Source organism: Tasmannia lanceolata, unplaced genomic scaffold, assembly GCF_043159265.1.
Source record: "Tasmannia lanceolata isolate RefF3 unplaced genomic scaffold, GAP_Taslan_0.1 ptg000020l, whole genome shotgun sequence".
NCBI classification, from domain to species: Eukaryota; Viridiplantae; Streptophyta; class Magnoliopsida; order Canellales; family Winteraceae; genus Tasmannia; species Tasmannia lanceolata.
The window spans coordinates 17,979,258-18,123,436 of record NW_027518697.1 but is presented as its reverse complement, the minus strand read 5'-3'; the positions used below and the strand labels follow the sequence as shown (position 1 = coordinate 18,123,436).

At 38.8% G+C, this 144,179-nt stretch overlaps 4 protein-coding genes, 1 non-coding gene and 2 pseudogenes across 5 annotated transcripts; 3 read left to right on the top strand and 4 right to left on the bottom strand.

Moving 5' to 3' along the window:
• Window positions 1-7,609: 7,609 nt before the first annotated feature.
• On the top strand, window positions 7,610-10,366 carry LOC143855036 (thaumatin-like protein 1). The gene is made up of 3 exons (XM_077365199.1): window positions 7,610-7,862; window positions 8,210-8,903; window positions 9,909-10,366. The coding sequence occupies exons 1-3, from the start codon at window positions 7,805-7,807 to the stop codon at window positions 10,090-10,092; spliced, it is 936 nt and encodes a 311-aa protein (XP_077221314.1). The 5' UTR covers window positions 7,610-7,804; the 3' UTR covers window positions 10,093-10,366.
• Window positions 10,367-15,748: 5,382 nt separating this feature from the next.
• TRNAN-GUU (transfer RNA asparagine (anticodon GUU)) lies at window positions 15,749-15,822 on the bottom strand. The gene has a single exon. It is a non-coding gene; the product is annotated as a tRNA-Asn (tRNA).
• Window positions 15,823-25,969: 10,147 nt separating this feature from the next.
• On the bottom strand, window positions 25,970-36,700 carry LOC143853840 (amino acid transporter AVT1I-like; annotated as a pseudogene).
• A 16,852-nt stretch (window positions 36,701-53,552) lies between these two features.
• LOC143855023 (thaumatin-like protein 1) lies at window positions 53,553-56,658 on the top strand. The gene is made up of 4 exons (XM_077365179.1): window positions 53,553-53,930; window positions 54,418-54,720; window positions 55,133-55,499; window positions 56,216-56,658. Exons 1-4 carry the CDS (start codon window positions 53,876-53,878, stop codon window positions 56,391-56,393), a joined length of 903 nt encoding a protein of 300 aa, XP_077221294.1. The 5' UTR covers window positions 53,553-53,875; the 3' UTR covers window positions 56,394-56,658.
• Window positions 56,659-58,169: 1,511 nt separating this feature from the next.
• On the bottom strand, window positions 58,170-101,692 carry LOC143855022 (S-adenosyl-L-methionine-dependent methyltransferases superfamily protein). The gene is made up of 7 exons (XM_077365178.1): window positions 101,471-101,692; window positions 92,370-92,568; window positions 76,759-76,838; window positions 75,964-76,024; window positions 75,688-75,803; window positions 75,039-75,171; window positions 58,170-58,843 (listed from the first exon to the last, which is right to left on the bottom strand). The coding sequence occupies exons 1-7, from the start codon at window positions 101,559-101,561 to the stop codon at window positions 58,561-58,563; spliced, it is 963 nt and encodes a 320-aa protein (XP_077221293.1). The 5' UTR covers window positions 101,562-101,692; the 3' UTR covers window positions 58,170-58,560.
• Window positions 101,693-103,135: 1,443 nt separating this feature from the next.
• LOC143854026 (protein NUCLEAR FUSION DEFECTIVE 4-like) lies at window positions 103,136-112,845 on the bottom strand. Its single transcript, XM_077363732.1, has 4 exons — window positions 112,456-112,845; window positions 111,006-111,401; window positions 109,699-110,138; window positions 103,136-103,840 (listed from the first exon to the last, which is right to left on the bottom strand). Exons 1-4 carry the CDS (start codon window positions 112,783-112,785, stop codon window positions 103,354-103,356), a joined length of 1,653 nt encoding a protein of 550 aa, XP_077219847.1. The 5' UTR covers window positions 112,786-112,845; the 3' UTR covers window positions 103,136-103,353.
• Window positions 112,846-120,584: 7,739 nt separating this feature from the next.
• On the top strand, window positions 120,585-121,685 carry LOC143853839 (pentatricopeptide repeat-containing protein At3g63370, chloroplastic pseudogene; annotated as a pseudogene).
• Window positions 121,686-144,179: the final 22,494 nt, after the last annotated feature.

The following is a 144,179-nucleotide window of genomic DNA, read 5'->3' as shown; positions in this document are numbered from 1 at the left end:
ACAGGTTCGCCATCATTCCCAACTATGCGTATCAGAGGGGTTTGTAAAAAAAATACTAATTATGATCCTTGTAGATTCCGGGAGCACCCATAACTTCCTGGACCCACGAATGGCGAAACGATCTGGTTATGTCATGCAGAAAACAAATCCCTTGCCTATGACTGATGTGGATGGTACTCGACTTTTTAGTACAGGGATTTGTCATGAATTTCAGTGGACGATGCGTGGAAATAATTTTTGTGTTGAGGCGCGTTTATTGCCATTAGGCGGTTACGACATGGTTCTAGGGTTACAGTGGTTGACAACGTTAGGCCCAATAACGTGGGATTTTGCAAATTTGCGTATGGAGTTTTCTCGTGATGGCAAAAAAATTGTTTTACGGGGTTCCACATTGAGTAATGTTCAAACAATTGCCTCTCAACAGATGAGGTTGGTTAGGAAAGAGTTGGATAGGATTCTATTATGTTTAGGAAAGTGTCATTCCTTGGAGAATACAAAAACGTATATAACTTTCAATTGAAGATTATCAATGAAAAAGTGTCTTTTTCTTCTCCAATTTTTTTCTAGTTCTTGAGGATATCTCCCTGGACGTGAGATTAATCAAGTCTCTCTTCCAAGCACCGTATTATACATCCTAACAAATATAGGGCAAAATGAATGAACCCACTCTTTTCTAATCCAATTGAATTTTATTTAAATGAAAATTTCTCTATTGAACATCAATATTAGGCTTTTATCCTAAGATCAGCCCTATTAATCCCGTGTGCAGCGTTTTTCATGAATAGTCCTTGATAGAGACTGGAGAGAATGGGAATCAGGAAAATGAAATGTTGTGGAAAGTTGCCTTGTTTCCCACGCCAGTTTCTTTGTGGTGGGAAACATAACAAGGAAACTTGTTGTTTTGGATTTCCTCTGAAAGGAAATACACATGCACATGATAGAGCATCTCGTGTGGTGCAAAACAACAAGAGTGAGTTTCTCTTTGCGGAACGGCAAGAAGTAGGAGGCTCTTGGGTGTGTCGGCTGCCCAAGAGAGGCTAGAGAAAGAGAGAAAAAGAGAGAAGGTAAGAGAGAGAGAGAGAGAAAGGGAGAAGAAGAAGAGAAGTGGGTTTCTTCCTCGGGGTTTCTTCTTTGGGTCTTTTATTGGGTTCTCTTGGGGTTTTCTCTTGGGTTTTCTCTTGTGTACGGTCTTTGGTGTGAGAGGCAAGGAAAGGGTTGCAGGTTTTGGGGTTTGGTTTTAATCTATTGTAATCCTTGTATATTGTTTTTCTCATAGTGGAAGATCGTGTTTCTTGCCCGTGGAGTAGGCTTAGCCGAACTATGTAAAATCTTGGTGTTCATCTTGTGGCTGACTTGTGTTGATTTTTCTTTTTCGTTTAATTTGTATACGATTGGATCGGATTGCCCGGTGGATTTTCTCAACAAGTGGTATCAAAGATATGGTTGGAGCGATCGTCGAGGACAGGTGGAGTGATCGTGGGTGTTGTGGTTGGATCGCGGCTAAAGCAACTTTTTGGAGTAGAAAGATTGTCCAAGAAAGATTCTCGTTCAATGTAGAGCGCTACACCATGAAGTGCAAAGTAATATGAGATGGCAGTAAAATCAAGTTCTACTCAGTTTAACATCGACAGATTTGATGGAAAGAGCAGTTTCACCCTATGGCAGATGAGGGAGAAGGACATCATTGTTTAACAGGGCTAGGCTAAGGCATTGAAGGGACATGATGGGAAGGCGGAGAAGATGACGGATGCCGAGAGAGAAGGCATTGAGTCGAAGCGGTCAGCACGATTCGACTATGTCTGGCAGATAGTGTTATGTTTAACGTTATGGAAGAGGAAGATGAGCCTAAATTAGGGGAGAAGTTGGAAAAGCTTTATATGTCAAAAAGCTTGGCCAACCGGTTGTATTTAAAGCGGCAATTGTAAAGTCTGAAGATGCATCGATCTTCTGGAACAAATTATGGTGTTCAACGGGTTTATGGATCAGCTCCACAAGGTTGATGAAAAGTTGAAGAAAGAAAACAAGGCCCTTTTACTTCTTACTTCGCTTCCTGATTCGTATGACAACTTGGTGACGACTTTATTGTACAGTAAGGATACGATAAAATTAGAGGAAGTCACGATATCGCTTTTATCGAATGAGATGCGAAAGAAACATGTTCTTGGTGTAAGTGAAGAACATGGGTTGGTTGTTCATGGTTGGAATCAAACACGAAGGTCGTCTGACAGGGGATCTGGTAAAGGTAGGTCAAGATCCAAGGTCAGCGGAAAGGGCGTGCAATGTTACCGTTGCAAAGAATATGGTCATATCAAGCGGGATTGTCCAAAACGAGCTGACCAGACGGACAAGGGTGCTATGAATATGGCGGTGACGGTAATGGATGAACAGAGAGAAGCGTTTGGAGATGTTCTCACAGTCTCCACAGGTAATCACACTTCTGATGAGTGGATTTTAGATTCAGGGTGCTCTGTTCATGTATGCTCCAGGAGGAAATATTTTGATACGTTCCGGGAGACAAGGGCGGGTGTAGTGTCCTTGGGTGACGGGTCTACTTGTGATGTCAAGGGAGTTGGGACGGTGAAGATCAAGATGTTTGATGGAGTGGTTTGTACTTTGCGTGGTGTGGCGTATGCCCCAAAGCTTCGGAAGAATATAGTATCTCTTTGCCGGTTGGACTCCAGGGGTTGCAGGTTTTCAGCAGCAGGTGGAGCCATGAAAAATCACACGCAGCTGTATTGTTCTGATGAAAGGAGAGGAGTGTGGCGGACTACGTCGTCTGGTCTGGGACACGGTGACTAGTGTTCCTAAGATTTTGATGACTAGTTGGAAACATGGTAATTGTGTGAGCACACGTAGGGTCTCTTTCTTAGTTGGTGCAGAGACAGATTTCCATGTTGTAGACGATGGTGAGAGGATGATAGTACCTGCATTGGGGAGGATGAGTCGAGATCCCTCTCCAAGGTTGACCGAGTGAGTCAACGGGTTGACAGCTACACATATGCATTGGCCGTGTTGATTTTAATCAAAAAGAGTCTGAACCATAATGATTCAAGAGTGTGTAGCTGGTGCTTCAGAAGGCCAATGGTGGTTTGCGGTGATAGCGGACCGGTGGTGACATCAACGGAAAATCTTCAGGTGGCTGGGAAACAAGCCAAGGTGGAGATTGTTGTGGAAAGTTGCCTTGTTTCCCACGCCACTTTCTTTGTGGTGGGAAACGTAACAAGGAAACTTGTTGTTTTGGATTTCCTCCAAAAGGAAATACACACGCACAAGACAGAGCATCTCGTGTGGTGCAAAACGGCAAGAGTGAGTTTCTCTTTGTGGAACGGCAAGAGGTGGGAGGCTCTGGGGTGTGTCGGCTGCCCAAGAGAGGCCAGAGAAAGAGAGAGAAAGAGAGAAGGTAAGAGAGAGAGAGAGAGAGAGAGAGAGAGAGAGAGGGAGAAGAAGAAGAAGAGAAGTGGGTTTTTTCCTCGGGGTTTCTTCTTTGGGTCTTTTCTTGGGTTCTCTTGGGGTTTTCTCTTGGGTTTTCTCTTGTGTACGGTGTTGGGTGTGAGAGGCAAGGAAAGGGTTGCGGGTTTTGGGTTTTGGTTTTAATCTATTGTAATCCTTGTATATTGTTTTTCTCATAGTGGAAGATCGTGTTTTTTGCCCGTGGAGTAGGGTTGGTTGAACCACGTAAAATCTTGGTGTTCATCTTATGGCTTGCTTGTGTTGGTTTTTCTTTTCCGTTTAATTTGTATATGATCAGATCGGATTACCCGACGGATTTTCTCAACATGAAATGTGATGGATCAATCAGATTGGCAAAAAAGTCCTATCAATAGTTGTTACTTCAAACTTGATGAAACGATCATAGCCCTTGATCATTTAGGTTTTGCGAAGAGAAGCAAAACCATCGATTTTTTTTACGATTAAGCTTACATATGAGATGTTCGTTTGGTGCGAGACTGTTACGTACCTAGATGGCCCCACTTGGATTGAAAAAATTAGTTTAGATTTTTGTGGAGTTTGTTAGGGTAGGAGTCTTTTAGATAAGGATTATCTAGATTATAGGTTTTTTTATAAATAACATGTAAGCAACCCTTTTTTAAGGAATGAAGAATTTTGTTACAGAAATTGTATCTTGTGCACAAAGGAGGATTGATCCTTCCCTCTAAGTGGATCAAAGGCCGATCTTCCCTTTAAGAAGATCAAAACCGTTGTGAACCGATCTATGAGATGTTCGTTTGAACTTAGATCATCCAACCTTACATATGAGATGTTCGTTTGGTACGGGACCATGGACATGGCCAATGTTTATAATGGTTTCGAACACACACATGTGCCATGAGGGACCCAAGGTTGATCTTTAGGTCATGTTTGGCAACCATGAAATTTTTTCATTGAATATTAACTTACCCAGTGTTGAAAGGAGAAGGGGCTTTGGAAGAGGGAGACAATTGAGGAGATGATGCAAAGTGCCAGAAAAATAAGGAAAAGTAAAAGTCTACTGTGAATAGAGTTATTCTTTTTCTCTTCTCCTACTCTTCTGGCCCCTCTACTCCACTTGATAAACTAATATTCGGTGGAAAAAACATTCATGGATGGTCAAATCCTAATTATAACTATTAGGGTAGCTCGTATCTTACTAGAACTATTATAATTCTATGACTTGAGCAGTCTTGTTTAAAAGCTATAAACCTTAGTTTCTTGTTGCTTAAAACATTGAACTTATTAAATCATTTCTAAATCACAACATAGGTTTTGGATTTTGACGAAAATAGAGAGGTGTTGAGCAGTTGAATCTAAAACCAAACGACTCCCTACCTAATGCTTTGAAATGCAATGTAGGGAAAACGAATAGCCAGATTCGATATGATATGATTTGATTGCAATGGTAACGAACCAAAACAGTGCCAGGGGGTGTCAAAATAAAGAATGGGGCATAAAGAAACACACGTCTCCTTGTCTCTGAATTTAAAAGAAGCCCAACGTGATTTCCATTTCCTAGCAAGGCCGGCCAATGCAGTCGACATTCCACAAATGAGAAAACCAACAAGTTTTGAAGACAAAATTTTACCCCAATTTTCCCCAAACTACCCGATAGCCCAGCTCTTTTCTTGTTCACCATACGTTTTTATATATGAAAGTAATAAAAAACTATAGAGGGGCCCACATTATTGGGTGAACTAAACTAGCGTGCAAGTGGCAACTTGGGCCTAACTCAACCCAATTTGACCTTAGGTTGGGTTGGCCTTGGGTTATTTGGCTTATGGTTGGGAAAAAGCAAACCCAATTTTAGTTTGGGTCGAGTTAGGATTAAGGCTTTTCGCAACATGACCCAACCCAAACATGGGATGTTGCATGATTGTCTTGTCAATACACAAGAATAGTGGACATGAGGACTGACCCAAGACTCTACATTTGTATTGGTTGTATAGGGAAACAAGAGAGATGGTTTATATAGAGGTATGATTTTCTATTAGCAGGTAAAAATATGAAATTAGTTGTTTTATTAGTTCACAGAGATAGTGTACAAGACCAACTTGGCCTGTATCTATCTTTGGCTGTGTAGTGAATGAACATGAGATTTTAAATGGTGGAAGGCAGTGCATGTACGTGTAGCCCAAAAAAACAATGGGCCCCACAATGTTTGGTGATCAAACCGTTCATTTGTTGGGCCCTGGAGTAGATAGTGTGTGCCCTAGAAAACTTCTTCATAGGATGATCCTAACCCTTCGTTTTCTTGAGGTTTTAAATTCACGGCATAGTAAAAAAATCTCCACAGATCAGAGGGTTAGGATCATCCTATGGAGAAAATTTCTGGGGCACACTCTATCTACGCTAGGGCCCAACAAATGAACGGTTTGGATAACTCACACAATGTGGGACCCACTGTATTTTAGAGCTGCACTTGCGGCCTTCCACCATATAAAATCTCAAGGAATATAATATAGCTATTTTATCATTATACGGGGTAATATGTTGAAAAGAAAATGATATATTCGCCCCTTATTTTGCTTGAGACAGCTCGCTTAAGCGTAAGAGTGTAGTCATAACTCATAAGTCATTACAACACTATAGAGGCCGTCCAAAGTTAAAAAAGGGCCCAATATCACTTCCCATTTCGAAATAGGAGGTAAATTATGAAATATTAGGAAAACTTTATTGTGCGAATGCCCCGGGCCAACCCGAACCCAACTGGACCAAACCCATTCCGATTTGAAAAATCGAGTTACTTGGGTTAGGTTAGGGTTGAATGTTTGGGTTAAGTTAGGGTTGACCCACGTTGGGTTGAGGCTTGAATGGACCACGTTATGGTCGAAGTAATGTTTCCTCAGGTTGGGCTAGGGTTAGCCTCAACCCGACCCAACCTGACCTGTGTTGTAACCCCATACTAAACAATTATTTGTTGGGTTCCTATGTGGACAGGTCGTGCCCCGAACAATCTCCCCATATGATCTTACCCTAGGATTTATGGAGAACTAAAATAGACGGCATTGTGTTGAAACCTTCACAAATTGAATACTCAACTCAACTAAGCCTTTGTCCCACACTAGTTGGGGTCAGCTAATGAAACCTTCACAAATTGAAGGCACTGTGAAGAAACCTTCATAAATTGAATGATTAGGATAATCATATGGACTATGGAGAGTATTTTTGGGGCATGGCTTATGGGGCCATACAAATAAATGATTTAGATCACCCAATAATGTCGGCCGTTGTGTTTTTTTTTTTATGCCATACCACCGTCCAACTTATAAAAACTCATTTAAACACATCCTATGGCTTTTCCTATATGTAGAATTTATGTTCTAAATGTGAAGAGAAAGTCCAAGCAGGGTGGGCCCCTTGTTTTCTTGATCCACACCATTCATCTGTTGGGCCCTACAAAAGTAATGATCCATATACCGATTATATTGGATCGGATGATCTTTGCCCTCCAAAATTGTGCAGATTCAGTAACCATTTTGTATTTGTTTCTTGTTTCAAGTAATGGATGGTTCAGATTATTGAGCAAGTAGTCCCCACCTACACGCGCTAAGGCCCTGTTCCTTTGAGATTATGACGACAGATTAGTTTGGGGGCTCACCATCGATTATTATAATCTCAAACATACAGAGCTTAGAAATTACTAAATTCGGGATGTTATCCTTCTTGCTAAGGAACTGTTTGTTTAAGATATGACAACCGATTGTGAGTGCCATACCGATTATGGGACATAAAATTACATTTCACAATCGGTTTTCATAATCTTAAACAAACAGAGCCCAAGTTACATTCCTCTTGCCTCTATTTTTGGAGTTTTGTTTTATAGGTAAAAAACAATGAAATGGCTATTCTTACAAACAGAGCTCAACCCATCTCACCATAGTCATATCTGCTGTAAGTTAGACTCTCCTTCACCCTCCAGGCAAATAACTCCTTTCCCAGTATGATCTTTTTTGTATGGCTGAAATATTTCTGTAATAAAACCAAACCATATAAATCATCAGAGAGATAGTTTCTTTTTTCTTGTAAAAGGAAGTTTTTTACTTTTGGAAAACTTGCCTCGACGAAATCCAGTCATCAACCTCTTTAAAATGCACCCTTTCCCCCTTTCCAAAAGCTCTCAATCTCTTTACTAGTAGAACGTGTAAAGAGAGACAAGGGCGAACAAGATACCCAACATTACGTGGAGACAGCACGGACACAAAATATCCTTATAAATCCCCCCCATCCACCCCCTCTATTCAGAATCTCATCACCTTTGTTGTACAAGGGAAGAAAAGGGATCTCTTGAGGAATCATTAAAAAAAAAAAAAAAACAGATTCCTCCTTTGAGATGAAGAGATTATCCCTTTCTCTTCCCTTTCTTTCTCTCCCTCTCCTATTTTTTTCAGGTAAAACTGATATGATCATGGTACAGCTGAGTAGATATTATTAGATTGTTTCTCTTAGTTAGTATACGCTAATTATCTTATATTTATCGATTTAGTAGGAATCTTTGCTCTTATTCACTATCAGCTTATTTAGCTTTATTAGGATTCTTCTTTAGTAGGAAAGTACTGTAGAAGAGATCTCTTATTAAGCATGCAATTTTCATTTTTGGAGACATGAATGAAAAACATCTTCTTCTTCTTTATTCTTCTTCTATGGTTTTTTTAGAACTAAGATTAATTAAGTCTCTCTTCTAATCGCTGTATTAATTAATTCTCTCCTTTTTCTTTCTCTTTCTCTCATTTTGTAGGGGTATTATCTGCTTCCTTTACATTTACCAACAACTGCCAATACCCGGTATGGCCCGGGATTTTACCCAACTCCGGCACGGCCCCACTCTCTTCATCGGGCTTCGCCCTCCAAAATGGCGAATCAAATACTCTCTCTGCACCCTCGTCCTGGTCCGGTCGATTTTGGGGTCGGACCCTCTGTTCCCAAGACTCCACCGGCAAATTCTCATGCATGACCGCTGATTGTGGGTCAGGCAATATAGAATGCTCCGGCGGTGGGGCCGCCCCTCCGGTGACTCTCGCCGAGTTCACACTGTCCGGCACCGGCGGTCTCGATTTCTACGACGTTAGTCTAGTCGACGGGTACAATATTCCGATGCTCGTCGTGCCGGAAAATGTTTCCGGTGCCGGAAATTGTACGGCCACGGGGTGTTTGGTGGATTTGAATGGGAATTGCCCATCGGAGCTCCGAGTATCGGGAAGTGATGGGAATGAGAATGTGGCGTGTAAGAGCGCGTGTGAGGCTTTTGGTGAGCCTCAGTATTGTTGTAGTGGCACGTATGGGAATCCTAACATGTGTAAACCCACGTCTTATTCGGAGTTCTTCAAGCATGCTTGCCCACGTGCCTATAGCTACGCCTATGATGATGGCACGAGCACGTTTACTTGCTACTCCGCGGATTATGTGATCACGTTCTGCCCCTCTATCCCCAGGTACGAACTGCTCATTTAAAAGGTGTCGTTATCAAAAATTCACAACTAGGGGGTTTGAAAATCGTCCATGTTTTTTGAAGATAGGTTTATGAAATGTCGGGATTAATTTTGGTCTCTTCCACCGTCATTCTCTCTTTTTTACGGTGTTGGACTTTGAATCCTAGACGTGGAAAGAGGAATTTTTAACGATTTAGGCGACAAAATTACCCTTCCCCACATGAATTTGGCACTAGAAATTGGGATTTTTAACGAGGTACAAAGAAAAAGGCAGTGATAACATGAACCGATGGGGTGCGGTGTGCCCAACAATTAATCTGTTGAAATCTTTGAACTAGGTAGGCCCACCCATATTTTTCAAAATGAATTGTAAGGCCCACACCATAGGATGATCCAAACCATCCATTTGATAGGCCACAACGTAAATAGGTTGCGCCCCAAAAATCATTTCCATGGGATGATCGCAACCCTCCGATCTAAAGAGAAACTGCATATTATGAAAATCTCTATAGATTAGAGGTTATGATCATCCCATGGAACCATCCATTTGATGGGCCACAACGTAAATAGGTTGCGCCCCAAAAATCATTTCCATGGGATGATCGCAACCCTCCGATCGAAAGAGAAACTGCATATTATGAAAATCTCTATAGATTGGAGGTTATGATCATCCCATGGAAATGTTTTTTTGGGGCATAACCTATTTACGATGTAGCCCATCATATGAACGGCTTGGATCATCCTATTGTGTTAATTTTGAAAAATATGGGTGGGGCCTACAATTGGGGCCACCCAAACGGGAGTTATTTCAGATGTAGGTCCCACACCCACACTGTCGAATATTTGCTCATTAGATAGAAAAATAATGGTCCAGTTTTCCGGCAATCGACGGCCAATATTACTCTTAAACGATGGTCTTTTCGTCATTATCGGTAGTGTTTTATTTAAACAAAACAGAGTTCCGTTTTAGAATTGTTTCCTTGATCGTTTTGGTTTGGGTTTTTCCAGCCAGAAATCATCGGGGGGAAATAATCCAGAGGCAGCCGAGTTGCCACTTGTCAACAGCAGCATGATCTTCATGGGCGGTGAGATGACTAGCCACGTGTCGCCACGGATGCATCCCGGGCCCACACTCTCTCTTGCAATCTCCGTCGCTATTTTAGCAAGAATATGGCCGTTGCCACTTTTCTAACTCTTCTACTAATTTTAGCAGAAGATTCCAAATTTAGTTGAGAAGTGAGTCACTCGTGGGCCCCACTCTCACAATCCTTACAAAATATTGGTTTCTGTACGGGCCCCACAAGAGAGAAAAAATTCCAAAACCAATTTTTGTCGGTTTTTGGATTATTATTACTAAGAGAGAATTTTAAATAACGAATTCAATTGTTTATAACACGCATATGGTTACACGACTCCCACGCGAGGGAGGTGGATTAATTAAATTTGGGGGTGGCCTTTTGGGTTAATTATTTTATAGAATATTAATTAAATTACGGGGGCATTACCCTTACAAGTGTTGGTGAGATAATCTATTTATATTGTTTGTTGTTAAAGGCCTGTTCCATTTTAGATTGTGACAACCAATTGTGGGCCACACACCGATTATTGGACTTTTGGGCCCACAATCGGTTGCAACAATAAAAACCAATAGGGACTAAGTTTTTACCCAATTATAAGATTGGCAAAATAATATTTTCACCCCCTTTTGATTAGGAGAAATGGGTGGATTTTGTGAATTCCTAAACAGGGGAATGGTGAATATGGTGCAACTGCATTGTAATACAATGAGGTGTGGGTACTACTGACAGCCCATTACAAAGCTTTACCTGGATCAACTAATGGTAAAAAATTAATTTGAATCATGTAATTGTAATCTCTATTGATTTGTATTTTTTGAAATGAACCATGTAGATAGACTTAGTCAGTTTGAACCGGGTAAATCCGTTTACTTTCTTTATAAAAATTTTCTAAAGGATTCATTAGCCGATATCAACTAGTTTGGGATAAAGGCTTAGTTGAGCTGAGTTAATGCGAACTGTTCCATATATGTAGTTTCTCGGCATCTAATGACAGAAAATATGTGCATCTATGGATGTTAAGATTTCAGATCGGCTTGATGTTTTGGCGATAAGAGATCTAAACCTAGGCCTTTCAAATGGACGGTTGAGATTAGTCAAAGATGGGTACAGTCTTCAAATGTGTAGACATGTTCGATCGTTGCGATTGGTCAATAGTTGGGGCCTGTTATAATTGGTCAATAATTGGGACTCACTATCAGGTGGGCCCATGGGAGATACTTAGATGAAAATGTTGGATGAGGTTATTGATCGGAAGGTTATGCAGTCATCTTAAAGGCTTGTTTTCTAGGCACATGGTCCGTTCGTGGTAGGACCTATATCTTAACTGCTCCTACTCAATGTATATCTTAGCTGTTGACAGCTTATAATGACGAAATAAAAACGTGTAAAATATAGAATCGAGTTCAATATCAAAATAAAGGAATGCGATATGATAGAAGAAGTATGGAAGCAGAAGATGATTTATATAGTTTATATTTTGGTAGGTAAGCTGGGATTGAACCTGCGACTAGACCGGGCAAACACGCAAGTTCGGTCGGTTTACCTGCGGGTCACACGGATGTGGGTCAAACGGGTTGGGTAAAAAATGACCTGCATTCCTACGGGTCAGCAACTAGGTGACCCGCACCCAGTGCGGGTGGGTTGGGTTGACCCATGGGTTACCCGTATATTTTTGCCAAACTGTTTTTTTTTTTCAGGAGATAAATTCACCCCCGAATTTTGAAAATGGACGGTACAGCCCACACCATAGGAAGATCCAAATCGTCCATTTGATGGGCCATAACGTAAATAGGTTGTGCCCCAAAAATCATTTCCATAGGATGATCCCACCATCCGATCTATAGAAGTTTCCATAATGCGAGTCCCCTCTTTAGATCGGAGGTAATGAAAAAAAATATGAGTCCCTCTCAAGTCTCATGCTTCTCACACCTGCAGTAAACCACTCTCACTACATTGAAATACTAATTTATCATGAAAAAAAATCATAGTTGCCAGAAATGTCCAAAATGAAGGTAGAGGTGGACTCGTCGGCAAGCTCCTCCCTTCTTCTCTACTTGACTCTTGAGCCCTTGAAAGTTGAAACCCTAATGGGTTTTTACCTTTGCAGCGTTGCTGTCTTTTTTAGTTTTACTACTTTATACTAATATATTTAGGGTTTTTCGAATGATCCAATATCAACCATTGGTTCTTTTCTAATTTTAATTCCACTATTCCAGCCACCTGATAACTTGAACCAAAAAGAAAAAACGAATAACGGGTACCTGCACGCTAGGGCTGGCAATTTCACCCGGAAAAGCGGGGATCCGCCCCGCCCCGCTTGGGGAGGGGATTCCCCGATTTGAGTGGGGAAAGGGAAGGGGAGGAGAAGGGGATGGAGTTCGCCCCGTCCCGCATTAATGCCATTTTTTTCTTGTATTTTTTTATGTGTTTTTTTTTTTTCTTTTGGGAAAACTACTAGAAACCCCTTGGATCAAAATATTTCTACAAGATTCCCCCAAAATTTTCATAGTTTCCATTAGTACAGTTTTGTCCCTGAAATAGCTTTTTATGTTTTCTTTTACCCATAATCCATAATCCATTGGGCATTGTCGCTCATTATATTAGTATATTACCTTTAGAAATCCCTAAAATCTCTCCATCGAACCATCACTGTAAGGCAACATTAAATTCTTTGAAAATCTCCCTCCCTCAAATAAAGGCAACATCTCTCTGATGAGTGATGAGATTTTATATGGTGTGCGCTCGTATAGTCCATTATTTTTCAAAAAGTAATGTATGGGCTATACCATAGGATGATCCAAACCGTTCATTTGATAGGCTACAATTTAAAAGTACTTTACAGGCCACACCATAGATCATCCAAACCGTCCATTTGATGGGCCACAACATAAATAGATTGCTGCCCAAAAATCATTTCCATAGGATGATTGCAACCCTTCGATCTATAGAAGCTACCATAATATGCAATTCCTCTATAGATCAGAGGGTTGGGATTATCCTATGGAAATGATTTTTGGGCCACAACCTATTTACGTTGTGGCCCATCAAATGGACAATTTGGATTATCCTACAATGTGCCCATCAAGTGGAAGGTTTGGATCATCCTATGCCTATGGTAGTATGGTGTGCCCATCAAATGGACGGTTTGGATCTTCCTATGGTGTGGCACGTACAGTACTTTTTGGCAAGTGGGATTGGGAATTAGGGATCTGCTAGGGACTATTGATCAATTAAATGAACCTGAGAGCAACCACCTTTGTCCCCATGTTAATAAAATGAATAAGATAAAATCTTAGCCTATGTGGGTTGTGTGGCTACTCTCACATGCAACAGCCAAGCCGCAACATGCCTGAAGTGATTGTCCCTAGCAAATCTTTAGTTTTAAACCTAACATTTAACAAAGTAAAGTGAGAAAGTAAAGTGATTGTCCCTGAAGGATGCGGGGCGGGGAAGGGGAGGGGATGTGGATTAGATATTCCCCGTGGGGAGGGGAGGGGGATTCCCCACCATCCCCGCAGTGGGGAGGGGGAAAATTCCCCGCAGAGGGGAAGGAGTAGGGGACCCCCCCCAACATCCGGCCCCAACCCGCCCCGTTGCCAGCCCTACCGCATGCACCCACGGGTTCACTCGACCCAACCCCTGTTTTTGTGGGTTAGGTGACCCGCGGATCAATTTTGAAGGGTCACTCTAATGTCGACCCATACCTACATATTTGCGGGTGGGTTGGATTGACCCGCGGGCATGGGTCGATTTTGCCAAGTCCACCTGCGACCTCAAGGTTGAGATCCTGTGTGGGGACCAAACTAGATGGGACCTAGTCTAGTATGAGACAAGTATAAAGACATAGCCTAATGCATTTCATCGGCTCTGGAGCTTATGGCGTGTTAGTTAAGTACTTAAAGTTAGGTATCAGAGCAGCCACCTTGTCACGTGCTCCATCAGCTCCAGAGTTTTTGGGAACTATGATATCTCCCCCCTCCACTTGGGGGAACTATGAGATCTTCCCCAAGAGAAATTCTCCATCCTCGAGGGCACACTGGTGTTATTGAGATCTTCTCTTAGTCGGGAGGGATTTGCACGGCCTTTGAGGGACTGATTGAATCCTGCGTTTCTTTGGACGAACTTTAAAAGCCCGTATTAGTCGGAAGTTCCCGAAATGGGCGAACTCTCACCCGACGCGACCTTCAAGTTCCCGCCTATGACTAAATCGACCCAACAAATTGTCACGCCCAAAGAGGTGGTATTTTGGGTTTTCATCCTTTCTCTTCTCCTTCACGTTCCTTGCGTTCTTCATCAAAGGTTCCGGTTGCTCTCCCAACTGCAAGAGGTCTCTCTCCCTTACCGTTTCTCCAAGGATCTCGGCTTCTATTAATTGGGTTGAGCTCAACGAGAAACCAGGAATCATCCAGGAGGAAAATCCCCTTGGTTAGAGCTTGAAAAAAACCCAATCACAGACATTCTCTCTATCAATTGAAAAAACCACAAATACCTCTTTGGTAATTTTAGGGCATCTTCCTTTTCTTCTCATGATACCCTGCTCTTGAATGGGGATTGCATTGGAGTGACCTTCAAGTTTAGGGCATCTTTATTCTACATTGAAGTCTGATTATTTGATCAAAAAATTAATTTTGTATTTTACCTCTAACTTGGTGCCTTTTTTCTCCTTTTTTTTTTTTTTTTGCTGTGAGTAAAGCTTTTTCTCTCTCTTTTAGTTGGTTATTTTAATTAGTTTTGATATAGCCATTGGCAGCAAGGTGCTGAATCGTGCACTTGCTGCCAAAAAATGTGTTTCTCAAATCTGGGTTTTGAGAAAGCTCCTTATAACAGAAAGTGTGAAATGGTTCTTTGCGCTTGAAACTATTCCTTATAACAATTCCTTTGGGCTGGAAGTTTTTCATTGTAAATCAGAGTAAAGTATTCTTTCCTCCAAGCTATTTGATCTATGGATGGGAAAATTACAACCAGTGTTGTTGTTGTACCAAAGCAAGCAGAATTGCAATGATAATCGCATGATTAGTATTTTATAGAAATTACCGAAATTTTAGACCGAAATTTGGATCATAGTAAAAATTGATTATTAAACTCTAGGACTTCAAATTCATGTATTTGTTGATGACTAACTGGTGATTTCAATGTTGGGATGACTCTAAAAAGCCCTCGCTGGAGTCCCCAAAATCCCAAGTGTCCGCACAATAAAGTCCAAGTCCCCAAAGAGTCATGGACAATATGGAGAAGTCCGCACATTTAGATCCCGTGCGACTAAATCCCCATTAGGGATTTTTCCGTCCTCGGAAGCACACCGGGTTATCATGCCCGTTCTCTGATACCACTTGTCGGAGAACAACCTATTTAAGTTGTGGCATGACAGATAAAATGCCTTGGATCTTTGAACAGGTGGGCCTTTCCATTGGAAAAGCAGAGGGCCCAATACCACTAGTTTCCTCCTACTTGCTACTCCCCAACAGAAGTGAATTTAGAGGTAAGTTTCCTCCTACTTGCTACTCCTCAGCGGATGTGAATTTAGAGGTGCCAAGCCCGAATTAGTCATAGGTTTGAATCCATTAGGCCCAAGCCTAAAATGTGGAGGCCCGAATCCATCATAGTGATACCCCACATAACAAAAAATATGACGCTAGAAGGAGGGCTTGAACCCTCACTTTAGAGGTGCCATGCCCGAATTACTCATAGGTTAAATCCCATTAGGCCCAAGCCTAAAATGTGGAGGCCCGAATCCATCATAGAGATACCTCACATAACAAAAAATTATGACGCTAGAAGGAGGGCTTGAACCTCCGACCTTGTGGTTAACAGCCACACGCTCTAGCCAACTGAGCTATTCCAGCTTATGTTGTTTATAGTTTCGAAATACAATAAACTAGTGGCTTCCCCATGTGATGCACTCGGCACGAAATTTTTTTGAATATTGGACCCAAAATTAAACACAATATTGAGTCTAATAAACAGTTTTGTAATGAAAATTGATAGTCAAAATCCAAACACCCTGTTTGTTTCCAAAATTGATTATTGGACCCGGAAAAATAAACACAATATTCAGGGGGGGAGTGATAAATCGACTCCATATATCTTAAATCGACCCCTATGTGTCTATCTCTCTCCTCGACACATAGGGAGTCGATTTAAGATATTTGGGAGTCGATTTATCACTGCCCTATTCAGGCCAATAATCAGTTCGTAATGAAAATTGATTGTCAAAACAGGTTATTGGACATGGCATTTGTAGTTGAAAATGAGAAAGTAAAACAACATTAAAAACTTTTTATCTTTCATAGGGTTGCAAAATATTACTCATATTAAGACCAACCAAAAAATTATCTATAGTTATACATGACACTCAACAAACAGAGACTGCATAGTGGAGACTTTTGAAAAACAGACGAAAGAACATTCCATACCTCGGATACAAAGATGTGGATAAAGGATGATTGTCTCTGAGTAATCCACGTGGAAAGAGGCAATTCAAGGTTGATTTGTGAGAAGTATTCTGCATAGAATTTTTTTTATTAATTAGTGGAAATGACGAACTGAAATACAGTGGGCCCCACATTGTTTGGGTGGTGCAAACCATTCATTTGAGGGGCCCTCACATAGATAGGTTGTGCCCAAAAAATCAGCTCCATAGGATCATCCCAACCCTTCGATTTGTGGAGGCAAAAATGGACGTGTAAAAACCTTCACAAATCTGTCCATTTTTGCCTCCACAGTTTGAAGGGTTGGGATGATCCTATGGAGCGGATTTTTTTGGCACACCCTATCAAAGTGAGGGCCTATCAAATGAATGGTTTGGATCACCCAAACACTGTGGGCCCATTGTATTTTAAGCTGTCGGTGTAGCTAAGTTAGCTACACGAGTGTGTAGCTTCACTTTCCTCTCTCTCTCTCTCTCTCTCTCTATATATATATATATATATATATATATATATATATATATATATATTCACACACACTAGTAAAAAATGCCGTGCGATGCATGGCCCGACAAAGAACTATACGGACCACATCATAGATTGATCCAAACCGTCCATGTGATGGAACACAACATCAATAGGTTGTGCCAGTAAAATCATTTCCATAGGCTGATCCTAGCCCTCCAATCTGTAGAGGTTTCCATAATTAAAAAAGCATAAAGGAGGTGGGTAGGATTGAAATTATGTGGCTTTAATGGGTGCCTTTGTTAAAAAGCATATGGACGGGGTAGGATGGAAAATATATGGGTTGAATGGGTGCCTTTGTTAAAAAAAGTGATGTGTAATTCTCATAGAATTTTGGGAGAAATTCAAATAATTCTCTCTCTTTCTCTTCTGTTATACAGTATACTAGTAAAAACACCCCGTGCGATGCACGGGCCGACAAAGAACTGTGCGGACCACATCATCGGTTGATCCAAACCATCCATGTGATGATGGAACACAATATAAATATTTTGTGCCCTTAAAATCATTTCCATAGGCTGATATCCAGTTAAAAAGCATAAAGGAGAGGGTAGGATTGAAAATATGTGGGTTGAATGGGTGCTATTGTTAAAAAGCATAAAGGAGGGGGTAGGATTGAAAATATGTGGGTTGAATGGGTGCCTTTGTTAAAAAGCATAAAGGAGGGGTAGGATTGAAAATATGTTGAATGGGTGCCTTTGTTAGAAAAAGTAAAAAAAAGTGAGGTGTAAATTCCATAGATTTTTCAAAAAATTCAAAAAAACTTGGGCTTAAAATCCATATATATGATAAAACGGTTTCTACTCACAAGTGTAGATAAGTTATCTACACACTAGCTTAAAATACAGTGGAGGCCCACATTGTTTGGGTGATCCAAAGCATTCATTTGATGGGTCCTCACATAGATAAGGTGTGCCCAAAAAATCAGCTTCATAGGAACATCTTAACCCTTCGAACTGTGGAGGCAAAAAATGAACAGATTTGTGAAGGTACACGTCCATTTTGCCTCCACAAATCGTAGGGTTGGGATGATCCTATGGAGCTGATTTTTTGTGGACACCCTATCTATGAGAGGTCCAATCAAATGAATGGTTTGGATCACCCAAACAATATACCCTCCACTGTATTTTAAGCTAGTGTGTAGATAACTTATCTACACTTGTGTGTAGAAACTGTTCTCTCTCTCTCTCTCTCTCTCTCTCTCTCTATATATATATATATATATATATATGAGAGAACATTTCCTACACACTTGTGTAGGTAAGTTACCTACACGCTAGCTTAAAATACAGTGGAGGCCCACATTGTTTGGGTGATCCAAACAATTCATTTGAATGGTCCTCACAGAGATAGGGTGTCAACAAAATCAGATCCATAGGATCATCCTAACCAATACAAACTATGGAGGCAAAAAATGGACTAATTTGTGAAGGTTTATACACGTCCATTTTACCTCCACAAATCGTAGGGTTGGGATGATCCTATGGATTTGATTTTTTGTGGACACCCTATCTATGTGAGGACCATTCAAATGAATTGTTTGGATCACCCAAACAATGTGGGCCCCCACTGTATTTTAAGCTAGTGTAGGTAACTTACCTACACAAGTGTGTAGGAAATGCTCTCTCTCTCTCTCTCTCTCTCTCTCTCTCTCTCTCTCTATATATATATATATATATATATATATATAGTTAACAACCCGAGCGATGCACGGGGCGACCAAAAGAGTAAATGATTATAAAAGGATAGATTAAAACTGTGTTTTTTTTAAAAGGAAACGAAAAAAAAAACTTTGACAATTTCAATTTAAATTGCAATGAATAGAATAAAAGAAAGTTTACCAAAATAGTAAAGAAATGAATTGGCAATTTTAATGAATAGAATAAAAGAAAGTTTACCAAAATAGTAAAGAAATGAATTGGCAATTTTAATTTCAATCACGATGAATAGAACACAGTGAAGATTCCATCCAAGGATGATAAAAGGGGGCAACACACCTTTTACATAAGATACAGCTGATACGAAAGTCATGAGGTTTGATCAGCTTACCTATTTTTATTTTTTTTAAAGGAATGGTAGATTTTTCTACCCGTGCAGACCCATTCAAAAAACACTTATGATGGAGCTTAATTTCAAAAAAAATCATGGCACATGCTACAAACCTTATTTTAACAAAGCATCTAGTAAAAAGAAACTAGGATTCCTCAAGCAAACGGTAATTTCTACAACGAATCATTTCCCTAGGGTGTGTTGAAGAAGGGAGGCCGTCGGCTCCTCTTTTCTTCTATTTTTCTTCACAATGTTTCTTATGCATGTGAAATTTCACATGCATAAGAAGCATGTGAAATTTAAAGAAGGTATGTGAATTTGGTTGAACAAGTTGACGAACGTGTCAAGATGAATGTTCCAGATGAGCAACCATGTTTTGATGACTACAATGATGACGATGGTGACAAGATCACTTGGAGTGATCATGGCGAGGCGTTAATTATTCGACGTGCTATGAATACGGCCAACGTGAAAGAAAATCCAGATTGGTTGCGGCATAATATTTTTCATTCGAGATGTACTTCGAATGACAAGATATGTAATCTCATCATTGATAGCGGAAGTTGCGAGAACGTGCACAGGAGATGGTTGCCATGATCACTCCAAGTGATCTCGTCACCATCGTCATCATTGTAGTCATCAAAACATGGTTGCTCATCTGGAACATTCATCTTGACAAGTTCATCAACTTCTTCAACCAAATTCACATACCTTTGGTTTGGACACTCGATCACTATATGGCCAAGACCCGAGCACTTGAAGCACTTAGGTGCTCCACCGGTCTTTGGCTTGTTGGAAGGGTTAGAGCCTTGACCAACATTTCTTTGATCGTTTTTGTTGTACACACAGCCAAGATTCGCAGTGGCCTGATCGGAATTGGTTGATTTCTTAGTTGATATCGTAGGACGCCATGAGCGCTCCTTCTGTTGCTTCTCGACATTAATGGCCAACTTGTACAAGTCGTTGTAACTCCAATATGGTTGTAGCATCACCGCATCTCGAACCTCTTTTTGTATGCCTCCCACATAGCGTGCAACAGTTTGCTCTTCAGGCTCCGTCAAGATCTTGTTTGGATCAACATGCGGAAAGAAAGGTTTTCAAGAGGTAAACGCGGCAAATTGCAAGACCGAGCCGATGGTCCATTTCGAGTACTCAAGCGTCTTAGTGACTATAGTTATATGATTGATCTACCTGGTGATATGGGAGTTTCCGCGACTTTTCACGTTGCTGATGGTAATAATATTTCGGCCTCCAGGACGAGTCCTTTCAACCCGGGGAGATTGATGCAAACGCATCTACGTCCACATCGGCATTTGAGACTCCTTTGCCGATATTTCAGCTAGGAGACATATCCACAAACCAATATTTGAAGGGTGTCATGAGTTAATTCTATCTTCTTATCTTAGTATCTATTAGCTAGTAGTTTAGGGATTTTAGGAGTTCTAAGTTTGCTTTTGATCGGTAGTTACAATAGTTTCTATTTGATGGACTCTTTTATTAAAGATCATTTAGTCTTGTAAATAAAAAGGAGAAAAGGAATTGTGTGAGGGGACTTTTTTAAAATAAACTTTACGTTTTATAAACAGAAGCTTGGCTTCTTCTTAGTGCCGTTTCTTAATTTGTTACCGTGGTGCTTGGATTGCCCATCTTGCATCTCAGTAGTTTGGTATCAAAGCCAGGTTCAGATTTTGCGTCTGTTGTGAGGAGATAACAACCATGGCAAATAATAATAGTGGGCGCGGTCAAGGTGCTCGGATAGAGGCTCCCCAACCGGATCGTCAAGCCAATGAAGTTGAAGACTTAAAGAGGCAAGTCCAACAACTCACGGAACGTTTAACACGTTTCGAAACTCTGAGTCGAGATGACGAGAGTCTCGTCTTGGAGTTCGTTAACCCTTTTCATATTTGCACTCCGCGGGGTGTGCCGTGTGATAGGGGATTTCAAGATCGGATGGGTTCTAATCAGCCCTACCATGATGTGAATATGAAAGTGGATGTGCCAAATTTTGAAGGGAAGACTCAACCCGATGAGTTCATTGATTGGCTGAACATGGTTGAATGAGTGTTTGATTATAAGGAGGTACCAGATCATCTCAAGGTGAAGATTGTGGCTATCAAGTTGAAGAAACATGCTTAGGCTTGGTGGGAACAACTAAAGGTCCGTAGAGAAAGATTGGGAAAAGAAAAGATCAGCTCTTGGGAAAAGATGAAGAAGGAATTGAAGGAGTTTTTGCTCGAAAACCACCTTCAAGACAATTATATGAAGTTGTATAATTTCGGCAAGGAAATCGTACTGTAGATGATTACACAGAAGAGTTCGATTTACTAACAATGTGTTGCGCTGTGACGGAGCCTGAAGAGCAAACTGCTGCATGCTATGTGAGAGGCTTATGAAAAGAGGTTCAAGATGCGGTGATGCTACAACCATATTGGAGTTACAACGACGTGTACTTAGATGCTTAGTGGTGTGATGTGGTGCCGATGGATTCTTGCCACTTGTTGTTGGGTCGACCGTGGCAATACGATCGAAAGACGATCCATGACAGCTACAAAAACACTTACACATTTGTTAAGGATGGCGTGAAAGTGGTTTTGGGTCCATCTAAGATGGAAAGTATTCCTAAACCTTAAAAAGGGGAGGGAAGAAACTTTCTAACCATGTCTAAGTTTTTGGAGGAATCGAAAGAAAATAAGGAAGTGATTCGTGATAACAACCCACAGTATAAAGAATTGGCCAATAAGCATAAGAAGCATGTGGAATTTAAAGAACGAAATCTTGTTTGGATCAACATGCGGAAAGAAAGGTTTTCAAGAGGCAAACGCGGCAAGTTGCATGACCGAGCCGATGGTCTATTTCGAGTACTCAAGCGTCTTGGTGACTATAGTTATATGATTGATCTACCTGGCAATATGGGAGTTTCCGCGACTTTTAACGTTGCTGATTTGGAGGCTTATTATGGAGATGATGGTGATGATATATCGGCCTCGAGGACGAGTCCTTTTCAACCCGGGGAGATTGATGCAAACACATCTACCTCCACATCGGCATTTGAGACTTCTTTGCTGATATTTCAGCTAGGAGACATATCCACAAACCAATATTTGAAGGGTGTCGTTAGTTAATTCTATCTTCTTATCTTAGTATCTATTAGCTAGTAGGTTTAGGGATTTTTGGAGTTCTAAGTTTGCTTTTGATTGGTAGTTACAGTAGTTTCTATTTGATGGACTCTTTTATTAAAGATCATTTAGTCTTGTAAATAAAAAGGAGAAAAGGAATCGTGTAAGGGGACTTTTTTATCATTGAAAATAAACTTTATGTTTTATAAACAGAAGCTTGGCTTCTTCTTTGTGTCGTTTCTTAATTTGTTATCGTGGTGCTTGGATTGTCCATCGTGCATTTCATTATTAACTGTTTGTTCAAATTTGATTATGTCGTTCTCATGTTTGATATAATGTCTACAAGAGATTGCCTATGTTTTGAGTTCTTTCATCCATTTGTTTTTACATATTCATCAAATTAGAAAGGATTTTTGTGAAATTTGTGGCATTAAAAGGAAAATGATAGGTTTGGTGTTACAACTATTAATAGGAAAAGTGAATTTTCAAAAAAAAAAAAAAAAACTATTAATAGAAAAAGTGAAATCATAATTATAATCTTTTGCTAACTTTTATTTATTTTTCTGAATTCTGTATACCATTTCAATCATGCAGGTTGCCGTTATTACTCCAACAAAATATATATGTAAAATAGAATCCTGGATGACGTGGGTGCACCATGTGGCACCCCTTCTATTCCCCGTTTCCTTTCCTCTTAATAGAAATCTTTTATTTATTTGGCTTTGTTTAACGCTTCTGCATACCTATTTCCTAGGTCTTTATCCCCATTTTTTCTCACGATAATACTCCAACAAAAGGAAAGTAAATCTAATTCTATATATCAAAATCCGCACGGCTAAAATTTTGGGATAAAAACTAAAACTAAATTCAGTTTCAATTTTAATATAGAAAGGCTCCTTGCCATTTCAAAAAAAAAAAAAAAAAATGACTCCTATCGGCTACAATTTTAATATAGAAATTCCAAAAACCACTTTGGGAACAAGCTAATTTTTAGGGACTTGCTTATACTCTCTCACGTTTGTAAATCACTTTCGTATCTGCACATCTTATCTTGCTAAATACCCAAAAAATAGGACTTTCTATATATTCTATCCTAATATCTGTCTCCCTCAATAGTATTTCTACTTTCTACCAGTAAATCTCTCTCTCTCTCTCTCTCCAACAAGAACACAACAAGTATTATTTCTCATGCTAGGTAATTGATAATTTACTTTCTCTTTTCTGTTAGTGATACCACGTTATTTTGGTCAGAAGAGTCCTCTTTTACTCTTTTCAAATATGTTAACTTTTCTATCTGCTCTTATTTACATTAAATTTTGATGGGCGTTTTGCTTTTTGGTTCTTTCATATATTGATTATTTTATTGAAATTTTTGGAATATTTTTGCCAATCTCTATTTCCATGTAATTTTTATAGGTTTTTGTATACTGCATTTGAAATTGAAAAGGCATTTTGAAAGAGCCTAAGATCTTGAGAATGTTGGTGATTAATAAGGTGCGAGTGAAAGAAAGTTGGGGAAATGTTCTGATGAATTGTTCTGGGCAACTTAAGGTATGTTTCTTATATGGTACTTCTCCGAGTTTTTGGTGCTGAAGATGTAACCGTCCCTATTGCTTTGCCAATAGATACCACCAGTCATCAATTTGTCCTCCTTTGAGGACATCGGTTCAATCTTCTTCCACGCTGATTCCTCAGGCAGCCGATAATTTCTACAATGAATCTTTTCTTAACTGTTTGTTCAAATTTGATTTTTTCGTTCTCATGTTTGATATAATGTCTGCAAGAGATTTCCTATGCTTTGAGTTCTTTCATCCATTTGTTGTTACATAGTCATCAAATTAGAAAGGATTTTTTGTGAAATTTGTGGCATTAAAAGGAAAATGATAGGTTTGGTGTTGCAACTATTAATAGGAAAAGCGAATTTAAAAAAAAAACTATTAATAGGAAAAGTGAAATCAAAATTATAATCTTTTGCTAACTCTTATTTATTTTTCTGAATTGTGTATACCATTTCAATCATGCAGATTGCCATTATTAATCCAATATTAGAAGATTTTGCAGATTTATTTTGGAAGTATAAATCCTCGCCAATGTGCATATCTTGAATAGGTGTAAGGCTTAATTTATGAAATAATAAAAGAAATTTCACAAGTTGTTAGTCTTCCATAATCTCTTGCCTAAAATCCAAGCGGAAGTTTTTACTGATTTTTTCAACTTTTTTTCGCTTGATTCATACATGTTGTCTTTTTGTTAGGTATCACAATGGTGTCATAGGAGGAGGCTGTTGCAGCTTTGCATAATTTCAATTGTTACATGTTTTTGGCCTCTTCACCATATTAACTGGAAATTTCCTTTTAACAAATTATTACTCCCTGTTACATGTATTCATATATTTTTATTCCAGTATAATGAGATAAAATGCGGAAAAAATGTTGAATGGGGTTGGAAAATTTTATCTACAAATTCCAAAATATTTTTTAATCAGTTTAATTTGGTTAGGTTGAAATTATATCATTTTAATTATTCTTCCATGTTCTTATTTTTTAATGTGTCTAACTATATAGGTCTTTAACTTAAGGTGTATGAGTCTTTGTGTGAAGGATTGTTACCACTACCTTTTCTTGGATATCCTTCTTTCAAGCTCTATCCATTAATCAGTATGGGCATTTCATCAAGTGAACATTTCTAAATCTTTTAAACAGGGATTCATTTTGGCATGTTGATTGGTATTGATAAATGTTTTCATTGAATAAAAGCGTATCTAAGGAATTGATAATTCTATCTTGTCTTTCTTTTACTTTTAATTACTAATTTGTCTATACATTTAACTCTTCTTTTATTTTTATAGGATTGTCAACATTTTTCTAATTTGTGAATTATGCATAGTCGATGTCAATATTTTTTTAGGGATGTCAATATTTTTTTAAAGAATGCATCTTTAATTTTAAAACAATTATAAAACATATTTTGTTCCTCGCCCTGTGCATTGCACGGGCCTGCAACTAGCATATATGCAAAAACAGAATCTTGGACGACGTGGGTGCACCACTTGGCACCCCTCCTCAAGAAAAGTAAAACTCTCTCTATGAGGTGATATATTTGGATTGTAGAAAAAATCTCACCATATCCCACGTTTTTAGCAAAATTGTTTCTATTACTCAATATCCCATGTATATTAGCAAAATTGTTTCTATTTATTGGAGAAAAAATCTCCACTATGTCCCATGATTTTAGCAAAATTGTTTCCATCTCTCAATAGCCTAAGTATATTAGCAAAATTTTGCAAATTATTTATTTTTTGCCCCGTGCATCGCACAGGTTGTCCACTAGTTATAGATAAATGTTACATGCACTTTTATTTCTATGATAATTTCTTATAGTTTTTCCAGTAGAAATATCAAATTTTGAAAGTCTAATCAACAACCTTGCTGAAATATTCCTGAGAACTATAGGATCATTCAACCATCTTTCCTCGGTCTGGTAGTGGTGACGAATGAGCTGATAAGCTTCATTGTAAGATAAATTCACACTCAGTACAAGCACATACTACATTCACGATTTTATTAAGTAATTTTATTTTAGTATAAAGTTTTTAATCGATCCATTTGTGGGAAGAGTGGTGTCGATGTTCGCCACGTCATTGATAACTTGGTGCGGAGACATCGTTAAGTGGACCCCACCTAGGGAAATGGGTAGGCGAGACAATGGTGGTGTGACATACATGTATGTATTCTTACCATAAATGAGTGGATTATAAGAATTTTTTGTATTGAAACCCTAGACTTAATAAGTTCAAAAATAAATTTGCAACCTCTAAAATGGTATAATATAGATCAAGAGAGGAGTAATCAATATTTTAGCCAATGAGAATCTGCTTACAAATGGTTTACAATTTCTCGCATAGAGGTGTAAGTACCTATAATTGTAACTAAAAAACCCAACACTAAAATCCCCAAAATAGTCCCCAACTCAAAACCACACCTTCTAGAAGCTGTAGAAATCTTCAGATAGCACATGCATGGCAATAACATTGAAACTGTGCGACTTAGAAATGACCCAATAAGTGCCATTATGTATCCAAATAGTGGAACCGTCAAGGCTACAACTACGATGTTGATCGCTAGTAGAGTTCTAATAAGAAATCTAATAGCTCTATTGTTGTAGATCAAAATCCATTCTTCAATGGCAGTGGAGATTGGTGAAATCATCAATGCATATTTAGTAAATGGATTGATCAAGGTGGTGTAAATTGCTATCTTTGAGCTCAACTTCCCAATAGAGAGATTCAATGTCACTTGAGATTTTACATCATCCCCGTGCATGAGATAGCATTGAATTGCCATTGTTCCATAATTGAAAGTGCAAAGGACAAAGCAAAGGAGCAACACCTGTAATGAAAGAAAATACAAGGGAAAGATCAGTAGTATTGATAAAATTTTTGGTAACAACTATGACAAGTGACCGACAAATATAATGGACAAACAAAGTTAGAGAAATATTATGCATCCTTATTTTTTCTTTACCTTATGCCTTGTTTGGATTGCGAGAATTTTTGAGAAAAGTTTGGAAAGAGAAAATAATTCTAAAAGTTCTTATTTTTTTACACATGAAAAAAGATAATTTGAACCAACCCTATTCCAATTTTACTCAGTGGGACCTTCTATTTGTGATAATATCCCTATAAATTAACCATAATTACATCATTTCCCTCCAAATTGTGGAAAGAAAAAAAATTCTAAGAGAAAATTTTTGGTCCAAAATATTTTTCTTTCTATCTAAAAGGGTCTTAGAGAACTTATGTTTCTATACCTTAGAAAACTGACTTCTATCTTTCATAGAAGTATATATGGTGGGGAATACTGCATGACCACAATAACAAAAGGCATATAAACTTACAGTAGTTGGCATTCTGCTCATATTACGAGTCCTCCTCTTTCATAAAACCCAACACCATCAACTGCACCACTGTAGACACCCCATTTTGACCATGCCCTGATCCCTCCAAGTTTGAGCAAAACCCCACCAAATCAATCAATTAGGATCCCAATCTTCATCCTAAGCTAGGTTAGAGTCCCATCTAGCTCCCCGCAAAATTTTGTCAAAATCCGAGCACATTTACCTAGCGAATGGATTGAGCAAAGTCGTAGTACAAGTTCGCAGAAGGGGGGTGAATTATCCTCGAACGGTACCAAGCGGCTTCTGAATAGGACACGATTCAATCGTGCGCCTATCAATTTCCGCGCAACCGCACGCTCATCAAAACTGGGGGTGCCAATATCCGCATTCATTTTCTCTTATAAATATCGGGTTTTTCTTATTTAAAAAAAAAGAAAAAAATGGGCAGAGGAAGAGAGAGAAAACAGCTCTCGTTTTCTTAAATTCAATTTTTTTCCTCCGATCAATCTCATCTTCTCCGGCAAGCTACGGTGAGCTCCGGCCGATTTATTTTTTCTTTTCTATTTCTTCTTTTTCTTCTTCTTCTTCTTCTTCTTCTTCTTCTTCTTCTTCTTCTTTAGCTATATCTCCGTTCAAACCCTCTACTTCTAGAAATCTTAGATCTACTTTTGAAACCTTTTCTTCTCCGACGATCTTTGATTTCTCCGGTCATTCTTCCGGCAAGCCTTCGATCAACTTCTTCTGTGTAATAATCTTGTTGTCTTGATCTTCCATTCAGCCTTAGAATCCTTAATCTTTTGCTAAAAAAAAAAAACTCATCTCCTCATCTCGTGCCTTAAATCTATCTAGATCCGGTCATTTTGTTGCAGATCTTTCTTCTTCATTTATTCTGATCAAGTCACATCGAATTGGTTGTGTTTTGCCTTAGATCTAACCTAATATGTGAAAAGAAAGGAGAATAAATTGGATCTCTGTTAGTTTTGATTGAAGAATCATAGCTAAAATTAAAAAAGAAGAAGGAAGAAGCAGAATAAAGGTGTGAAAGGTTCAGATCTATACTTATCTGCCGCAGATCTAGTCTTTTCTTTCGCTTTTGATGAGACGAGACAAGTTAAGGAGGAGGCGATTCATTTTCCTTTTATAAATTTCATTGAAAGAGGTATTTCTCTAGTTCTTATGGTTAATTTGATCCTCAGGATACTTTTTTTTTTTTATTTGTTGATTCTTATTATCTATCTGAAAATTGTCAATTAGATTTAAAATAGAATGAGTTTGGTTCCTTTTCTTCTTAAACTCATAGATCTGGCAATGACTAAGATCTATAGATCCTGTTAAAAATTATTTTATTTCTTTTGATTTGTGTCTCTGTTTTATTTTTTATGTCGAGATTTTCTCTGGAAAATTATAGGAATATTAAGTTTGATTGTTAAATACAATTTCTTTGATGATGTAATTACATTGATCTTTAATTCAGTATTTTTATTTTATTTTATTTTATTTTATTTTGATTCTATGAAATTGTTACGTTTTTTTAGGCACCTTGATATTTACACTTCATTGTTCTAATAAATCACTTCGCCCTTCGTAAGAATGCCCAGTTTAACCTGTTTTTCTTCTAAAGATAGTCCAAGGTCATTCTTATCATGTAACAGCCCACTCTATTCTTGAGTCCTTTAGCAAGAATACCTCATTTCCTGATCATGATTCATTCAATTCTATTTACAAATGGATAGATACATTATTTCATGTCTTTCTTATTCTCTGCTTTTCATTTTTCTTTAGAAAAGGAAGCTCATATTATAAAAATGTTGTGATGGCATATATTTAGTATTATTTCATTCAATTTATCTTGAATGTTTTAGAATAGTACATATAGAGTGTTAAATTATTTTATGAGAGTGGTTTGCTGGATCAGATTTTAAACTATTTTTTTTTTAATATTTTGATGTTTGAAAATCAAATTTCTTCACCTAAATGATTTTAAAATTAATTGTTAGGAAATAAATTTCTGTTGTGGACTTGTAAGAGGCTCAGTCAATTTATTATTATTATTATTGAATTTAGTGTAATAATGTTATCATTTTTTACTGTAACGTGGGTCATAGTTTGAAGTTAGATTAGGATTCTTAAATGATATTGGTTCTGTCATGCTGATAGCTTCGTATAAAGTTTTGTAGGGATCTTTTATTAGACATCATGTTATTAATATAACAGAGGTACCTTGTATTTCTCTCATTGGAGTCATTTTGGTTTATATGGCTTTATGCCGACAAGAAAAATATGACCACCTTCCAAACCATCTTTCTTGGCGCATTGTGGGGTATTTTTTTTATTCAGATTGTTTGACAACATCTTGGCAAACACATGGCTTCATTGTACAGTAGCTAATCTTCCTTGAATTATGCACTGAGGTTGTAGTATATATTTTAACAAAGTCAGTCTTGTAGTAGTTAAAACTATCTTTTCATAATGGTGTTAATCATAGTTATAGAGTCTAATTATGAGCACAGACATGCAATATGGACATGATACTTAGTTTACTTGGCATAATATAATGACAGTTGCAACATGAATATATTCGTTACTTTGGTTAGTGTAATCTTGTTTCATTGGTTAAATTGAACCTTATTCATAGTTTCTTTCATTCTAAGTGTGATTAATGCTCATTAAATTGGCTTTATTTAGATATCTGCCCTATGTTGGAACATTGGTTTAGTTCATTTCAATGCACATATATCTGCCCTGTTTGAACAATGGTTAGGGCTCATTTCAATGCATATTTCTGCTCTGTTGCTGTCACTGGTTCAATTCATTTTTATACACATTTCTGCACCGTGTTAGCATTAGCTCAGCTCCTTTTCTGCATGTCTGTGTTGGCACTAGCTCAGCTCCTTTTCTGCATGTCTGTGTTGGCACTAGCTCAGCTCATTTTCTGCATGTTTCTTCACATTGCTGCCCTGTGTTAGCATTAGTTTGGTTCATTTTCTGCACGTTTACCCCTTGTACTGACACTGATTTAACACATTGTTATTGTCCATTGTGGATCATTGCTTAATGTCTAATCTTGCACATAACTGCTGCTTATTGGTCCTTTTCACAAACATATAACTGCTGTCCACTGATGATTTACTGTTTGTTGCCCACTATTTTATATAAGCTGCTGCCTACTGGTTTATTTCACAAGCACATAATTGATGTCCACTATTATTCACCTGCTTGCTGTCTATTAGAATAAGAGAGAATGGGGCAATGAAGGCGATAGCCCAAGCCCATCCTTAGGGGACTTGCACAGTCTGAATAGCACTCCCCTCTTTTGTTTTAAAAACTCGCTCCATCTTTTAGATACCTTGAAACCTTTAATTCTTCATTGCAGGGGCAATGAAGGCGCCAGCCCAAGCCCATCATTAGGGGACTTGCTCAGTCCCAATAGCACTCCCCTCTTTAGTTTCAAGACTAGCCCAGTCTTTTAGAAATCTTATAGATGTATATCCTTTAAGGAGACAAGCTATGTCTCAGCAGATAGTCAATACCCTTTAAGGAGCCAAGCTATGTCTCAACAGATAGTCAATACCCTTTAGGGAGACAGGCTATGTCTCATGCAGAGAATGTTGTATCCTTTAGAGACAAGCTTTGTCTCATTAGTGAGTCCATCCCTAGGAGACATACCATGTCTCATTAGCACCTCTCTTAGAGTCATTTTGTTTGAGAGCCAGTCCTTTAGCATAGGAGTCAGTCCTTCAGTCTTTCAGGAGTCAGTCCTATCATCATAGGGGTTAGGATTTTGTCCAACCTCTCATCAAATCATGTGATCTTTATCCACTCTTGCAAGGCATAGGATGCTGTCCAACCCTTGCAGAGTCGTGATTTTGTCTTTTTCCCCCGCAAAGCATAGGATGCTGTCCAACCTTTGCGGGATATCAGGAGTCTGTCCTCCCCTTATGATGATAGGATTCTGTCCTCTTGTGTCAAAATAACAAAAACATTACAAAAACACTTGAAAATTCAAAAACATCTAAAAACCAAAAATCTCAAAATCCTAAGTCATTAGGAGCGTACTAGGAATTCTGTGTCCGAACTACGTTGGCTTGATCCTCTTTCACGAGGTACGTAGTGCAGCTTGGGATCCACATCCCAAGTCCAGCCAAACCTTTAAAAATAAACATTTCAAACTTTCCAAAAATACAAAAATTCTTCAAAACCTTTTTCAAAAAGATCTTCCCCTAGAGTTAGGAGTCTGTCCTAGCTGTTTAGGGTGTTTAGAGTTAGGAGGCTGTCCTGATTTGTTTTGATATGGTGTGTCCTGTCGTGTGAGTGTCCCTAGAGTTAGGAGGCCTCAAGTTGATCGGTTAGACATCTAGTCGAACCGATGGCTAGACTAGGAAGCATATAGTCAGACCATAGTTTTCCTTAGGTTGCACAGCCTACTTACACATAGGATGTAGGGCCCACCTGCATTAGCTTAAGGCTAATCAACTTGCATTAGTTAGGGCATATAAAGAGTCCTAAAAATTACAATTCACTTGAATTTAAGCAATTTTACAAAAAAGCTTTAAAAATCAGTCGAGTCTAGTGGATCGAGTCTAGGATAGCGGTTTTAGATGGTTAGGCATTGTAGTTTAGAATAGGTCATTGAACTACGTTGACTCCGATTCTTCCCGAGGCCGGGATACGTAGAGCAGCTGGGATGGACGGCCATCTTGGTCTGAGTCAATGCATTAGAGTTTTAGGATTCATTTTATCCAGTTATGTTTAAAATTGAATTGTGTTGTGGGTTTTGCTGTGTTTTCTTACTTTCATGTACAGATCCTATACCTTTAGCTGTAGCATGCATGTGTTTGTACACCAGAACTCAGACACCAATTAGGTATGACACTCATAACCTAGCTATTATTAGGCGACACTTCTTTCATTTCTTTTATGTGTGCTTATTATTCATCTCCGAGACATGCATGATTAGATAGACGTCTTCTCGGAGATATTCGTTCCCATTTCATTTGACGTTCGCCCAAAACTCTTCAAAATTATTAAGTAAATGGCATAAGAGACCAGGTGCTTGCACTTGGGCGGATGAGGTGCTCTTTAGACCTTCCAAATTCGTAACCAGGCACGAACCTTATTTTATATCTCTGGTTATCCGTTGCAACAGAGCATAGTATGTGATCCTTGGCCCACTTCCTTGGATGGCGACTCTTCTTTGTTTAAGGTACGCCTCGAATCTGGGCTAGTCCCCGAATCGAGAGGTATCTCACCTTTTTATCGCCACTCATGCTGTGAGAGGCATTCTTCTTTCGAGAGTTCCTTGGTAGAGCTCTCCATTCACGTGGATGATCCTGAGACTGTTAGCGCGTGGGGCACGTCTCCCGCCGCCTCTCACTCGGATCAGGGTCCACAACCACGCTAAAAAATAGAACCCACCACAATAATAGAAGCCAAAGCTCCTCCAACAGAGACATAGGCAAGCAAATTCAAACTTTAAGTCTTATCCCCATAATTTTGAAACCTGCATTTGGAAATAAGATATTTAAGTTATCACCTTCCAATATCTAGAACTCAATTGCAACTAGATAAAGCTCAAGATACATAAAAAGAGCAATTGTTACTCTTCCCTTACATCCGAAAGCAAGTTCGCCGATGTCGGGGTAGGTTTTAATCAATGGATGTGTGTCCATACATTGCCTTAAGAGTATCCCTGTGACACGAAACAAAGAATTTCCACAAGGAAAAGAAGTATCAAGCCCAACCATCCTCCTTCTAAGAATGCAAAAGGAATTGATAGTATTCCAACTCGTGAGAAACAAAACAATGAGATTAAGGATCAATATATGGCTATGTTCAAAGTTTAGACTACACTCAATTTAATCAAAGGCATAGAGAATTCTACTAGACCATGTTTCTTGAATGATCAATATAAGATACAATTGATACGAAAGTCGCGAGGTTTGATCAGCTTACCAAAAAAAAAAATGGCAGGTTTTTCTACCCGTGCAGACCCATTCAAAAAACACTTATGATGGAGCTTAATTTCAAAAAAAATCATGGCACATGCTACAAACCTTATTTTAACGAAGCATTTAGTAAAAAGAAAGTAGGAACAATAATAGTGTAAAAAAACCCACCATCAACAGCCACAATCTTTTTCTTTTTAGTCTTTGGAATGCACTTGAAGACCCTTCCATCAACAGCCACGATCTTCTTCCTCTTATCTATCTATCTCATCTCCACCATTCCTTTCTTAAAAAAAGGACAAAGAGAAAAGGATGAGCTTGAGCTTGCAATCTTTTTACCTTGTGAAAAAAGCAGTTGCTCAGAAGAAAACAATACTAATAGACTCATAAAAGTACAACATGAATACTATAACTTTAGACAAGGTTCAAAAATAGAGAAATCCATAAAAAAAGAAAACAATACCAATAGGCTCATAAAAGTACAACATGAATACTATAACTTTAGCCAAGGATCATAAATAGAGAAATCCATAAAAAATAATGTGTAAAACTCACAAAATTACGTCAACAAATAGTTAAACCAAACAATCATTTTCTTCTTTCAATCTTATCGTTATGGGACACCAGTAACATCCTCTAACATCCCATCTCATTGTGGTGGGCCTAATATTTGATATAATTAACTCACAAATAGATAGGATGATGATCTCTTGGGTGCCTAAAATCCCTCCAATGGCAGACCATGAAATCATGCATGAAATCCCTTCATTGGAAATAGTACCGTATAGCAGAAGGTTGATCCACCATTAAAACAGAGAATCAAGAGGCTTGGGTCTCCATGCGATGCAAAAAACCAATACTGGTTGAGCAAAATATCATGGTAAATAGATATAAATAGAAATCTGATTGGATGACTATCCTAAACTATCTCTAGTTCTATTAGAAAACATAACTATAGTTTTCATTTTGATTGCTTTGAATAGAGAATTTTTAGGGAGTTTCCTATAGTGTGTAACTAGCATAGAGGGATTTTAGGAGATTCTATTCGATTAGATATATTAGATATTAGATATGATTATTAGATTAGATTTCTATTTGAGAATCCTAAGAAGAAAGGAAACGGGGAATAGAGGAGGTGCCACGTGGCGCACCCTCGTAGTCCAAGATTCCTTTTAACATATATACTAGTAGGAACACCGTGAAGTGATTGACTTTAGAACGTATGGGAATTGGATTTTAATATAACCTCTAAGAAATGAGATTGGTAAAAGTTTAGAGAGATGAATAGGTGATCCAATCAGTAAAATATCACATACATTCTACTACCCAATCGTCCAAGCATATAGACAGCTTGTTTCTTTATTTTATCACCGACCATATTCTCTTGATATAAAGTGAAGTGTAAGAGTCATCCAAGGGTACGTGAATTTTGATCGATAGAAGAGTTAAGAGATGAATGGCTTGCCATTCCAAAAAAAAAGAAAAAAACAGATGAATGGCTTGGATAATAGGAAAAGTGTGCCCATGATGTAGATTTTGATATATAGTAAAGCCAACAGATAAATGGTTTGGTTTATAGAATAAGTAGGTCTCACCTGTATTAATGAGCAAACAAATCCATTTGGCAAAGAGATTGCTTCACCGAAAAGGAATTAAAAAACGAAAAAAAGGTACTCTTGCGTTGAACGTTTGATACTGTTTTATACCGAAATATGGAAGAATAAATAGAAACGTTTTGAGAGAGGAACTTTCGTCTAGGAAAGACAGATTTTAGGATATCTATATTCAATTCGGAGACTTTTGCCATGATAATGAGAGATTTTAGGGGACAAACTGCTATTTTTTGTCCACCTCCCGACCCTTCGATCAAGAGAGTAATAAGAAATCTAAGCTGATTTTTTGCCTAAGTGTTCTACTTACCACCTATTTAGAAGGAGAATAATATAACCTATTTAGAATTAGATTATTAGATTATATAAAAGATTTCTATTCGAAAAGGAAACAAGGAAAAGAAGGGGTGCCACGTGGCGCATCCAGGTCGTCTAGGATTTTATTTTACATATATACTAGTGGGGCAACCCGTGCAATGAACGGGGGCCAAAAAACTAAATAAATAATAAAAATGACTTAAAAATATTTAAAAAGTGGGAAATACATTCATAAAAATATTTAAATGATACCTAAAATGCCAAAAAAATTGTGAATAAAGCATGATTTAGAAAATTTTGGGAAAATAAAAATACATAGCAAGAGGAGAATAAAAGAGGTTTTTTCTATTCTCTTTAGTTACAATACTTTTTCACATCTACATGCATTCATCTAATTAATGAAATTTCCACACATCCAACAATTACCAAAAACCACACGTTATGTACTTTTTTCCAACCAAGCTTCTCATGACTCTAAGAGATAAACCAACTTTCCATGTAAAATAGCTTTCCTACTCTATCTCTAAACCGTAGATAAAGATGACAAATAAGACTTATAGAAGATTTACAAAAACACAATCGTCTAACCACTTTCACTTGTATTCCAAACAATAGCTCCCAACGGAATATGAAGAAAACACAATTCAAAATGCATTAGTGTATTTTGCATATAAGATATTATAATCACAATCGGAAACAAAAATTATACAAAGAATGTACCTGGAAATTTTGTCCTATAACAACTTCCAACTCTTGTGGACTGGCTGTATATTGTCCAGAGACTCAGTGGCAATAGGAAGGAAACCTTGTTGTGCCTGCAATATAAGTCGCAAAACGGAAATATGAGAGATGCTATTTGCAGGAATTTGAGAAAAATTGAAAAATGAGACGTGAGATTAGGACAGAGGGAATAAATCTAGCAATTTAATTGAGCCTTTGGTTATCTTTGCACATCATCAAACCTCCATGATCATAAATAAAGATTAAATAATTTATTCTCGTAATATGATGAATATATCTAAAAAATCAATCAAGGTAGCCACATAGACTCGAGGAAGGAAGGGGAGGGCTGCCACGTCAGCGGTGAACAGTAAACCTCCCTTCCTCTTTATTACATATAGATTATATTATTATATGATATTATATTCAATCCAATCTTAATATATATAGAGAAATACCACTGGGATGGGAGATACAGGCAGTTTATATAGTAGACGGCCGTGCATGTAAGTGCAACCCAAAAACACAGTGCAGTCCACATTTTATGTGTGATCCAAACTATTCATTTTTTGGGCCCACGTAGATAAGGCGAGCTCAGAAAATCTTCTAAATCGGATGATCCTAGCTCTCCGATTTGTGAAGGTTTAAAATTGACGGCACATTATCACGTCACTTTCTTATAGCTTTAACTAATTTAATTGGGGATAGTTATTAGACTAGACAAGAATATTAGAATAACTTCCCTTTTTCTTGACTCTAATATATTTTCATAAAATATCTTAAATAAGAAATACACAAATTAAAATTAAAATAAAAAATAGTAATACTTTTGGTAGCTAGTTCTTTAGGATCATTTCACCCCCTCTTCGTATTCATGTTCTCCTAAAACTAGTTTAGAGTGAAAACTAGCCTTAGACAGAGACTGAAATTCCTAACCCTTTTGGGGAACATAAAGATCATTATAGTACGACGATCCTCCAATTTCTACTTACCCTGTCTCGCCCTCTTCCTTTATCTTCTTCAAACCCCACTGGAACGAAAACCTCTTATACTGAATATAGAGGGCAAGGCTTCCATTCATACGAGTCTGGGAAGATGTCCCATTATACACAGCCATTTGAAAGTATTCATTAGTGGAAAATTGTAGGTAGATTAAGCATGTTGGCTATTTATTCGTGCATATTAAAGTACATACATGTGTTTATGGCGTGCATAGATAGTGATTAATGAGGGTCAATTAATATAGTCGGAAATCTTTGTAGAGATTGATTCTTCGAATCGACCCTTACACCTTCTAACTCCGTACGTAACTAGATGCCTTTCACCTACCAACTCCGGAACTAGATCACATACCCATCACAAGGTTACAAAGTTGGTCAAATCAAAGTCATTCATCAGTTCCCGCCGGGGCAGAGGCACATGTAGCATGAGGAGGGCCATGCGGCCCATGCCCCCCCCCCCCAAATGACTTTCAAAATCCTTTTTATGTTGCATGGCTGTACATGGATGCATAGCTAGTTTAGTGGCCATGGCCCCCCAATGACCAATGCGGGCAAGTGTAAATTAGTCCGGCCACCCCCAAGTGTAAATTCCTGGCTTCGCACCTGGTCCCCGAATTCTAATTTCTAGGTAGTAAACTACTATTACTGTCATTGTTCATTCAAAATAACAACACATGTAATTTCATTCTTCTTATTCATTCACAGGAGATCTTGGAGATAAGGATCAATCCGGGGGACAGATCACCAGTTGGCCATAGGTATTGGCCATCCCAAGTTTGCTTCCTATTTTTGTGTTGCCTTACCCTATCTCCTTACTTTTGAGTAGCAAAAAAATAAAATGCTATAAAGAAAATTTATAAATTTACCTTCAAATATTTGAAATAATATTATCTATACATATAAGTCAAAAGTCATAAATGACCAACAGAGGCAACCATCTATCAAAGTCATATGAACAAACAAAAGCACTGAGAAAAACCCCATGCCAGTCTCAGTGGTAGTTTAGTCACATAGCTTTCGTAGGGTATTACAAAGTACAAATTTAATCATTGATTTTAAGAGTGAACGTCCATTTCTACATGGGTCTAGCGAACATTGTACTGCCACCAATTCAACGACCTAATCCCCGTATCAGATCTCTATTGTGAAAGACCATACGGTTAGAGCTTCTCCATTGCTTTGCAATTTCGAAAATTGCTATCAACCCTATTCTTTAAAATGACGGAGTGTCTATAACAAAAAAAAAAGTGCATATATAGACCATGTTTGGCTGCCATGAACATGAAATTCCTTGGAATTTTAGTTTATTATGTAGTGAGAAAGGGCTAGGGAGAGTGGGAGAAGAGACTAAAGAAGGCATGAGTGACGAGAGTGTGAGAAAAGGCCGAAAAACAAGGGAAAGAAAAGCTCTAATCAAAATACAATTTATTTTTTTGCCTGCTTTTAGCTACTTCTTACCCTCTCTATCTCAAGTCTCTTCATCCCATGGAAAATAATTCACGGTTGCCGAACATAGCCATAATCTCATATTGACATAATAGCCAAATCTCATCCTTTTGTTATGTGAAATCCTTTTTTAGGATCCGAGCATAGTAGTTTCAAAACCACTTATTAAAATATGGGATTTGCTAGGAACTTCTGCAGAAAGCCATTTTGCAGCTCACTTTTGCAGAACAGCCACACAGGCTCACTTTTTAGCAGATTTTGTCTTATTCACTCCATTCATTTGAGGTGGCTGCTCTCTCCTGCAAAAGTGAGCCGTTGAATGGCTTTCCGCGAAATTGCCTAGTAAATCCCTTAAAACATTGAATATTGTCAAATATTGCATGGAGCAAGCTGAGATATTTTACTCCAAAAGCTTAAGCTGTTGGAGATGACATTATGTAAACTCTTATATTTTAACGCTCCCCCTCACGTGTGGCCCATCTGGTTGGCCTACACTTGGCACATTTAGCCCTCTTTTGGGTTGGCCATTAGATGTGGATTTTTAATATCAAGGAGTTTTGATCTCAATGGACTCCGCAGAGGCTGAGGTTCGAGTTATTCACCTTGGCATGAGCATATTTAGGGCCAGATGCAAGATAAATTAGAGGTGGAAAGTGATTCGTCTGATGTTATATTTGTTAGTATTTTAATACAAAAGTGGCTCTTGTTGATATTTTACAAAGTTTGTTTTGTTTACAAAAAAAAGCAGCCACTTTGGTTTAGAAAATTGGTTTACCCACTTCCTTCACAAAAGCAAATAGTCTCGTATTGGAAAGGTTTAAGGGCTTATATAGCTTTCCACTTCTATTGCTTTGTGAATGAGAAGAGAAGAGAAGAAAGGGGGCCTACGCGCATGAGCCACCAACTGGACCCCGTGGGCTTTTGGCTATACCACACATGCGTGCCGCCCTGCTCGGCTGCGCATGTGACCTGAAGTTTTTTCCCTTCCCCTAAATTTTATTTTTTGTCTTTTAATATTGTCCGTCAAACCTACACATACCTTTGCCATTTTGGAAGAATAACGCCGACATTATTAGGTAAGCCGCCTTACGGGATAAGCTGGTTTATTAGTACGCCAACGTCATTAGGTAAGCTAGGAACGTTTTTAGGATCCGAGCATAGTCGTTTCAAAACCACTTATTAAAATATGGGATTTGCTAGGAACTTTTGCAGAAAACCATTTTGCAACTCACTTTTGCAGAACAACCACACAGGCTCACTTTTTAGCAGATTTTGTCTTATTCACTCCATTCATCTGAGGTGGCTGCTCTCTCCTGCAAAAGGGAGCCGTGGAATGGATTTCCGCAAAATTGCCTAGCAAATCCCTTAAAACATTGAATATTATCAACTATTGCATGGAGCAAGCTGAGATATTTTATGTGCTTCTGTGAACAACCGATTACTCCAAAAGCTTAAGCTGTTGGAGATGACATTATGTGCGTGTTTGGCGTACCGTTTAAAACGCCGTTTGGCGTTTGAAACACCGTTTTGGGGCCAAACGGCCGTTTGGGAGTGTTTGGGTGCGCAGCCACCGTTTGAAACTCCGTTTGCAAAACGCCGTTTTGAACGGAGTTTTTGGGGCTTGGGTTTTTACATGTTTACCCTCAACAAACCCATTTTTACACCTTCGTTTTTTTGGCACAAGTTAAAAACAAAATTTTCCCCGACTCTTGCTGTGCTCCAAAGAAAGAAGACACGAGACTTGTCTTCCACCTCCAGACGTCTCCTTGCAACCTCAGACTCTCCAAGCTTCATAGCAGGTACGGAGATCTCTCTCTTCTTTCCGTTTATTTTTCCTTTTTTTTATCTTGTTAAATCTCATAAAATAGGGTTTCTAAAAACCCAAAATAGGGTTTTGTGGTTCTCTGTTTGTTGGGGTTTCATGTTTTTTTATTGTTCCTGTATCTGTTATCTTGGTGAAAAACCCAAAATAGGGTTTTGTGGTTCTCTCTGTTTGTTGTGGTTCTCTGTTTGATGATACCTTATAAAACAGAGGAGAAAAACGTGAGTTTTTTCTCATCTTGGTATGTTTACCCTGCCATTGGAAGGTTGGGGAGGAAGCTTTGATATGTTTATATGGGATTTTGTTCAATTTCTATGTGAACTGAGATTCATTGATTTCCTTCCGTGCTGCTCTATTGCTAAATCTGCAAATATGCTCGCCATCTAAAGTCATATGTACTGAACTGAGTAATAATTTTTTTTAATGGTTACTGAGCCGAGTAAGTTTGACTCTATTTAAGATGAATGGTGCTTTAAACAATTGTAAAATTGGGCTCATATATTGATTTGATCATTGGTAAGTAGTGACTACTTGTCACCAAAAGCATCAACTCTTCTGAGCTTGGCCAATTAACCTATTATAATGATGACAGAGAGTGAGTTTCATGTTCAGGGATGGTAAAACACCCTCTGGTCTCTTATGGATCAACTTTGTGGCATGAATTTTCATAATCTTCTTTTAGAAAGCATGGTAAAACACCCTCTGGTCTCTTATGGATCAACTTTGTGGCATGAATTTTCATAATCTTCTTTTAGAAAGCATGACTTCTGGTAAAAATTCTGGTTTTGACACCATGCAATGGTCTGAACACCATATTTTAGGGGAAGCAGGTTGTCAACCCACAAATCGATTTTCTAAGTATTGCAGGCTAAAGTGGAGCCTACACTAGGTGCCTCTTTTGTTTTTTGTTTTGTACTGAGAAGAAATTTTGAGTCCAAAACTGATTACTCGACTCAGAATTAAGGCCAGTTTGTTTTGGAGTTTGAGAATTGATTTCGAGTCAAAAACTGATTATTGGCCTCAAAATTAAGGGCTGCTGGTTTTGGATTTTCAGAATTGATTTTGATTCCTAAACTGATTATTGACTCAAAATTAGCTGGACATTGAATGGCATTGACCGGCTCTTGTCAATAGGTTGTTTGAGAATTGAATGATTCCAAAACAGATTATTGAACTCAAAATTGCATATAATTTTTGAGTCCCCAACAATAATCAGTTTTGGACTCGTAACCAGTTTTTTCATAATCCAAGATGAATAGGGAATAAACGTAATTTTGAGCCCAATGATCAGTTTTGGACTCAAAATCCAAAACGAACATGGCCTTGTAGAAATCTATTCTGAAGAAAATTTTGAAGGATATGATATTTCAACCTCCTTTTGCAGCAATTCAAAACCCTGCGATGGGATTTTTAGCCACATCTCATTGCAGTGGGATTTTTTTAGCCACATCTCATTGCAGTGGCATTGGGACTCCTTTTTCTTTCTTCTTTTTATCTTTCTCTTGTTAATTCTCATGGTGGGTAGAGAAAGCTAATCAAAAGGCATTGGGACTCTTTTTTCTATCTTCTTTTTGTCTTTCTCTTGTTAATTCTCATGATGGGTTCTGTTTAAATGCCTATTTTCTGGGTTAGATTCAATGGTTTTTTCTCCATTCATTTATTAGAATCTTGATAGCAAAAGCCCAGTTTGATTTTAAAAACCCACGTCCAAAATCCGATTTTTTTATTGATTTAAGTGGTGTTTCTCATTTTCTCTAGTTTGTAACGCTTTTGGTTTTGCATTGTCTGTTATTCTACTTAGAATTGTTGGGAAACTCAGATCTCCTTGATAAGCACAAACCTTAAAAACTTCTAATCTTTTGGTAGTGGTTTTCCTTCTGTTGGGATTTAGACCCGGTTCACACTTGAGTAAGGAAGGGTGGGCGCTAGCAACTGATGGTTTTAATGAGAAGACGGGCAAGGGATTCACTAAGGAACAAATGAAAAATCATTGGGACTCGACTAAAAAGGAGTGGCAGTTGTGGCATTCTTTGTTGACCAGTGCAACTGGTTTGGGTTTTGATCATGCGAAGCATTGCATAGATGCATCAGACGATTGGTGGGATACTCAAATTAAGGTAATCAATAAACTTAAACTTAATTTATTTTTATTATAAGTTTTTTTTCCATTTCAGTAAAAGGATAATGTTTCTTTTTTTGTTTTGTGTAGAGAAATAAAAAGTATGCGTGCTTTAGGAGTCGAGCCTTGGAAAGGTGTTGGGATCTTGAGGAGTTGTTCTTAGATGTTTCTGCAACTGGAAGACTTGCATTTTCTCCTTCTGCAAGCCAAGTTGAGACACAAAATAGCAAACCATCTACCCCATTTGATATAGAGGAAGAGGGAGATGAAGATGAAGATGTAGGCACACCAGTATCTTCGAATGAGCCTTTTTATGGTGAAGATGAGACGGAACCAGATGTAGTAGCAAGGAAGAAAGAGCCTAATGTAAAACAAAGGGTTGCAAAAAGAAGATCGGTTGCAAATCATATTTCCAAAAACTTAGAGCGTCTCGCGACTGCAGTGGAAAGCAGGAGCACGACTACATCTGTCCGTATGGAGAAGTTTGATGCTGACATGACTAAAATCGTGAGGCAATTAGCCTTGTTGCCAGGTTATGAGAGGGGGTCACTAAATTTTTATGCCGCTTGCAAATTGTTTAAGGTGAAAGAGAATCGTGCATTGTGGGTGGCTATGGGAGATGACAAAACAAAGATTGGTTGGCTACATTATGAGTTGGGAGTCCCATTGCAACCGTCATTCGATGATGACGATGTTTACTATCCCCAGCCCATTGATTAGTTTTCTATCTGTTGGTTGTGAACTTGTGTTACTTGGATGTTGACAAGTCACGTTATTTTTTATCTTGTGATCGATGGTTGTGAACTTCTGATAGTTTTTTGGGTATTGCAACTTGTTGGTTGTTACTTTTATTTCGAACTGGTTGGTTTTTATATGTTAGTTGAACAAGCTCAAGACAATGTATAACTTTTTCATTCGTATACAATTTATTTTGAACTGTTTTTACACTACAGAGGCCTCGAGCATACCAGTAACATCTTCCCTTGGTGTGCCATACGGGATTTGAATATGCTAGTTGTTGGTTTTTTATTTGCAGGGAATATGGATTCAGGAGATGGGTCAGATGCATCAATTGAATCAATTGACAGTGACGAAGATTATGATGATGAAGATTTGATGGCCATGGTTGTTGAAGGTGTGCAAGATGCAATTAGGTATTATTCTATGTATTTTTGCAAGACACCTTGCCGAACAAGTAAATACACTGGGCATAAATTTATCATGGACCTATTAGATGGTGCACCAAACCGATGCTATGAGCAACTTCGTATGGAGAAACATGTATTTAGGAACTTGTGTAATTTATTCAAAACAAGATATGGGTTAACACCAACGAAAGCAATGTCTATTGAGGAGATAATGGCAATGTTTCTGATGACATTAGGACATGGCGTTTCTAATAGGTATATGCAGGAGCGGTTCCAACATTCTGGAGAGACAATTAGCCGGCAATTTCATAAAATCTTAACTTGTGCAATGCGATTTTCGTCTGATATGATTAAGCCAGAGCCTAATTACAATGATATTATTCCTGCATACATCCAAAATAGGGCAAAAATTTTTCCATACTTCAAAGATTGTATTGGAGCTATTGATGGCACCCACATTCAAGTGATTGTGCCTCAAGCAGAGCAAATTCCATATCGAGGAAGGAAAGGTTACACCTCAACAAATGTCATGGCATGCTGTGACTTTGACATGTGCTTCACCTTTACATGGGCAGGATGGGAAGGTGCTGCTCATGACACAAGGATTTTTTCAGAGGCACTGCGTACGCCAGATCTTAATTTTCCTCACCCAAGGGGAGGTAAGTACACAAATAATACTATAAATTTAATATAATATAATATATAATATCTTACATAACTTTCTTTTCAAATTTTGATGTAGATAAATATTATGTGGTTGATGCCGGCTACCCCAATATGAAGGGATACTTGGCCCCGTACAAGGGAGAAAGGTCACATGTTCCAGCTTTTCGACATGGTACTCAACCAATAAGTGGTTCAAATGAGCAATTTAATCAAGCACACGCCTCTCTTAGGAACATTATAGAGCGCACATTTGGTGTATGGAAAAATAGATAGGCCTTGCTATCCAGAATGCCTAAATTCGATTTAAAAACCCAGATACAACTAATTGTAGCATCAATGTCACTACACAACTACATCAGAAAGCATGCAAGTCGTGATGAGGAGTTCGATAGAGCTGACCATGATGATACATATATGCCTACTGTTAATGTTGGTTTGGGTTATGATCATGCTATGGATCATAACGATACATTTGACTATGCACATGATGATGCTTTCATGGGTTCAGTTCGGGATCGCATTCGTGATGAATTATGTTCTATATAAATTACTCATTGTGCCACTTTTTAAATTTTGTTTTTTGGAACAATAGTATAACTATTTATGGCAATGATGTTTAATTTTAATTGTGTTGAATGAGATCCTAATGACCTTCTAATATTGAGCCTAATGAGAGAATAATTGAGTTACATTGAGGCCAACCAAACAATGCCCTTTTTGGTCATTTAACCACTAAAACTCCGATTTGGGGCATTTGCAACCAAACACACAATACCTCTGTTTGCCGTTTAAAACGCCGTTTTGATCTGGCCAACCAAACACCAAAACGCTGTTTTGAACCAAAACGCCGTTTTGCAAAACGGCGTTTCAAACGCTATTTCAAACGGTACGCCAAACACACCCTATGTAATCTCTTATATTTTAACGCTCCCCCTCACGTGTGGCCCATCTAGTTGGCCTACACGTGGCACATGTAGCCCTCTTTTGGGTTGGCCATTAGATGTGGATTTTTAATATCAAGAAGTTTTGATCTCAATGGACTTCGCAGAGGCTGAGGTTTGAGTTATTCACCTTAGCATGAGCATATTTAGGGCCAGATGCAAGATAAATTAGAGGTGGAAAGTGATTCGTCTGATGTTATATCTGTTGGTATTTTAATACAAAAGTGGCTCTTGTTGATATTTTACAAAGTTTGATTTGTTTACAAAAAAAAAAAGCAGCCACTTTGGTTTAGAAAATGGGTTTACCCACTTCCTTCACAAAAGCAAATAGTCTCGTATTGGAAAGGTTTAAGGGCTTATATAGCTTTCCACTTCTATTGCTTTGTGAATGAGAAGAGAAGAAAGGGGGCCTACGCGCATGAGCCACCAAGTGGACCCCGTGGGCTTTTGGCTATACTACACATGTGCGCCGCCCGGCTCGGCTGCGCATGTGACCTGAAGTTTTTTCCCTTCCCCTAAATTTTATTATTTTTCTTTTAATATTGTCTGTCAAACCTACACTTACCTTTGCCATTTTGGAAGAATAACGCCGACATTATTAGGTAAGCCGCCTTACTGGATAAGCAGGCTTATTAGTACGCCAACGTCATTAGGTAAGTCGCCTTACTAAAACGTTGTTAGGTAAGCCGGCTTACTGGTACGCCGTCGTTACTTTACGAATAACTGCGTCGTTCCCGAGTTTTGTGACTTTTGGGATGTGACCTTTCGCATCTATAACATCATTTAAACGATTCTTTTCTTAAATGGTGGCTTTACTACATTAAAGGGCATGTTGAACGGAAATGTTTGGGTTATAAAAAGAAAAAGATCTCTGTATTTTTTATGTATGAAAAACAATCACAAAAGCTTTTTTGTTCTTTCTTGTTCTTCAGTATCTTACTGTAAACAGTGTTTTTTTTCTTCTTCATTCTATTTTACGTATTTTGTCGGGCAATCGGAGTGTTCGTCTCTTGGATCGTGCAGTTCCTAGAGATCGACGGTGCGTCGGGCTGTTGCATCCTATGGGTGATTGTGGCCAGAAATCTGTTGCATCAGAATAAGTTTCTGCAGAGGTGCAAATTTACCTTAAAGAGAGTGACAAAGTCTGTGCCTTATCTTGCCGCATCGAAAGAGGTTTATCTAATTCATGTATCTTCTGTTTTTAACAGAAATCAAGCATGCTATATTTTGATTTTGGAGGAAAAATCATCAACAACATCTTGTGCTAAAGGTAAGAGTGTAGGTCCTTGAAGATTAGCTAGGTTTTTGGATGAGATTTTTGCAATCTATGATGGCAAATTTATTTCTTTTGCCCACATTCCTAGGAGTGCCGATGATCATGTAGATCAACTGGGCAAATCAGGGGCCTTGCAGGATTCCTTGTATGTTGGGCAATTTTTGCCCGCTGGCTTGCACCTGTAATCTTTTCTCTCTTTTAATAAAGTTATCCTTTGCTCGAAAAATTGCCTGTTTGTTGGCCACATATTGCATGATTGATCATTAGATATGAAAGAATATGGAATGATGGCATGTTCTACACATGGTCATGGGACTCTGAGGACCAAAACTAACCCAACATGAGTTGGGCCTTCAACGTGCCGTTTATTGTGTTAACTTATTGGCCAAAAATATCACATCCATTTGGGATCTACAGTTACAAGGAGACTATTAGAAGATCAATGTAGAAGTTTAAACGTCCTTGTTATAATCATATGGTAATCATGCTACTAAAATACAAAACAGTCAACATATATAATAACAAAACAGTTGTTGTTGCATGCAATTAACTTTTGCAAAACATAATTAACAAATGGACACATGAAGAGTGTAAGTCACTCATCTCATTCGACCAACCACTTTCACCATTGTTAAGTTCATTGCACCCCACGTAACACTAAAACATTCCCCATTAGCAATATATTTTCATTAACTAAGTGATGTAACTTCTCTCCAAAGTTCCATGAGAAAAAAAGGGTGAAGATAGTCCAAACCCTAAAGCAAGAAACACCAATTATTCAAGCTATAACACTCTGCTTACAGCAGCAAAAGAACCCTCCTTTATATCCAACTTGGTACTATCCCCTTTCTCCACGCAAATCTAATCTTCAAAACCATGTCTTTTTTTGTGCAAATGAACTAGAGGTTGCTCCCTCTTTGTGGCTTCTCTTTTGACCATCTCATATCTTTTCTACGTCAGTTTGCATGCAAAGCAAATCAGGAAACAAAAGCAGAAGGAGAGGAAGAAGCCCTCTTTTTTGCTGTGGATTTTGGATGTTCATTTATTTCTACAAGGAGTTCCATCAAATCAATGTAGTGGGTCGTGATGCAGAGAGAAACAAAAGGGAAAAACAGATGCTTGATAAAAAGCTAAAAGAATACCTTATCTACACAACTTTACACATTATGGACGTCCAAACGTAAAGTTGAAATATTATGATAATTTATGATACCCTACCTTTTGATAACAGCACTCAGAAAAAGGTTTGTTATTCCCCTTGGTTCAACTAGTGATATGCACGTGCCATGCACATCACCAAAAATGGTAATCACATGTTAAGATAGTGGGTCGGTGACTTCATTTTCTACGATATCACTACAATGTAATTTAATGAACTAAACCAATATTTATATAGGGGAATGATATCAAGACTTCACCGTTTTAATAAGATGTGCTAAAGCATTTTATCATTTGGTATTTAAAGGGCTGTCAATGGGTTACAGTTCTCAAAAAGCTTTTTCAAGCCCTTTAAATACTAAACGACAACATACTTCACGCATGCTATTATAACACTGCAGTGCTGATATCATTTCCCTTTACATATTGTAAGAGAATATTAATAAGAGCTGTTACCCAAACCCCCTACTTTTAATATTGGCAACCCTTTATTTTAGTTTTCTCTCCTTAGCGGTTTAAAGTTTATCAAGAATTTAACGATCAACTGTTAGGAATTAACAACGCAGTAGAATAACGGTGCAAAGATAAAATGAAAGATCACACACAGAACACACAGATTTACGTGGTTCACCCAACCAGTTTGGTATGGGCTACGTCCACGGCAGAGCGACAAGCCAACGATTCCACTATTCTGAAGAAAAGATTACAAACCCTCACACCTCTCTAGGGCGTCTCCTGATATCACATCCCCTTTATATGGCGTTCTAAGACGCATTACAATAAAGGGGAAAAAAACCCTAATTCATGAAAGTACGAAACTACCCCCAGTATAAAAATACCTAACTTCGGGCAGGGGGCGCCGCAGTCGAGGTAGAGTGTACAGTACTTTCCAGATTAGACTGAGATCAGGCTTCACCAATAACACCAACGTTATAAAAAAAAGGGTGTAAATATCTATCTTTAAATATGTTTGATGGTGAAGAAAATAGAGTAGCAAGATGCGGATCGTCAATCATAAGGGAAACATCATATAATGCCAAGCGAGATAGATCACAAGAAGGATTAATTAGGAGCAAGCCGCGCCATAAGCAAAGGAGTCCTTAACATAATTATGAATTCACTTCACTTCCATAAGATGTATATTAGTGGGCTAATGAGAGACCCCATCCTTCCATATATGTAGAACCATATGAGAGACTCCATCTGATATATGTTGGACATCATTTTATGTGAGCCTAGAACACAAAGCCATTGGAAAGTAATAAGGTTTGGCCCCAACCATATTTGCTTTATAGAGAAGATCCAAGGAATATTTGGTCTAACTGGGATTCAACCCATTGAGGGATCTGTGAAGACTCATAAGATCTCTCATAGCAAACTTGTCCCCAGATTGTTGTATGAACTGAGACAAGAAAGAGTGGCCATCTTTAATAATTATACAGAAAGTTACAGCCATAAGGTAGTTAAATAATATATAAAAATTTAGTTTTACAAGAAATTAAATAGATATAAAGAATTTTACATTTATAATATATTTAGGGTAATGATATTGGCACTACCAAATTTTAATAATTACACAAACTCAGCTTGTCTTTTCTATTTTAACTGAGAGCTTCTTAGGAAATGTAATAACCATTGACAACTGTTTAAATAATAAAAGACAGGATCAGTTAGTGCAATTATCAAAACATGGCAATGCCAATATCAGTAGCCATTTTTATTTTTATTTTTGATTGGTGAGCTGGGAACAAACCCTTTTTTTTAAATATTGGTGTGCTGGGATCGAACCCGAGACCTTAAGGTTGAGAAACGAAGCCTAAATGCCCAACCCCTCAGTAGCCTCGCGGAAAACATTTTCGTGGCTCACTTTTGGCTGGAGAGAACCTTAGGTAATTAAATGAATAAGATAAAATTTTGATAAAAGGTCAGCCTGTGTGTTTGTTCTCCTGCAAAATGGAGCCGCGAAATGGCTTTCCGCTAAATTTCCTACCAAATCCCTATTAAATAACTATTAGAAGCTACCAAGTTTTTTCTAGATTGATATGATTTTTTTTTTCTTTTCTTCTTCTTCTTTTTTTCTACACGTGAATGGTTGAGGTTCAGTGGATCCGTTGCTACATATGTATCGATCTAGGATATGAAGTGATATATATTAGAGAATAAGATCAGATCTGATCTTCTAAGGTTTGACTGTGGGAGTGATTGGGGGTGGATTTAGTAATTGAATTAGATTAGGCAACTAAGATTAGGATAGTTGCTAAGTTTAGGAAATCTCTTTTCATTGTGATCTTTTACTTTCTTTGTTTATCTCCTAAAGTGCTCTATATAAGCACTAGTTAGGGTTGATTGTAAGTATCTACGATCAATAGAATCTTCTATTATTTATCAATATATTCACCCCCTTTTCTTTGGGAGCTGATTTGTTCACCCCTCCTATAGGATAAGGAACGAAACTTCGCTCAGGTCGGGGTCTAAGGAAAGTTCCTCAGACCCCTTGCTAATAGTCTAATAGCAAGGGGTGTAGAAATATCAATTTCATGCTTACTTTTTTATTTTCGGAAGTAATTGATATTTCCACACCCCCACACTCTTTGCTATTATAGTGGGTCTGAGGAAAGTTCCGACCCCGACCTGAGCCAAATTTTGTTCTAGGATAAGCGTCGGGACTCCGTAGTTCAGTGTGTTAATAACTGAAGGTGGTCACCATCAATTCTATTATTATTTTCTTTTTATATTTGGGATTTGCTAGGATCCATTCTTAATAGGCATTTCGCGCAGACGAGCCACCTCATGAATGGAGACAATTTTCTTTGGGATATGCAATAGACGAGCCGCAAAATGCCTTTTGTGATGGATGCTAGCAATTCCATTTATATTTTATGGGATTTGCTAAGCACCATTGTAGAAAGGCATTTAGCGGCTGGCTATTGTATGAGAGAGCATCCAGCTGAAATAAATAAATAAGACAAAATCTGCTGAAAAGTTAGCCTGCGTGGCTGCTCTATCCAGCAACAACCAGACGCGAAATGCCTTTCTTTGATGTTCCCTTGCAAATCCCATATTTTGTTATTGTTATCTCTATTATGTTAATTGGTGATTGATATAATCATGCCTACATATTTTAATAACGAGACGAATGACCTTGTTTTACACTCCTTTAACCAGAGATCAAAAGCATGGTTTTAAATTTCGACCGAAATCCGAATTCAGATTTCGGCCAACACTGAAACTGAAATGGCTGAAATCCGAAATTGCCAAAATGGACCAAATTTCGGTCGAAATTTTTGGAATTTCGTCAATTTCAGCGAAATTTTAAAAAAAATATATTAATTTTTTATTCCTTTACCAAATTTCAGCCCAAAAAACCGACATTTTGTGAGACTTTACTGAATTTAGGCCAAAATTTCGAGATTTCGTCTGAAATTTCGGTTTCGACTAGGTACGAAATTTATGCCGAAACCGAAATTTCAAACCATGATCAAAAGTTACTACAATTCCCAAATCCCACATCCCAAATCCCATTAAGATACAATTCCCAACTAGAGAAGTGTATAACAAAATCAGTAGTCCCGTTATCAAAAATAGTCGTGCAGATATCAACCGGATCCATGCTTTTTTGAAATTATCAATGAGGGATAAAAGTGGTCTTGTCGGTAAAAGCTGAACGAAAATGCCCTTTTCCTAAGCAACACGTTTTGTTTTTCCACATTTCCCTCTTCTCTCTTCTCTCTTCTTTCCCTCTTTTTTTTTAATTTTCCATTTTCAACTTTGTTTTTTTACCCTACCAGTCATCTTCCTCATCGTTCAGCTACCATTGTCGCTAGGAAGTCTCGAAAACTTGAAACGTGAGTTCATTCTCATCTATCTCTCTGTATCTAGGTTTTGTTTTTCATTTGTTTTAAAGTTTTGCATTTCTCCTTCTCCCTTCCAATGGCGGATGAGGAAGATGAATCATGGGGTAGAAAGAAAAAAACGGTGAAATGAGCAAGTGAAAAAAGAAAGTAAAAACGTGTTCATAAGGGACTTGATAAGCCCATTCGGAAATTGGTAACCCTATTTTGATACTGGATAACCCCAATCCCAGAGACTTGAAAACTCCCTTCTAAAACTCCAGTACCCTCGGCCAATTTTCAGGTACTTAATAAGCCCATTCGGAAGTTGGTAACCCCGTTTTTATACTAGATAACCCCAATCACAGAGACTTGCAAACCCCCTTCCAAAACTCCTATACCCTTAAGCCCATTCGGAAATTGGTAACCCCATTTTTATACTAGATAACCCCAATCCCAGAGACTTCAAAACCCCCTTCCAAAACTCGAGTACCCCTGCCAATTTTCAAGCACTTGATAAGCCCAGTCAGAAATTGGTAACCCTACCTTTGAGAGTTGCTAACCCCCTTCTAAAGAGTTGATAAACCCCTTCTACTATAAAACCCCCTGCATATAGCAACTCTTCAAATGGCATTACAATTCTGCTCATGAAAGAAATAATAAAAGAAGTGGGTGTTGTATTCATTAAATGTGCTTCATGTATTACATCCCAATTCATGTATTACAAAAAAATTTAAGTACATCAAAAAATGTGTAGCCATCCATTCATGTATTACATCAAATTTTTCTTATGCAACCACTTGTCTTCCAAAAAGTGAGTGAAGCCATCCACGCGTTATCTCTAGAACACACCCTAAAATACAAACCGTTTAAACCCTAAACAAGATAAATCATAAAAAGATGAATGAAATATAGCGCAAAACCCTAAAAAAAAAACAAAAAATCAAAACCTAGATACAGAGAGATAAATGGTAAGAATTCAACTCTCAAGTTTTCAAGACTTGCCAGCAACAATGGTAGCTAAACAAGGAGGAAGATAACTAGTAGGGTAAAAAATCAAAAAGTTGAAAATTGAAAAGTAAAGAGAGGGAAGAACGAAAAATAAGGATAAAACATGTTGTAAATGCCAAAGGGCATTTTTCGGCCAGCTTTTACTGACAAGACCTGATTTGTCCCTCTAATAATTTTTTAAAAGCATGGGTCCTCTCGATAATTCCGCCTAATTTTTGTCCCCCCTTTGGTAATTTTTCCAGTCATCTAAAAAGACGAGTTACTTGGAATCCTAGGCATCATGGCATGTGAGTGGGAGGCATAATTATAGTCGAAAACACGGATCCCCACCCAACTAGCCCATTCCACATGTCAAAACTAGAGGGTTGTAAAACCGATATGGGCCACATACACGTGGCATATTTGGCCGAAAAACGATCTGGGGTTATCGCGTGGAGAATTTTTTTTATACTGGCACCCCGCTTCTCGATCTAAGACACGGGTCGTATTTTAAGCAGTACAGCGAACCAGATTCTCCCACGTGTCGACATCGCCCAATAGGATTCTGGTAAACAAAAATCGGACGTTAGGAAAGTGACAAATTTCCTAATATCATTAAATGACGAAAATACCCCTCCCCTCATGAAAATGTGACACCCGAATCGGATGGCACGTGTGTGGCTGTATCGTCCAGTATTTTTCTAAAAGTACTTTTTTTTTTTAAGAAGGCAACAGAATATATATTTATATATATGAATAAGCAGAACCGAGATGGTCCTGTCGGAACAATGAGCAAATAAAATAGCAAGACAATGACTCAAGGGGGGAGATAGTCAAAACACTCCATTTCGGCCCGAGAAACACCACTTTTAGCCAGAGAGTCGGCTGCCACATTGGCCGATCTCCGGACATGCTGAAAGACCATGGAGTAGCCCTTTCCTCTATCCTCTATCTCCTCAAAGAAAGGCACAAATCTCCAAGGGGGAGAAGCATCTCCCGAAAGCCAGCGAATAACATTTACGGAATCGCCTTCGACTATCAGACTGTCGCACTCCAAGCGAGGCATGGAAAGAATCCCACTGTGAACGGCTCGAACCTCCGCCTCCGAATCCCATTCAGTATTTTTCTAAAAGTACTGAATGGCTTACTCCTTAGGATGATCAAAACCTTCCATTTGTTCAGTGGTGCCCCAAAAATCATTTCCATAGGATGATCCTAACCCTTCGATCTATAGAGATTTCCATAATGTACAGTCCGTCACTAGATCGGAGGGTTAGGATCATCCTATGGAAATGATTTTTTTACTGGCACAACCTATTTACGCTGTGGCCAAATAAATGGACGGTTTGGATCATCCTATGGTAGGCCATATACCATAGAGTACTTTTTGAAATATACCGGACTAGACAGCCACACAACATTTAAAAACTCAAATAAAACACCCATTTCAGGTTCCACCATTCTCTGCCAATAGGGCAATCATGTAATTTTTTACCTTCTTTTTCAATAAACTACTTAAAGAATTAAATTACGGGATTAAAAGAACCTTGTAAGGAGAGGGCGTGGTGTTCTTACTCTGTCTATAAAAACACAAAGGAGCTGATTAGATATCTCCCCCATTCCAATGCAAAGATACTTTATGAGTGATTCCCAATCTGTTCTATATTCTTCCTCTCTCACTGAAAGCCTTCTCTCTCCTATTCTTCCTTCTTTTTTCTTCCTTTATCTTCATCCCAAATACCCAAAACAAACACCCAATCTTTCAACCAATGCAGCTTTTCTTACAGGGAGACTCTTAAATGAGAGATAAGCAGAAAAACCCAAAAGAGTCATATCAGATACAAGTCACGTGAGAGAGAAAATAAGACCCATCAAAGAGAAGAGAAAGAAAAACCATGCATACCTTGTCCTATCTCATTCTTAGCCTTGTTTTCCATATCATTGTCAAAGGTAGGGGAGAGTTCTCACTCTCACTCTGCGGGTGAACATCTGAAAATCTACATTTTTTACAGTCAATTTTTTGTTAATTTTTGTTGGGTTTTTCTTTTTGTGAAACTGTCAATTACTTTAAAAGCTTAAGTTGTAGTGTTATTTAATCCCCTCTTTTTTTGGGGGATATTTTATATGAAAGAGTTGCTGGTTATTTGTTAATGGGTTTTACTAATGAGTTAGGGGAGTAGTTGAATAGCATTTTAATGCTCTTGGAAACATCATTTTACACAATTTTTTTTTAATCTTACACATTTTTTGATTTAAAAGAAAAAAAGTCTCAAAACATGTGTTAAAGTCTCAAAACAATGTGTAAAATTAATATTTCCAAGAGCATTTAAATGCTCTTAACGAGCTGATACCATGTGAAACTACCAATTAGTCCAAAAGCTTAAGCTGTTAGAGTTGGTGTTACTTAATCATTTATACTTCAACACTTTCCGTGCAGGGGTTTCTAGTGCTACATTTACATTTTCAAACAACTGCGACTATACGGTTTGGCCGGGGATTCTTTCAAATTCCGGCAGCGCAAGGTCAGATACCACCGGATTCGAGCTACCCAAATCAAGCTCTCGATCTTTCCAAGCTCCGACGGGTTGGTCCGGAAGGTTTTGGGGTAGAACAGGGTGCAATTTCGACAATTCCGGACAGGGCAGCTGCTCCACCGGCGATTGTGGCTCCGGCCAAATAGAGTGCAATGGCGCGGGCGCCATACCTCCGGCAACACTCGCCGAGTTCACACTTGGGTCCGGTACTGTGACACAACCAATTACTCTGAAAGTTTTAGCTGTTAGAGTTGGTGTTATTTATTCATTTATACTTCAATACTCCCCCTCAGGTGTGATCCCAGGCCTGCCAGGCCTGAGTCAATAGCGCTCTGGTACCATGTAAAAAACCAATTACTCCGAAAGCTTAAGCTGTTAGACTTGGTATTATTTATTCATTTATACTTCAACACTCCCCTCACGGGTGGCCCTGGGTTTTGAACCCAGGACATACGTGAGGCAATAGCTATGGTACCATGTGAAACAACAAATTACTCCAAAAGCTTGAACCCAGGACATGCGTGAGGCAATAGCTCTGTTACCATGTGAAACAACCAATTAGTCCAAAAGCTTACGCTATTAGAGTTGGGTGTTATTTATTCATTTATACTTCAATAGGTACCCAGGATTTTTACGACGTTAGCCTTGTGGACGGCTACAATCTTCCAATGATCGTCACGGGGAGCGGTGGGACCGGGAATTGTGCAGCGACAGGATGTGTCGTGGATTTGAACCAGCATTGCCCACCAGAACTGAGGGTGGGAGATGGAGAGGCTTGCCGTAGCGCTTGTGAGGCGTTCGGGAAGCCTGAATTTTGTTGTAGTGGGGAGTATTCGACGCCGAATACTTGCCGGCCATCTGTGTATTCGGAGATGTTTAAGTCTGCGTGCCCAAAATCGTATAGCTACGCTTATGATGATGCTACGAGTACGTTTACGTGTACGGGGGCAAATTACGAGATTACCTTCTGTCCTGGTCTGGGAAGGTAAGGGAAGAGGATCAAAATGTCCTTTTTCTTCTATCTTCTATTTTCACTCAAATTGGTTTTCTTACTGTTTGTTGGAGTTATGAGGAAAAACAAATCTAAAAAGGGTGTATTCTAATATTTTTACTGTGAATTTTCATGACCCTTTTGGTAGAATTAAAATTTGGGGTTTTTCCTAATTTTTCTTATCTTACTTTGGTTTAGCTGAACCACTTGTGATTTCCATACTCTTGACCTTTTTTATCATTTAAATATCCTAAGGATGTATAAAATGGAAACTGAATTTTTTGGGAAATGATATAGCACAACCATAGTTTGATATATTCACTAACTCATCTTGCCTTTTAGTATTTTCACTAACTCAGATGCTATTGCAGTTCCCAAAAAGTCCTCACAAGCCAATTAAAAAAGAAAAGATAAGCTGGGTTTGTGCAATTATGAAACATGGTTGTGCTGATACCATTTCCCTTTTTCTTTACTTTTCTTTTCTTTCATTCCTTTTCTTTTCTTTCATTCCTCTTATTCTTAGCTTGCCCCCCACTAAATCATTTTCCTTTTACTCTTCTTTAATGGAAGTTATTACTCTTATGAAAGTGGATCTCTCTTTTCTTTCTTTAAACCTGCTAAAGAGAAAAAGCTTCATAGATACTTGTTCCATGTCCCCTCTTTTTTTCCTTTCTCCTAAAATTTGCTTTATTTCCTTTTGCTTTTGACAGTCAGAAATCATCCCAAGATTCTCCAAGAACAGCAGCAGGTGGAGGAACACCAGGGGTGATGCTGGAAAATCAGTCTCTGTTAGCAAACTTGGCTTTTTCAAATGCTAGAAGGGTTTCTTCCATTCATCAAACTGCATCTATTTTTCCTATTATCATCATCACCTTCCTTTTCATGTAGCTCATTCTCCCCTCGTTCTCTAATGGAGTCAGCCCCCTTCCAAGCACTCAAATCTGTAGCATTTTGTTGAGGGGCAATTGGGTTTTGCATTCTTAGAAAGGTTGACAAAAATTCCTATGTAATAACTAATACCCATTTTCAGATTCAGATATACTGTATTCTTGTTTATAAATAACTCATATGTATTTTGTTGTTAGAAATATGAGTGGTTGTTATGCGGAGTTAAAGCAAAGCAAAGTGAGCTCTTCATTTGATTTTTGTAAAAGCGTTTGCTTCAATGTGAATACGAGTATGATATGGTTGTTGGCATGGTCAAAAGAGGCCCTTTGTTGCAATGACAATCTTGTTAGTTGTTTTTTTTAATTTTTCTTTCCTTTTTGATGAGATAGCGTTCATAAGAAAGTCATTGAGCTAAGATTTTATTCTCTTTTTTAGTCATTTAGACTATTGGAGGGAAAGGTGAAATTAGGGGTGCCAATGTACCCATATGGTCTATGGAACCTAAGTATCCGAATGTTAATGGACAGAAATAGCAGTTGTGGCGTAACCATGTTCCTTGAGAGGGTATGAATGAGTATAGGGTGAGAATTGACTAAAAAGTAGGGAAAAACAAAGCATATTTTGAGTGTATGGTTTTTGTTTCCTTGTTTTTCAGCTTTATCACATCCTCTCCTCTCCTCAATCCCTCTCATGTCTCTCCCTCTCACACCCTCCCTCACCATTGGGTAAAGCAAATACTCCATGGAAAAAGAATTCATGGTAGCCAAGCATGCCCTAGCTATGTACAATGTACTTAGGACATGAGACACTCTGATGGACAGCACAGAAAGTAGGATTCGAAAAGCACTTCAGAAAGGATAGTGAACCAGATAGGTGGATCAAGTGGATCCGTTAACATATCTGTAATCATACACGTCGGATCACTCGGTCTTTCATTTGATGGTTCCATCATGTTTGATTGTTTGGTCAAATGCCCTAAAATCCTCCATCATAAGATGATCAAACCGTCCAAATGGAAGATGGAAAAAAGAGAGTTTGGAATGATATGCCCAATTTCCACCATCAAAGAGAAGAGTCCACCCTACGGGCCCACAAAATGAACAATCAAGGTCCGGCCCAGCTATAATGCACATGAATCATCACTTTGCTAGGTCAAGCATTGCATAAATCAAAGCTAATTGCTCAATTAGTGAAGGGTTTCAGTTAATTATATTCAATACAAAAATATAGCAAAAAGCACCGAAATGTATTTGCAAGTTGCCCAAAAAGAATAGAGATTTGACTCTCCCACACCAAATAACGGACTGTTCAGATATGATTTTATTTCATGAGATGCATTTAAATATCGATGGAACTCGACCAATCATATCCCAGATTCTTCAATCAGTTGCTACCTTTACTTAATCTACACAAGTTTAAGAAAATTAGTTTTGGTCCTGTTGGTGGAGGGTCTTTGTTTACTCATGGGGGGTTACATAAACCCATTATTTATGTGTATTCATAACAAAGCAAAGACAAGGAATCTTCTGCTGTGTCAAAAGTTAATATGCACTGAGCTATATTAAGCAAGAAAAAAAAAACAATCATATATGAATAAGATAAATCGGACACAGTTATTAAATTTCTTTCTTTTCAGTTTATAAATCTCAATCAGTATTTGATCAAAGCAATCTATAAACATAAGGATATGGGTATAGTGACTATCAGGGCCCCGCCAATATATTGCAGAACACAGTATATTTGCAGTTAGATGACCATATCTGGAAAACACAACCATAAGGCAAACAAAAAATAGATTAATGATGCTATAGTATTACAGTTGCAGTGTAAAACTCGACTCGGGTGATAATCCGTTTATGTAGTTTTTATATACTGACACAGAGCAACCTCACAAATGAACTAACCAAGCCAGAGTTGTGGTAGTCAAAAGTTTGAGACTTTTCACTCTTTGAATGTTATAAAGCTATGATTCTTAGCTCGTGAAGCCTCTTTCACACAAGATCATATTGAGAAAAACATAATAAATAATAATAGTATAACCCAATAATGCCAATTAAATAAATTTAATCGGAATATGCTCTTGCAATTACATACCTTGAGATGGCATCCGAATACAGATGTCTAAAAGGGAGGATTTGATGGGATTGTAAAAGAAGATTTTAGACGTTCAGAAAGTGATACTGACCAGTATGGGGTAGCAGTGATCCTTGTCATAATTGGGCCAGGAAGAATCATCATCAGTTAGAAAATTCGTATGAAGCTTCCAAACTTTGCTGTCATAGTTCTCAACCACATTATAACTCAAGCCAATCTCTTTGATTTTCTCAAGAAATCTGTCCAATGAATTGCCTCTTCTGGGGCTGAAAAATAAGGCCTTAGAAGTCTCTGAATGTTTTAGCAAAGATTTGACAGTAAGTGCTAGCCCTTCATGGAATTCCTTGAAGAAAGTGCTGTTGACAGAAAATAGAGTCAATAATTTGAAACAGAATTTCCATAGCAATTAGATATGCATTATTGTACACCAGAAAGGCAAATGTTTTAGAAACTATGGGAAGATTTTGGGAAAATTTTGGAAAAAACGCAAGCGTTTATCTATTTAGAATGTGTTTATCCACTATATAAATTTACGTATTTTTCTAAATAAGACACAAAAAAAGCATGGAAGGAAGGTTAAGTGCATGTGTTTGTTGCATTTGGATGTGAGTTCAATGTACGTTATATGTATCATTAGTATGAAATTTCTCATGAGATTTAAAAACAATACATGACAACTTGACAAATTATTTGTTAAATTTGAGTCTTATTCAGAAAATAGGTTAAATTCGGAAATTTGCAATTAACTCTAGAAATTTTTAACTGTTCAGGATATTTTAAAATTAAAGATGGGGCAAAATAATTTGGGATATTCTTTCAAGAAATTTTCAATTATTCAGAGAATATTGAAAGTTTGAAACTATGCATTACATATTTACATTATTGTTAGGATAACAGTTGCATTGGCAATTTATGGAATTGCATTCTTTCATGAACTATGGAAGTAAAACCATCCAAGAACCAACAAAATGAGGCATCCCATCATTCTTGGTGTAAATAAGTCATTTTCTGCATGTGGCCAATGACAATTACGTTTTTTCGAAGACTTATCGTGTCAAACATCCACATCAAGCACACATGCCAGAAATTCATGTCAAGATACTGATTGATATGAAATGAGGACAACTCCTTAATTTGCAGAGGGCAAGCCTTGGCGCAACGGTAAGGTTGCTCCATTGTGACCTAGTGGTCACGGGTTCGAGTCATGGAAACAGCCTCTCCGCAAAGCAGGGGTAAGGCTGCGTACATCTAGCCCTCCTCAGACCCCACAATGGCGGGAGCCTCGTGCACTGGGCCGCCCTTTCCTTTTTCCAACAGTTAGTAAATATAACTTATAAAATCAAGAAATTACAACCAGGGTAGAATAAGGAAATGAGAGAAGAATGGATAAGTGAAAAATAATGGAAATTGAATACAGCTTCTCCGAATGCTATCCTGTACCACTATGACAATTGAGAAACAACTGAGTGTCATTTGACCAAAATTCTCATTAGCTAATGTGTCAACATTGGTGTTCGCTTCACAAAATTGTGATGAAAAAGAAAATCAATAGGGGGCACCCACATCTCTTTTTCTTTAATTTTGTCCTCCATCCTCCATGAAAACCATTCATCTACGTGATTGTGTTTATCAAATCTCCAAATTTTATATTACAAACCCAAGAAAATCTGAAATGCCTCTAGTAAGGCTCTTTTTGTCATATTCGCCGCTCTACTATACAAGTGGCCGATCGTTTGGCGAGAGAGGGAGTCTCTAAGGACACTCTAGGTCTTTTCAATTGTCTTCCTCCTTAGTTCCCTCTCTTTCTTTGTATGCCCGCTTTCTTGATGTATCTTGTTCTTCTTCTCTATGTATTTGGCTTTGTACTTTGACTGCCTCGGTCGCCTTATTTTATAAAATTGGCTATCATTTTGAAAAAAAAGGCATGGGCTCATCATGAGAGTTCAAGTCCTTTGCCAGAACTGAAAAAGCTACTATTGGTCCCCCTGAGTTAAGAGATTTGATAAAATTTGAGGCAACATGCAAGAGAGTAATCTGGTTGACTACCACTTCAACTTTATTTCCTTACTCTGCACAATGGCACCATCGTAGTTCCTTTGTAGATTATCATTCCTACAATTCCTCACTACTTGTGAAGCAAAGCCCACAAAATGATTTAATTCTTTATATGCTCTAGGATCACTTGACCTCTGAAAATTCAGTTACTGTGCACTTTCCATACCATAGAATTGCTTTGGAGCACAGCCTCCACAAAATCTAGCCTCCAGCAAGAACTGGAGCACTTGAACAATTAAAAAAAAACCTCCCCCTTCAATGCCCTGTGAAGAGTAGGGGCCTGCACCACTTCCTACCTTTGCTCTCATAATAGTTGTTCATTTTCATGTCATTATCTAGAGCTAGTATTCAACACGAGAATAAACGGAAGTGCTTCCCTTCCGGTGGCATCCATCCTTGTGCAACCTAATGTTCATCCCAATTCTTAACAAAAATATAATCCCTCTGTTAAAAACATTCTCCAGCCTCCAACTGTCCTCCAAACACACAAACCTCACTCTCATTAGTCCCTTTGCCACCCACCGCTTTTATATATCCATAGCCCTACAATCCCCTACCCTCCTCCCAAAACCTCCAAAAGCATTTAAATAGTAACAACCGACTCACTTCCTTAAGACCTAAACCCAGCTCCTCCCAATACACATTGGTTTGCAAATATTTTCTTGTTCTTTTTTTGAATGGTAGACTTTCATTAATGGACCAAGATTGTCAAAGAAATACAAGGAGATAGAATAGAAATTATGTACAAAGAAAATGGGAGAATAACTCAAGGTGGAAGAAAGTCAAAAAGCTCAAGCGACTCCAAGTGAACCCCTCTCCTTGCTAGTGAACCCGCCACTTCATTAGCCGATCTCCTAATGTGACGGAAGGAGATACTAGAGAATCCCACAATGTCTTTAATCTCATTAAAGAAATCCGCAAAACGCCAAGGGAAAGAATGAGAGCCGGATAACCATATGATAATGTTGAGTGAGTTGCCTTCCACCACTAAACAATTTAAATCTACCCCCTCTAACAATTTGTTGCCTTGATGAACCGCCCTAACCTCCGCCTCCTTAGAATAGGAGCCGTGAAAGCCCATCTCACCATTCCTTCCTCATCCCTAAGAACACCCCCGATGCCAGCCAAACCCAGGTTGCCAAAACTAGAACCGTCAAAATTGAGCTTAATAAGCAGCTCTCTCTGGAGCCTCCGATGCTTGCACCACAAGAGCTTCCCTCTCCTTACTAAAACATACTTCCCTCCACACACATTCCACAAATCGAAGACGGAAACAAAATTGAAAATAGAGAGACTTTTCGCCTATAAACTCATTAGAGCCGCGTTCCTTTCTTTCCAAAGCACCCACAGGACCGCTAAGAATGACATACTCCATAATATTTTACCTTTCTTCCTCCAAGGGGAAAATTGCCAACCCTCAAGCGCCTGAAGAATGTCCATAGGAAACAACAAAGAAATCCAAACTTTTCAAAATACTTCCCCATACCTCCCTAGCTAATTTGCAACGAAGGAAGAGATGATTCACCGATTCCCATCCTCAATGCAAAGGGCACAATGATTTACAATTAACATATTTCTATGCCTCAAGAAATCAATCATCTGAATTCGCTCTTAAATGGCGGCCCAACCAAAGATACCAACCCTAGGGGTACAGGGATAGTCCAAACTCTAGCAATTCCAGGGGATAGGGGATGCAGGACAAGACATGAGATGAGAATAAAAGGACTTTGCGAAGAACTCTCCAAAAGAATCCCAGACCCACGCCCTAACATCGGAGGCATTGATCTTAATATAACAGCTCTCTAGAAGTTTAAATAATCTGACCACTGAAGGAATTTCCCTGACAAAGAAGCTACGTCTAAATGCAGGAGCCCATACAACCCTACCACCACTGCACACAAAAAATCTTTAACCAGAGCCTCCTTAGAAGAAGACACCAAAAACAGATCTGGGAATATTTCTTTCAGAGGGGAAGGAGCACACCACTTATCCAACCAAAACCTTACACGGTCGCCAGTGCTAAGTCTAGTGCCAGCTCGAAAGCAATGAATGAAGCTCAAAGTATCACGCCAAATTGTACATCCTCTCTGAGAGTACTTGTCATCGTATTCCTAGTGCCCCACTACGGACCCATATTTACTATCAAGGACCATTACCTGGAGCGAGGATGCTTCCTCCCCATATCTCCATAACCATTTCCCCAACAAGGCTTGGTTCACTTTATTCACCTTCCTGATTCCAAGAGCACCCGCCTTTACAGGCTTGCTTACCTTTTTCCAACCCACTAGAGATATGCCCCTCTTCTTATCTCACCCTCCCTAAAGAAATCTTCGTTGGATTTGCTAGATCCTCTTGGTCACACTAATAGGGCCTTTGAAAAGGGATAATTGATAAATAGGGATGTTAGGCAAGACTACCTTTATGAGAGTAAGTCTACCACCTCTAGAAACAAGGTTTCTCTTCCAAGTATCCAACCTTCTTTCCACCCTTTCAACAATAGGATCCCAACTAGCTTTTTTAGGTCTCCCCACACCCAAAGGTAAACCCGGGTAAGAAGAAGGAATATGATCCACCTTACAACCCATGGTACCTGCAATCCCTAAGGTGACCTCTGAGTCGAGATTAACATTAAAAAGCTTTGATTTATGGAAATTGGAGCGTTGACCGGGTATTAACTCATAACATCGAATAATTGCCTTCTGGTTTAAAACGTTCTATATATCCGAGAAGCAAAATAATAAGGTATCATCCGCAAACTAAAGGCGAGAAATCTCAGTAGCCTCCTATCCGATGCTAAATCCTTGGATTAGGTCGCAGGATCTCCCTTTTAAAATAAGGCAATTAAGAGTCTCAGCCACGATCACAAATAGAAAAGGTGATAGTGAATCCCCTTGCCTCAAGCCACGAGAGGACTTAATAAAGCTATTAGGTGCACCATTCACAAGAACCGAGAACCAATCCGATGAAAAGCATTTAGAGATCCAATCCCTCCATTTCAAGCCAAATCCCATTCTAAGCATCACATAGTTTAGATACTGCCATTCAACACGATCGTATACTTTCTCCCTATCTAGCTTACAAACGATATATTTTCTCCTTGTCTTTGCAAAATAATCAGTAACCTCATTAGCAACTAAAGAGCAATCCAAGATTTCTCTGTTATTACAAAAGCCGACTGACTGCTTGAGATAATCAAAGCCATCACCATTTTAATTCGACAAGCCAACACTTTTGCTAACAGCTTATAAAGGCACCCAACAAAGCTAATGGGGCGGAAGTCACCATTGGATGAGGCACCCTTCACTTTGGGAACGAGGGCAATAATGCAAATATTTTCTCATAGAGGGTATTATCTCTCATCTGGCTCATACCAAAGGAAATTCTTTTGTAGGCATTCAAAATGGTCCTCAATTGATCCTGATGATGGAAAGAGGCATGGTAAAGCGATAAAAATTATAATGTTGATCCTCCGAAAGACAGATAGTGGCCTTCCCACAGAGCAAAGCTTCCTTTCGAATGGTTCCTCGACTAAGTCGCAAATAAGAAAAAGGAAAACAGTAGTAAGAAATGTTTTTTTTGTTAAATTCGGTTGATATAATAATTGCTTATATTTTTATAAATATTTTTTGAATTTTTTAAAGTTAATAACGATTTTTAAAAATTAAATGGCCGTAGCACCTTTTTCAAAGCGAGACATCTAAATGGACAAAACATTGGTACATCTCATTCTAGTGGACAAAATTAAATCCCCATTAGAAAGGAATTAATTACTAGGTCTAAACAGTGGTTTCTGGAGTTTGCTTCCATTTTCATAGCTACTTGTTAAGCCTTGTCTACTCCACACAACAACCTAACCGTCAACAACTCCCTTCAAATCTCTGTTCTCATGTCTTGTAGCAAAAAATAGTTTTTAATCTTCCACAATCCAACTTCGGATACTAAGTTCATCGAACCTCTCCGTATATTCTTCCATTGACACAGTTCCTTCTCGGAGTAAAAACAACTATTCAAAAAGAGTTTCTTCATAATCTGGTAGCAAAGATTTCTCATGGAGTTACAACATCTCTTTCCAATTCGTGATAGGAAGTAAGACAATTTGGGCTAATCGTTCTTCCACACTCCATTAAACTTGGGCTTGTTGATGGGGACATCAACAATGGGCGTGGATTCAAGATTTACAAGCATAGACGAGCAAATTATGAGCCGACTCTTCAAATTTATTGCCGACTCACGTGTCCGACACACGTGTCCACACGTCTCGACACTCCTTCGGACACTTTTACTTGTATTGCTGGAAATGTTAGACTTAATGTGGGAGTGTGGACATGTTTTTGTACTGTGTCAAGTGTGACATTCTATTTTTTTATTGAATATTGTGTTTACCTCATTTAGACAACTCATCTCCATGTCGAAACTGGACACACAAATCCATATCCACAAATCATGATTACATATACTTTCTATTTTAGCCGTGTCCCCGTTTCTGAAGTTTGGGGGTTTGTCGTGTCAGACACTCCGTGTCCGTGTCGACACGCGACAGTCGTGTTCGTGTCCACAAATCATAGTGTTTTTAGGAAGTGGTATAGGTCTATTATGGGATTACTATTTTTGGTAAGTTTTGAACATTATTTAGTTTACTTTGGATTAGATGAATGGTTGAGATTAGTTGCTTAGGTTTTAAGTTATCTTCTAAATTTTCTTTTCTTATAAATACACCTTATGAAAGCAATGTAAGGGACTTTTTGAATATTAAATAGAATTGACGTTTATTTGTGAGAGCTATTGTGTCTTGGACTTCTTCTCTTCTCTTCTTGGTGGCTTGGAGCTAAGGGTGTTCATTATTCGGTTATAACCGAATAACCGAACCGAATTGGTTTGGTCGGTTCGGTTTTTTTTCCTTTTCGGCTCGGTTTCGGTTTTTTTTTTTTTGCAAATTCGGTTATTCGGTTTCGGTTTCGGTTATCTAAAAAAAATTCGGTTAACCGAATAACCGAAATTATGATAAAAACCATTATTTTTTCAAAAAAAAAGTGTTATATGGGCACTCCGTAGGATGATCAAAACCATCCATTTGATTGATCACAACTTAATTAGGTTATGCTCAAAATATCATTTCGATAGTAGGATGATCCTAGCCCTCCGATCTAAACCTAGATTTTGCTTTTTCCCTCTTTTTCTCCCACTATTCGGTTATTCGGTTATATAACCGAATAACCGAATTTTTAATCGATTCGGTTTCGGTTATCGAAATTTGATAACCGAAATTATTTCGGTTATCAAATTTCAGTCTACTTGGTTCGGTTATAACCGAACGAACACCCCTACTTGGAGCCATTCTTCTCAATCCCCTCTCATCTTCTTACTTTTATTCTCCTCTCAAATCAGCCATAAACAAGTAAGTCATTAGTTCTTCAATTTTTGTTTGTGTTCTTGAACCCTAAAATAAATAAATAAACCCAAAATCCAAATATCTCCTACATCGTTTAAGATCTCATCTTGAAACTCTGAACTTTATTTGGGACTAAACCTCAGCCAAAGCATTCAAGATCCATAGCTTTAAACCCCTTTTGCAGCCAATTGAAAATCCATACCCTTTTCAGGCACGAAAACCCTTTTTAAAGATCCATAGCCTAAACCTACCATCAAATCAGAACCTAAACCCTAGAATTACCTTTCTTTTACCTACCTAAACCCTTACCTAAGATCTGGACAGCAGTTTCGTTCTATTTCCATATTTGCAGAAATTACCAAAATACCCCTACGGCATAAATCTGGACTATTTTGACCCAATTCCTGCTACTGGACAATTTTTTTGTTTTTCTTCATTGATTACTATTAATTTCTCATGCTTTTGTTACATCTAATTGATAGGGTTTACATTATCTTTTAGTTCTTTTAATTGGTTGCATGCGTAGGCCTAGTTTCGGATTAATCCTTCTATTATCAATTCATCTTACGAATCCTTATCACTTTGATTGATTTGTATAAGGTTTAGTTCATGCTTAATTACAATCTTTATGATTATTTATGCTATTTAAGTCTCATTTGTATAAGGTTTAGTTCATGCTTAATTACAATCTTTATGATTATTTATGCTATTTAAGTCTCATTATTGCTGCTGTCCATAGATTAACTAGGTAGGGCTGGCAATTTCACCCGAAAAAGAGGGGATCCGCCCCACCCCGCCCCGTTTGGGGCGGGGATTCCCGATTTGATAGGGGAAGGGGAATTTAAAAATTCCCCGGTGCGGGGAGGGGAAGGGGATGTAGTTGTCTCCGCCCCTCCCCGCTCGCCCCGTTAATCAATGCCATTTTTTTGTATATTTTTACGTGTTTTTTTTTTGGAAAACTACTAAAAACTCTATGGATCGGCTACAAGATTTCCCCAAACATAATCTTAGCTTGTCTTTTCCTTTTAATTAGCTTCTGAGAGCATTTTGGGAACTATAATAACCTTTTGACAGATGTTGAAATAATAAAGACAAGCTGAGTGTATGCCATTATCAAAAAATAATAGTGCCAAGATCGGTGGCGAAAATATAATAATAAAATAATAAATTGCATTTTTATTTTGGTTAGGGACTTAGGGTTTCCTTAATTCCTTCCCACGAAAGAAACATTGCTCAGGTTAGGGACACAATTCACTTTTTGCATTTTGGTGATTCCCAAGCCTCTGAACATTGCTCAGGCATCTATTTGGGATTATAACGCCTGTTGGTGCGACTGCTGCGAGGGCACTCAAGAGTCAAGTCAGTACTTCAAGGGATTTTGCTATCTTCTGAAGAGTAAGAAATATCTCCTTCGTCTACAAGTATGTTAGTTTATAACATTTTTATATATTGAAATTGCATCAAGTTGATTAGGGACACCCATCATCAGTGTATCAATGACTAAAGAGGGGGTGATGTTGGAGTGGGGCGGGGCGGGGCAGGGATTTTGTCCCCGAAGGATGCGGGGAGAGGAAGGGGATTAGATATTCCCCGCGGGGAGGGGAAGGGGATTCCCCACCATCCCCGCAGAGGGGAGGGGAAGGGGAGGGGGGAAATTCCCCGCAAAGGGGAAGGGGTAGGGGACCCCAACATCCAGCCCCGACCCGCCCCGTTGCCAGCCCTATAACTAGGCGTTAATTCGGCCCTAGGTTAGTTGTTAAGTGTTATTTTAGTTTTCCGCGTAAGCCCTAAACTGTCCTAAAGTCTTAATCCCATTAGGAGTGTAGGATTCTCCCTAAATTAGGTATTGTCCTGCATCAACTTGGTATCAGAGCACAGAGTTATTTTTTTTAGGAAACCTTTTAGGGTGTTGGAGTAAAAAAGAGAGTCCAAATTTGTGTTTAGTTCCACTTTGCATGCCCACAAGGAGCGGTAAGGATTACCACACAATGACATCCAGTAATCAGATGTCGATTGAGGAGTTAACCCAACTTATTAGAGACAGCCGCGAAGAGATATGGCTTAGTAAAATGGACCATGAAGCTCGCGGTCAGGAATTACAAGCCAATGAGGCCGAGAATGATGAGGAAAATCATGTGGCCAATGGTTATTTTACTGAGGAAGAAGAATATGGCTATTTTATTGAGGAAGAAGAATTAGAAGCAGAAGAAAATTCGAACAAGGTTGATTTGATGAGATGTATGATCACACTACCAAAGGCGGATGAGGACCGGAGAAGAAGCAGCATCTTTTACACTTTTACTACACACCAAGGCAAGAACTGTATAGTTATCATTGATAGTGGAAGTTGTATGAATGCAGTTTCTCCTAGTGGAGTTAGCCGAATGGGACAAAAATCCGAGCCACATCCAAATTCATACAAGGCTACTTGGGTTGATCAGTCAACCATTCCGGTTACCCAGAGATGTCGTGTGCCTCTTCAATTCCTATCATACACAGACACAATCTGGTGTGATGTAGTTGAGATGAATGTTGCTCACATTTTACTAGGACGACTGTGGTTGTATGACAGAGATGTTGTGCATTATGAGAAATCCAACACATTCATTTGAGCATAAAGGCAAGAAAATTACTTTGCAGACATGCCCACCGCAACCATTCAAAGTGGCTGAAAAGAAGGACGTTGCTTCCACTAGCAAGTCCAAGAAACCCTTAGGTATTCTTAATCAAAAGGGTTTTGAAAAGGAGTGTAAAGAGCCTGCAAAGATTTACGCTCTGGTGGCAAAAGAGGATTATGTCCTCCAGAATGAGGCAGTTATTGAAATTCCTCCTGAGGTGAAACCGTTAATGAAAGAATATGAGGAATTATTTCCTAAGGAACTACCAGATGAGCTACCTCCCATGCGAGACATTCAGCATGCCATTGATCTAGTTCCTGGATCCTCTTTTCCGAACTTGCCCCCACTATCGAATGAACCCCAAAGAACATGCCGAGTTAAAGAGGCAAGTAGATGAACTTTAGAGCAAAGGCTTGATTCGAGAAAGCCCGGGTCCATGTGCAGTACCCGCATTGCTTACGCCAAACAAAGATGGAAGTTGGCGCATGTGCGTCGATAATCGAACCATAAACAAGATCACTGTCAAGTATCGATTTCCAATTCCCAGTCTCGATAATATGCTTGACATGATGGCTGGCTCTGCCATCTTTTCAAAGATAGATCTAAAAAGCAGGTATCACCAAATTAGAGTTCGAGTTGGTGATGAGTGGAAGACCGCCTTTAAGACAAAGGATGGTTTATATGAATGGTTAGTTATGCCTTTTGGTTTAACAAATGCACCAAACACATTCATGAGAGTAATGACACAAGTGCTTAGACCATTCATTGGCAAGTTTTTGGTTGTTTACTTTGATGATATCTTAATTTATACTAAAACTAAAATTGCCCACTTGTCACATCTTCGACAAGTATTTGAGACACTTAAGAGAGAGAAATTGTATGCAAACCTGAAGAAATGCACGTTCTTCAGCCATTAAGTTATATTTCTTGGGTTTGTTGTCTCAGTTGAGGGTGTGGAAGTTGATCCTAAGAACGTTCGTGCTATTGTTGAGTGGCCAGAACCCACTAATATCCATGAAGTTCGAAGCTTTCATGGATTGGCGACATTTTATCGGAGATTTATTAGAGGGTTCAGTTCCATTATGGCTCCCGTGACTGACTGCATAAAGAAAGGGGAGTTCAAGTGGACCAAGAGTGCCATAAAGCCATTTTACGAAATCAAGAGACTCGTGATTGAGGCCCCAGTATTGCATCTATCTGACTTTTCTAAGGTATTTGAGGTTGCATGTGATGCATCTGGTGTCGGAATTGGTGGTGTTCTAAATCAAGAGGGACACCCAGTTGCCTATTTTAGTGAAAAACTTAATGAGGCTAGGCAAAAGCATACCACATACGAGAAAGAATTCTGTACAGTAGTCCAGGCATTGCACCATTAGAGACACTATCTGCTACCAAAAGAGTTTGTGTTATACTCTGACCATCAAGCTCTCAGATATCTTAACTCTCGGAAAATGTTGGGAACCAAGATCATTAATAGGAGTCTAGGGAATCTCCTTAGGTGTCTTGTTGGTGACCACATATCTAGTTGGGATAGAGTTCTTCCTCAAGCTGAGTTTGCCTATAATAGTTCTGTGAATTGTAGTACAGGTCTTTCCCCTTTTCAGGTTATCATCGGCTATTCCCGTAGCAAACCAGTTGACCTTATTCCTGCTGTAGCTAGTGCCAATTCTAGAATTTCTGTGTCTGCCGAGTCCTTTGCGCAACATATTCAAGACTTACATGCAGAAATAAGAAGAAATATAATAATTAGTAATGAATCTTACAAATCTTATGCAGATGTACATCGAAGGTTCAAGAATTCAAAAAAGGTGATATGGTAATGGTAAGAAATAGGCCTGAACGTTATGGTAAACGTGTAGTTAACAAACTACACACTTGTGGCGCAGGGCCTTTTAAAATAATTAAAAAGATTAGTGCTAATGCCTATGTATTAGATTTACCACCTGACATGGGAATTAGTAATACTTTCAATGTTAAAGACCTCTCACCATATCATGAACCCTTTTATGCATTTGACAACCCCAAATATGCGCAATCTCCACTCATCCCGGTACTACCTTCTTCTACCTCACCATTACCCAGATTTGAGAAAAGAAAAGTAGTAGAAGACATCTTGGATGAGAAGATTGTCTCACACTGGAGGAATTAGGAAGTTCTTAGTCAGCTGGCGAGGACGGCCAGATAGCGACGATTCTGGGATTACAGTTGACGAGCTTCAGAAGCTTGATCCAGATTTTTTAGAGCAATACGAGCAGTTTAATTCACCGGAGGTGAAAATTTCCAAGCCGGGGAGAAATGATGGGGACATCAACAATGGGCGTGGATTCAAGGTTTACAAGCGCAGATTTGAACGAGACTGATGGCGAGGACTCTAGCACGGGCCACAGACATGGGTGTCTTTTTTTTATTATTTACTTTCCATTTTCATCGTTTTATTTGTAGCCTACTTCTTAGGCATCAAATCTCATCCGTTTGGCGTGTTTTTGGTTTTATTATAAAGGTTTTTCAATTGCATATCTAATGAGCCCGAGATCACATGATTTAACGTGTTTTGAGCAAGTTATGAGTGTTTTTAGGAAGTGGTATAGGTTTATTACGAGATTACTATTTTTGGTAAGTATTGAACTTTATTTAGTTTACTTTGGATTAGATGAATGGTTGAGATTTGCTTAGGTTTTAGGTTATCTTCTAGGGTTTCTTTTCTTATAAATAAACCTTGTGAAAGTAACGTAAGGGACTTTTTGAATATTGAATAGAATTGATGTTTATTTTTTAGAGCTATTATGTCTAGGACTTCTTCTTTTGTTCTCTTCTTGGTGGCTTAGAATCAGTCTTCTCAATCCCCCCTCATCTTCTCACTTTTATTCTTCTCTCAAATCAGCCATAAACAAGTAAGTCGTTAGTTCTTCAGTTTTTTTAGTGTTCTTCAACCCTAAAATAAAAATAACCCAAAATCTAAATATCTCCTACATCGTTTAAGATCTCATCTTGAAACTTTGAAGGATTTTATTTGGGACTAAACCTCAGCCAAAGCATCCAAGATTCATAGCTTTAAACCCCTTTTGCAGCCAATTGAAAATTCGCACCATTTTCAAGCCCGGAAACCCTTTTTAAAGATCCATAGCCTAAACCTACGATCAAATTAGAACTTAAACCCTAGAATTACCTTATTTTACCTACCTAAACCCTTACCTAAGATCTGGACAGCAGTTTTCTTCTATTTCTATATTTGCAGAAATTACCAAAATACCCCTATGACATAAATCTGGACTGTTTTAACCCAGTTCCTGCTGCTGGACAATTTTTTTGTTTTTCTTCATTGATTATTATTAATTTCTCATGCTTTTGTTACATCTAATTGATAGGTTTGACATTATCTTTTAGTTCTTTTAATTGGTTGCATGCGTAGGCCTAGTTTCAGACTAATCCTTCTATTATCAATTCATCTTACAAATCCTTATCGCTTTGATTGATTTGTTTAAGGTTTAGTTCATGCTTAATTACAATCTTTATAATTATTTATGCTATTTAAGTCTCATTATTGCTGCTGTCCATAGATTAATTAGGCGTTAATTCAGCCTTAGGTTAGTTGTTAAGTGTTCTTTTAGTTTTCCGCGTAAACCCTAAACTAACCTTAAAGTCTTAACCCCATTAGGAGTGTAGGATTCTCCCAAAAATTAGGTATTGTCATGCATCACTTGTCCTTGCAGCTTCAATTTGACAAAATAGCTCCTTGATCTTCCGACAAGTCATACCACTCAAAATAATCACCCAGAGATATCACCCAATCCAAGAAACATGTGGGCCCAGCTTCTACTCAATAGGTAATGTCATCAACCGGACCTGCATCTTGATTCCTTCCATGATCAATCATCCTCTGAAAATTCTCCACATGGTTATGTGCCATGGAAATACATGCTTGTTGCCCACAGTTAAGACTTTCGCCTACCGTTCCCTTTAAAGCAAATCACATTGATCGTGGGGACTGCAGGTTGCTATTCCCGTATCGATCATGCTCTTCGTCAGCTAAAGTGAAGAGAAAAAGGGATAAATGTGCTGCTACTCATGATCATGCAAATGTTTAATCTCAAACCATGTTTTCCATTTGATGAGTCCTAATTTTATGATCCTCCCAACGTTGGGCATGAGCTTAAGGGGGAGACCACTCTAGTTCATGTTCTTCCACCATCTACGTCTACATCCAATGACTCACAGACTTGCAATCAGGCCAGAACTAGTGGTCTCACAGAACCATCTGAGAGACACTACACTCGAAGAAACAGAAACAAGCAGTCCCTATTCACCCAAGTAGTCAAGACAATTGAGCCATCTACGTGTGACAAAGTAGTAGACTAGGCAGTGACAAGTGGGTTGAAGCTATGGGAAAATTATGGCAACCCTTTATAGGAATGACAAAGGGGAGATTTTCACCAGGCCAACAGACAAACAAATTGTTGGGTGCAATTGGGTGTACAAATTAAAGCAAAAACGTGATAGCAGAGTGGATAGGTACAAAGCCGGACTAGCAAACCAGGGCTACAACCAGAACCACAAGCTGGACTACAAGGAAGCATTTGGTTGAGTAGCCAAAGTAACCTCTGTAAGACTCATCTTAGCCCTAGCTAATTGGTTTTGCTAGAAGCTTCATCAAATGGATGTTCAGTCCCATAAAACTAGCCAAGTCCCCTCTTGTATCGGCTCACCATGCAGAGAATGAATGTGAGGGGTTTTCTGATTATTGAACACAACTGTTGTCATCACACTCTGGAAGGTCTGCATGTTCCCATAATCATGGTTTTAAATTTTGGCCGAAATTGTATGATTTACACTGAAACTTGTACCGAAAACGAAATAGCCACCGGAATTTCATTTTGGTCCGAAACCGAAACCGAAATTTCAAACCATGCCCATAATCTGCATAAGTTGTTGCATGATGTTCTGCATCTCTTTGGCTATGTGCTTCCCGATCTGCAACATCCTAAGCAACTAGTCTATTCATAGCAGCAATATTGTACAAAAAATCACAAAATTCCTAGTCCTCCAAAGATTAGAACTTTCCCTGACACCAAATTGACACAATGAAACTGGGGGAAAGTGCCGCAAGTCAAATCCAGTAACAAAGTGGAGATAAGAGGATCAAGCAATCATAACCAAAGCGAAGAGAGAGACTATATAAGCTCTAAACAACCAATAAACAAATTACTTTTTGCTAAAGTACAAAGATAAATAACGCCTTTCTCCAACAGCTTAAGCTTTTGGAGAAGTTGGTAAGTTAACATGGTACGGAGCCAAAGGTCTCGAGTTCAAACCTCCCGGATAGCAAAAATCCACATGTGATGGTCAGCCCAAAGTGGGACCACATTTGCCGCGTGTTTGCCAAGTGGGCCACACGTGCGGGGGAGTGTTAAAGTATAAAAGATAAATAACACCTTTCTCCAACAGCTTAAGCTTTTGGAGAAGTTGGTAAGTTGACACTTTAAAATCACCAAAATGCACCATAAACCAAAGCAAGCCACTCCAGTTTTCATAGAAAAGAGCATAGATTTAAAACTCTCCCATGTCCGCGTCAACTCCCCTGAGTCGACTATCTTTTACCTAGGCCGCGTTCAGCGTTGCACTGCATCCACATTCCGCTTTTTTTTCTTTTTCTTTTTTTCTTTCTTTGAAGGGCTGTGTTTCTCTCTGTACCAGTCTTTAACCCTACACCTCATGGCAACATGAGTACTTATTGCCTGCGTTTTGCCCTGAGTCAATAAAAACCCCTTTGACTCTCCCGAATTATGACCGCATCAACGAGTACTTAGCTGCGTCAACCGAGTACTCGACAGCATCGAGCGAGTCGACTAGGATTTTCTTCAACCGCGTTCCCCGCCGCATCCGCATTTTTAAACACTGGAAAAGAGAGACCTCAATGACCCATTTCAACAGCTTCACCTGCATCATGTTGTCCCTCTATGTGACTTTTTTTTTTTTTTTTTTTTTTGAAAATTCCCTCTATGTGACGGTTGAGAAAATCTTAAATAAAAGAAAGCTTCAATCGCAGTAATGATTCCTGCAATGTTAGTTAGACTTCTGGTACATCTAGCTGAAATTAGTAAAAACAAGTAGTAAAAATGCCATATAAACACAGACAGCTTTACTACCCATCCACGCTCAGCTTTCTTCCAAAATAATGAACATGATAATAAATTGTGTAAGAGATATCATTTATGAATCACATATGTTTCTTGAGCACACTAATCCTAGAGTGTCACAGAGGGCATGAACAAGAACAGCTGGATCATTTTTAGAATTCATATTTTGACATTTTTTATTTTGATCAAAATAACACTTTTTCTACATTAAAAGGAGAAACTGAAGCACATTCTAAGTTCCACTATAGCTGTTGTTCCCTTCATTAATTTCTAGATGAACTACCCGAAGGAGAAAAGCTCAAAAAAGAATGAGATACATTACATAGAGGGCTTTCCAAAAGGGAATGAAAGGTACCAGTCACTTGCAACAATGACATCAAAGGTGTTCAAGATATTTGATTCTTGTTCTTGATTCCAATGCAATGTCATGGATTCCACTTTTGTATCACCGAAAACTCCAGAATTGGCACATATATTACGCTGAATGTCTGGATGTTAAGGACTTAAGAGTGATCCAAACTCCAGTAGGATAGATCATGGTAGTAAGTAAATATAAGCAATGGTAGAGAAACATAAGGTTATGACTCTGCCAACAAAAAAAACGATGTCAATTGTTATAAAAATGTGTGGAAGCATTCTATAACAGTTAAGGAGTTTGTGAGCAGATAAATGAAAAAAATACCCAATTAGAAAACATTTTGTTGTTTCTTTCTACCTGTTATTAATAAAAGAGATACTTCCAATGACGCCAAATGATTTTAAAGTGGATTCATGATAAATAATGCACTCTTAGTGTATTACAATCATGGTTTTAAATTTCAGCTGAAATTTCTACCAAAATTTCGATTTCGGGCAGGACAAATTCAAAACCGAAACCGAAATTTAAAATTTTCGGCCGAAATTATAAGATTGTCACTGAAACTTCATTTTCGGCCTCAGCCGAAACCGATATTTCAATCCTTGATTACAATGATACAGCTATTATCACCTAACTGAAAGGATACAATCAACAACTTGAGGATTTCCATCAGATATCACAACCTCAAAGGCATCTGTGCCCGCTGCAATAGTTAATCCAGCTAATCCATAGCCCGACCCAAGTTCAAGAATTCGTTTGGATCTGGATTAATTGTAAAATAATTCAGCAATCGGTCATTAAATTGAATAAATAGCGATAGAACCCTCTCTTGCAATGCAATTGAAGATGACAGAGAGAGGCACACTTTCAAGTCCCAACGGTAAAACACCTTTCTCAAGGGAGAATATAGCTTTCAACAAACCTGAACATATCTGCATGAGTCAAGCAAAAATAGGCAAGGACTTCCTCTGATGGCCAATGACCTGTACACAGAAGAGTAAAATCTACATGAATGAATAGGACCAAAATTAAACTTTGTGTTTCAATTGTATCATATGGTACCAGGTAATTAATACCAATTAAGCACAGACTCGTACAAGAAAACAAAACATGGATAGAATAAAAAATTTGCAAGAACTGCAATCGTTCCAGTATCATTATAAACAGATAATAAATGTACAGAATCAAATATATATCGGAACTTAAAACATCCTTCCAACAAATGCAAACAAAATAAATAAACAAATAGCAGACCCTCCAATTAGTTTTCCTACAAGAACCCGTCATCATATGCAGAATTTAATGTTCAAGGTCCTACACAATTAACTAGCTCAAAGAGAATACCTAGAGACATAGACTGAAAAAAGGGAAAACAAAGGGAACAAAATCATCCTAAAGAAGTAACGAGCATGTTACGGATACAAATACACTTGACTCAAAACTTAATTACCAAAACGAGGAAAGCATGTAGAAATGCAACATTCAGAAGTAAAAGTGGCCCCAGAGTAAATATCAGGGAAATTATACTGAAATAGATGAAATCTAAAGATAATATAACCATAATAGTACTATGATTATCTCAGCAGGCAGCTGTTGTGGAAGCAAAAATGGGATCTACAGGTTAATGCAGTAAGTAAAGTGTACACTATAAGCACCCATCAAAAATCATCTTATCAAATAGTACAAAACAACTTTCATGAAGCATCGAGAAACTTACAAACAAGCCCTGTGTTGTCAACATCATATTTCTTACAGATTTCAAAATCATTGAGGTCGACATGGTTCTCTACTCTTTGGCTGCAACAAATCCTCAAAATAATTAACCACTAATTACACTAAAAAACTCTCGATATTTTCTTTACCACACAGTTTAAAATAAAGATACATCCTGTACTATCAGTTACCAAGCTGAAGTATCATCATGATGCCAAAAAGCCATACATATCAAATGAATATATGCCATAATGTTAATTAGCTTTATTAGGACGAAGAAATGGACTTAGGGGTCTTAACTAATAAAATGCACCCAAGTTAAACGATATCAGAATAACTATTTAGCCATAAAATGTACCCATTTAAACTGCAGAACAAACATGTATCTCTGTTCATTATATCATATCAGATTAACTATGAACAAAAGGAAGAGAGATGGAAAATAGATGTCACAAGAATAATTCTTTAAGTTCTTTATCAGTGTAGAACAGTGCTCCAGAAAAGGAAAATGGATATGGGAAACACCAGCTGATGTAAGAAGGCTAGAGAGTACTCTAGATCCTCTTGAGGCTAAAGCCAAGAAGGAGGACTTGAAACAAAACTATGAAAGGTCGCTAAGGAGACGCTTGTTTTGGGACCTAACAATTGAATTATCGTTTTCCTTGCAGTTTATACCTTCTGCTCAGTGAGAAAAGGGAATTTTTAACAGAATTTGCTGCATACACTTCTTTTCTGTCTTTTAAGTTTTAACAGATCCTGCAAATGGTTAGTCTTGACAATTAATGACCACATAAGACAACCATGACAGACAAGTTATACTGATTAAATGATTTCATCATGTCTTCATCTTCATTATATCAGATTATTTGGATATGATCATCACTAGTAAGTTTTTTTGGAGTGCAAGTAAAGAATTAATAACTTGTACTAAATTACTGTAGTATGTGGATAATTACAAAAAATGGACAGGTAAATCATATATATATATATATATATATATATATATATATATATATATAGAGAGAGAGAGAGAGAGAGAGAGAGTTAAGTGAAGGTACACATACGTGTAGCTAACTTAGCTACACCGACGGCTTAAAATACAGTGGGCCCACATTATTTGGGTGATCCAAACCATTCATTTGATAGACCCTCACATTGATAGGGTGTGCCCAAAAAATCAGCTCCATAGGATCATCCCCACCCTTCAAACTATGGAGGCAAAAATGGACAGATTTGTGAAGGTTTTTACGCGTCCATTTTTGCCTCCACAAATCGTAGGGTTGGGATGATTCTATAGAGCTGATTTTTTGGGCACACCCTATCAATATGAGGGCCCATCAAATGAATGGTTTAAATCACCCAAACAATGTGGGGCCCACTGTATTTTAAGCCGTTGGTGTAGCTAAGTTAGCTACACGTATGTGTAGCTACACTTTTCTCATATATATATATATATATATATATATATATAGAGAGAGAGAGAGAGAGAGAAAATGCTTGTGTGCTTGAGCGCATATAAGCTTATATGCGCTTGAGCTTCAAACACACATGGGGCCCACATTTTTAGGGATGATCCAAAGCATTCATTTGAAAGGCCCATACATGGATAGGGTGTACACAAAAAATCAGCACCATTGGATCATCCTAACCCTTCCATTTGTGGAGGGAAAGTATATATATATATATATATATATATATATATATATCTGTGTGTGTGTGTGTGAGAATAGTGTTTCTAAGCATGTGCTCAAAAACACATGTGGCCCACATTTTTTGGGGGATCCAAAGCATTCATTTGGAAGGCCCTTCCATGGATAGGGTGTGTACCAAAAACCAGCCTTATAGGATCATCCTAACCCAATCAAAGTTGGAGTGGAAAATGGACAGACACTGTGTGTCCATGTTTTTGCCCATTTTCCCCTCCACAGATAGCAGGGTTAGGATGATCCTATAGGGCTGATTTTTGGTACACACCCTATCCATGGAAGGGCCTTCCAAATGAATGCTTTGGATCCCCCAAAAAATGTGGGCCACATGTGTTTTTGAGCATGTGCTTAGATAAGCTTATCTAAGCACGTGCTTAGAAACACTTTCCTCTATATATATATATATATATATATATATATATAGAGAGAGAGAGGGGAAATGGTTTCTACGCTCGACCACAGAAACAGGGTAGCGCCACATTTTGGGTGGGATCCAAAGCGCATTCATTTGATGGGCCCTTTCATGGGTAGGGTGTCCATCAAAAATCAGCTCCATTGGATCACCTTAGGTTGTCCATTTGTGAGGCCAAAATGGATAGATTTGTGGACAAACAGTATCTATCCATTTTTTGCCCCACAAATGAACACCCTATGGTGATCCAATGGAGCTGATTTTTGGTAGGCCCCCCATCCATGATGGGGCCTTCCAAATGAATGGTTAGGATCCCCCCCCCCAATGGCCCCACCCCCCTGTTTTTGTGCTCGAGCCCCTTTTCTCATATATATATATATATATATATATATATATATATATATATATATATATATATATATATATATATATATAGAGAGAGAGAGAGAGAGAGAGAGAGAATAGAGTTCCTAAGGTGTCACCTCATATAGCTTATATGAGGTGGCGCTCACAAAACACAAAGGGCCCACATTTTTTAGGTGATCGAAACCACTCACTTGAAAGGCCTTTAGATGGATATGGTGACTACAAAAAATCAAGTCCATAGGATCATCCTAACCCTTCCATTTATAGAGGTTAAAAATGGGCAGATTTATGGAGGTTTATACTCATCCATTTCAACCTCCACAAATGGAAGAGATAGGATGATCCTATGAAGTTGATTTTTTGGGCACACCCTATCTATGTGAGGGCCTATCATATGAATGTTTTGGATCATCCAAACAAAGTGGGCCCCTTATGTTTTTAAGCGCCACCTCATATAAGCTATATGAGGTGACACCTTAGGAACTCTATTCTCATATATATATATATATATATATATATATATATAGAGAGAGAGAGAGAGAGAGAGAGAGGAAAGTGAAGCTACACACTCGTGTAGCTAACTTAGGTACACCGCCGGCTTAAAATACAGTGGGCCCACATTGCTTGGGTGATCCAAACCTTTCATTTGATAGGCCCTCACATTGATAGGGTGTGCCTAAAAAATCAGCTCCATAGGATCAAGGTTATCAAAATCGTACGATTTACGATTCAAATCGTACGATTTGAATCGGATCGTATGGCAAACGATTTAAATCGCAACAGTGAATCGTTTTCTGAAAGAATACGATTCGATCTTGAATCGTACAATTCATTTACAAAGTGTATTTTACCTTATTTTATATACCTTTTTTAATGTTATGATTCCAGTGGGCCCCACAACTTACGTTAAAGGTTTTAATACACCTTTTTTAATCCATACGAAGTCTTATTCCATCGAGTTACGGTTCTGTGAGACGAAAGAAAAACCTCCGTATTCCATACGCCTCCCCCACTCGTTTCTGCTCCACTGGTCCAAGAAGAAGAAGAAGAAGATATCAGGTATCCCTCAACCCCCTGTTTTATTTTCTTTTTTTGTATTTTTTGTATTTCTTTGCCTCAACCCCCTGTTTTTTTCGGATTTTGAGAACCGATTGGAGTTGGTTCTCAAAATCCAAAACAAACAGTACCTTCTCAAAACAATTTCGGATTTTGAGAACCGATTGGAGTTGGTTCTCAAAATCCAAAACAAACAGTACCTTCTCAAAACAAATCAATTTGGATTTTGAAAGCCTGGTTTTTTCTAATGTTCAGGCCATGTTTATTTTCGATTTTGAGTACTGATATGGAGTTAGGCTCTGTTTGTTTTGGATTTTGAGAACCGATTGGACTCCAATCAGTTCTTAAAATCCAAAATAAATAGGCCGTGTGATTGTTCAAAAATCATTTCTTGTGAATTTTTTTTTCCAATCTAGTGGCAAATGATAAATTTTAGGGATATGATTCTAAATTAAAAGTCCCCCTGTAATTGTGTAAATAATACTTGAACTGTGAGTGATTCAATTCTCTTTTTTTTCCCCATATGTATTCAGCAATGTAGAAGCTTCAAATTATGAAAGAAAAAATTCTTTTCCAACCGTTTCTAAAAAGCTTCAAATTGATAATTACTCTTTTTATTCTTATTTATAATTTTTCCTATTTTTTATTATTTTTTCTGATTTTTATATATAAATCTGAAAAAATCTTACGATTTACGATTCGACCCCTCTTACGATTTACAATACGATTCCGATTTTCAGAACATTGCATAGGATCATCCCAACCCTTCAAACTATGGAGGCTAAAATGGATAGATTTGTGAAGGTTTTTACACGTCCATTTTTGCCTCCACAAATCGTAGGGTTGGGATGATCCTATGGAGCTGATTTTTTGGGCACACCCTATATATATATATATATGAGAAAAGTGTAGCTACACACTCGTGTAGCTAACTTAGCTACACCGCCGGCTTAAAATACAGTGGGCCCCACATTGTTTGGGTGATGCTAACCATTCATTTGATGGGCCCTCACATAGATAGGGTGTGCCCAAAAAATCAGCTCCATAAGATCATCCCAACCCTACGATTTGTGGAGGCAAAAATGGACGTGTAAAAACCTTCACAAATCTGTCCATTTTTGCCTCCACAGTTTGAAGGGTTGGGATCATCCAATGGAGCTGATTTTTTGGGCACACCCTATCAATGTGAGGGCCTATTAAATGAATGGTTTGGATCACCCAAACAATGTGGGCCCACTGTATTTTAAGCTGTCGGTGTAGCTAAGTTAGCTACACGTATGTGTAGCTTCACTTTATATATATATATATATATATATATATATATATATATATATATATATATATATATATATATATAGGGTGTCCACAAAAAATCAGCTCCATAGGAATCTCCTAACCCTTCGAACCATGGAGGCAAAAAATGGATAGATTTGTGAAGGTTTATACACATCCATTTTACCTCAAAAAATCGTAGGGTTGGGATGATCCTATGGAGCTGATTTTTTGTGGACACCCTATCTATGTGAGGGCCAATCAAATGAATGGTTTGGAATTTGGATCACCCAAACAATATGCCCTCCACTGTATTTTAAGCTAGTGTGTAGATAACTTATCTACACTTGTGTGTAGAAACTGTTTTCTCATATATATATATATATATATATATATATATATATCACAAATGTGAATGCTATTTCTCTAACTGTTGTCACTCAAATGTGAATGCTATTTCTTTTCCCCTTTTATCCGTAATGTGCATTATTAAAAGGAAACAAAATGAAAAATACAAAAAAGGGTGTGATCTTAAAATATGGAAAGTACCGACTGGTGCATAGAAAGATTCATCAAATTGAAGGAAAAAGACACCCAATAAAAAATTCCTCATGATTCTTTATCTTATAAGCCAAGAAAGAATATTTGGAATGGAATATTGCAAGTGTTCTCTCCCACTCATGATTAATTTTAGTGTTCAATAATTAACCTATAAATCTAAACCTAATTAATCGAAATGAAAAAGGAAATAAACATTGTTAGACAAAAGTTTAGACAGAGAAAATAGAATGAGTTAGGGTTATCTCCCCCTGACTCATATCTTTATACTAAAACATAAAGGGATGTACAAAGTCCTAAATGCCCTTAGGCAAGTTACATATTCCAACACTCCCCCTCAAGCTGGAATGTAGATATCATACATTCCTAGCTTGTTACATATATCACTCAATTTTGACTTATTTAAGGACTTTGTAAACATATCAGCTAATTGGTCCCCTGACCGAGTAAACACAGTGCAAATCTCTCTTTTCTAGATTCTTTGACGGATAAAATGACAATCCACTTCAATATGCTTGGTGCGCTCATGGAAGACTGGATTGTTGGCAATGTATATTACAGCTTTGTTGTCGCAATAAAGCTGCGAAGGAGGAGATGAAATGAAGCCAATTTCAGAAAGAAGTGAACGTAGCCAAATAAGTTCCACGCTTGTCTGTGCCATTGCCCTGTATTCAGCCTCTACACTGGACTTAGCTATAACATCCTGCTTCTTACTCTTCCATGAAACAAGATTGCCACCTACAAATGTACAATACCCAGTGGTGGACCGTCTATCTGCTGGGGATCCAGCCCAATCTGCATCAGAGAAGCCTTCAACTTTCATATGGCCATGTCTTTTGAACATCAATCCCTTCCCTGGAGCCCCTTTCAAATACTTGAGAATCTGTGTCACCGCAGCCCAGTGAGAAGTACGTGGAGAGCTCATATATTGACTGACAACTCCAACAGCATATGAAATATCTGGCCGAGTAACCGTGAGATATATAAGTTTACCGACAAGCCTGCAATACCTGCCAGGATCCTCCAACAACTCTCCTTCTTCTGGAACGAGTTTCACATTAGGATCCATGGGTGCAGAAGCTGGTTTAACTCCAAGATTGCCTGTTTCTTTTAGCAAGTCCAAGACATACTTTCTCTGTGATAGGAACAAGCCTCTAGAAGAATGAGCAACATCTATCCCCAAGAAATACCTGAGCTAACCCAAATCCTTAGTAGAAAATTCCTTTTGCAAGAAGGTTTTCAAACGTTGTATACCTTGTGAATTGCTCCCTGTGATGATTATGTCATCCACATAAACTATCAACAAAATACACCCAGTTGAAGAGTGATAACTGAAGACTGAGTGATCCACTGCGCATTGTTTCATGCCAAAGCGCATGACTGCCTCACTGAATCTCCCAAACCACGCACGCGAAGATTGTTTGAGGCCATAGAGTGACTTGCGTAGGCGACACACGTAGGAGAAAGTCTCCCCCAGAGCAACAAACCCTGGTGGTTGCTCCATATACACCTCCTCAGTCAGGTTGCCATGGAGGAAGGCATTCTTCACATCCAGCTGATGAAGGGGCCAGCTATGATTAACAGCAAGAGACAGGAGCACACGGACAGAGGGAATTTTCGCAACAGGACTGAAGGTCTCAGTGTAGTCAACACCAAAAGTCTGAGTGTATCCTTTCGCAACTAACCGTGCTTTTAAGCGCTCGACAGTACCATCGGCGAGGTATTTGATGAAGAAAACCCACCGACAACCAACAGGACGGGCACCAGAGGGTAGAGAAACCAGATCCCATGTATCATTACTAGGAAGAGCACCCATTTCTAGGTTCATGGCATCACACCAGCCAGGATGGTCAAGAGCCTCAGCCACTGACTGTGGTAAAGACATAGAAGACAAGGAGGAAACAAAGCTCTGGAAGGTACTGGTGAGCTTATCATAAGAAACAAAACTCGAAATAGGATGTGCAGTGGAACGGGATCTCGTACGAGATGCAATAGGAGAATCAGAAACAACAGAGGAAGGCGGAAGAGAAGATACCTGAAAGCGGAAGAGAGGGATCATCGGCTCAGAAGATGATTGTGCGAGAGGAGGTAGAAGAGACCTATATGTAACTTGGCGCCCCTGATACTGCTGTGTAATTTTAGGTGGAGCTGGCTTCTCCAACGTGGCAGAAGAAGTAGAAGGTGCAGAAGCTGGCCGCACGGAAATAGGAAATGACGGAAGAGAAGCAGGCAGATCTGGTAAGGAAGCGAGACCTCGGACTCGAGAGAAGGGGTGAAAGATGCCACGTCATGTGGGAAGAATACCTCAGACTCAAAGAACGTAACATCGGCTGAGACAAACCAGCGACGCAGACGAGGGCTATAGCAACGATAGCCTTTCTGCGTACGGGAATACCCCAGAAAGACAACGCTCAGACCAGGGATCGAGTTTGTCACGGCCAGGTCCAAGGTGATGAACAAAACAAACGCATCCAAATACACGAGGTGTCAGAGGAAACTGTTCCTTACTAGGAGATAAAATCTCGAAAGAAGAGGCACCCTCTAAGACAGAGGAAGGAAGGCGATTTGCTAAGAAACACGCCGTGAGAAGGGCATCACTCCAGTATGCCTTAGGAACACTCATCTGAAAAAGAAGAGTGCGACCTACTTCAAGCAAATAACGAAGTTTCCTCTCAGCAACACCATTCTGTTGAGAGGTGTACGCACATGAAGACTGATGTAAAATCTCATGTTGGGAGAGATAGGATTGAAAGCCATTAGTATCAGAAAAATATTCTCTAGCATTGTCAGTACGAAGACATTTAATATTGCAATTATATTGATTCTTAATTTCAGAATGAAATGTGCGAAAAGCAAAGAACACGTCGGATCGACTCTTCAGTAAATATAACCAGGTCATGCTGAGAAGTCATCAATAAACACAATAAAATACCGAAAGCCAGTAGTAGACGCGACCCTAAATGGTCCTCATACATCAGAATGGACTAATTCAAAAGGACTAGACACTCGACTAATGATCCGGGACGGAAACGACACACGACGGTGCTTCCCGAGTTCACATGACTCGCACTGAAAACTAGAAAAAGGTCCGGGAACCAGAGAAGTCCGCTGCAGCCGCTGAAGTGAAGGATGCCCCAGGCGACAATGCCACTGAAATGTATCCACAGAGCTATGTAAGACAGCAGGCGGTCGGCAGTCAAGACGATAGAGTCCATCTACCTCACGACCCGTTCCAATCGTCTTCCCAGTCGAGAGATCCTGAAATAAACAGTAAGATGGGAAAATGAGACAGAACAGTGAAGAGATTTAGTAATTTGGCTAGCTGAAAGTAAACTAAATGGTGATTTTAGTACACATAAAACAGAAGATAAGGTAAGAGCAGGATGAGAGGAGATATGACCAAAACTGGTGATAGGTGTAGTGGACCCATCAGCAAGGGTGATAGACTGAGCGGGAAACGAGAAAGAGCGAAAAGAATGAAGCTGAGAAGAGTTACCAGTCAGGTGATTGGATGCACCAGAGTCAATGATCCATGACCCTGAGCTAGATAGAAGGGTAGTGGGTGAACTACCTGGCTGGGCGAACCCTGCAGAGGGAGGACGAGAACTGAGCCGCAGACGCTGGAACTCCTCAAAATCGGCACTGGATAATGTATAGGTGGAATCAGCTGGTGCAGGAACAGAAGCAGAGGGAGCGCAATCTGAAGTCGAAGCAGTAGTAGCACCCATGTGAGCCGAGCGTGCCTGACGAAGCTCGGGATGCAGGGTATAGCAATGGTCAATATAATGTCCCTCGCGCTGACAGTGAGTACAAAAAGAACGGCCACGTTCACCACCATAACGACCACCACCACGGCCGGCACGGCCACGGCCACGACCAGAGGAGGCTCCACCACGAGGCGGGCGAGTACTGCCATCATAGGTCGCGAGAGCAGAACCATCAATAGGAACAGATATCATAGGATCACCAGGAGAGCACTGCTGGACGCGGGAGTAAACCTCAGTAAGGGAAGGAATAGCGCCAGAACCGACAATCTGCTGACGAAGATGCATGTACTCTGGACCCAAACTCTCAAGGTACTGCACAACACGGATATGATCCCTCTGACGGGCAGCCTCTGTGAGATCCGTGGTAAGCGGCATGTAAACATCAAGCTGCTGACAGAGGCCAACGAATTGGCTGTAATGGGTGGCAAGAGGAAGATCACCACGGCGGAAACGCATCCACTCGGAATAGGTAGAGCAAATCCGACTAATGTTTGCCACGCCAGAATAAAGAAGAGTAACCTGATCCCAGATCCGTTTCACAGTAGGCAGAAGCATCAAGGGCCCAGAGACGTGAGGGGCCATACTCTGCCACAGAAGGGTACAAACAAGAGCATCCTCCTGTTCCCAGCGATCAAAGGTGGGATCCGTCGTAGGAGGAGGATCACGACGAATGACGTGGGCTTTCCCACGGGCAATAAGATACTTCTCGACGGCTGCTTTCCAAGTAACGTAGTTTGCCCCATCCAACTTAACAGTAGTGATATGTGGGAATGATCCATCCACAGAGAGAGATGATGATGAAGAAGACGCCAAAGAGGGTGTCGGACGAACACCAGGAGCCACTCCTGTGGAAGGATTGTCAAGCACCTCCTCCATAACAACAAGCAAGAAAGAAACAGACAATCCAAACCAAGACGCATAACAGGAGATAACAAAATAGGTGGGCAAACTAGGATACGCCAAGAAAGCTAGACGCGGCTCCAAGAATGACGGGCATCAACGAAGCTTGACAAGAGGGAAGCCATGAGGTACAGAGGGGAGCCGCAAAGACAAACTAGAATCGAAGTAGGGTAAGAGTAAGAGATGAAGATCTAACACATAATAACAAGGAGAAAAGAGTGGTAGGGTTTACCAGGGGATGAAAGGGAGACGAGGAAAAATGATGGGGGTTGAAAAAAAAAAAAAAAAAACTTGGGGTGTGAGGCTTACCAGCAGACCTACGAATTGGGTGCTGGAAAAAAAAAATTCTGGTGCGAGGCGAAACACAGCCCTGGAAACTTATTTCCAGGAAAGTGATTTATCCTTGGTCCTAGAAAAGGTTTTCCGAGGTGAGAAAATATTTTCCTGGGGGTGCAAATCCTCAGTCCTGGAAAAAGATTTCCGACTTGGTGGGAAAATATTTTCCCACCAAATAATTTCCACCCTGTGTGGAGAATGTTTTAGGGGTTGCTGCGCGGGGGTACAGGACCAGGAAGGGAGGAGAAACGTGGGGGACGGGGACGGAGGGCCTGGTGGGGAACGACTCCTCAGGAGGAAAAAGACATCGTGCCGGTATGCCTCGGATGAAACTTGGCCTAGAGTTGGGTTTCGCAACGAGAGGGGTGGGGGGTGGCGGAGAAGATGGAGGATGATAGGGAACCCTAGGGATAAGAAAACCCTAAGGCTCTGATACCATGTTAGACGAAAGTTTAGACAGAGAAAATAGAATGAGCAAACATAAAAGACATAAAGACGCATAACCCTCTACTCTAACACTACCCCTTAAGTAAGCCAATAGATGTCAGTAATGTCAATTTTGCCAACTATAATATAGTTTCAACTCTCTGTTCCTTGTTGAATATCCTGCCAATTGCTTCTTAGTCCACACACAAGGGGTTATATCTATTTACTAAAAACTATTTCCAACAGATTGAAAATCTTCGTTTTTCTATTTTGTCCTCGCATGAATAAAAATGGCTTCGAGGAAAGATGCAAAGCTGCTTCATTGTCACAAATAATCTTAATGAAAATTTCCTCAATAAACCCAATTTTTATTCAATACCTCTCCAACCTAATCAGCTAAGAATGTGTGCGAGCCATAGCCCTTTTCTCTGCTACCAGGTTGGATCTTGCAAGGACCAACAGGTTCTTGCTTCCAACTCATCAAATTCTCAACTCAACTCAACAAAGCCTTTGTCCCAAACTCAACTAAGCCTACCAACTCGTCAAATTATAGCCCAAAAAGTAAAACACCAAAAGTTTATCTCATATCGCTACGAGATCTAGCCTAATCAGCACCAAAGTAACTTCAGATGTTTATATTAAAATTTAAGTTAGTGTAGACTGATTTATATTTATGTTTTTTTTTTTTTTTGTAATATTGTCACTTTTATGTTTATTTACAAAAGTGGGATGGGGGTAATCATTAATTGGTTCTTTAATGGCATTTAATATAATTAGTGAACTCACACACACAAGTGGTTGTGGGGTTGAAGTTAGAATCTCCACACCTCCTACAAATTCACTCTTCCTTGTGCTCTACTTCTCTTTACATCTTCTTCTTCTTCCATACAAAGTGTTTGTGGACGGATTATTTAAAATTCAACATGGTATTAGAGCATGGTTAATCTCATGGTTTTAAATTTCGGCCGAAACGTTCGGTGGAAAACGAAACGAAATTCACAGTGAGTCGGAAAAGTACCAAACTTCGCCGAAACGTTTCGGAAATTTATGCCGAAACGTTTTGTTTCGGTAAAATTTCGGTGAAATTTCAGAAATTTCAGTGAAACGTTTCGGTGAAATTTCGGAAATTTCGGTGAAACGTTTCGGAAATTTCCAATTTCGGTGAAATTTTTACAAGATTTCGTCCGAAATTTCGTACAGAAACCGAAACTGAGATTTAAAACCTTGGTTAATCTTGAACAAGATTCAAGAGTTATGTTCATCAATTTGAACCCCTAGGGTTGGTGGGCATTATGGGGTGCATGTTGGACAGTTTTCCGTCCACTTACTTGGGGCTCCCTTTGGGGGTTGGCAGGCACAAGAAACTTAGTTGGGATCCCATTGTTGAAAGAGTGGAAAGGAGGTTAGATACTTGGAAGAGAAATCTTGTTTCTAGAAGTGGTAGGCTCACTCTCATTAAGGCAGTGTTAGCTAATGTGCCCATATACCAATTGTCCCTTTTCAAATGTCCCGTTAGTGTAGCCTTGAGAATCGAACAGATTCAGAGAAGATTTTTGTGGGGTGGGTGTGACAAGAAGAGGGGCATTCCTTTAGTGAGTTGGGAAGAGGTTTGTAAACGAGTTAAAGCTGGAGGTCTTGGGATCAGAAAGATAAAACAAGCTTTGTTGGAAAAATGGTTATGGGGATATGGGGAGGAACTGTCTTTGCTTTGGGTTAAAGTAATTGATAGCAAGTATGGTGCGGCCGTGGGTCATTGGGAATCAGAAGACATGTTTGCACAGAAAGGTTACACAGTGTGGCGGGATATTTTGAGTTATTTGCATTCCTTCTATGCTGGTACTAGATTCAGGATTCACTCCGGGGATCGCGTAAGATTCTGGATTGATAAATGGTGTGCTACAGACCCATTGAAAGAGATATTTCCAGACTTGTTCTTGGTGTCCTCCTCAAAGGAGGCATTTATCAAAGACTACTTTGTGCGCCTTGATAACAGGGTGGTGTGGGCTCCTGCTTTTAGGCATAATTTTTTTGACACAGAGCTTCCGTCGGTGACTAGAGTGTTCGAGTTGCTTGAGAGTTGCTACATAAAGCGGGATGGCTCTGAGGGTGTGGGTCTGGGATGCTTCTGGGGAGTTCTCTGTTAAGTCTTTCTTCCAACACCTTGTGTCTTGTTCTACCTCCCTTGGGATTGCTAGAATGTGGTCCATCAAAGTTCCTACAAAGGTTGCCTTTTTTGGCTGGACAGCTATTCAGAAGCGTATTCAGACGGTGGACTTCCTGAGAGAGAGGAAAATGATAATCATTAATCACTGTGCTTTATGTATTGAATGCTAATCATTGTGCTTTATGTAATGAGGATGGTGAATCGGTTAATCACCTTTTTATACATTGCAAGGTGGCTAGGGAAGTGTGGGGTAGTGTTTTGAAGAGTTTGGCATTCCTTAGGTTTTTCCTGAGGATTTTTTCCAAGTGGTGGAGGGTTGGTTCTTTCCCCCTTGGCGGAGGAAGGGTAAAATTTTGTGGCTCATTTCTTTTCTAGTGGTAATTTGGGTGCTTTGGAAGGAAAGAAGTTCTAGAATTTCAAGGGTGTGGGGAAAAGTGCTCTTTATTTATCTTCAAAGGTGACGGCGCTCTCGATCTTTTGGGCTAAATCACTTCCTAGTTTCAATTTTGTCTCCGCTTTTGTTCTTTGGAATGGGTGGAGGGAAGTGTGCTCTAGTGTTGAATTTTCTATCCCTATTGTTCAAGTTTGGGAGCCGCCGGAGAAGGGTTTCCCTAAGCTAAATTTAGATGGTTCTAGCGGTGGCAATCCGGGGCTGGCTGGTATTGGGAGGGTGCTTAGAGATGAGAATGGAGTGGTTAGGTGGGCCTTTGCGGGTCCTTTGGCAGTTGCGGACTCTAGTGAGGCAGAAGTTCGAGCGGTTCATCATGGCATTAAGCTATTTGAGGGGGAGGATCTCAATCGTGTTGTGGCGGAAGGTGACTCTCTCAATGTTATTCGATGGTTGACTGGATCCCATATTTTTCCTTGGCGTTTTGCAGACCGCTTCAATGAGATTAATGACATTGTCGGTACCACTTCAATTTCTTTTCGCCATATTAGAAGATCAGCAAACGGTGTGGCGGACAAGTTAGCCAATAGTAGAGTGCACTTGGAATCTTTGGAGAAATATGATTTCCTTCCTCCTTGATTCCTTCTGTGGTTGTTTGTTTTTCCATTTCTTGTATTCTTTATTCTATTGACCATCTCGGTTCATTCAATGAAATTTTACCATTCAAAGAAAAATCAATTTGAACCCCTAGTTATCCATCCACAAAGAAAGAGTATATGCACTGGATTTTCACAAGTGAAACCACAAAGGAACCATTCGTCTGATCAAAGATTTTTCTTTTTACCAATTGATCCCAATGGGAATCTTAGCATTCATAGCACACCCTGGGAGACGTTAGATTGCTCCAAATGTTTAAAAAGTTCCTTTCATGGTCCTCCTAAAAAAGAGTATAGAAAGATTTGACATAAAGAATCATGTTTGGTTAGGTTTCTATACGATTTCATCCATAACTCCCTCTTCAAAGAAAACAATAAAAAGCCTAGCAGAGAGCTGAATAAACTCTTCAGAGGCGCGAAAGGGATGACCCTTATGGAGAATCGAATTAGTAGTCCATTTTATACCAACAAACGAGACGTAGTCTGCCACCAATGCTCTCGAGGTCACAGCTCTCATGAATAAATTAGGATATTTACCCACAAGGACGATGCAATCACACCATCTGTCCAGCCAGAAGAAAGTGTCCTTCCTATTTCCATAGCTACGTTAATCTTATCCTAAAATCATTTTAAACTCCTTCCTTATTTCCGAAGCTACATATAATCTTATTCTGAAATCTTTTCAAACTCCTTTGTCCATGTTTTCCATATATGGGATCCTGAAGTCCCCACTCCTCTAGTCTCAACTCCGACCCAGAATCTTGATATTTCACTTTAATTAGAATAGCTCAGAGCTCTGGAGGATCGTTAAATAGTTTCTACTACAAATTTGCCAGTAACCTGCAATTCTGGGGTCTAATATTTTCACTCTAATGCCACCCACACCTTTAGGGTGGCACATCGGGTTGTAATTGATGAAGTAAACTTCCTTAATGAGAGTTGTCACTCCAAAAACAAACAAAAAAAATTGGATCCACTCAGTGTGGTTCACCACTTGAGGGGGGAATCCTAAACATAGATAGGAAAAAGGTTGGGTGGCCGGCCAAAGATGCTTTTAAAAATATAATTTTTGTGGAGAGAGAAAGGTACATCCCTCACCAACTCTTCAATTTTGACTCCATCCACTCAACCACCGGATCCTAGTCATGGTGATTAAGGGCACCATTTACTCCTCCATATTGATTCCACAAACCGGGGATTTTTTCACTAGTAATCCTCAGCCCAATTGTCTCTTCAATAAAAGGACGCAGGTTATTAATGTTAACCGCTTAGGTATCCGTATCAAAAGCTGACGAACGAATTATAGTGTCACGAGGAAAGAATTATAGTGCTGTCGACACATTGGAGGTGAGATAAGTAGTGTGTACATGTATTAAACAACACAATTAGATAGCACCTTACTTATTTAAATTTAAAGAGGATACTACGAAAATATCTGATAATGTAGATTTTGATAGATAATTAACACACTGTAGAAGTTAATGGAGCATCAATGAGAAGGAATATGATGGACGTCTTTATTTTATCTTACAAACCTTATATATTTCCAGTATTATTTTGTATACTCAAAACAAGATAGGTTACCAAAATAATAAATAACAAACTTACATCAAAAGAAGTCTTGGAGATCTGTCTATAGGTAAGCTATAGCTCAAAAAAGCATCTCTTAGACCATCCAAATCTTTTACTTCCAAGAAAGCTACCAATTCTTCCCTTGCCTGCCCATTTTGGAGTTGACAAGGAATCAAGTTAAAGCCATGTACTGTCTTTCTAGAAATATATGCCATGCCCATTTGATACAAATTATCTGTCAAACAACCCATTAGTTAGAGGTGAGCAATGCTAGTTTAATATGAGCAGAATCACATAGCAGCTATAAAAACAGTAAACCCCAAAAAAATCAAAGAGAATGGCATATCTAAATAATCACATTTCCACAAAGGATAAGAGGTGAAAACTAGATGAATTAGATCAGATGAGCCTATCATTAATTAAAAAAATCCATAGTAGCCTAACAAACACTTACAATAGCATGGAAGCTTATATGGTTTGGTAAGTTTATAATTCTTTAGTTCCTGAACTTGGGTTTTCTTAGCTCATTCGAGAAATCCATTCATCCATATGGGCATTTCCATATCAGATCCGCTACCATGATGTCGAGCAATTCACAATTTCTGAGTAGTTCCCTAATTCGTTTCCATTTTTTGGTGTGTAAAGGTTTCGCGGTTTGGCTATTCAAAAAAAAAAAAGTTTGACGGTTTGTTAGATTTCGAATTTTTGGATTTCTAAACTATGATTGGGGGAATGGTCCAATCATTTCAGTGGGGATTAAGATTCAGGCCAAGAAAAGCAAACCAGTGCACCTTCTAAGGGGTAAGGGCTTCTAATTCACACAGTCAAAACAAGGAAAATAAACCAAGAAGGCTGAAGAAGGAACAAATAAAATGGGCTAAGAGTATCATAGAAGTTCTAAGCAAATGGAACCCGCGAAGAGTAAACACACTGCAAGGGAACAGCATGAGTAGGCCCTATTGGCATTGGTATATTACAGTATTACACTCTTCTAAGTTGAGCTAAAACAATGCAGCAGTTCAGAAAAAACAGCCAAAAACAACCTTTTGGATACAATTTTTTTTATTTTTTTATTTTTTTTTAAAGAGAGAGAGAGAGAGCTAACATTTCATCATCAAAGCCCTCCCTCGCATCCATAATTGCTCATTTTTTTAGGCCTTTGGCCTGAATTGTACTATGGTGGTCAAAAACTTGAGTGCAGATTTGAAGGACGCTATTGACATTGTTTTAAAGAGTGAAATGAGAGATTTTTTACTGAGCAGTTCACTTCTATTCAATCAATGTTGAAAAGCACCAAAACTTTTGACCAAGTATTTAAATATCGGTGTTGGCTTGTGTATCAGCCAATGTCGAAACAGATACATAGTGAATGTATGATATGTATCATGTATTAGTTTCACAGACATTCTCTTTTTTTTCGTACATTTCAACGGAAAAAAAAGGAGAGCTTTGGCATGAGCCATAGATTTCTATGCAGGCTTATTTTAATTACATTTTGCATATTTGGTTTTATGTAATTTATAATGTATGCAGTCTGTTATTAAGCCTGTTTTTTTTTCCTGAAACAGCAATATAAATTTTATCAACTCAACTCAACTAAGCCTTTGTCCCAAACTAGTTGGGGTCGGCTAATGAATCCTTTAGAAAATTTTCACGAAGAAGGTGAAAGGATCTACCCGGCTCAAATTGACCAAGTCTAATCCTGACACTAGTTGGGTTCGTCTACATGGATCATTTTCTTTCATTCTATCCTATCCAAGGTCATGTTCTTTATTATGTTCCTAGCCCTCAAGTTTTTCCTCACTATTTCTACCCAAGTTGTTTTCGGTCTGCCCCTACCTCTTTTTACTCCATCAACTTGGCACGAGTCACTTCTCACTGGTGCATCCAAAGGCCTATGCCCAAACCATCTTAAGCGGTGCTCTCTCATCTTCTCCTCAATTGGTGCCACCCCCACCTTTTTACGGATGTCTTCATTTTTAATTTGACCTAACCTTGGTGGCCGCACATTCATCTAAGCATTCGCATCTCCGCTACACTCATCTTATGCACATGCTACTTCTTGGTGGCCCAACATTCTGAGCCGAACAGCATGGCTGGCCTCACAGATGTCTTATAAAACTTTCCCTTGAACTTGGTAGGTATTTTATGATTGCACAGAACTCCTGAAGAATGCTTCCATCTCAACCAACCTGCTCTTATTCTGTGGTTAACATCCTCTTCAATCTCTCTTTCCTTATGTAGGATTGAACCAAGATAGCGAAAGATATCTCTCTTAGGTACCTCCTGTCCAGTCATATTTATAATTTACTACATGCTCGTCTCGCCTCCTTACATTACTAAAGTTGCACTCCATATACTTTGTCTTAGTCCTGATCAATCTAAAACCTTTGGATTCCAAAATAGTTCTCCATAACTCTAACTTAGCATTTATGTGGTTAACATCCTCTTCAATCTCTCCTTCCTTATGTAGGATTGAACCAAGATAGCGAAAGATACTAAAGTTGCACTCCATATACTTTATCTTAGTTCTGCTCAGTCTAAAACCTTTGGATTCCAAAGTAGTTCTTCATAACTCTAACTTAGCATTAACTCCTGCTTTGGTTTCGTCAATTAATAATATGTCATCTGCAAATAACATGCACCACGGCACCTCGTCCTGGATACCCTCCGTAAGTTCATCCATAACTATAGTAAAAAGATAAGGGCTTAGAGCTGATCCTTGGTGCAGTCCTATTGCAATTAGAAACTCACTAGATGTGACATCCATAGTTCTGACACTAGTTACTGCTCCATCGTACATATCCTTAATCATATCAACATATTTAGTAGGTCCTTTTTTCCTTTCAAGGACACACCACATGACACTCCTGGGAACCCTATCATACGCTTTCTCCAAATCAATGAAAACCATATAAAAGTCCTTTTTATTTTCTCTAAATCTCTCCATTAACCGCCTAATCAAGAAGATAGCTTCCATAGTCGATCGTCCGGGCATGAGGCCAAACTGATTCTCTGACACTTTAGTCTCTTTCCTTAGTCTATGCTCAATTACCCTCTCCCAAAGTTTCATGGTGTGACTCATTAGCTTAATTCCTCGGTAATTGGTGCAACTCTGGATATCCCCTTTATTCTTATAAATAGGTACTAATGTACTCTTCCTCCACTCATCAGGCATCTTCTTAGTCTTCAAAATATTGTTAAATAATCTAGTTAACAGAACCAAATCCACATCACCCAAGCATCTCCAAGTCTAAATAGAAATACCGGCAGGCCCCATAGCCTTACCTAATTTCATCTTTTTCATAGCTACTCTTAACTCTGATGTTCAGATTCTACGGACAAACCTCCGGCTTGTATCATCAAATGCGTTATCAAGTTCTCCCAAATTCGCTACGGGTTCTCCATTAAACAACTTATCAAAGTAACTTATCGAATATAAATTTTATCAATGGACAAAAAAAATAGAGAAACAATTAATCTACGACCGAGTTGGTCATAGACGAAAATACAGAATCCCAAAGATAGTAAGAAAACAAAACTTAAAAAAAAAGCCTCAAAACACAAATGTCCAACCTTTAAATTCATCCTCCCCTCTCCTTCATTGGACAACACTCACCCACTCGCATAGATCTAAAATTTCTTCAAAGGATGATCAATTCACAATCTAATCCATCTAATCACATTTATGGCCTATTCGCTTCAGATTGTGAGAACTGATTGTGAGCTTAAAACCTATTATTGGACCCAAATTAAATTTAATTTTGAGTTCAATAATAGTTTTGGGGCTAACAATCGGTTGTCACAATCTCAAACGAACAGGACCTTAGTGAATCTCCTTCTGCTATAAATGATGCTTGAGATTATGCAACACTAATTTCAATCCCTGCCTCAAAGCTCTTGGCTTGTTAGCCCAAAGGTTCAACAAGTACTCCTATTGAATTGTTTTGATGATTAACAAACTCAATTTGTTATAAAGGTTTTATACACTAATAATTTACATTGGCAAAGTTATGATGTTCACAGTATACCATCCTCAAGAGTGCATGACAAGGATCAACTCAAGCACAAGAATGGCAAATCAACTTAAAAGTTCAAGCTTGGCTCAAGCATCAATGGAGTTGAGTGAAGACATGTCAAAGCCCCTACAAGGTGCAAACAAGATTGAAGACCAAGTAAATTTAGAATGTAAATGGTCCTTAATGTTTAGTCTAGGTCTATGGCACAAAGGAGAGTTAAAATCAACCTAGATAGAATTTAATGGGTTTGTGAATGTTCATAGTGGTGTCCCAACATTGTTGGACCCTCATGACATTCCATTTATCTTGAAAAATCAAAGTTCCAAAAGCCCAAACAAAAACAGCAAAAATATAAGGAAATTCTGCTGTTCGTAGGCTTCTCGGAACTCCGAGAAAATTCTCGGAGCTCCGAGAATTGTTCCAGGTTCAAAAATTATGTCGCTTGGAGCTCCGAGCCCAGAGTCCGAGACGACCGTTGGGGAGCGAAATTTTGTGTTTTCTTTGCCCTCCCTATATATATGAACCTAGGGACTCTTGGGCTTTTCACCTAAGGATTTTACAAAGATTTCAAGAGCACTAAAAGCCATTTATTCTCCTTCTCTTGAAGATCTTCACTCTCCATCTCTCTCTTGTGCCATTTACCTTAGATTATTCTTGAGAGACCTTAGGACCTTCATTTGTTCATCTTGTTCTTGTGAGAGTGAGTGAGCTTTACCTTAAATTAGCCTATCTAGAGGCAAGCAAGCCTTTTCATTTCATCTTCTTTGTATTTGGCACAAAGGGCGCCGTAGAAGACCCTTGGAGCGTGGAGCTCGATTTGTACAAGGCGGAAGGAACGCCGTATTTAAGTTCCTTGGAGAAGATAGTGGAATCCTCAAGGAGAGCAACTTGAGAAGAGTGGAGTAGGTCTTGAGCTAAGACCGAACCACTATAAAAATCTTTGTGTCAAAGCTTCTTTGCCTCTTCACCTCTTCTTGTGTGGTAAGTTTTCACCATTGCTTTGAATATTATTTTTGATTTCCTATTAAATCTAAAACTAGTGCAATCTAAGTTTTCAAAATTCTTAAAATTTGAAGAGAAACCCAATTCACCCCCTCTTGGGTTGCTAAGTGGAATTTCATGGCTTCATTTGAGTCTTTGATCACAACCAGTCTTGAAACATAAGGTTTACTTACTTCCAAACAAACTCTACTGATTCCACCAATTCCTGTTAGTCTTGGATTTACCATTAGAGAACCATTTTACTAAGAGGAAGTGGGTAACATTTTCCCACCTTCGCCACCAATAAGAATTTCCTCCCAACATCACTTCAACTTTTTTCCTCTCTGAAATGACGAAATTCATCTACATTATGAAAAAGAAGTGAACAAAGAGTGTAGTTACCTCAACTAGAAAAATAACAAAATCGCATTATTTGGCTTTGATCCATCGACAAAGTTTTCGACCTGTGTTTTCTAGTAGGGAATGACAAGAAATTGTCAAATGATTATTCCTCTTCCTCTAAGAGAAATCATCTAAAAAGGGTAAAATAATACCATGTGGGCTCAACCAATGTTTTGAAAATCGGAGTCGAATCATAAATCGTAATAGGGGTTGAATCGTGTCATAACGTAAATCATGAGATTCATTCAGATATATATATATATATATATATATATATATATATATGTGTGTGTGTGTGTGTGTGTGTGTGTGTGTGAAAAAACGGTTCCTACACACACTTAAAATACAATGGGGGCCACATTGTTTGTGTGATCCAAGCCATTCATTTTAAAGGCCCTCACATAGGTAGGGTGTCCACAAAAAATCAGATCCATAGGATCATCCCAACCCTACGATTTGTGGAGGTAAAATGGACGTCTTTAAACCTTCACAAATTAGTCCATTTTTTGTCCCCACAGTTCGAATGGTTAGGATGAACTTATGGATCTGATATTTTGTGGACACCCTATCTATTTGAGGGCCTTAAAAATGAATGGTTTGCATCACCCAAATAATGTGGGCCCCTGCTGTATTTTAAGCTAGTGTGTAGATAACTTATCTACACAAGCGTGTAGGAATCGTTCTCTCTCTCTCTCTCTCTCTCTCTCTCTCTCTCTCTCTCTCTCTCTCTCTCTATAGATATATATATATATATCAAAAAAATTTAAAAATAATAAGCAAACCAAAATCAATAATAAAATGACTAATTGTTCATTTACATTGAAATCCATTAATTTAAATAGAACAAAATATAAAAAATAATAAGCAAACCAAAATCAATAATAAAATGACTAATTGTTCATTTACCATTGAAATCCATTAATTTAAATAGAAACTACAACGATTAATTATTTAACATCACAATACAAATTATTTGCTAACAAACTTCTCACATATAATCATTAATTTCTCATCCAAACCCATGCATATTGGATAATAATTTTAAAAATAATAAAAGAGACAAGTTCATATCAGTTCGCAAAGTCTCAAACATCAAATGACAAATATCAATTATAAAAAAGTAGTAAGTTGTCAATGTTGGCTCATTATCGTTGTCTCCCTCCTCGATGTATGTAATGCCCTTAGGCACATGCGTTGTGCTTGAATGAGTACATATATAGTAAAAGAAAGAGAAAGCAAGCATGGAACATAAACAAAGAACTTCTAATCTCACGGTGCCCACATGCATCTAATCTCAGCCAAAGAAGGTGACATGAAGTACCCATCTATCTCGGTGTAGAAATATAGAAGCGGAAGATAGTGTTCAATAGTCATTCTCTACAGCGCTTTTGCACTTTTTTCTGTGCAGAGAAAGAAAAACTAGAAACTTGGAAAGAAAATGCCTTCCAATCCTGATCCACGACACTCGTTACTCCAAATCCCACCTTTTGAGCAAATAAAATGTTTTTTTTTTCGAAGTGACACGAAGTATTTTCAAGCAATTCTCATTCTCCTTTTGAACTTGGGTACAAATAGTTAGGAAAGACTTCATAGCTAGGAACATAACAGAGCACATGACCTTGGATAGGATAGAATGGAAGAAAATGATCCACGAAGAAGAACCCAACTAGAACCAGGATTAGAGCTGCGTAGATTCCTTTTACCTTCTTCATGAATTTTTCTAAAGGATTCATTTAGTCGACCCCAACTAGTTTGGGACAAAGGCTTTGTTGAGTTGAGTTGAGTTGAGTTGAGTTGAGTTGAGTCTCATTCTCCTTTTGAATGTTTTGTCTGTTCTAAAAGAGGGATAATGAGAAGCATTGCCAAACAAGGGCAAAGTGCATATACTTACTTATGGTCCCGATGTACTTCTACTTCTAATCTCAACCAAAGAAGGTGGGGAAATAAATAAAGAATAGGGGCCGCACTATACCGCTGAGCTAATAGCCCTACGGGCCTCCCACGGGGAGGCCCACTATGCCAAAAGCAAGAGCCATCCCTCTCTTTCCTATTTAAGCCCCATGTCGCCACACTTGAGGGCATGGATCACAAAATGGGGATCCTATCAACTTGTGCCAATCTAGGATAATAAGCTCATGAACTTGGTCTTCACCGTCGAGAAACGAAAGAAGGCTTCCATCTCCAAGCTTCAAGTGAGCCCATTTATTATTCCGACCTAAAAAAAGGTGATTCCTGAACAAGGCAGGCATTTCCACAGCCACTAGATTTCGCCATTCACAGACTCAATTTTGACCAGGTTCGGGGAGACTCATTGGCGTAAGTAAATAGAGAGAATGGTTCAATTCAGAGGATGTTTTCCAACCTCTGATGTGAAATCCTCCAACCATTCCTCCTGTACATCCCCGGAGTACTCAATTCCAAGGGCCTTCTGACTTCCGCCGAAGATGAGTCTAGCATAGTCCCCGCCTTCCCAGACACCATCTTGAATGATGAATGCACTTATAGTCACCATGTACTTCTAATCTCAACCAAAGAAGGTGGGGAAATAAACAAAGAACCTACCTACTTCAGGCAGTGAGTAGCTTCAAGCAAAAGAAGACTAGTTTAAACAAAAAGCAACAAAGGTTATGAGTTATGTTCTTTTTCTTCATCTTTGTCGTCGTCTGCTTCTTCTTCTTTTTCTGATGGTTAGAAACGGTTCAAAAATTTTGGTCAAGTAGTTCGATTTGGTTCAACTGCTTCAAGCATAACTAGTTAGAATTGGCCGTTCCCCTTTCTTTTTTTTGAAGTAATTTCCCTTTTCCTACTTCTTTTTCTTCTTCATCTCCTTCCTGCTAATTAAACCAGTTCGATTCATTCGAACTCCTCTTTCTTCTTCCTTCTAACGAGAGGGTTTTTGAGGGCTTCTTCTAAAGCCCTCAAAACTGAAGCTGAAATTTAAAACTTTGCTCATTTCCCAAACAATCCTCGAACATTTATAATACAACTCCAAAGGCATTTCACATGCCCGTTTCTATCATTTTCCCGTTTCTCATTTCCCCTTTGAGTTTTTTCACGTGTTTTACATTTCCGTTTCACGTTTCGCTTCTCGAATTCATTTTCCGACCTGGCAACTATGGGCTTGACGCCTAATTTCAACATTTGACTTTCTTACTTCCAGCACCCACATATTTTCACTTTCCACTTTTGACGTCCAAAATGCATAGAAATTTTTGAAGGATTTGAATGGTTTTTCAAAGTAGAATCAAAGACAGCACCAAACCAAACTAGCAAACCAAAGATGCCTACTCCCAGCAAACTTGATTCATATGATATTTGCCGAGCCCAAACCAAGCAAACGATCAACCAGGCAGCATAGTTGTAAGCTTTGAATAACAATTAACATACAACTGGGCTCTTGCCCCTTCACATTAATAAAATTTCATCATTCAATAAAAAAAGGATTAATATCACAATTTAACACATAAGATATGTACTAAATTCCATTTCAAAAAAAAAGATATGTACTAAATTAGGTAAAAAATTAAAATCCAGATTGATTAGGCAGTCTTGTTAAAATGTAGCTTAAACAACATGATAAATAATGGGTTTTAACCTAAGATTATTTATGGTATGGACAGTTCAAAAGTCTATGACAGCAGATTAAGATGAGCATAGAGCAATCATTGTTTTCTTTCTCTTCAAAAAAAAAAAAAGATGAGCGTAGGAAAAATACAACGAGTGAAGGGAAAATACCTGGTTGGCCACGGAGAGGAAGAAGGGATTTGCGAAGGATCGCCCAACGCAGAGAAGCCCTGGAAGGCAAAGATCGACTAGTATTTTCCATTTTTCTTCTTTCCTCTTTTCTCACCTTGTGGAGTTCGAAACCAAACCCTCCTAAAAAGGACGATTGAGTGGCAAGCACGAAGAGAAATAAGATGATGGATGACTCTGTTGCTTGTAAATTTATGAGGGCAACCCTCAGAATGCCACACCGCATTGCGAAAGAATGAAGTTGCTAAAAGCACGCTCAGGTGTGAGGGGGTGCTATTTGGAAAAACGTGCCATGATTTTATAGCCTTTGTTGCAAATAAAAAATTATTTATTGGGATTCCCTTCATTTTATTACAAATGAAACTTTCTGTATAGTTATTTTATATCTTATATACATAATTTTGTCAAGGAAAATGATATACCCACCCCTTCTTTTATTTGGGACAGCCCCACTATTGTTTTTATGACTATTCTTATGTAGGGATTTGCTAGGGTCCATCGCAAAAGGCATTTCGCAAAATGTTTGTTGCATAAGAGAGCAGCCACCTCATTAATAATGACAAAATCTGTTGGAAAGTGAGCCTGTGTGGCTGCCCTCTCATGCAACAGACGTCCTGTGAAATGCCATTTAACTTCTTCTTTTTTGTCGTTCCGATCATCTAGATCGAATTTCAAGAATTTCGGTTGAAAGTTCAAGAATTTTGATGAAAATAATGTCGTGGAAGGAATTTGTTGAGATTTCATTTAAGTGGGAATGAAAATGTTTCGGGTCGTTTCAAAGAAATTTAAAACCATGGTTATAAATACACTAGAGGGGGCTAGCCCAAAAAAGAAAAGGGGGTGAATATCACTTCCCTTTCTAGTTCCCTTATAAATGGGGTTGGATAACATGGATCCACTTCCTTGCAATTGTGTTTATGCAAGGTCACCCTTCATTTTAGCACATGGGATTTAAATATATGCAAATGTTCTACACGTTTTTTTTTCGTACGTAAGCTGAGATTGAACCTAAGACATCAAGGTTGAGAAACAAAGCCTCAAGCATTGACCCAACGCTTTAATATTATGAGGGATTCTGAACTCACAGGTGCCCTTGCACATTTGAGCTGAAAGGGCGCTCCCATTGGGTGAAAATCACCGGTGCATTGATAGGGAGGGCCCTTTCAGCTCAAATCTTCAAGGGCACCTGTGAGTGTAGAATCCCTCGTATTCTAACTCAACTCAACTAAGCCTTTGTCACAAACTAGTTGTGGTCGGCTAATGAATCCCTCATATTCTACCCATGGGAAAATATGCTTTAGTTTTGCGAGTAGTAAAAGACTCATTCGAGTTTACCTAACTAGACCCACTTGCGAATCTGAGTCAAGTTTCAAGTGTTTAAAACTAGCCCAAACCCAAATATTCTGCACATGGGGAAATATGCTCTAGTTTTGCGAGTTGTCAATGACTCATTCGAGTTTACTCTACTAAACCCACTTGCGAATCTTAGTCAAGTTTCGAGTATTTAAAACTAGCACTCGTCTGTCTGAGTCAAGTTTCGAGTGTTTAAAACTAGGTTTGGAATACCAAGATTTCTCAAATTAGCCATAACCATTTCTCAAATTAACCATAACCATTTCCATGAAAAGCCACCAAAACTTGCAAAAATTATGAAAGTTGATATAAATTCTCCAATTAAATCTTGACTCCAAAATTATATGGAACACCAGATCTGATCAATCAAGAAAAATGAAATTCTGCCCTAAGATGAGATCAAATACAGTTGAGAATCTCCATATCTAAATCAAGGCCAACAACACCGACCTCACTATTTACCTTACACAGTTACTCGTACAAAATGATACTGAATCAAAACAATTAACCCATCAACCTTTAATGGTTTCAGCCCCCTTCAACACTTTTTTTTCCGACTTCTTACTCATGTATATCTTCTTATACAAATTCTTAGTTCTAAATGCCAGCAAAACGTCGAACCCAAATCCAATAATGCACACAAGAGCCATGATCACGAACACAAGCCTGTAACAGTGAGCTCCGACGCACGTGTTTCCGCCTCCGTCCAACTTAGTCGCCTGAGAATCGTACAAGAACCCGGCAAGTAGACCAGAGAAGAGGAAGGAACCGAGGGGCAGATTTAAGATGAGAATGTTGTAGATGAGGCCATAGTATTTGAGGCCGAATAGTTCGGATGCTGTTGGAACTGTGACGGCGAGGCGGACACCGTAGCAAATTCCGACAACGATGGAGCCGATGTATAAAGATCCGGGCAAGGCTATGGCCATCACTGCGTACCCAACAGCCATTAGGATCTGAGAAGCTGCATTCCATAGAGGCCTTGGTGTTGCAGCCTTCCTGCAATGATAAAACATAAAACGAATGAAGAAAAAAAATAAAGGGAATAGGTTAATGATATGGGAAGTGATACACCCCCACCCCCCCTTTTAACAGAAATCGTTAACTTTTATGCTTTTGGAGTTAACGGTTGCTTCTCCACCCCTTCATAAAAGTCAACGAAAACTGTTAAAGCGGGGGAAAATATCACTGCCCTAATGATATTCTTATCTCAAGAATGGAAAAAATGGTGGGGATAAACAAAAAGGGCTCAAAAGATCATTGTTGTGCTACTAAACCTGATATAAAAAGTTGTTTATATACATCAAATATTCTGAAATATTTCACATGACATATCCTCAAATTCTAAAATCTAAAATAATAATTCAAAGTTCAACCATTCCTCATCATATTTTACTCACTAAATCATTAAATAAAAATTAGAGAGATCAGATAGAAAGTTTCCGTTTTTTTGGCCTTTGCATTGACCATTTTTTTTTGTTTTGAATAATTGGCCTTTGCACTGACCTTGTTCTTGAATTAGCAAGTGTTTGCAATTGGCAATTGACCTCACTTGCGAGTGTTTGTTCAGAGCAGTGTTTCAAAATGCAGATCCATGTTAAAACACGGGCAAAGCAAATCCTTGTCGACTCGGCATGTTGCGATCAAGTACTCGGTTAATGGGACTCCATCTATAAAGAAAGCTCTAGTCCCCTCTTCCCGCACCTAATGCTACTGGCACCCATAGAGAGAGATTTTGTTACGAACCCGATCCGGTTCGCAACGGAGTCAATCTTCTTAGAGGGAAGATCTGCCTGTTGACCCACTTCGAGATAAGGGTCGGTCCTCCAAAGGGTACAAAGTGCTCGTAATGAACACAGAGAACCAAAGTTTGTTTTACGTTCAAAGACGCCTTTTCACTATTCATTCTAGTTGTTAAATACATGAAGTTGAGAACGTCACTGGAAAAATCCTAACAACCAAATCTCCATAAACTCCTAACTAAAAGGCCAAAACACCTATCGAACTCCAACTAAGCAAGACTCCTATCTGACTCCAACTACTTGATCAAGCCTAATTTTAACTAAAGGACACTAGAGAATACTAAATAATTTCCACTTATTGACACCTCAGCACATCATGATTATCTACAACTTCATGCAACCTCATCCTAAATCTCCACCCAAATTTATGCGCGTATCAGATTTTGATGTCGAAGGGAGGATTTTTCATTAAGCTAAGCAACATGCAAGGGTAGAGAAAGCCTAAGGCACTTCCTGGGCTAGTTTGGTGCTCAAGAACACAAGGTTACCACTTTTGAAAGCTAAATAGGAAGACAGGTATGAAGTTTTTCTCCTCCTATATTGTGTTTTCTTTTGATTTTTTTTTTCTCCTCTAAAGATTACGACTTTATTAAGCAGAAATCAGATTACATTAACAAGAGCAAGGTGGGTCCCACCGATGTAACAATCATACGGAGCAAACCCAAAACCCTCTTTCAATACCCCATGCTGCAGCCCATCTCCCCTACCAGACTAATCGGCACAGGGTCGGCACCAATCTGGCAAACGATGGTACCGAGCTTGATGATGAAACCACAAACCTGTTGATGTTGATAAAGTTCCGGACAAAATAGCTGAATTTTGCAACCCTGATGTTTGACAGAGCTGTCCATTACAGCACTATCAGTCCTACAAGCATCTTACTACAGACTTGGCTCAACCAGACCGCCACCTCCCCTTCCCTATCTGCTCCTTGACGTATCTTAGCTAACAGCACACGTCTCTACACAAGATGAGAACAAGGATTTTTAAGAATCCTTGAATATGGCATTAACACGTCTCTGTTGTTGTTATGCTTTATCTGGTGGTAGGGTAAGTCCAATTACGATATATGGTTTGCGGGTTGCTAGGAATTTAGGGAATTGGGTAAGTACTTCCAATATGGGTATGGGTAGGAGTTAAAGGGTTCAATGTCAACAACCATTTGATTTAGATGAAGTTTGCTTAGAGTAGGAAGTTGGTGGTTTTATAAAAACCCATGTGCAAGGGTTGCTTGCACGATTTACTCTTACTTTATTGAAATCAAAGACTTTTCTTCTTTCTACTTTAGAGAAAGTTGATTTTACTTGTTCTTCGTGGATTTGTAGAACAGACCTTCATGGATTTGAAGGTCCATACGATCGGAGGTTGACAACGATCAACTCCAGACTCGTTCTTCGTGCTTCCGGTTATGCCATGTGGTATCAGGGCCCTTCTATGTTCCATGACTTCCCACGGAGAATGAGAAAATCATGCGACCGTGACGGTAGAGATGTTCAATGCTCTACAGATTACCGTTAATCAAATAACGGAGCAATTCACACGGTTGAATCCCATTGAGCGTGAGCAACCCCATATCGACGATGATGATTGGCGACGACACGCTCAAGCTCTACGAGTTCTACATCCCGGCCTTAGAGTTACGTATATTCCCGATGCTGACTACTCAAGCAAAGAGGAATTCAACAACATCGACCACCCGAGGCATGCCCGTGGTCGTGTTCCATAAGCTACAACTGTGATCACGGTTATCATATTAAGGTGGATTTGCCCGAGTTTAATGGGCAACTCCACATCGAAGATTTTCTCGGTTGGCTTGCAGCGATCGAGAAGATGAAACTTGTGGCTATCAAGCTTAAAAGAGGAGCTTTGGCATGGTAGGAGCAACTCCAACTCTCTCATATAAGAATGAGAAAGTGACTAATCCGGACATGGGCACGGATGCGGCATATCCTTTGTGAGAGATTTCTACCTATTGGTTATGATAAGGTACTCTTCCAGCAGTACCAAAATTGCAGACAAGGAAGCACATCAGTGCGGAATTACACGGAGGAGTTCTATAGAATATCGTCTAGGAACGATATTTCAGAGACCGAGACATAGCGCATAACACACTACTTCGATGGTCTTCGTTAGGAAATCTATGATCAGGTAACTCTTCATCTGGTTTGGACGTTATCTGAGATAGTGAAGATGGCAGAACGAGTTGAGACCATAATCAACTGCCAGGCCCAAAGGACATTTTTGTGAGTCAAGCCATAGTAGAAAAACTGTAGACTACAATTCCAACGGAGAAAAAGAAGGAGGTTCTCAATCCTCATGTTGGGGCAAGCAAACCTGCCCATGCATTCCTGACACGAGGAAGAGGAGGCGGAGATGTTCCTTTTACTTCGGCAACGACCCAAGTCACACGGCATGATCTGTATGAGTCACAGTTCGAGTGGCCATCATATGCTACAAGTGCAACCAATTGGGTCACAAATCCAATCAGTGTCTCCAAGGCGGTCGACGTACAATAAATGTAGCTTTTGGCGACGAGCATGAAGATGATGATCCGAAGCACTGTGATGTAGAGGAGCAAAATACAGAAGAATACCTCATCCTGACCATTTGTGCTCCCGAGCAATCCTTGGTTATACGTCGTGATATGTGCACATCAAGAGTAGAAGAGGACCCCAAAATTTTTCAGGTGAAGGGGAATCGTGTTTGACAACAAAGGAATCCCTTACCAAATCCAAGAAGAAGTGAATATATAAAAGTGTCAAAATGAAGAAAAAGAAGCTCGCCGAGTCCAATGCTAAGTACAATGCCGAGAAAGGCAAGTGTCGACGTGTTAGGATCTTTGAGGTTGGAGATGCTATGATGACATCACCAGTAAACTCGAGGTCGAGTTCTCTTCAAGTGGAAGGGACTGACGTAGCTTAGCTAACAACTCACGTCTCTCTACAAGAAGAGGATAAGGATTTTTAGAAATCCTTGAATATGGCGTCAAGTCATCAAAACGTCTCTGTTGATGTTACGGTTTCTCTGGTGGTAGGGTAAGTCCAATTATAATATATTGTTTGTAGGTTGTTCAGAGTTTAGGGAATTAGGTAAGTGTGTCCAATATAGGTATTGGTAGGAGTTTGGGGGTTCAATGTCAACCATTAGATCATGACAATGTATAGATTAGATAGATGGACTAGATGAAGTTTGCTTAGAGTAGGAAGTTAGTGGTTTTTAAAAAAACCCATGTGAAAGGGTTTTTTTGCACGATTTAGTCTTATTTTATTGAAATCAGAGATTTTTTTCTTCTTTCTTCTTTAGAGAAAGTTGACTTTACTTGTTCTTCGTGGATTCATAAACATTCGGAGGCCAACAACTATCAACCCTCGACTCATGCTTTGGGCTTCCGGCTACGCCACTCCTTTTGCTAATTTGTTGGCTACTTCATTCGTCGACCTTGACGTAAGGCTACTTCGTTTGCCAACCTTGACGTAGGAACAATGTACAATCGATAACGGCAAAGACAATCTGATCAAAACATTACGGTGAATAATCGTGGGGCCTGAAAGCTAACCATGTTCGGAGGGAAATTCCAAGAAATAAGTGAAAGAACACATTGAAACAGACTTTTCATAATATGTTTTGATCGCCTAAAAAACAAGCTCCTTTAACCGTGTATTGGCTTCCTTTACATTTGGTAACGTTAAGAATAGGAAGCAGCTCGCTTTACATTAGGAGGCGATAGAATTAATAGAAACTTCTACACTTGGTCATCCACGCATTAAATAAAAGAAACAAAAGCAACTAAATGGGATAAAAAGGCAATAGCTAAGCTAACTTGAGCTACATGCCACTTCTAACTAATCTAATTAAGGGTATTGCTAATCCTAATAACTAAGAAAGGAGACTTCATATCAGGTTCGTTGCCCTTTTGTGGTGAATTACAATTGGAACTATCTTATTCTAAGCTGTATAAAAATAGTACATTATTGAATAAAACTATTTCTAAAGTTACTAACAGCAACTATTGCGAAATAGAACTAGTAAAAGTTGCAAATAGAAACTAGCTAAGGTAAGTAGTGGAAAATGACTTTAGATGAAAAATGGAAATATACTAAGATGGAAATAGAATTTGCTAAATTTGCAAAAATCGTATGCTTGATCTTCTCTCTCATGCTCAACTTGGTGGGATTGACATGAGGCGTCAATCTTAGAGCCGATCCAATAAAAAATAAAAATAAAAAGCCTCAAGACTTTAAAAATTATAATAAAAGGGCAGTGATAAATCGACTCCCCATGTGTCTATCTCTCTCCTCTCTCTCTCTCTAACCCAGAGGAGAGAGAAAGACACATGGGGAGTCGATTTATCAATTTGGGGAGTCGATTTATTACTCCCCTAATAAAATCACGATTAAATTAGGAAGATGGGTTCGGGTTGCTCAAAGCCTCAACCCTAACCAAACCTTAAATTAAATCAGGTTGGCTTTTCTCAACCCTAACCACGCCCAAGGAAATGCCAACCCAACCATAGCTGAAATAGGGTTGAACCTGTCATGTTCAAGTTGAGCCCGGCCCAAGTTGAATCCCCTACTTTGAATAGAATCTAACCAATAAGAGACTCGAACAGATCCTGATCAAGACTTATAAGTGGATCCAATTCGATTTGGTTCCACTCACCCCCTGCAAATATCAGAGTTTAGATAAAACGAGAGTAAAGAAAATCAACCACAAAGGGCTTATCAAGATACTGCATCAGATCCACATGTGCCAAACATGGGCACAAAAAGTAGCAGTTATGAAACAGCCTAACAGTCTTCTTAGCTGCCATACTAAAAGGCACACTACAATAACAACTTGGGGCCTATGTGAGGTCAGGTGCGCCCGAGTAGGCCGATATTCCTAACCCTCTAATATATTGGGTTCCTAACCCTCTAGTATATTGGGTTTAAAATCGACGGCAGATCATTTCATAAATAAGAGGGCCCCACATAATGTGCTAAACCAAAAGGAGAATTTCACTACACATACCATATCACCCAAAAGAATCAGAAGAGTAAGAAGAGGAGGGCTTACTTGATGAAATACTCTGAAACCGAACCGGAACCGATCCGCCCAAAAAATCCCCAGATGCTAGTGAGCGACACGAACATGGAGACATCCACATACCCAAGCGCTAGACCCATCTGTCCCATATTGTTCATCACAGCCAATCCAGTCCCTACCCCGCAAAGGAAAGACACGAACAAAACCCAGAAATCCACAGTCCGTATTGCTTCCAAAATCGTGTGATCTTCTCCAATTTCAGGCTTATTCTTCTCCCTCTCTTCCACCAAACCCAAATCCCCCACTTCCATCTTCTTTTCTTTTTTCACCAAACCCGAATTTTCCCCAATCAGAAGCGGCTGACGAATCTGCCCTTCCACATCTGATCCACACCTTCTTGATTTCCACGCATTGTAAATTGGAACCCCCAATGGTACCGCCATTAAAACCAGAAGCCCCACCGCAAAGACCTGCGATAATACCAAAAATGTCACAGCACTCACACTAACCTGTTGAAGTATAAATAATTCAAGAGTTTTGCTAACAAGTGCCCTAAGAGCACTAGTTAAGCATCATTTATATGTTGAATTCACATACTTTTGAGGGAAAAAATCTCAAAATATGTGTTAAAGTATCAAAGTATGAGTAAATTCAACATCCCAACGGCAATTTAAAGATACTCAACTAGCCCACTTAACAAAATCCATAGTTAAATAACACCAACTCTAACAACTTAAGCTTTGCGAGTAACAACTTAAGCTTTTAAAGTATCAAAGTATGAGTAAATTCAACATCCCAATGGCAATTAAAAGATACTCAACTAGTGCACTTAGCAAAAACCATAATTAAATAACACCAACTCTAACAACTTAAGTTTTTGGAGTAATTGCTTGTTTCTCATTGTATCAGAGGATTCAGAGCTACTTCAGTTGCGTTCAAAACCCAACAACTCCTTGATATTAAAAAACACCAACTTCATTAGCTTAAGCTCTTGGACTAATTAGTTGTTTCACATAATCTTTTTATAAACACATGCCTAATTGATGTTTTGTGAGAAACCAAAGAAATATAACATCTCTCATGCCCTGTTTGGATTGCAGGAAAAATATTTCTTGAAGAAAATTTTTTCTTAGAAATTTTTTTTGTTCTCACAATTCAGTGGAAAATGATAAAATTTAGGGATAATAATAACATTATAAAACATGAACTGTGGCCTGTAGGGTTCAAGTTACCTTTTACCTTGCCTAATCAAACAATAGAAAAACATAAAATGTTGGAAAAGTTTTTCTTTTCAAAAAAAAAAATCTAGTAATCCAAACAGGGCCTCAAGCTTTCACCTGTGACAAACTCCGTCCGTGCTTTCCTGAGACATCAAACAGTAACAAATAGACTGCAATTACAATGGCAACAATACTAAAGAATGAGAAATAACGGGATTCCTCTGTTTCTTCCCCTGTTTCAGCCCCCTTATTATCAATTTCTCGAAGAAAGACTATCGCCGTTAAGCAAACAACCGCAGGCACAATGGCAAGCATCAGCAGAAAAGAGGCCGGACTGTCCGAAAAGACTGCAGAACAAATATCGGTGAAAATTGCAGTGCTGAGTCCGATAAAACCCTTCAAAATACCCGAAACAGGTCCTCTGTTCTTACGAAAATTCCTCATGCATGTTACTAAAACGGCTGTGTTCATCCATGTCGTGCTGTTGCCTCCCATACACAGGAAAATGCACATCTGAAACAAAAGAAAGGGACCCATTAAAGATTTTGAAGGCTTTGTTAGTTTGGTTGGTGTTGGTGCAGAGAGATTTATACAGAGAGGTATGGTGTATGTGCTTTTTTACACAGGAAATTGCATAACTGAAGCAAAAGAAAAAGAAAAGGACCCATATAAAATTCGAACCCTCTGTTAGTTAGGTTAGTATTGGTGCAGAGAGATTTACACGGAAGGCAAGGTAAATGTGCTTTTTTACATAGGAAATTGCACATATGAAGCAAAAGAAAAGGACCCATCAAAGAATCAAACTTTCCTTTAGTTGGGTTAGTGTTGGTGCAGAGAGATTTCCACGGAAAGGTAAGGTGTATGTACTTTTCTATACGGGAAATTACACGTCTGAAGCAAAAGAACAGGATCCATAAAAAATTCAAACTCTCTGCTAGACTGTTAGTTGGGTTAGATTGTCAGTCTGTTAGACTGGTAGTTGGGTTAGAATTAGATGATTACTGTTGGTGCAGAAAGATTTACACGGCAAGGTAAGGTATATGTGCTTTTTTACACCGGAAAATGCACGTCTGAAGCAAAAGAAAAGTAGCCATCAAAATTGAAATTCTCTGTTAGCTTGGGTTTGTTTAAGATTACGACAATTGATTGTAAGACACAAATCAATTATTGGACTCAAAATTGTGCTTAAATTTGAGTCCAATAATTTGAGTCAAAAGAAAAGTAGCCATCAAAATTGAAATTCTCTGTTAGCTTGGGTTTGTTTAAGATTACGACAATTGATTGTAAGACACAAATCAATTATTGGACTCAAAATTGTGCTTAAATTTGAGTCCAATAATCGGTGCAGCACTCACAATCGGTTTTCAGAATCTTAAGATTTTGATAACATTGAGAATCGATTATGAGTCCCAAAGTGATTATCGGACTCAAAATCAAACATAAATTTGAGTACAATAATCAGTTTTGGACTGGTTCTAAAAATAAAAAACAAACAGTTCCTTCGTGTTGGTGACTAGAGATTTACACGGAAAGCTACCATGTATATACTTTTTTTTTTAAATTTTACCTGCCAATAAGGGAGAGGGTGAATTCTCTGACTAACAACGAGCCATTGCACACCATAACCAATAAAACCTTCAATAGAACCGATGAGTAGAATGACCGGAGTAGGTAGCCTGTCGGAGGAAAGTCCGGCGAGGACTCCGAACGCTTTTCCGACGTCTTTCGCAACTGAGAGATTGTTAAGTTGGAGTTGGGTCAGAGACATAAGAGTTTTCAGTGCATCTGAATAGTTAGAAAAAGTGTAATTGTTGCCGGAAATTGATTGAACCCATATCGCAGTTACAAAACCCAACCATTTTCCGGTAGGGGACATAGGAGAAAAAAGGACTCCCATTGAAGAAAGTAGTAAGGGAAAGGTTTCTGAAGAAAGTAGTAAGGGAAAAGACTCCCATGGTTTTCTATTTATATGCGATTTTGTTTTGTCGGTTTCTGATTAAAAAATTGGAAGAAAGAGACGTTTGGCATGGGGAGTAACGAGGGTAATTACTGAAAGTGGGGTGGAAATATCAAGTTTAATTGGTATTTTACGTTTTTTACGGCCACTTGTATACTTCGTTTCTCGCACATTGTACGCGCGTTTGTCCCGGTTGTTGTAGGGAAGACTCCGACATTGAAAGTTTGAAGCAGAACGGTATTGAAGACAAGTGATTTTGGACCGTTAGATTTGATCGGCACGTAATGCCTTGCCGTTGGATTTTGCATGATGGACAGAAAATTACGTAAGAGAAAAGCGAGAAGCAAGAAAGTAGCAGCAGGAATGATTTAACTAATGTGGGTGTGGGACCCACTAATTACTGTCAATGGTATGGCGCATGCATAATGCATTACTACGTCACCCATGTGGGACCCACACTGATAAAGAAAACTATATCAATTCAACGATGAAGGGATTTTTGTTTATAAAATCCTAATTTAGTAGTTTTTTCTAGAAATACTATAATGAGGAATGGTAAAATTGGGGAAATGACTAAGAAAAAAAAGGCATTGTACGGCGCGTGCGGGGGATTGTTTTCTAAATTACAAATCAAGAGCGCATATGATAAAAATGCCCATATTCTCTCTCTCTTCCTATCAAATCACCTTTCTTACAATCATTACCTTTGCACTACAAGTCCCAAAACCCACCTTTTTTCCTCTTCTCCCACCTATGTTTCAAAAATCCTAAAACCTCCATTGTTGAAACAGAAATCCACCATTTTTAGATGCCAAAAGCTCCATTCCAATGCACAAAACCTTCTTTTTAAATGCTAAAGCCTTCCTTGCATTGCACAACACCTTCATTTGCAACAACTATTGCACAAAAACGTTATTTGAATCCGAAATCGCAAAATGCTTCACTACAAATCACCATTTCATTGCACAAAGCCTCAATTCCATGGAAAAAGTGTATTTCTCGCCCTCTCCCTTCTTTCCATTATAAGGCATGTTTACAAACTTGAATGAAGGTTCTCCACGTTAAACCACTGTCTTTCATTACACAAAGCCTTCAATCACAATGTAATCACATTTAAATTGCTTTAAACACTTTCTAATCATTGTTATTTTACTGTAAACCACTATTTTCGTAAGATAAACCACTATTTCACTACGATAAACTACTATTGAACGACCATTAAATGAGTATTTATAAGTGGTTTATATAGCTTCTGCTGTTTACGCAATCTAAACCACTACTGACGATTATAAACCACTAAATGAGTACTGATATATAGTCCAGAGTAGTGCTTAAGAATCCTCAGTAGTGGTTTATAATCGTCGGTAGTGGTTTATAATCGTCTGTAGTGGTTTATAATCCTCAGTAATAGTTTATTTAGGCTCAGCAGTGGTTTAGAGTGTTTATAAATGGTTTATATAGGCTTAACAGTGATTTAGAGTGTTCATAAGTGGTTTATATAAGGTAAGCAATGGTTTATAGTATTTATAAGTGGTTTATATAGGGTAAGCAGTGGTTTAGAGTATTTACAAGTGGTTTATATATGGTAAACAGAGTGTTTATAAGTGGTTTATATAGGGTAAATAATGGTTTAGAGTGTTTATAAGTAGTTCATATAAGCCTAGCAGTGGTTTAGAGTGTTTATAAGTGGTTTATATAGAATAAGCAGTAGTTCAGAGTGTTTATAAGTGTTTAATATAGGGTAAGCAGTGGTTTATAGTGTTTATAAGTAGTTTATATAGGGTAAGCAGTAGTTTAGAGTGTTTATAAGTGTTTAATATAAGGTAAGCAGTGGTTAAGAGTGTTTATAAGTGTTTAATATAAGGTAAGTGATGATTTAGAGTGTTTAATATAGTTTTTAAAATGAACGCAACACCATAGGATGATTCAAACCGTCCATTTGATGGGACACAAAGGTTGCATCCCGAAATATCATTTCCACAGGCTGATCCTAGCCCTTCAATCTAAATAGAAACTACATATTATGAACCCCCCTCTCTCTCTTCATCTAGTTTTTTCAAAATGAACTATGGCCCACACCATAGGATGATTTAAGCCGTCCATTTGATAGGCCACATCTTAAATAGGTTGTGTCCCAAAAAACCATTTCCATATGATGATCTTAACCCTCTGATATAAAGAGAAACTGCTTATTATGGAAACCTCTATAGATTGGAAGGTTGCGATCATCCTATGCAAATGATATTTTCGGGCACTACCTATTTACATTGTGGCCCATCAAATGGATGGTTTGGATCATCCTATGATTTCGACCATACACTTCATTTTCAAAAATATGGGTGGGGCCTACAATTGGGCGTTAATGTTACTGTACGAACCACACTATAGGATGATCCAAACCATGGACAGGTTGGATCATCCTATGGTGTGGACCATACACTTCATTTTGAAAAATATGGGTGGGGCCTACGATTGGGTTGTAATGTTACTGTACGACCAACTCCATAGGATGATCCAACCCATCCATTTGATGGGCCACAATGTAAATAGGTTGTGCCCCAAAAATCATTTCCATAGGATGATCGCAACCCTCCAATCTATAAAGGTTGCATAATATGTAGTTTATATTTAGATCGGAGGGCTAGGATCAGCCTATGGAAATTATATCTTGGGACGCAACCTATTTACGTTGTAGCCCATCAAATGGACAGTTTGGATCGTCCTATGGTGTGGCGTTCATTTTGAAAAGTATAGGCAGGGCACGTTTCTTGTTGGGCCCACCAACTGTTCCTGTTGGTGAGAGAGAGAGAGAGAGAGAGAGAGAGAGACCGGTAAAAAGGTTGGGAAACGCGCCATATACATTAAGTCTAACGTAAAAAAAGTAAAAACGTTTGAGTTTTCAAAATGAGGGCATTTTCGTTCGAAACCCATCCAAACCTGTCAACATCACTTCAAATTGGTAATTTAGAAAACACCCCATGCCACGTCATAGTCAGTACAAAGCCATTTTTTTTAGTCATTTTCCCAAAAAAAAGTATTGGTAAAACTTTTTAGGGGTTTTTACAAAAGAAGTCTTCTACTTTGTTTTATTTGCAAAAAGAGTTTTCTTGTTCGACAATTTGCAAATAGAGTCGCAACGTTTGAGAGAACTTTGCAAATTAGGTCATGTCATTGGTTTGTGACCAAAATGCCCATTGTAGATTTCTTTACTCATAAAAAGACCAAATGTCGTTGTATTTAAAAAGACAAACTACCTTATAAAAGGACAAAATTTCCTTATGTGTATACTAGCATTCTTATACATGAAACGACAAAAATTACGGGCCCTACTCTATACATGGGCTCGGGTGGAGATCATGGGACCTACCCAATCATAGCATTCTTGGCCTATGCTATGCATAGGTGTAAAAACAATGAGCCCACCCTATCACAACATATGCTGTAAAATTGTGAACCCTACTCTATACATAGGCTCTACCCCATAAAAACATAAGGGAAATTGGTGGGCCCGACCTGATGCATGGGTTTGAGTTGACTTGGTGTGACCTGCCCTATCAAAACATATACGTGAGCATCATGGGTATTTTGGTCTTTTTAAAAGATAATGCCATCTTAGATATAAGGACATTTTGGGCTTGTTAAGAGTAAGAAAATCTACGACGGGTATTTTGGTCATAAATTAATGGCATGACCTGATTTGCAAAATCCACGCAAAAGTGATGACTCTATTTGCAAATTGTGGACTAGAAGACTCTTTTTGCAAATAAAGCAATGTAAAAGACTTCATTTGCGAAAACCCCAACTTTTTATTGGGAAATTTTTTTCCTTTCCACAAATTATAGGGTATTGATTTGATTATAATTAATTTAGGCCACGTTTGGATACCCACAAGATTTAGATTTGGATTTAGTTGATATTTTGAACTGGATCAGATCTTTAGGTTTCCAAATCAGCTACAATAGTGCAAAAAATTCCAATTTTCAAATCTATTCTGCTAGACATTATTTGGAAATCGATATTTGTGGCAACTTCCTTCACCGTTGCTGCTCTTCGACGTTGCTTCGGCAGCAGCGAGACATCCCTCTCTCTCTCTCTCTCTCTCTCTCTCTCTCTCTCTCTCTCTCTCAAAACATGATCATGAGGATGATTGATGTATTTTGTATCCAAAACTCAAATCCAAATCAAAATACAAATGCATGAGGTATCCAAACGGCCCTAAATGGATATTATCATAAGTTGAAGGTCCTAATAGGGGTGGTTCAAGTCATCTTTTTGGTGGGTTAAAAGAGTATGAACTTTTAGAAATATTTTTCCTTTCCATATCCTACTTTTTTAACACATGGCAAAAGATGAGCTGAACCAACCCTGTTCAATTTTCACGTAGGCGGACCTTTATTAACTTATAATAATAGCTCTGTAAATTAACTAGAGTTTTTATATGATGCCCGACCGTGAGATTTACAAGGGCTAGGTAGCCCTTGATTTTTGATCTGGTCAAAACACTCAAAAAAGGTGTTTTGACTAGATAAAAAATCAAGGGCTAAGTGGCAAACCAGATAAAAAATCAAGGGCTAGGTGGTTTGCCACCTAGCACCTAGCACCTAGCCTTGTTACTTTGACGGTCGGGCATCATATAAAATCTCAATTAACTATATTCATATTCAATTCCAAAAAGTGGGAGTGGGACCCACTAATTACTATCAACCATCACTACTTTACTTACTACTTCTACCCATGTGGGACCCACACTACTGGGACGTATCTGATTTAGAAAAGTGTCTCAATTCAACGGTGGAAGGATTATGCTTATAAAACATTCGTTTAGGGCATGTTTGGATTCTAGGCGTAAGTCATGCTGGTGTATGATTCCAACTTCGAAACTAGACCTGGCAAACACGACCCGTGCCCACGGGTCGACCCGAGCCCACCCGCAAATTTGCGGGCACGGGTCTGAGTTTTAGTGACCCGTCAAAACTTACCCGCGGGTGACCCAACCCGCAAAAAAATGGGTCGGGTAGGGTCAACCTGCGGGTCATTTGGCTTTTTTAAGGGTGGTGATTTTGTCATGCTAATCTAGTTAGATGGCTTTTTTTCTAATGCAAAGGATGGTGATTTTGTCATGCTAATCTATTTTTTAAGGGTTTGATGCCTGAATAGGTTATCGCTGGCACCATAGAATATAAATAGGTTGTGGCTAGCACCATAGGTTGATCCCAACCCTCCGATCTGAATGTTAGAGGGTTGATCACTTGATCCTAACCCTCTATAGATCGGAGGGTTAGGATCAACCTATTGAAATGATTTTTGGGGCACAACCTATTTAGGCTGTGGGCCATCTAATGGACGGTTTGGATCATCCCACGGTGCCGGCCATACCGCCCTTATCAAAATCCAGTGATAACATTTCCCAAAATAAACGACTGTTTGAATTTGCAAGTGACCCGCGGGTTGACCCGGCCCATCCGCGGGCCGCGCGGGTCACCTAAATTCTGACCAGCAAAAATGCGGGTCATTTCCTGACCCGACCCGTGTGACCCGTACCTGCATCACCCGCGGGTTGACCTAGCCCGGCCCACCCGTTTGCCAGGTCTATTCGAAACAGAAGTGTAGACACCCCATTTTTACCGAACCCTAATAAAGTCGTTAGGATAGAAACCCTGTCAAATTAGTGTTTTAATATCCCAAATTTGTTCCCAAGCTAGGTTAGGGTCCCACTAAAATTTCCGTAAAATTTCGTCTGAATCCTAGTATGTTTGCCTATTAAACGAGCCGAGGTAAGTGTCGTGTTGCAAGTTTATAAGGCTAGTGATTTAGCTAGGAAAGGGGATGCGCTGGAACCTGGAAAACCAGTTCAAATTTTCTGTAATGGGTTGTCCAGGGAGATACGGGGGTATACGGATTAGTGTGTAACAAAATTAGTTAGGGGAGAATCTTAGGAAGCCTTCCTAGGTGGTTAGAGAGCTTTTGATCTCAGCCCTTCATTGATAAAGGCAATTTGAAAGGCTAGGATCAAAGGAGGAGAAGATATTTTGCACAGATTTTCTTCCCTCTGTTTTCTACTTGGGCCACCCCTGCAGGTTAAAAGTTGTCAAAGATTACACTAGAGGGGGCTGTTTAAGTAAAGAGGGGTGGGGGGGGGGGGGTCTGCATATATCATTCCCCATTTTTCTTTAAAACCCAAACGAATTAGGTTTTTTAGAGGATTCGACCCATTTTCTAGAAAATAGGAAAAACGAAAATTTGCAGAGAGGGAGAAGGAAAGAGAGCTGCCATCTCCGGCCATCTCTCCGGCTGGCCATCGTAAATCCGAGCCCCACCACCACTTCTCCATCTCCACCTCCATTCTCTTCCTTCCCCTTATACCTCGACCATATCCCTACCTCTATTTCTGAATATCAAAACCCATTTCTCTGCAACCGACCCCATCCCCATTGATTTCGGCAAGCTTGTCAGAATCCGATTACCACCATCTCCATCCACCTTCGATAGCCATCTCCTCCACCTTCTTCTTCACTCCACCACCAACCACCATCAACCATTCACTCCACCATCTAACCCCTGTTATTATAAACTCCAATCAAACCCCCATTTAACCCCCAAATCCACCTTCCATCTTCCCCATTTCACCTCCATCTTCCACTTCTGACCATCATCTCCGGCCAAACCCCACCGCCAATCTCCAACTCGGCTCGCAACCTTCACCAAATCCCTCTTCATTTAAAACCCCCAACCATCATCTCTTTCACCCAAACCCAAATCCGGTCATAAACCTCGTTGAATCCGACCAAACCCCTCTCAAAACCTCTCCATTAAAATTCCAGCAGACCCTATCTTCTCCATCTCCTCCGTGGATCCCACTTCAACCCCAGCTATAAACCCTTTCTTTGATGATCCCTAAACCGTAGATCTAATCCAAACCCCAACTCCGATCATCCCACCGGAATCCGGCAAACCCCATTCCACAGTCACCTCTCGCCTTCATTCCCACCTCCACTACCTCCATCATTCTAGTGATTGCTCACAGATTTCACCTATACCTTTCCCATTTTCATCTCCATCAAAGCCCCAAATCCCATATTCCATTCAAACCCTAGTTTCAACCATTAGAAAGCCTAACTTCTCGTCTTCTCCGGTGAGATTTCTCCCGGAATCCAGCCTAACTCCGGCCATGCTCCGGTCGTTCCTCCGATCTGATCCTTTTCATCAAAGATCTGGGCCAGTGAAGCAAGGAAGGAGAAGAAGGAGATCGACTGAGAGGTAACCCTATGTTTTCTTCAGTTCATGGTTTAAAATCAAATCGAGACAATCTGAGGTATGGAATTTGTGCATTCTCTTATTAATTAGATGTGTTGAATTTGTGCATTCTTTTGCTAATTAGACGTTTGAGTGTTTCTTTGTTTGTAAATGGTTTAATCTGAAAATTTAGAGGTTTGGATCATAGATATGATCCGAATGATTTGACCCTATTATTATTAGTTGTAGAAATGTTTCTTTTGGCTATTCCCTAATTACATGGCTGCTTGTTTGTCTTATGTGAATGAGTTGAGAGTTGTAATGGTTTCTGATGCTAATAAATAGTAGAGGGTAGGGCAAGTTTAATGTGATTATCAAAGCATAGCAGTGTTGATTTCATAAACCTAGAAGGGGATCTTTTGATTATTTCTGTTGATGAGTAAACTTGATATTACTATGTTTTGTATTCACTCAACTTGTAAGAGCTTTCATTTATAAAATTAGGCATGGAGATACATGCTGCTCTTTTGAAATCTTGTGATGAACTTGATGTTTTTGAGGCTAATGCTTTGGTTGTTATGTACTCGAGATCGGGACGAATGAGGAATGCAGTTAAAGTGTTTGAGGAGATTGATAATAGAGATTATGTCTCGGGGAATTCGATGCTTTCTGGTTATGTGTAAAATGGGTTTTACGGCGAAGCACTTGGTTTGTTCTATGAAATGCAAGATGTAGGTCTCAACTCTGACCAGGTTTCAGTTTTAAAGCGTTATTTCTGCGTAGGGTTGGTTAGGAAGCCTATTGAATGGAATGGGGATTCGCGCTTACGCAATAAAAAAATGGATTTGATTCTGACTTGCAGGTTGGAAATACTCTTATAAACATGCATGTATGTAAAGTGTTGTTGCATAAATTATGCAGATTGTGTCTTCCATAGAATGCCCAATAAAGATTTCATATCTTGGACAACAATCATGGCTGGTTACGCACAAAATCGTTGTTATTCAGAGGCCTTAGATTTGTTTAGGGAAGTACAGATGGAGGGGATGAAAGTAGATTCCATGATGATTGGAAGTATCCTATTTGCTTACAGTGGAATGAAATACGTTTCCTATGTAAAGCAAATTCACAGTTATATTATTAGGCATGGGTTGTTTGATCTTGTGTTAGAAAATTCTGTTGTAGATATCTATGGAGAATGTGGGAATACTGAGTATGGCTTTCGATTATTTGAAAGAATAGGTAATAAAGATGTTGTGTCTTGGACAAGCATGATATCCTCGTATGTTCATAATGGGCTTGCAAATGAAGCCCTTGATTTGTTCTGTGATATGTTAGAGGCTGGTATTGAACCTGATACAATAACCTTAGTGAGCGTCTTTTCAGCTATTGCCTCTTTATCTGCCATGAAAAAAGGAAAACAAGTTCATGGATTCCTAATTAGGAGGGGCTTAGTCATGGATGGCTCTTGTGGTAGTTCACTTGTGGATATGTATGCAAGGTGTAGAAATGTGGATAACTCATGTAAAGTATTTGATACAATTAAATATAGTGATTTGATGCCGGACCATGTTGCCTTCCTTGCATTTATGCTTGCAGTCATTTAGGGTTGGGCGATGAAGGCGCTAGCCCAAGCCCATCATCTTTAGGGGACTTGCTCAGTCTAGGTAGCTCTCCCCTCCTTTGTATAGTAGATTTGTCTTGTCTTTTAGAAACCTTTAGACGTTAGGTCCCCTCATTGCAAGGGCGATGATAGGGATACTTTGAGCCATCCTTTGTATATAGGACACTTGCCCAGTCTCATCAGAACCCTTGTTTACGTCATTTGTGTCTTAGAGACAAGCCTTGTCTCTTATAGAGAGTCTCCCCTTTAGGAGGCTTACTTAGCCTCATGTTAGATTGGCTTCCTCTTTTAGAGCGAGTCTTTGACTTGGTAGTGTTATTAGAGAGTCTCTGACTCATTTGTAATCCCTCCCTAGTGTTATTAGTTAGGAGTTTTTTTTATTAGAGACTAACTCAGTCTTATTAGAACTTTGCTCGTTTGAGATCTTAGATTCATTTTCTCTGTTCTTGGGACACTTCTTTACGTGTTGTGGTTTGTCTCTTTAAGACGCTAGTTGCTTGTTCGGGGTTTCCCCTTTAGCTTTAGGGCTTTGCCCTAGTTTGTGGTTGTACTTGCGTGTTTCTTTTAAGAGTGAAAACATCTAAAGATCTAAAAGCATTGGAATATTTTAAAATCCAAAAACATTAGAAATTTGAAACTCAAAAACATTTGAAAACTTTAAAAATATCAAAAACATTTGAAAAATATTAAAACCCTTAAATCATTTAGAGAAGTTAAGTTTTCGTGAGCGTAGTTAGGAAGTTTGATTCGAACTACGTTGGCTTGATCCTCTTCCACGAGGTACGTAGTGCAGCTTGGGATACATATCCCAAGTCCAGCCAAACTTTGTAAATAAATCATTTAACTTTTTTAAAAATACCAAAAATCTTCCAAAACATTGTTTTCGAAAAAATCTTCCTCTAGAGTTAGGACTTTGTCTTAGATAGAGAGTTTTAGAGTTAGGGTTTTGTCTTTGATTTGTTATCTGTGTGTGTTTGTTTTAGAGTTAGGGGTTCGTCCTAGAGTTATAGGAGCGCCTCCGTCCGGTCAGTCGGCGATCCACATCACCGATTGATGACTAGAATATGATGCGTTAGTCAACCTTTATTTTCCTTAGGAAATACAGCCTAGTTACACATAGGTTGTAGGAACTACCTGCATTAGGTTATGACTAACCTGCATTTAGTTAGGACATATAGGGTATCCTAAAATCTACAATTCATTGGAATTTAAATAATCGTTCAAGAAGCTTTAATAACTAGTTCGGTCTTTTAGATCGAGTCTAAGATAAGAGGTCTAGGTGTCTTAGGCATCATAGCTTATAATAGGCGCGAAGAACTACGTTGCTCTGATTCTCGTGGAGGCGGGGATACGTAGGCTTCCTTGGATGAAGATCAGACCATCCGAGGACTCGGGCTAAATTGTTTAGAGTTTAGGATTTATTGTGCTGTCGTGATTTATATTTTGTTGTGCTCTCTTACTTTCATGCTCATATCTTATACCTTTAGCTGTAGCATGCATGCGTTTGTCCACCAGAACTTAGACACCATTTAGGCATGTCACTCATAACCTAGCTATGCTTAGGCGGCAAATATTTTATTTTGTCTTATATGTGTTTAATATTTCATCCCCGAGTCATGTATGATTAGGTAGACGTCTTCTCAGGGGTATTTCGTTCCCATTTCATATGATTTTCCCCCGAAACTCTTCGAGGTTAATAATAAATGGCATAAGAGACCAAGCGCTTGCACTCGGACGAATTGATGGTGCTTTTCGGACTTTCCCCATTCGTAATCAGGCACGGACCTTTTGTATCTTTGGTTATCCGTTGCGGACAGAACATTTATTTTGGTTCCATGGCGTATCCATGGATGACGACTCTGAGTTATTTTTAGGTACATCTCGGTTTCGAGCCCTGGCTCCGGATCAAGATGTATCTCATTCGATATGTATCGCCACTCATGCTATGCTGTGAGAGTAACACCTATTTTGAGAGTTCCTTGGTAGAGCTCTCCTTCACATGTGGAGATCTTTGAGGATTGCAGGGGGATCTCGCGTCCCTCGCCGCACTCGTCCTCTCAGGATCGGGGTCCACAAGAAGGTATTGAAGCCACATGATTTTGGGCCGTTAGATTTGCGACGATGGAAGGATTTTTGCTTATAAAACAGAAGGTATTGGATCTGATGCAGAAAACTGTATCAATCTAACGATGGAAGTATTTTTGCTTATTAAAGCGAGGATTGATAAACTGAATGGGGCCCTTCAAAAAACCCATCTGAAAGAGCACTCCCATTGGTCAATCTCAACAAAGTGCATTTAATTTTCATTTAAATGTGCATTTTCTGCACCATTCTTTTACCTTTTTGTGCCCTAGTAAATGCACTTTATAGAGATGGGCCAATGAGGAGGCCCTTGTTGATGGTTTTTTGCATGGGTGCCCTTCAATTTATCATTCCTCTATAAAATCTTACTTCAGTAATCTTTTTCTAGAAAAACTTGAATTGACGCGCCCATGATTTCATAGCGGGTTTCTACACTTTATTTACTGGTTTCCAGATATTTATTGATCTAGAGGGAAATGACATGATTGTACTGAATTTAAAGGGATATTATCTTGAATTGAAGGCCCTTCAAAGTAAAAATTGAAAAGGGCTGGTTCAAGTCATCTTTTTTCGTGTGTTTATAACTAGGAAACCTACAAAATATCTTGCCTTACCAATCTGTACAGGAGTTTTATAAGATCATACTTTCTAATTGGAATATATTTATCAAATTTAATTAGGATTGATGGGTGAATATACTTATCTTCTTGTCGTTAGTTGTGCCCACAAATTAGATGCTACCTCAACTTGAAATACAGTCAAAAAATAAAAGTGAAATGGGCCCACTGCTCAACATTTGTATGAGAAATGATATCAGCACAATCATGGTTTGATATTTGCACTAACCTATCTTGTCTTTTTTGTATTTAATAGGTGATTATTACAGTCCCCAAAAAGCTCTCACAAGTCATTTAAAAAAGAAAAGACAACCTAAAAGGCTAGAACCGCACAAACTCTTATATCAGCTCCCTATTATTTTATAATAATGAGTGATTATACAGATCACTCAAGGGATAAACAAAGAAAGATAAATACAATAATAGAAAGAGATTATTCTAATCTAATTCACTTGCCTAATTTAATCCAAATAGTTAATCTAACCCAATCAACCTAACAATCAAATCTTAGAAGATTTGATATTATTCTAAAATCCAACAACTTGCTTAATCTACTACGAGATAATCCAACGATCTAGATCTGAATACTTTCAACGAAGTATTTTTGGGTCTATATTACTTCATTAATGAGGTTTATGTGCGTCTAATACACTTTGTTATGATACAAATTGAAGTATATATGAACCCCAAGTCTTCTTCTTGGCTATGGAGTCTTGTCATTAAAGTTGTGATTTGAGTTTTTAAATTTAGAATAAGTTTCTTTAGTTGTTAAAGTCTCAAGAGTCTTCTAATTAAAAGCTTTATGTCTAGTAGGAGTTTTCATTAGAAAATTACAGTTACTTGAGGAGAAAATCAGGAAACTCTTTAGGTAAGACCTAAAAGAGGTATTGGACGTGAAGTTTGTAGTTGTGAATCACCTATTTACATTTTTTCTATCTGGAAACTATGGAATGCTTGATGGATCAATGGTCCAGTATCATCCAATCATGATAATGAAATTTTGCACTAGTTCCTGCCGGAATCAGGGATCCCATCACGTCCAAATCAGGCTCAAAATTAACGGTTAAGAAAGAGCCTCATGGCCACCTATCTTTTTGGCATTTTCATATTGAAACATTGCTTCTACATTCCAACAACCATGTTTTGATGGCGGGGTTGATAGTGAGGCGACCCCATCTTGTCTTTTATTATTTAACCAGCTGTTTAAGGCTACTGACTTTCCAACAAATCTCCCGTAGTAAATGTGAAAACTTAGTAGTAAATATGACAACTTGAATGGTTGTCAAGAAGTTCTCACGCCCTTGCCTTCGTATCATTTTTCTATAATATCAATCATAAAAGCGCACAGCTTTTTACATGAATAATGTTCTCGTTCCAGTGCATTTTTTATCAAATGGGATAACTTGGGACTTGGGAGGCTCTCAAGGTTATTCAATTTGTAGCGCCCGGATAGAACTCACCCTCAAAAGCTAGCCATTAAGGGAAGGGTACTCATTCCCTTATAAGCTCAACTCATCGTTTTCACTTTACCGATGTAGGATGTTTTTACTTTTGCGTGGTACCCCAACACAATTCAATACCACAAATGAAATTTTTACTTTAGGTTCTGTTCCTTTCGATGAGATGGAAGTAAAACAAATTTTATGCTCAATTTTTAGTTTAAAAATGGGTGTAATTTTTTTTGTGCGCATTTTACATCTAAAGAAACTAAGGTTCCTTTCTACGTAAAATGGTTGTAAAACAAATTTTACACTGATTTTGACACTTAAATGGGCATAAAATTTACTTTCCACTCATTGAATATAGAAAGAAACAGAGAAAGAAACAGAGCCTAACTATGAATACCTTATAATACATAATAATGTAAATTTATTTGCACTTACTCAATATCCTATGTAAATTAGATATTAAAATATTACAATGTGTTCTAAGTTCAACTCATAGTTTTAAAACTCTCCCGTGTCATCATGGACTCTCCCGATTCGACTCCCTTTTACCATGGCCGTGTTCCACAAGTCAATAAAAACTCCTTTGATTCTATTGAATTATGACTGCATCAACCGATTACTTAACCGCATCGTGGTAAGTTGTCTAGGATTATCTTCGGACTCGTTTTGACTCGCATCCGCCTTTTGAAACATTGGTTAGACCCTTAGGCCATATTTGGCAGCCATGGAAGTTTTTCCATGGAATTTCAGTTTATCAAGTGGTTTTATAGGGACAAGGAGGGTGGGAGAGGGAGAGAAATGAGATGGCATGGGTTAGAAGAGTTTGTTCATCTTTCCATGAAAATAAAATAATTTTCAAGAAAAAACAAAAAACAGTGTAGAAATGCTGGGATAGGGGCAAAACAAACACTACATTTTACATCAACCTATAAAATTGGGCACTGAAGTATTCTTCCATTGAGAGATATTACCTCTTCTAGTTTTCATTTTTGCTTTAAGTAGAGACATTTATTATTGTTTCCACTGCATAGAAAGTGATTTTACTTCTGGAATCATAGACCTTACCACTTGCCCAACAAGACTGAAAAGCCAACCATGGTGTGAAAGTGACCGTTCAAATCAAGAGCATGAGAACAAATTAGTAGAAGCAGTATCTTTTCCAGTCACCTTCCACATCAATGTTGAGCCGCCCATACTGCTTTGCCTCTCAAAAATTTAGATACTTCCACCGATATCTGTTTATCTTATTTAGATTAGATACTTCTCCTTTAGCTTCAAAAATATCAAGGGTGGTGCTCTGATTACACATGATCAACAACACAACTTAGGCCCTGTTTGTTGAAGATTATAACAACCTATTGTGAGTGCCAAACTGATTATCGGATTCAAACTTAAACATAATGTTGAGTCTAATAATCGGCTGGGGCAATCACAATTAGTTGTCATAATCTTAAACGAACAGGGCCTTAGTTTAAAACATGGGGAGTTCACCCCATTATAAAAACATGGTAGTAGGAATCCAACATCATGCACGCATAATTATACATTAGCTTGGTTATGTTCTGTGGTAATTATCTAAGCACTATTCATTTTATTGAGCCATTTACATTAAGCTTATGGGAAAGCGACAAGCCCGAGTGCCACTTTTTCTCTAACTTGGAAAAATGTGAAATCATAGAAATGGTTCTGTTAATTATGTGCAAAATACACATTAAATTATACAAACATTTTCCTTCGCATGGGGATCCACTCATACTGTGATGAGGACCGTTGATTTTCTACCTGCCTGAAGAGACTTTTGCTTGTCTTTTCCTGAAAAGGCCGCATTCCCTCACCCTTTGTCTTTTTCTAAAAAAATAGTAACTTTAGGTAAAGACAAACAAAATAAGTGGAAGAATTAAAAAACAACAGGGATGAAAATTTGAAAATATGATTTCACTTTCCCTTAAAAACCCTAAAGGTCTGTTTGGTTGCCAGTAAAATTTAAAACGTAGGAGGTTTTTAGTAAAATTTTCATCCCATCCCATGTTTGGTTGCCTTTTAGCACTAGAATTTTTTTAAGGGAAAATTCTAAAAAAAATATGATTTTTGATTGAAAATCTCAAAAAGGGTTGAGTTTGCTAAATTCTCAAAAAGGGGTGAAACGCATCCCAAGGCATGTTTTAAAGACAAGAATGCACTTGAATTGCTTTTCCCTCCACCTTTTTGAGGAACGAATCCCAATGCATTTCACAAACCCTATTCACCTTTTTTAGCTTCTTCTTCCGCACGCAAATGTTGAAAATCCATTGCCTTTGTTAAAATTCCATTGTACAGCCCCTTGTTGGATGAATTAAACACATATTTTTCAAAATGGACTATACAACCCATACCATAGGATGATCCAAACCGCCCCATTGATGGGCCACAACGTAAATAGGTTGTGCCCCAAAAATCATTTCCATAGGATGATTCTAACCATCCGATCTAAAGAGAGACTCAGATTATGGAAACTTCTATAGATCGAACGGTTGGTGATGGGGTATGAAGAGCAACAACCAATTAGCTGTCGACACGTGGCCCTCAAAGGGCCCACCACGAATTCAGCACCTATCCAGGGGTAGTCTGGTAATCTGCCAAGAGCAGGTAAACCTAAACCAACAAATGGGCCGACACCTGTCCTGGGGTAGGTAATTCAACCACCCCAGGGCTCTCTCTATAAAAGGCCTTATAAGGCTCAAATGAGGGATAATAACTTCTGAACTACCACTTTTAAAGTTTTGGCTCTGCACTTCTGCTCATACTGACTTGAGTATCGAAGGGCCCGTCCGGAGCAACGACTCCGGGTTGGTCTTCTGACCTCGTGCCCTTGATGGGTTGCTACCTTTTGTGGCAAGTTGAGCAGCCGGTTGTTTCCCTTTCTCCTGTCGGCGTAAAAGTGATTCATACTCAGTCCGAGAGACGAGCATGGTGTCTGAGGGAGCAGGAGTAGGTGCAGCAGGTGTCTCAGAAGCGAAGTGGGCGGCTCGAGCGGGACGCAGCTCGGGATGGAGATCATAACAGAAATCAACAGTGTGACCCTCCATGTCACAATGACTGCAATAACGTGAGCCACGACTCCCATAAGTACGGCCTCCCCCTGAATCTCGGCCAAAGCCACGGCCCTGTCCGCGACGACAGCGACCACGACCCCTAGCACGAGTGCCCCGAAAGGAACCAGACTGGTCACCAGCAACAGAGATAGCCGGATCGAGAAGTAGAGCGCGTTGAACGCGAGAAAAGATCTCATCCAAAGATGGGAGCGTGCCTAACCCAAGGATTTGCTGCCGAAGAGGGACAAACTCAGGCCCTAAGCCATAAAAAAACCGAGTAGTACGGAGCTCATTCTTCTGTTGAGCCAAGACCTTAAGGTCGGTGGATGGGGGATGATAAATATCAATCTGCTCACAAAGACCAACAAAATCCGAATAGTACTCAGCGACAGTCTTATCTCCACGCGAGATACGAAAGAAGTCACTATAAACATCAGTAATCCGTGTGAGATTGTTGCTGCCAGAATAGAGTGTCTCAGCACACAACCAGACTGCCCGTGATGTATCTCTCAATCTTTGGTTCCATACTCTGACAGATAAGAGATTGAAGCTGGGCATCCTCCCCAGCATCTTTCGGATCCGGAGGATCCGTCGTGATGAAACGTAACTTACTCTGACCTCGCAAATAGAGGTGAACAGAACGACTCCAGGCAGGGTAATTAGCACCATCCAATTTAATGGATGTCATAGAGGTCACCGACACCGGAAATGAACTGGAGGAAGAAGCTGATGGCAAGGCCATAATAAACACCAAAACTCAAATGGGATGTGGGTGAAGCAGACCAGACATGTCACACCATAACAATCACAGATACCCACAGAAAAGGGCAGCCAAATATAGGCAAGCAAATCACCACGAAAAATAAACAATCAGACGGAAAAACTACAAACATCCGCCGGAAGGACCCTGAAAAAACAAGCACGAAGCCTCATACTTGTGGAACTACAACGAAACATAGAGACAAAGCTTAAGTCATCAAGTGGGAAGCAAAGAAAAATGTAACAAAGCGGAACCGCGACAAAAAATGTGAGAAATGTAACGGGAAGATTTAGGGCATGAACACCCGACGGCTAGAAGAGAAGAACACTATCCTTATAGGTTAAAGAAGATGAGGAAAGATGTTACAAAAGAAGAAGGGAGAACTCGCAGGGGGGCAAACAGGGAAGAGTAGGGTTTTCCAGGGGGCAAACAGGGAAAGTTTGGTTGTCCAGGGGGGCAAAATAGGGAAAGTTGGGTTTTCAGGAGGCAAACAGGGAAAATTGGGTTTTCCAGGGGGGCGCGCACGGGGGCAACCGGTGAAGAGTAGGGTTTTCCAGGGGGGCAAACAGGGAAAGTTGGGTTTCACAGATGGACACTCAGGGGGGGCAATCAGTGAAGATGGAGGAAGAAAGAGAAAAGAAGAAGAAGAAGAAGTTAGGGCATGGGCATGAGCTTCAATGGAGGAAGACAAGGAGTCTTCAATAGAGGTCCCTAGGTCATCGAGAAACCCTAGGGCTCTAATACCATGTTAACAGAGAGATTTGAGAATGAAATATTATGTGTTTGCCTCCTTGTCCTAACACACTCATATATATTTATTATGAAAAGACTATAATGCCCTTAGGCTACATAAGCTTATTCTAATAGGATTAAAAAGCTCATAGGATAAAAATTTTATTAGCAACCAAACGGAGCAGAATATGGCATTCTTTTCCATCACATGCAAAAGAGATCAAGAACCTCCAAACACAATCTTGGCAATGACAATACACCAAGCTCGTGGTGGGCCTTGTTTTTCTCATTGGACCTAACTTTGATCATTTCTCTTTCAAATTTCCAAGAAAAAAACAGGGACCCACCAAATATTGAAATTTTCCATATTCCCAAAAAAGCTTAACCCAAAATGAGCACATGCTAAGTCCACACCCCAATAATAGAGTTTGTACGATTTGGTACAGCAATTATTTAATCAACTCCTCCTTTTTTAACTTTTTCCTTGAAAAGTAGATATTTTCTCTCTCCGTCCTTTACATATAAAGGGCGGCCACCATATAATTTCTCCACAATTGGATATGTAAGATAGGTTTCCCTCTCACTGGCCTGTCTGAAGCTTTCTGACAGCCCTCCCTGATAAGGTGATAAGCCAGGCAACGGAAAATGCAATTAATAACAACTTTTTAAAGGAAAAAAATAGAGCAATGATTTTTTTCGCTCCCTGTAAGATTATGCGCCCCACTGTTAACTTGTTTTGACTCAAAAAAGCGTTAAAGTCTGCTTTCACGGTAAAAGTGGGGCGCATAATCCTACAAGGGGGCGAAAAAAATTATCCCCAAATAATACCCTCAAATATTTGTAGACATGCATTTTCAGGAGGGCTACTCTTATGATATAAATCCTACATGTCATATTTTCATTGGTTATATATAAGCCAACCCGGAAGGGTGTGGCTCTTTGGCTTAAAGTCATGGGTTTGCTCCCCATTGACGAGCGTTCCAATCTCCCCCCGTCCTACCCCCGAAGGGGTGGGGACACCCTTCATTACCAAAAAAAAAAATATAAGCTTACAAGAACTCAAACTTACAGTCATTGCCCAGAAAATTAAAAATAAAACCTGACAAATATTTCACTTTCCTCACAAATAATTTAAAAGTAAGAGTAAAATCCAAGCAAAAAACCCAAATATAAGATTTATTGATATTGGCCATGGGTAATCTTAGGGGTGCCGATGGACCCAGCCGTGCGACGGATCCAAATGATCCGAATGTATTAAATCCAAATGATCCGATATTGGATGGGACCTATAATTGATTATGTCCATTGGATCCATATCCTGGGGTCTGAAATTATTTCAGATCGTGAACCAGACGTAGCCACATAATTTGATGGAGCGTCCTAGATCTGAATGGATGCACTAATGTATGAACTTGCCCTTCATATTTCGGTTCATTAATTACATTCCTAACGGATATTTTTGTAAAATTTAAAACAAAGTAAATCAAAAGCTTATACAACATTTCCTTTTCATTTTCATTTTCATGCTTTTCGTTTATGTGACGATTCTCCTCTCTCTTAAGTTTTGTCCATCTTTCCTTCCCTAACCCTAGGCTCTAATTATGTAGAATATAAGTACTTAGGATAGTTTCATGGAGGTTCGATTCAAAATGGATTGTGACTCAGACTCAAGAAGTAGGATTCACCTTCAGACTCTTCCTATGAGCGTGGCAGACAAGAAAAACTCGTTTTTAGGGCCAAAGGAAAGAAAAGGGACGAATATATCATTTCCTATGGGCCCATAGCGGATAAGAGACACATGTTTTTAGGGCCCAAAGTTTGTTGGCTGATACATGCAATCAAGAACAGCTAGTAAAACACATTACTTCTTAGGAAGCTTCCGAACAGCCTTCCTTCGGTGACAATTCTCCCCCTCTCTTGTCTTTCTTCCTTCTTTTCCTTTCCTAACCCAATGGAGGGCCTGATCCGAGGAAGAAAATTGGACAAATATTTAAAAGTGTGCGGAAAGGCAGGATGAGAACACCATCTTCTACCTACTGAAGAACACCGTCTCCTTCGATAAAAACCATTAAATCCAGAAAGAAGCAAACATGAATAAGTTTAGGGCAGTGATAAATCGACACCCAAATATCTTAAATGGACACATGGGGAGTCGAGAACAGGAGAGAGAGAGAGACACATGGGAGTCGATTTAAGATATTTGGGTGTCGATTTATCACTGCCTTAAACTTATTCCATCAAAGATCTAATCAAAGTCTATATCTCTAATCTATCTAAGATTAGGATAACTATAATTCTATAAATAAAATATCAAATAAGTAAACCTAAAATATATTGTAAACTCCGAGTTAGGGGTAAGATCTTCCGACCACAGTCAGATGAAAAACAATGGGCCTGGTCCATGGTGGGCCCACCAGAAAGAGAGAATCAGTCTTCTTCTTATTTTTCTTCAATTTACTCCGTGGTCTTATTGGAAGTTTCAAAGGTACAACGGGCCCACAAAAATTCTTTCGCTTCAAAGTTTCTTTCACGCGTGCTTTTAAAGAGAGAGAGAGAGAGAGAGAGAGAGAGAGAGAGAGATAGAAGGGATATTATATCAGCACAACCATGTCTTGATATTTCCGTTTGGTTGAGGGAATTTTTTTGGTTCTTGGGATTTTTGTGGAACAAAAACTTCCTGGGAGATTGGTGGGAAAAAAAACTCCCTGGAAGTATCCTCATAAAATAAAAATACCATGTTTGGTTGACCGGACTATGGTGGGAAAAAAAAAATGCTTTGTTTGGTTGTTTGAATTGTTGGGAAGAAAAAAAATTTCTTCTGCAAACTTATTTTTGGTTCCTTGGATTATTTTTTTCCTTCCTTGGGTTTCATGCAGGGTTATTTTGGTTCCTGGGATTATTTTGGGCCCAGCAACTAAACGTGGGTTTCTGCGGAAATTCCACAAAAGTCCCAAGAACCAAAAAAATTCCAGCAACCAAACGGGTTCTAAAAAAGCTCTTCCAGACAAATTAAAAAAAGAAAAGACAACCTGATTCTGTGCAATTAGGGGTGGCAAAATTGGCCGAACCGAACCGGAACTGAGCCGAAACCGAACCGAAAATTCAGTTTTGGTTTGGTTAAACCAAACCAATTCAAATTTCGGTTTGGTTTTGAGGATCAAACATAACCGAAACCGAATATTTCCAATGATTATGAGTAAGGGGTGGCAAAATTGCGGAACCAAACCGAAAATTCGGTTTCGGTTCGGTAAAACCAAAACGATTCAAATTTCCGTTTGGAACCGAAATTGAACCATTGCCACCCCTATGTGCAATTATTAAAACATGGTTGTGCTGATATAATTTCCCTAGAAAAAAATAAAAAAGATGCTGGTGGATATTTTAGGGGAAATGATATAAGAAGATAAGCTAGACCGTGCAAATATTAAGACACGGTAGTGCTGATATCATTTCCCTATTTTAGACGTCGCTTTATTTATAAAGTCAAATTTCACCCTCCTAGTGAACTGATATTTCCAGCCCTTTTCCACAACAGTACGGAGTCCCTTGAGGCCGTCACTTCTATAGTCTTCTTCCATCATTTTCAAGAATAAAAAACCACTTGTAAGAAACGATAAGAGACAGGGTGGCCTGAGTTATTCTTTGAAAAGATATCAGAAACGGCCATTTTATCCTCGTGGGAAATGAACATAAAGGGATAAAGGTAATCCGATAAGCCAATGGGAGACAAGGAGAAAATGGGCGTGATTAGCTTTCTAGTCATGATCTCTAACCTCTCGTATCAAAGAAATTTTCTTGTCGGTTGTTGAGGGCCACTGATATTGGACCTACACCTACTATGTTTTAACAATTGCACGAACCCTGCTATTCTTTTATTTCTTTAATCATCTGTCAAATGTTGTTATACTTCCTAAAAAGCTCTGGGAAGCCAATTAAAAACGAAAAGATAAGTTGGGTTTGTGCAATTATTAAAAAATGGTAGTGACAAAATTGGTAGCCTTTGTTGGGTTATCCTAAAAACTCTCTCATAACTTAGGCCCTCTTCGTTTAAGATTACGACAACCGATTGTGAGTGCTAAACCTATTATTGGACTTATGCCCTATTCGTTTGGGATTAGGGCAACTGATTGCCACCCACCAATGAATTAATTTTGGGTCCAATAATTGGATTGGGGGTGTCAATCGGCTGTCATTCAGGGTGGCAATCGGCTGTCATAATCTTTATTGGATTTTGAATTCAAATTGAACTTTCAAATAAAGGATAGGGCTTAGGCTTTTAAGGTGGCTTTACGTATTCCCTGAAACTCTAAATATGCGGATTTTAGAATCCGGGATTTCTTTAAAATTGGACCTAAGAGACAAGTGAAGAAGCAGACTGGCCGTCGTTTTTTACTCGTTTTTGACCTCTCGCCCCTCTTTCCGTCAGCAAGAGAGTAGCAGATCCTCCCATATTTCTAGGTTTTAGAAATCTCAGGATGCAAGAGAGATTTTTAAAACTTGAATTTCTCACTTAAAATCCAAAAAAATGCTGTCAGGACAGCATACACCAGCTTGATCATGAACCCTCTTTTACACTGTTTTCAAACTGAAAACATGGATTCTAAATCCCGCATATCTAAATAGCCCCTAAGAATCATTTCATAAAAGGACGACAGAGTTAGTCTTTCTAGTTAGCTCTTTGCATTCCATTAATAATGACTCTTTGGATTTCTCATTTTGTGGTGTGCCTTGAGTGCTCTTATTAAAGGTGATACTATAAGGTGATGTGACTCTTGGCTTGCTTCTATAAAAAGAGAAAAACTATAGCTTTTCTTTAATATAGAAGAGAAAAGTTTTCTCCTATTGTTGTGGTGTGAGAAAGGAAAAGCTAATCAAGGGTGTTTTCCCGGGCTTAGTAGGCTTGCAATTTTCCTCGCAAAATGTGAAAACTTTTGAATATAGAAAAAAATCCAAAGAAAATAGTTTTATAGTACATTGAAAATTCATTTTCCATGAAAAAATTTCTCAAAAATTTCTTCCTTACATCCAAACAGCCAATTTCTTATCTCTAGTAAATGAAGACAGATCGTTGATCTTGTGGGCCTTGTTGGTTGTAAAATCAGCCTTAACCGTCGATGAGCGACACGTGGCACCTCCGAACGAAGAAAAACCGACCTACGAGATAGGGAGTAAGATATTATCCTCTCCTTATAAATAGCAATATCCATAATTAGGAAACCGCCCCTCAAATAGGCAACACACTCTAAGGCAGTAGCTTCCTAAAGAGAAGAGTCCCATTGATAGCAACTTACTTGTATAAGGAGATGGGATACCTATCAAAAATAGATATAAACTTATCTCTCGAGGAAGTCGACCAATAACAAAAGACTCCTAAAAAAGTAAGATTCTAATCGTCATGGACTTTGATCTCTATAAAAGGAGACCCTCACCTTCATAATGGAACTACAGTAGACTTGATCCTAAAAAAAAGGGGGTACATAGGCAGCTTGGGAAGACCAGGTTTAGTAACAATCATCTCCCACTTCTTCTTCGTTGGTAATGCTTTTGAACTCCATCTCCTTCCATTCAATTTACCTGTGATTCCGATTTCTAGCTTAAATATTGAAGTATCACGATTCCGATACTACTAATATCTTTCTATGAGTGCAAGTTGCTTACAGGAATAACTCTATCACTACTAGATTGTGTAGAGCGGATTTTGGCATCATCAGGCCTCTATGAGATTGTAAGGGTTATCTATACTATCTGTTCCGACACGAAAACATGACCTTGACCCTTCAATAAATATTTGTTTATCAAGTATTTTTGTAACAAAAAATTGATCCTTCTTGAAGTGGTCCACAAAATCTAAGAGCCGAACAATCAAACAAATGCATCGTGGGTTTGACAAATAGGATTTCAATTTTATAGGAAAAAGTTCATAATTGTCATTTAATTGTAATTACTGAAATTTATTGTATCTTTCCAAGACCCTATTTGGCTATTAATTCTCAATCATATTTGGCTAAAGAGAAACATTGATCTCCTCTGAGCTATGGAGATATTTTATCCTATTCATTCTCTGTTTCACTATAATAATGCATGGCACATGACTGTGGCAATCAAGACCGTTCATCCTGTAAGCCACTACAAATCCATCCCAGATGTAATCTAGGGACACATGCTAGTTTAGGATCCATCCGCTCAATGAAGGCAATAATTATTCAACAAAATGTCATACATATTAACACCAGCTTAGGAAAATGCCTAAGAATTCATTTTTTTACCGGCAAACTAGGATCTTTTGTATATGAATACGTAGCGATATGAACGATATGCGCCTTATTAAATATCTTTTTTAATTTGTAAGATAATTAATTAAGAGAAATGATATCAGCGCTCCAATGCTTTGATATTGACGCTCACGTTTCTTGCCTTTTAGTATTTAAAGGGCTTGTGAGAGCTTTTTGGCAACAGTAATAACCTTTTGGCAGCCCTTTAAATACAAAAAGACAAGAAACTTGAGCATGAATATCAAAACATAGGAGCGCCGATATCATTTCCCTTACTAAATGGACATCTATTTAAATTATGCAAATAAAATAAATTAATAGTAGATAGACGTACGAATATGGAGAAATTATATGATAAAGAGCCGTATAAACAAGTACTCAACATCCCATTCTCGATAGATCAACTAGCAATTAACTTTTTGAAGAGCTGCTGTTGGATCAAATATCAAGGGTGTGGTACTTCGGTTCGGTTTGAGTCTATATAGGACAATAAATCAATATCTTTTCTTTCTTTCATTAGAGGAGCTTTAACTAGTAGGAATTTAGGTATCAAACTATTCTTAACTTTCCATTTTATTGTATTTCTAGCACTTTCTAGGCTAGTGTGACATTTTCCATTTTTTGCTTGTCATTAGCTTGGGTAAGAAGTAATGTGGCCTATAAATATAGGTGGTGGGATCTTGTATGAGTCATCTTAAAATTGAATAAAAATTTAAGTTCTTATTTTCTCTTGTAGATTCAAGAGTGTTTTTTCATTAAAGAAGACGGTGTTTTTCGCCTTTCTGCAAGCTTTCGCCCACATTAGTTGGTATCAAAGCGAGGTCTCTCCTCGGATCGAACCCGCTTGCGTTCGCCATCAAACACCATCAAGGAGGCTTGGATTTATGATGCGGCTTTCCCGCACAAGCAAGTTTTCCTGATCTTTATCCAAGTTATGTTTTTCATCTTCTATCTCAATTACCATTTACCACCAAGAAAAGAAAATAAAAAAAGAACCACACAAAAAAAACCTACAACCCAATTTTACCCACTTATTGATCTCTTTAACAGCCCTTTAACCCATCATAATTATTGAAGACATCCCTTGTCTTATCTTATTCCAATCTTGGATCATTCCCATACCTACCCCATCATTTCCAACTAGATACCCTCTTTACTTCTTAACATAAGATTTAACTCTCTTTTTGTCCCTTTCCAACAAATTTAATTACCCTTTCCCAAGTCACTTTCCTTTTGCTTAACCTACCATGGATTTATCTTTCGTTCCTCCCTTTTTTGGGTATGGAGATTGCGAGACAACGTGTTTAGCATGGATTGACGGAATTGAGGATGGTATAGATAAATACTGTTGGAATCACGCAGAGATAATTAACTATGCCAAAGTGACTGTAGCTCTTCGTGCTAAATCATTCTTGAAAAAGATAGAACGAGAACAATACAGATCGGGAAAACCACCCTTCAGTTGTTGGTAGTTGTTGGTATGATGTACAAGATCTCTTTATCAGGGAATTCGCACCGGCTACGTATCAAGAGTCTTTGAAGATCCAGGCTATAATTAGACGAGAGAAAGCCCAAAAAGCCCAGGATCGTGCCGAGAAGAAAGTTGCATGCATCCTAATTCAAAAGACTTGGCGCATGTACAGGCCAGGCGCGAATTTAAGAGGTACGTCAATTCTGCAATCAAGATTTAGAGCTGGTTGCATCAAAAGATCGTCCGAGTTGATTGCTTGTGCACAAAATATGCCGCCAACATCATTCAGAGAGCCTTGAGAGTACGAATTATTCGTCGGAGCGCCGTGATGAAATTCTTAGTTGAAGCGCACCAGTCAGTGATGACAGACGAAGATTTATCCCATCTCTATGACAAACCCGTTCATATCGAGCAAAGTAAAGGATAGGTTCTACCTCAACTACCCATGATCAAAGAGTTTACTGAGGCCTTGATTTCTAGTCGAACCAAATCGAACCTTCTGTCCACACATTCCGGATTACAAGGCAGATGTAAATATTTAATCCAATGGAAAGGATTTCAATTCGAAGTGTATCTATTTCACCATAGGTTTAAATTTCAGCATGTTCTCTCTATTTTTGTTTAAAGTCGAGGACTCTTTAAGTGGGGAGGATCTGATGTAGGACAATAAATCAATATCTTTTCTTAGGACAATAAATCAATATCTTTTCTTTCTTTCATTAGAGGAGCTTTAATTAGTAGGAATTTAGGTATCAAATTCTTGACTATTCTTAACTTTCCATTTTATTGTATTTCTAGCACTTTCTAGGCTAGTGTGGCATTTTCTATTTTTTGCTTGTCATTAGCTTGGGTAAGAAGTAATGTGGCCTATAAATATTGGTGGTGGGATCTTGTATGAATTGTCTTGAAATTTAATAAAAATTTAAGTTCTTATTTTCTCTTGTGGATTCAAGAGTGTTGTTTCATTAAAGAAGGCAGTGTTCTTCTTGTACAAATTGAAGACGGTGTTCTTCGCCTTTCTGCATTCTTCCGCCCGCGTTAGTCAAAGCTAGGGCCATGGTTTGAGTCTAATCAAGGGCCACATCAAGAAACGGATAAAGACTTTGAAAGTCTCTTACAAGCATGTCAATGAAATATTGCATAGGAGCAGATTTGGTTGGGATTCAACCACAAAGATGATCTCCGTCTCCAAGGAAGTCGAAATGACATATTGCGTGGTAAATGGGTGAATCAATTCATTTAGGTTGTTTTTTTCTTAATAAGCATCTGATCCCAACTTATATTCCTCTCTTTATTGTTCATTGCAGTCTCATCCTAACAGGAAGATATTTTCCCCCATAAGACATAAGTTATATGAGGAGGCCATGCATGTGTTTGGAGAGGACTACGCAATCATACAGTGGACCCGGTCCTGAGGATCCGTTAGCAATGTATTGATAGTAGCATGCCTTCCTAGGTAGTCAGTTTAGACAACTTTGCAGATAACTTTAATGAAGAAACTTCAATGTTCGCACAGGAGCTGGTGCCACGATCTCCTACGCCATAGAGTAGAGGGGTTTTTTGAGTCTTCGCCGGTACGAGGCGCCACCCTGGGTACGAGTCAGTGCCAGAAAAAGCGTCAGTAAGGCGCAATTGTGGAGACTATGGAGAAGGTGGCAACTTGTATTACGAATATGGCATGATAAATATAATGTCTGGCTTTAAGGATCTTGGGGAGCTTCGTAACGCAGTAAGAGGGCTTGTTGACTTCAGCCTAGAGGTGAAGATAAGAACGGTGCAGTAACTAAGCAAACATCCGATAGAGGCCCACATATTTCTGATGTGTGAAGAAGTGGAGCAGCGTGCTTGGATATCATGGAAGATGGCCAAATTCATTGCTAGGCCTTTATTTGTGATATTTTTATTTGCACTATACTTACTAAAACTTTTTAGCTCTTTTATGTTTGAAGCTTTCTATGATGGTCGGTGGCCGTCCCATTGACATTTGAAACTTTAGACTCTGATATTCTCATTTTAGCTTCATTTAGAACTATTTAATGTTACGACTTTTTCTAAAAATTTTGCGTGTATTTCTTATATATATATATATATGTGTGTGTGTGTGTGTGTGTGTGTGTGTGTGTGTGTGTATATATATATGTATGTGTCTATGTATATATATATATATATATATATATATATGTATGTCTCTATGTATATATATACATACATATGTATGTATATACGTACATACATACATACATATATATATATACGTACATACATACATACATACATATATATATATACGTACATACATACATACATACATATATATATATATATATATATATATATATATATATATATATATATATATATATATATATATATATGAGCATGCATTTGCTGCGCTCGAGCGCAGAAACAGCGTGGGGCCACATTTTGGGTGGGATCCAAAGCATTCATTTGATGGGCCCTTTCATGGGTAGGGTGTCCACCAAAAATCGGTTCCATTGGATCACCTTAGGGTGTCCATTTGTGGGGCAAAAAATGGACAGATTTGTGGAAAAACAGTATCTGTCCATTTTTGGCCCAACAAATGGACACCCATTGGTGATCCAATGGAGCTGATTTTTGGTAGGCCCCCCATCCATGATGGGGCCTTCCAAATGAATGCTTAGGATCACCCCCCCAAAGGCCCCAGCCCCCCTGTTTCTGTGCTCGAGCGCAGTTAAGACTAGCTGCGCTCGAGCGCAGCAGCCCTTCTCTCTCTCTCTCTCTCTCTCTCTCTCGATAGGGTTTCTACAGTGGAGAGAGAAGATGCTGTCTTTTCTCTGTAAGAAGCAAAAGTCGAGAATGCGTACGTTTTGGGGCCACTATCAACAGCCAATGAGAACCTTCCTCTCTCTTCAACCGCATGAATTGGAAAAACGCTTGAGCGCACACCCTTTTTCTATATATATATATGAGGAAAAAGAGTACGCTTGAAGCGCATCTGAGTAGGTACGCTTGAAGAAATAGAGAGCTTCTTATTGGCTGCAAAAGGTGGGCCCAATCGCGTGATTTAAAAAAAGAGGAGCGGCGTTATGGAGGGTGCGTCTTGGACGTACCCTCGAAAAAAAAAAACAAAACCCCTTCTCCTACAATCTCTCTGTTGGGAATTTTGGGCAAAACAAAAAATCCTAAACCGCCCTCTCTCTCTCTCTCTCTCTCTCTCTCTCTCTCTCTCTCTCTCTCTCTCTCTCTCTCTCTCCTCCGGCCTCTCTTCCATCCGGTGGAGCTTCTCGACAGCGGAGGAAGACCCTAAACCCCATTACCAGGTGCGTTTCTTTCTTCATCTACTGTGTATCTCTTCTTTTTTTTTCTTTTTTAGCAGCCCTAAATGAAGTTATTTTCGTTAAATAGAGTTTACATGAAGATTTTCTTTTTGTTTTAGATTTGGGCAAAATAATGTATATGCCTCCTTTAATCAGGTTTTTTTTAAATATTTTCTCTCTAAAATAGGGTTTAATTTTTACATAAGAAAGAGGGTTTTTTCTCCCTGGAAAAAGAGGGCTTCATCTTCTAGATTTTGCTGAAAAAGAGAGCTGTTTAATTTTTACCATGTCACGAGCTCATATCGCTAACGAGATTTCCAGTAATTTTGCCAATGGCAAGTCATTCCAAATATGATAACGCAAACAGGAACCAACATACAAGCTCAAATAGCTGTAAATTTTCTAAAATAAAGAGGGTTTTTTCTCCCTGGAAAAGAGGGCTTCATCTTCTAGATGTTACAAATGCTTTGGCACTGGTAGTATATTTCTAGATGTTACAATCTATTGAGTTTTTCAAATATGGCTTCAGTTGTTCAATCTTATGAGTTTTTTTTCTGTTTTTTTTAATGGCATAGACAGAAATTTTCAATCTTATGAGTAGCAGTGAAGTTTTGCTCATAAGATGATTATTGTGAATGTGTTTGTGAAATGATATCAGACTCTCTTTGTTTTGTTAATTGAATTCTTCACTTTATTAACAAAAGATATGCAAGAACCAATGGTGATGTTCTTAGATTGGTTATGCCCTGTTTGCTTCAGATTTCGAGAACCATTGTGAGTCCAAAACTAATTGATGGGTTCTCTGAATGTCTTTCAACTTCTAATGTTTTTTTGTGACATAAAGTTCATTTGTATACGAACATTTTTGACATGAAGTTCTTGCATAGAAGGAAATTGGTGGCTAGAATCATCTTTTGTAGAAGATTTTTGGGTCGTGGCCTACCCACAATGGGAATCAGTTAATGAAGGCGAAGATTGTGATTATGAGTGGCGCCCATTCTAGTTGCTTGTGGGTGGATCATCTATTGTCCCTCCACTCTTTTCATCAGCAATTTTTGTTCTCAACAGTTCATATTCTCAAAAGATATGCAACAAAGTAAATGTTACGTATTCCATCATTCACTTCGAGGGGGTTTAAAGGTGGAGAGTTTAAAGTTTACTTACGACTGTATATTCTATTTAGAGAAGCATATTAATTGGCATCCTCAAGCAACTACAGTGCTAATTCACGGGGCATGCGACCAGCCGAATGTGATTGTAAAGAGATGGCAGTTCGCAAAATTACTCGCAGTAACACAAACAACAATAGAGGGCGGCCATATTACAAATGCGCTGAAATGAAAGTGAGTATTTTATTTGGTAGTTTTTATCTATTTAATTCTTAAGATGTATAAATTTTAGTGTTGGAAACGACAGGGCTACACGTGTGAATATTTCGAATGGGCTTACCTTGATTTCGACGGTGCTGAGTCACCCACTTACCCAAGGATTCACAATCGACGAGATGGTAGTGGCGAAAATAGAGTGATTGAAGACCGTGTAACAACACTCAAGAATGAGAATACCATGCGAAAGAATGAATTTAACATGTTTAAAGGGTTTGTAATGATGGGGTTTACGTTTGTAATTATGGGGTTTTTGTTTGTGTTTTTTCATGTGTCTTTCTACCTTTAGGTGAGTGGTAGTAGTATCCTTTTGTATGGTTTTACCGTTAGGTAAGTAGTAGTAGTATCGAGTAATTGTATTAAGTGACATCAAACTCTTATTGTATTACTCAAGGTTCATGTTTAATTTCTTAATATTATCGGTTTTGGATTGCTTGACCGTAGGCTACATGACAATGGGTCAAAGTGGAGAGAGAGAGAGAGAGAGAGAGAGAGAGAGAGAGAGAGAGAGAGAGAGAGATGTATCTAGTGTAGTGGAGTATGTTTGTTGGTGTTTGGGGTAGGAAAATATTTTTTCTTGGGAAAAAATTTCTTTCCATGATTTATAGGAAATGATATGATTATAGTCAATTTAAAGGGATGCTATCATAAAGTGAGTAAAAATTGAATGAGGTTAGCTCAAGGCATCTCTGTCATGTGTTAAAAAATGTAAGAGCTTTTAGAAATATTTTGCATATTAGCATCTGTTATCATGATTGGAGAATAATGGATACTTATATGATATAAGACCAATCTCCACAATCTCGATCAATCTATACCGTCCACCTGATGCCCCACTTTCATCCCACTGAGGCAATGTTTAGCAACAATGATTTTTTTATCCATGGAATATTATTTAATCAAGGGGCCAGAGAGGGACTAGGAGGGTGAGAGAAGAAGAGACTTGAAAGGGCATGACTGGACTGTGAGAAGAGGCCAAAAAAAAAAGAGGAAAATTTTGAGTATAGTTTTTTTGTTTTTGTTTGGTGTTTACCCACTTCTCACACATACCCTCTTGTCTTTCTCGTGCCCTGCTTCACCATTTGGGTGGAACTAATATTGCATGGAAAAAAATTCATGATAGCCAAATATGGGCTGATTCTTATATGATGGATGTGCATATTTTCTAAGAAAAAATAACGAGGAAAGTATGACTCAATGATCAAAATCTGATGGGCGACTGAGCAAAACCCATCCCTATTGGAGTGTTAAAATCGTCCAGTGAAAGGGAAATTTATCTCCATTTACCATCCCTCGCAAAGCCCAAGAAATAGATGGTTTGGATCACTAAGCAAGTGACC

Bases quoted from the DNA above. Each gene is read 5' to 3' on its own strand.
- LOC143855023 (XM_077365179.1), top strand. From the start codon at position 53,876: ATGCATACCTTGTCCTATCTCATTCTTAGCCTTGTTTTCCATATCATT. The intron at 53,931-54,417 runs GTAGGGGAGAGT...CTTTCCGTGCAG, and splicing joins TTTCCATATCATTGTCAAAG to GGGTTTCTAGTGCTACATTT. The intron at 55,500-56,215 runs GTAAGGGAAGAG...TGCTTTTGACAG, and splicing joins TTCTGTCCTGGTCTGGGAAG to TCAGAAATCATCCCAAGATT.
- LOC143855036 (XM_077365199.1), top strand. From the start codon at position 7,805: ATGAAGAGATTATCCCTTTCTCTTCCCTTTCTTTCTCTCCCTCTCCTA. The intron at 7,863-8,209 runs GTAAAACTGATA...CTCATTTTGTAG, and splicing joins CCCTCTCCTATTTTTTTCAG to GGGTATTATCTGCTTCCTTT. The intron at 8,904-9,908 runs GTACGAACTGCT...GGGTTTTTCCAG, and splicing joins TTCTGCCCCTCTATCCCCAG to CCAGAAATCATCGGGGGGAA.
- LOC143855022 (XM_077365178.1), bottom strand. From the start codon at position 101,561: ATGGAAAATACTAGTCGATCTTTGCCTTCCAGGGCTTCTCTGCGTTGG. The intron at 76,839-92,369 runs GTAAGTTTGTTA...GATTTGTTGCAG, and splicing joins TCTCCAAGACTTCTTTTGAT to CCAAAGAGTAGAGAACCATG. The intron at 58,844-75,038 runs GTACCTTTCATT...TTCTGTCAACAG, and splicing joins GTCATTGTTGCAAGTGACTG to CACTTTCTTCAAGGAATTCC.
- LOC143854026 (XM_077363732.1), bottom strand. From the start codon at position 112,785: ATGGGAGTCCTTTTTTCTCCTATGTCCCCTACCGGAAAATGGTTGGGT. The intron at 110,139-111,005 runs GTGAAAGCTTGA...GTATTATCGCAG, and splicing joins ACGGACGGAGTTTGTCACAG to GTCTTTGCGGTGGGGCTTCT. The intron at 103,841-109,698 runs GTAAGCCCTCCT...TTATCATTGCAG, and splicing joins GTTTCAGAGTATTTCATCAA to GAAGGCTGCAACACCAAGGC.